The 120,786-nt window shown below is 45.9% G+C and overlaps 1 long non-coding RNA gene across 1 annotated transcript; it reads left to right on the plus strand.

Moving 5' to 3' along the window:
* The first annotated feature begins 7,261 nt into the window (after positions 1-7,261).
* On the plus strand, positions 7,262-111,660 carry LOC144142674 (uncharacterized). Its single transcript, XR_013317028.1, has 3 exons — positions 7,262-7,417; positions 106,956-108,192; positions 108,888-111,660. It is a non-coding gene; the product is annotated as an uncharacterized LOC144142674 (long non-coding RNA).
* The last annotated feature ends 9,126 nt before the right edge of the window (positions 111,661-120,786 follow it).

Consider the following 120,786-nt stretch of genomic DNA (forward strand, 5'->3'; position numbering starts at 1 on the left):
TTCCGTTCCATTCCCCGCTGTGTCGTCCTCAATTTAAGTTGAATCCTCTTAGTGAGCCCCTACATTTCTGCCCCGTAGGTGAGTACCGGTAAGATGCAGGTGTCATACACTTTCTTCTTAAGGGACAATGGTAGGTTGCCAGTCAATACATGAGAATATCTGTCGTATGCACTCCAGCCCATTCTTATCCTTCTAATTAGCTCTGCCTCGTGGTTGGGATCTGGAATCAGGTAATAGAGGAGTGTGCTTAGTTTACTGAAGAGATGATAACAAGTGCTCAAATCAATCTGCAACACATCAGTTTATAAAATCACATGGAGGGGCATTCCAGTGTTCAATTTTACAAGGAAAAAAAAGATTTTTGAAATATTTCAGTATGGGCGTAGAAGGTTGGTGTCGTTTTTGAGTGTTTTATTCTGGCTGAAGTGTGTGGGGCAGGGAGTGATATGTACCATTGTTCAGGCGAATTTTTTTGGGATAAAGCAGATACAAAAACTTTAGCTCGGCAATCTGCCGATGCTTCTGGAGTGGCTCTAACTCTAGCTGTTTTAACATATAAGTAAAGGATGATGGGAGTCTGTAACCAGAAACAATGAACCGTACAGCCAGCCGTTGGATCCGCTCAATTTTTTAAATTTGTTTTGGGGGTGTGCACACCATAAAATTCCCCCATACTCCTCTAGTTTAACTTTTTTGGGGGACCGCCTCAACTTTTTGCGCAGAAATCGAGCTTTTAAAAGCTCTGTTGCAAATGTCTTTGCAATGTGTGTTCCAGTTAAGGTTATTTGTAATAGTTAGGCCCAAATACTTAACAGAAGAACTAGTGCCATTGTAGCACGTTCCGATTTGGTAGCAACGAATCAACAGAAGTTTCATGCGTGTTATTGTAAAAGAAACTGTTTTAGAGAAGTTAATTAACATTCCATTACGTCCGCACCAGTCCGCGAGTTTACACATGTTGTTATTCAAACGAACTTCAGAATCGCAGTTATCAATAACAGAATAGAGAACACAATCATCAGCAAACAATTTCACATGTACATTTTCATCAATGTGCTTCCCAATGTCACTTATGAATGTCAGAAAAAATAATGGTCCTAGTACAGATCCTTGTGGGACCCCTGACAAACCGGTAACACATTACACCTGGAACCATTACATTCAACAAACTGCATGCGTTTTGACAGGTAGGATAGAATCCATCACACCAACGTTTGCGGGATACGTTTGCGGGATTAATATGCTGAAACGATTTTGTTACGAAATTTTTAAACTATTTCCCTGTTAAGTGTCCGTTCCTAACAAAAATAAAGATTTTCATAAAAAAGGCACGATTATTGCGATCATCGTTTCATTCCTTTACGGAGTTACGGAGTTAGTTCCGGATACACTACAGGAAGAACGTTCGTTACCAAGTTTTTATAATAAAGACAGAACGGTGTCAGAGACTTATACCGTTACAGATCCTTATTTTCTCCTTCGAAGTGGGGTATACGGGCACACCCCCATTCCGCCGCTGTTATCAGGCGGATAAAATGTTTGAAGGGCCCAAGCACTATCCCATATAACGTACATGGAAAAGGAATACGTTGCCAAGCCTCCCCCCCCCCCCCCTGTTCCACCCCCCCTCTCGAAATTTTCGTGCCCGGGAAGGTTGAGGAGTGGACGAGAGGCAACAAACTTAGCCTAGCCGTTTTATTGTTTCTGCTCTCTATCCTTTGATCGCGGCTGTTTTTGGACCACTGCTTTTTCTGTTGCAAATTAGTGACTTAGGAGCTGTGGTTGACCACAATTTTCAAATTCGATTGTTTGCAGCTGACTGTGTATTGTTTCGTGAAGTCACAGGTATTAATATTCAGAATGAACTAAAACAAACCATTGATAACGTTCGTAAGTGGAGGGTAGAAGGGGGATGAAATTAAATTCGGATACTGCATGATACTGCTTCATCAAAACGGCACTGTGAAACGACAAGTAAGGCAGGGTAAACCAGCAGATTTTCAACGAGCGGACATATAGTGCCGCGCAATTTATATATACTACTCCAGGCAAAGGCGATTACATCACTCTACCACGGACCACAAATAGCACATTAAAGTACCTAATAATTGAAAATTTTAAAAACACTTTGAGACCCATCTTCAAGACCGCGAATTTTGTGCGCAGAAATATTTGAGGTAAAATTAAAAAAAAAAACACTTTCTCTGGTTCCTTTTTCCACCCCTCCGTGGTGGCTCAACGATGAGCACGATGACGTGGGTTCAATTCCCTTCTTGGGGGCCGCTTTTCTGATGGAGGTAAAAAGCAAAAATGCCTGTGTGTTCGAGAAAGATCCCCAGGTGGTCAAAATTATTCCAGAGACCTCTATTACGACACGCCTCACTGCCTTTAAAGGAGCCATGAAGACAAAATACCAGTTGGGTTTATTAGAAAGACTGCTTAGCCCCGATAACGATGATACCAATATCATCGCAATCTTGGAACAAATAACAAAGATATTAAAGAAAACGTGGGAAGCAGTCGCGACCCCCCTAGACAATTTCCCGCAACTTTTCTATGACGTCACGGAACCTTCTTTGTGCGATTGGCGGCCGCCTAACTGACCTGTCGCGACGACACATGACTGGACGTCTTTAATGGGGCCTCTAGTTCCATTTGACCGCATGACTTGAATGCAAACGTGCAGTTAACGCACTGAAAATTATGTTTTATTGTTGGCCCGTATGACGTTATTCTTGATTAAACATGTCACTGTGGCGCAAAATTTGAAAGTTTTAAATACTTCTAGCTTTTTTTTTCGTTAAACAAACATCTTTTGTGGCTGTAATGGAACTCAGTGAGATACTGAATACTAGTTCTTTCAAATTAAACGAAGTTGTATTTTCTATTCATGGCTCCTTTAAAGCGTCGGCGCATTAAACCCCTCAATCAATGAATCTCTGCTCCTTTTAAGTTGGAGTATAAGTTCAGAAACTAGAATTTTGCCGAGAGTTGGTAAAAATGAGGAGAACGTCCAGAAATGCTGCTTAAAATTGGACGGAACCATCAGTCAACAGAAAGAAGGAATTAAGAGGGGAAATCAGTTTGAGTGGTGCGAGATAAAACCTGTTGGAGACAATAAGGCAAAAGCGAGCCCGTATTTATCGTACCTAGGAATGCAATAACGCAGATCGTTACTATTACCCCATTAAATTACCAGAATAACTGATCGGTGTTCAGAAAAGTGGACATATAGCTCAGAAGAGAAACGTTATCTTCCTGTATTGGTATTGGCTCGACTCGAGCTATGGGATAGTGTAAGGTGATAATGCCACTTTAAAGAGATAAAAGCGGGCGCAAGATGAGTGCAAGTGCTTCGGCGTAACAGAACAACAAGACGGTCAGGAATATTTTCTGGCCGCATTGAAGTTTCATGTTTAGGTGGAGGAGCCGACACCTTCGAATTTTACAAATTTTGGGTTTGTGAAGTTGCAATTATAAAATGGACGGGGCGAGGCTGTATCCTGATGTGATTCGCAGTCGCAACCAACGGCCGTTTCGCTAGGCTTAATTCAATCAACAGTTTTTGTCTTTTAGAAATGATATTTAGTTTGCCTCAATCATTCGAAAACATCTGAATTATCTGGAGAACAGCAATTTTTTAGTTTTTCTTAGCGACCATTGTTGAAATTATGTAACAAGAAGCAGCCTATGTTTCGCTCCCTTTCTTTTCTTTTGTGTATTTCATCATCCCCCTCATCATCATTCCACTAGGTCCAGTGCAGGATGAAGGCATCTCACATCGGTTTCCGGTATTAATAAATGTTTTTACAACATCACATCTCTGTTTTCGTTTTAGCGTACAGTTCTGGCTTTTAATGGGTACAGAAAGATAGTGAAACAAATGGTAATCAGTTGTTTTCCTACGTTATTCCAATCACCACTGACTTGCAAGAACAAAAAAAAATGTCACTAAAGTTGCGTACCCATTACCTCTCAAAGTAACTAAATTAACTTATGTTCGCCATAGTGCATTACTTACAGTTATATATATTCTCTAAGTACATTTTCAATTCCCACGCAAATGCACTCGAGTAAGGGTTAGGGTGGGAAATCCGTATGCACAGCCTAGATGTGGTGAAGCGTCTTGCATGGGCGTGTAAAACCAAAGAAATACGGCTGAAATGTCTTGAGATGTTGGCTGGTGCAGTGTTGGCATACATTTGCGCGGAAAACGTGCTTAGTGTACAGTCGGTGTCAATTTGAAGGTTATCACCGACCGCGACGACAGCGCCTTCCCGCTACATTTCTCAGTATTTGCCAGCACGAGATTGCCGTCAGAAGCGATAACAGCCGCGGTCGTCTTGTTTTTTTCTTTATTTTTTTCTGCCATCATCGCTATAGATAACATTTATACGTATCCTTTCAGTGCAAATAAGGCGGCATACAGGAGTTGTAGTATAAAAAATGGAATGAAAAAAGTACAGCTGATTCCATTGTTCGTTGTCATTTCTCCCAGATTGTGCGGCGTATTGGCACCCTAGAATATACGGTTGACAAAAAAAAAAAAACGGAGACACCCTTTACATGGGGTTTCATTTGTAAAAGCGATGCCCCGGCGGTTGACGCTAGAGGAGCGACGTCAAATAATCGCTTTGCGAAAAGCGTCGTTTTCACAGTGGGAAATAGCTAAACCGATGTGTCGCCCACAAAAAAACAGTGAACCCAATTCTGCAGGCTTATTTCAGAGAAAGCCGTGTCGAGGATGCCCGTCGTAAGCGTAGGCCCTGGAAAACAGCGAAAGCCGAAGATGAGTTAGTCTTTGATGGAGCTGCATGCAACCCCTTCATGACAGCAAGGGCGATGACTGATGAGCTGGGGCTGCATGTTAGTCTGCATACGATCAGAAGGCGACTTCACGATGTAAGGGTAAAGCGTTTTGTAGCCGCCAGAAGACCGCTTTTGTCAACAGTGCACCGTGAAAGGCGACTGTATTTCACTGACCGTCACATAAACTGGACGTCAAAGCAGTGGCGACAAGACATCTTATGAGATGAGTCCACCTTGACCAGATGCAAGAATCAGCGCCTTCGGGGCTGGCGAGCCAATAGATCACGGGGAGGTGGACGTATGCATGAATACGATGGTTTAAGAATTGAGCTTTTTGGTTTTTTGTCAGATACAAGAGTAACGTCCAAAACGTCAGTGCCAGCGCACGTGTCTCCGTAAATGTCTGGGCTGACATCAGCTATGCGGGTTTCGGTCCTCTGTACCGTATTTCTGGGAGTCTGGCAGCACAAGGCTGCACAGAAATCTGCGACAACATTATTCTACCTGGTGCGGTCAACAGACTCTTTCCCGAGCGCTGCTTTTACTTGCAGCACGACGGGTGTCGCGTACACACTGCTGCTACAGTGCAAGAAAATCTCACCAACAGCGGCATAGCACAACTGTAGAGGCCATCGTGCAGACCACACCTCAATTTAATTGAGAATGTGTGGAGTGTCATGAAGGGGAACCTGGCTTGCCTGCATCTTGATGGATGCGACCAAAAAGCCCTGTGGAAACCGTTCCCGCAAAACAGAAAAGGATTCGGGAAGATACCGACCTTGCGGAATCTCTGTACGAATTCTAGCTTGGAAGAATTCCATAAGTGAAAAAGGGAGCTGGTGGAACTATCAAGTACTAACTGTAATCCAAGGCATCCTAAAAATTGAATTCCAAACATGCGTCATTTGTCGAGCAACAGGGAAGTACCCCATATGCAGTATGAACATTACTTGTTGATGAATAAAAACCGCTTGCAGAACTGCTTGTTTTCGTTTGACTCGGCAAAAGAGATTTGACAAAAAATAACCTTTTCGTGCGCCATTTCAATGACGTTGAAAAATTCGTCGTTATAAAAAAATTATTTCACATGATCCCAATAAAATACGACGCTTATATTGCTTAAGTGTCGCTTCATCGCGAGGAGGAGGAATAATTTTATTTTACACTGGTTAGGAGCTGGTGGCGTTTGCTTGAGGTGGGGAGGTGCCCCTATTCCAGGGCCCCGGTAGCTCTGGCTGCACGCGTGGCCCGTCGTACCAGCTGTCACTGCTCTTCCGTGTCCCATCTGAGCAAAGCAGCTTTCCACTGATCAAAAGTTGGGTTGGGTATTCGGGAAATGTTTGGAATGTCGGGGCAGGCCCACGTAATGTGGTAAAGAGAAGCACACTGAGTTGGGCAAGAAGGGCGATTGTTTGAAGGGTATATTGTAGGGTACATGGACTGGTGGTTTCCTAGGAGCGGGAAGTTGTGGTTGAGAAAAACTTTTGTTTAAATGCAGCAGCGTTCCCCAGTGCAGCCCCCAGGGGCAGCGCTCACAAGTTGGTGCTAGGGGGTCAGGATAATTTGCTTCAGCAGTGCCGCACCGTGGAGCTATCCACGGTATTATCAAAATCAACTACAACTTAAAGAAATGAAACGCCAATACATGATCTCAAAGGGAATAAAAAATAAATATGGCATTCACACTCTGTAGAAGGGGGTGAGCGAATCCTATGTAACTGCCAAGGTGCGAGAGAGGCTAGCATAACATCATCCTCGCAAATAAAAAGAAGTGCCACGGAACGGCACTGTCAGCTTGTTTGATCGATGGTACCGCGATAACATTGAAACTGATCCTAACTGTACGTCCGAGCTACTCTACCACTAAGAGACGAGCCTGGAGTTGAAAAATGAGCGTAATCTGCAGTAGGTACAATCCAAGCTAGTTGGCTTATAGTAATTTATCGCCAGGTCAGCCCCAAACTCCAACATAACACACCGCGGTGGCTCAGTGGCTAAGGCGTTGTGCTTCTGTATCCAAGGGCGTGGGTTCGATTCCAGCCGCGGTGGCGGAGAGCGAAAACCACCGCGTGTCGAGGTTTTGGCGCACTTCATAGATAACCCAGGAGGTCAAAACTAAACGGCACCTCTGCGCTACGGTGCACTTCATAGGCCAGGTGTAGCTGCGGCGGGTTAAATCGCTGGAATTCCTCGAAAACGTCAACACGTGACGAGCAAAATGGGTGGACGACACACAATTCTGGCCACCCACAGTCATCGTTTGTCCCGCGTGTTGAAGTTTTACGTTGACCGGTAAATCCTTTCGTGATATTGTGCTATGTCCAGACTGGACTTTGAGCCTTCCCGAGCTGCCAGAGTGCATTGTCAGCGGCGCCGCCGGATGTTATCTCAATGGAAGGTAAGACAATGGAGCAAGCTCATGCGCGTCTCCGCGCTGGCATCGAGGCGTTCTAGGCGAGTGGGACGTCGAGTGCATCTAATCGGCCTCGGAACAAAGCAATTAAAATTGACACATCAACCCGATCAGAGCAGCAGCAGAAGTTGGTAGGTGTGTCACGCTCGTGTGCGGAGTGCAGCGCAGAAATTTCCGCTGACAAGCCGAGCTGAGGTAAGTGCGCTATCCTTGAATCATTCTGTTTGCCTTGATAGCCTGTGGAAAGTACAATTCGGTAGTGAATGGGCCCTATTCCGACCGCCATTATAACTGGGAAATACAAAATAAGTTCCAGATTTCTGTGAGTTTCTTGCTAGTCCACTAGCTCCTTAAAAGGACCCTGCAACACTTGCCATCGACTATTAGTAATGTATTTGGGGATAAAGTCTATTGTCCCAGAAATCTCCTCCCGCAAGAATTATGAAAATCCGTTCACAATTAACGAAACTACGCGCGATGAGAAATCGCGCATAATCGTTCCCTCTCAACTCGACCGCGGGCAACGCGACGAAAGCTGCGCACTCTCTCCCGGAGAGGGGGTGGCTCGCGGCGTTCTCTTCGGCGGCCTTCGATATATCCCATGCCGGGTAGTTTTCTCCTTTTCTCCGCGACGCGGAGGGGCCTATTTCCGGTCTGGTGCCACAAAAATGCAGGCATGGGTGCCTGCTCGCAAGTGCGCGCTCGGGCTGGTAGGGCGTTTTTGAAGCAATAAACGTTTGTAGTCGAGTGGTCCCGTTGAAAGGGAAGTATTGAGCTCATCACTCAAACTCCGCGCGCACTTTAAAACAGAAAAGAAACGGCAAAACTGTGCCTACAGGATCAGGCATAGAAGAGGTTCGTACACAGCGATGACGACGACGGAAATGGGAGAATCTACCCGCGAAGTTGACCAGTGACAGCCGATCGGGCAGCCATGGCCTATGTGACGTCCCTCGGGCCATGCATAATGAGGACAACTGAAGAGAGAGCGGTTTGTTTTTCCGCGTCTTTCACATCGATTTGCGCGCTCACCGCTTCACGTGCACGTGTAATATTTGGCTCAGGTATACCTGGCAGTGTAATCTAAACGTTGCGCAGGTTTACTTGCACTGTTCAAAGAGTGTTGCAGGGTCCCTTTAAGCAATTAGGCTTAAATATGAGTAGCCGATGTATTTGCGTCTTTGAATTTCACCGTAGAATAGTTTCTCCTCACCGTAAAAGCCTGCGTTGTTTTTTTAAGTGGTTCTTGGCCTCACATATATGTTCGTAACATGGAGAGGGTTTTATCAGCAGCACGTCGAAGCGCCCATTAGTTGAACTGTTAATTCGTGGCAGATTTCGCGGAATGCACAAATGCATGTCCAACAGCTTGTACTGGTGTGCGGCTAGCCGAGGCGTTTTTCTTTTTTTTTTCAAACTTGGATAAAAAATAGATTTTCGCACCATTGTACCTTACGCTTATTACAACTGACAGCCGCTACAGTTTGTGCATCCAAATAACGTCTTTTGACAGCGGGGAATTTCAAGCTTCTTTCGGGTTGTCTCAGACGACACTGGTATATTGATCCAAGCGACGGTGTCTTGCGTGATCATATTTGTCGGGCGAGCAGCACGTTTCACAAAACGATTGTTTTCGCCATTTACAAAAACAAGCCAGGTTAATTTACGGTCACAAATAAATCAAAGGAAGAAAACGTCTTGCCGTGGTGTGGTGGCGCCATTTAGCTTGACTAACGGTAAGCACGTCGTCGCTGCTCCACACCAAGTTTAGCTGATAGACGTGTTCGTATGATGTCACTGCAAGCGTCTTTCAAACACACGTTTTGGTGCGTTAATCAAAATTTTCGCTTAGATTGATTAATTTCGCCGTGAATAAAGCATCGTTTGCTTCCACACAACCGCCTGGGGCACTATAGAACACGAAAACGTTCGAATAAACAAACTTCTATTAAGGCCCCTTTAAAATTAATTAGGTGTAATCGAGGTAACTGATTTGTTGCTTGCCTGTTATAAACTTCCAAGCAAAGCAGCACAGGACTGTTCGGCCTAACTCAAGACGGAGAACTTCAGCCAGTGAATTTCTATCCGGAATCTTTTCCGGACAAATCTTGGGTCCGTGTGCAAACATGGGACATTTGGTCGTGTACGGCCGTCTACAGCTACCCAACAGCAAGTGTGCGATGGCCAGTGGACCGGCTTAAGTTCATGCGGTCATATTCCAGCCTTAGAGATCCGGCCATTCCACAGCCACCAGTCTGCAGCCGGACAACGGCAACCGGAGGTTAGCTGAGGTGCTGTGGTCAGACTCTAGGCGTACAACAGCTACCGGAAGGCGGCTGACAAAGACCTCCGGGATTCAGCCATTCTACGGGCAGGGGAGTTCAGCCACCGTGCTGTAACAGTACTGAGGCCAGTGGATGAACCCTGCAGAGAAACCGGATTCTTCAGCCGCACGAAGCCATGCACTTTCTGCCACTGAACCCTTCAAAGTGAGCCCGCACGACACCGCCAGACGTCGCCGCAGCCCTGCTTATTGCTCGGCCTGAGTTGGCGGCAAAATCCATTTATGAAACAGTGGTTAAAATTTGTCGTTCCTGTATTGGCTGTACCTGCTTTGCTGTAGAAGTGGAGCTTGCTGGGTCAGGTGGTACGTATCGACGGATGCTTTGCTGTCTATGCAGGCAATATACATTTCTTTGCTATAGCAGGAATATTTGTATTCTCCAGGTCACGATGTCTTGTGTGTGGCGCAGCTGTAAAATACAAGAGGGGAGGGGGCGGTAATATTAGAGGGTTGAATTTTACACTGATAAGAGTGCCACTTTTAATCACTTTCTTTTTGGTACTTGCATGGTCTGACTGAAGAAGTATTTTTTACACCAGTTGCCTGACCAGCTTAGTTGCATATAAAACCGGTACGCAGGCCTTTTGAAATCCTTTTGGCGCTCTACATAACTCTCGGGTACATTCTATGCGGTAAAACCTCGTCAATTCAACCTACGCTACTTCGGACATTTGGATAATTGGGCGCTCCTACCCTCCCTTCAATAATCTACTGTCGCCACAAACATTCGTTATTTCGGCGCCAAACTACCCGCTCACCGCTTAATTCGGACCAACGCCTAGCCCAGACGATAAGTGGGGGACACTTTTCCCCATGTCTTCGCCACAAGTGTAGCTCAGCTAAGCCTTATGCAAACACACCTCGTCCAGCTTAAGACTGTAACATGGCAGCTCTCGCATGGCCCTCGAAAGCAGCGCCAGCCCCCAATTGCCGTTAAACTCTCTAAGTGGCCTCGTTTTCTCACCTTCAGTGGCGTCAATGGCTGTGTGTCAATCCTTCTTTTTGTTACTGCAATTGACACTCAGAGTAACCATTTTTGTACCCTGTCATTCCCATTTGCTAGAAACATTCCTACAAAGCGACACGTTTCCCCGTGTCTTGGCCGCAAGTACAGCTCAGCTCGGCCTTATACATACACACTTCGTCCAGCTTCATACTGTAACATGGCAGCTCTCGCATGGCGCTCGAAAGCAGCGCCAGCCCCGCAAAGCCATTAAACGCAAAACCATTAAATTTAATGGATCCATTACTAGCCAATAGGCTAAGGATCCAGACATTCATGCATGTATTTGGTGAAAATGAAAAAGAGACAATAAACAATCTTGAATCTTGAAAAAAAAAAACTGTCCAAGTGGCCTTTTCTCACTTTCAGTAGCGTCAATGGCTGCGTATCTCTCCTTTTTTGTTAATGCAATTGATACTCAGGGAAAACAATTTTTGTACCCTGCAATTCCCATTTGCTAAAAAAATTTCTACAAACGGACACGTTTCCCCGTGTCTTGGCCACAAGTGTAGCTCAGCTCGACCTTATGAATATACAGTTTTCGCAGCTTTAGACTAATATATCAGCTCTCGCATGACCTCCGAAAGCAGCTGCAACTCGGGGCTGGCGCTGCTTTCGAAGGCTATGCGATAGCTGCAATGTTATAGTCTAAAGATGGACGAGGTGTGTATTCATAAGTGGCCAAGGCGTGTCCCTTTTCTGAATTTTTTGGTTACGAAATTGTTTTTCGTGATTGCCGATTGCCAAAACAAAAAAGGAGTGACACGTAGCCTTTGACGCTACTGAAAGCGAGAAAACGAGGTCACTTGGACAGTTTGAGTGCAAAGGAGGGTGGGCGCTGCTTTCAAGGGCCATGCGAGAGATGCCATGTTAGAGTCTTAAGCTGGACGAGGTGTGTATGCATAAGGCCGACTGAGCTACACTTGTGGCCAAGGCACGGGGAAACGTGTCCCTTTGTAGGAATGTTTTTAGCAAATGGGAATGACGGTGTACAAAGTTTGTGTGATGAAACCGATGGTTATGGCGCCGGGAACAGGAAGCAACAGTGGCGACAGAAAAAGAACCATTTTGCAACAGAGAGAGGAAGAAGAGAAACACGAAGAAACGGGGACATAGCCCATAGGACAAAGCGCTGAAGATGAGAAAAAGAGAGCCAATGCAGAACATGGGAAGAGGATGGTGATAAGAAGTCGGAGGGCTGGAGCAGAGAGGAAGAAGTGTGTGGTCGTCGGATTTCCGCTCCCTGTCGGACACATGGTCCGAGCGACGAGAACGCTGCCGCAGTCGACCCGACTGCCAGTGTACAAGGCCGACGCCACTGCCCTTCACCAGGTACAGCCTCAGGGAATGAATGGGTATCAATAAAGTCCTCCGTGTCTGGGAGTCAGGCGCGGATGACGCACCGTCGCTGCCGCCGGCTGCTGCTGTTCCGCCGCAGTTTTACTGCCTGACTTCGGTCGCCCCTGCCGTCCCCCGCCAGATCTGTGGCCTTCCACAAGAGACTGTGAGAATGTGGTTCTTTTAAACCTTTCTTGAATTTCGTGTGGCATAACCGTTTTCACGCATTTATACCGTGGTCCGTCTCACTCGAAGATCTCGCGACACCGTGAAGGTCCATAGATCATGTCGATAACGTCACAACTGGCGTCCACGATAGGACGGCAGGATTCTTTGTTAACAACAAGCAGAGTTGGACCTGAGCGGTGATAGAAGATCTAAGACTGGGAAGCGTCAACATGGGGATCGAAGAATTGGAAAAACTTATCGCCTAGGGTATCCAATCAGGACTGAAAGGACCCAAAATTGGCATGTGGGTAGGCAGCGAGCGGGCTAGATTGAAAAAGTGCAGCGTTATGCAGAAAGAGAGATTAGAAACACACCACGAGGCAGAACAGGAGGGTTTAAGGGATGCCCACAAAAATTACCCCACCTTCCCGCGAGAAGAACCCTGTGGAGATGCGACGCATCTTGCTCGCTTCAACCGTTTGCGTTCGGTATCACGTTTACGAAGTTCGGAATCGGCTGCTCGCTTCAATCGTTTGCGTTCAGCATCACGTTCACGCCGCTTCGCAGCCTTGTCTCCAGTGGTGCTAGCCTTCCTGTTATCCCAGTGATCGGTGCTTGTTACGGTTGCGCGGGCGATAGCAGAATTGTTAGGCTCCATTCAACGCATCGATGGAAATCGGAACGCCGGTGCTGGAACGACCGCAGCTATGACGCAACGTGGCGCGGCTATGACGCAACACAATCCAACACAATCCACTTTAATCCAATCTAATCCAAATCCAATCTAATCCAATCCAATCCAATCCAATCCAAGCCAAGCCAAGCCAAACCAACCCAATCGAATCCAATCCAATGCCCCTCGCGAGAGATTGTTCGCTATCGGAGAGGAGAGGGGGTGAGCGGCGGAGAGCGCATCCCGCGCGGCGAGGAGAATGGGGAGGGGTGTGGACGGACAACAACAACGCCGTATGGAGGGACAAGGCGAGTGAATGAGATGCAGTCGCATCTAAAAGAAGCTTGCATAGCTGAAGCAGCAGTTAGCAGTTCTGGAGAACTAGCGGAAGCGAAGACAGGCTGAGGCACCTTGGGTTACAGATGCTGACGCATGTCATAACAACGCAGAGGTTCTGGGCCCAAGAACGAGTCAGCCTCATTTTCCTAGAATGGACACTTCCGTGGGTTCCTCGGAAAAGATCTTCTGAGAAATCACCCAACGGGACCGTAAAATACTTCGTAACGAAAATCCGAGTTCTGAATTGCCAAGCAACATAGTACCTCCGAACGTTGAAGCGAGGCTTCATGATAGGAGATGGCTGCTTGTTGATGGCTCCATACCATCAAATATTGCGGTGACAGAAGCTGCAGCTATAGGCTCAACGATCACCCAACCAGATACGCCGCCTCCCACTGCTGCAAAAAAAATGTAGATTCCGAAGTGAGCGTTCGGTACTTCAATCAAACCGAACACACAGGAAGACAGGACTTATTTCAGGCGTAAGGAAGATGCGAAAATAATATTGCAAGCCAAATAAAGAGAAGCTGACCTCCATGATCAACTGTACGACTAGCCCTGAGAGCCTTCCTTTTCAGCAAAACCCAAAACGTTTGTAAAGGAAGTTCAACTTACCTTTCTGCTTGAAGCAAAGGCTACTTAAGCGCAAAGCTGGTATGCTGAATCGACGGAAGGCTTGCTCAGTAGATGTAAAGGAATGCCCGATTCCAAGACAACAGAACACTAAGAGAAGTCTGGTTAGATGTTTCATGCAATCCACTAACCAATTGCTTTCATGCCAGGAGAAACCTGCGGCTGAAGAACTGAACTTTCCCGAACTACAGGAATTTTATGATGACCGAAAATGTATCAGACGAACCCGCAGTACCAAGAAGACGGACGTGTTACGGATGAGTTCGCGACGTCTGAAGCTTCCTGTTTAGCTTCGTTGGAAGTACCGAAGAAAGGAGCATGTGAAGATCTAATCTGATCCTAACGCCACAGGTATTTTGCCAGCAGACTCATATGTTTTCATCTGTTTATTCACTAGTTAACTGAACGGACCGCTATGTCAAGATGCTCAAACTCATCCAGTGCGTCGTCCACTTGTGGATGAACTTGTGACTTTTTTTCATTACGTTGTCACCATTTTAGCCTTCACCATTTTAGCTTGTATACTTCGTAATGACTATGATGTCACAGTGTTTAATGCGACCATGTGTGCGCTTTTCTTCTCGGATCCACTTCTATACCTATTGTTACTTTTTTTGAAAGTGTGCGTGCTTCGCCCATGCAACTTTCTCGTGTGGGGGGTAGTGTAATGAAACCGATGGTTATGGCGCCGGAAACAGGAAGCAGCAGTGGCGACAGAAAAAAAACACTTTTTGTAACAGAAAGAGGAAGAAAATGATGACAAACAAACCGGGCCATAGCCCATAGGACAAAGCACTGAAGATGAGAAAGAAGAGAGCCAATGCAGAACATGGGAAAAGGATGATGATAAGAGGTCGGAAAGCTCGAGCAGAGATGAAAAAGTGTGCGGCCGTCGCAATTCCTCTCCCCGTCGGACGCGCAGTTCGAGGGACGAGAAGGCTGCGGCAGTCGACCGGACTGCCAGTGTACAAGGCCGACGCCACTGCCCTTCACCAGGTACAGCCTGCGCGAATGGGTATCAACAAATTCCTCAGTGACGTTAGGCGCGGATGAAGCACCGTCGCTGCCGCCGGCTCATGCTGTTCCACCACAGTTTCGCTACCTGACTTGGGTCGCCGCTGCCTTCCCCTCCCATGTCTGTGGGCTTCGAGAAGAGACTGTGACACTGTCGTTTTTTTAACCCTTTCTTGAATTTCGTGTGGGATAAACCGTTTTGACGCGTTTCTACCGTGGTCCGTCTCGATCGAAGATCTCGCGACACCATGAATGTTCCTAGATCCTGCCAATAACATCACAGATTCGTTTCCCTGAGTGCCAATTGCCGTAAAAAAAGGAGTGACACGCAACCGCTGACGCTACTGAAAGTGAGAAAATGAAGCCACTTGGAGAGTTTAAGGGCAATGCGGGGCTACCACTGCTTTCGAGGGCCATGCCACAGCTGCCATGTTACAGTCTAAAGATGGACGAGGTGTGTATGTATAAGTCCGAGCTGAGCTGCACTTGTGGCCCAGACTCAGTGAAACGTGTCCCTTTGTAGGAATTTTTTTAGCAAATGGGAATGACAAAGCACAAAAATTGTTTTCCCTCAATGTCAATTGCCTAAACAAAATAGAGTGACATGCAGCCATTGACGCTACTGAAAGTGAGAAAACGAGGACACTTGGAAACTTTAGGGGCAAAGTGGGGCTGGCGCTGCTTTCAAGGGCCATGCGATAGCTGCTATGTTACATTCTGAAGCTGGACGAAGTGTGTATCTATAAGTGCGAGGTGAGCTGCACTTGTGGCCCAGACACAGTGAAATGTGTCCCTTTGTAGGAATTTTTTTAGAAATGGGAATGACAGGGTACAAAAATGGTTACCCTGAGTGTCAAATGCCATAACAAAAAAAAGGAGTGACACGCAGCCATTGACGCTACTGAAAGTGAGAAAACGAGGCCACTTGGAGAGTTTAAGGGCAACGAAGGGCTGACACTGCTTTCGAGGGCCATGTGAGAGCTGCCATGTTGCAGTCTAAAGCTGGACGAAATGTGTATGTATAAGTCCGAGCTAAGGTGCACTTGTGGACAAGACACAGTGAAAAGTGTCCCTCTGTAGGCATGTTTTTAGCATATGGGAATGACAGGGTAGAAAAATGGTTACCCTGGGTGTCAAATGCCATAACAAAAAAAAGGAGTGACACGCAGCCATTGACGCTACTTAAAGTGAGAAAACAAGACCACTTGGAGAGTTTAAGGGCAACGAAGGGCTGGCACTGCTTTCGAGGGCCATGTGAGAGCTGCCATGTTACAGTCTAAAGCTGTACGCAGTGTGTATGTATACGGCCGAGCTGAGCTACACTTGTGGCCAAGACACGGGGAAACGTGTCCCTTTGTAGGAATTTTTTTAGCAAATGGGAATGACAGGCCACAAAAATTGTTTTCCCTGAGTGTCAATTGCATAAACAAAATAGAGGGACACGCAGCCATTGACGCTACTGAAAGTGAGAAAACGAGGACACTTGGAAAGTTTAATGGAAAAGTGAGGCTGGAGCTGCTTTCTGGGGCCATGTGAGAGGTACCATGTTACAGTCGAAAGCTGGACGAGGTGTGTATGCATAAGGCCGAGCTGAGCTACACTTTTGTCCAAGACATGCTAAACGTGTCCCTTTGTAGGAATTTTTTTAGCAAATGGGAATGACAGGCCACAAAAATTGTTTTCCCTGAGTGTCAACTGCATGAACAAAATAGAGGGACACGCAGCCATTGACGCTACTGAAAGTGAGAAAACGAGGACACTTGGAAAGTTTAATGGAAAAGTGAGGCTGGAGCTGCTTTCTGGGGCCATGTGAGAGGTACCATGTTACAGTCGAAAGCTGGACGAGGTGTGTATACATAAGGCCGAGCTGAGCTACACTTTTGTCCAAGACATGCTAAACGTGTCCCTTTGTAGGATTTTTTTTAGCAAATGGGAATGACAGGCCACAAAAATTGTTTTCCCTGAGTGTCAATTGCGTAAACAAAATAGAGGGACACGCAGCCATTGACGCTACTGAAAGTGACAAAACGAGCACACTTGGAAAGTTTAAGAGAAAAGTGAGGCTGGAGATGCTTTCTGGGGCCATGTGAGAGGTACCATGTTACAGTCGAAAGCTGGACGAGGTGTGTATGCATAAGGCCGAGCTGAGCTACACTTTTGTCCAAGACATGCTAAACGTGTCCCTTTGTAGGAATTTTTTTAGCAAATGGGAATGACAGGCCACAAAAATTGTTTTCCCTGAGTGTCAATTGCGTAAACAAAATAGAGGGACACGCAGCCATTGACGCTACTGAAAGTGAGAAAACGAGGACACTTGGAAAGTTTAAGGGAAAAGTGAGGCTGGAGCTGCTTTCTGGGGCCATGTGAGAGGTACCATGTTACAGTCGAAAGCTGGACGAGGTGTGTATGCATAAGGCCGAGCTGAGCTACACTTTTGTCCAAGACATGCTAAACGTGTCCCTTTGTAGGAATTTTTTTAGCAAATGGGCATGACAGGCCACAAAAATTGTTTTCCCTGAGTGTCAATTGCATAAACAAAATAGAGGGACACGCAGCCATTGACGCTACTGAAAGTGAGAAAACGAGGACACTTGGAAAGTTTAATGGAAAAGTGAGGCTGGAGCTGCTTTCTGGGGCCATGTGAGAGGTACCATGTTACAGTCGAAAGCTGGACGAGGTGTGTATGCATAAGGCCGAGCTGAGCTACACTTTTGTCCAAGACATGCTAAACGTGTCCCTTTGTAGGAATTTTTTTAGCAAATGGGAATGACAGGCCACAAAAATTGTTTTCCCTGAGTGTCAACTGCATGAACAAAATAGAGGGACACGCAGCCATTGACGCTACTGAAAGTGAGAAAACGAGGACACTTGGAAAGTTTAATGGAAAAGTGAGGCTGGAGCTGCTTTCTGGGGCCATGTGAGAGGTACCATGTTACAGTCGAAAGCTGGACGAGGTGTGTATACATAAGGCCGAGCTGAGCTACACTTTTGTCCAAGACATGCTAAACGTGTCCCTTTGTAGGATTTTTTTTAGCAAATGGGAATGACAGGCCACAAAAATTGTTTTCCCTGAGTGTCAATTGCGTAAACAAAATAGAGGGACACGCAGCCATTGACGCTACTGAAAGTGACAAAACGAGCACACTTGGAAAGTTTAAGAGAAAAGTGAGGCTGGAGATGCTTTCTGGGGCCATGTGAGAGGTACCATGTTACAGTCGAAAGCTGGACGAGGTGTGTATGCATAAGGCCGAGCTGAGCTACACTTTTGTCCAAGACATGCTAAACGTGTCCCTTTGTAGGAATTTTTTTAGCAAATGGGAATGACAGGCCACAAAAATTGTTTTCCCTGAGTGTCAATTGCGTAAACAAAATAGAGGGACACGCAGCCATTGACGCTACTGAAAGTGAGAAAACGAGGACACTTGGAAAGTTTAAGGGAAAAGTGAGGCTGGAGCTGCTTTCTGGGGCCATGTGAGAGGTACCATGTTACAGTCGAAAGCTGGACGAGGTGTGTATGCATAAGGCCGAGCTGAGCTACACTTTTGTCCAAGACATGCTAAACGTGTCCCTTTGTAGGAATTTTTTTAGCAAATGGGCATGACAGGCCACAAAAATTGTTTTCCCTGAGTGTCAATTGCATAAACAAAATAGAGGGACACGCAGCCATTGACGCTACTGAAAGTGAGAAAACGAGGACACTTGGAAAGTTTAAGGGAAAAGTGAGGCTGGAGCTGCTTTCTGGGGCCATGTGAGAGGTACCATGTTACAGTCGAAAGCTGGACGAGGTGTGTATGCATAAGGCCGGGCTGAGCTACACTTTTGTCCAAGACATGCTAAACGTGTCCCTTTGTAGGAATTTTTTCAGCAATTGGGAATGACAGGCCACAAAAATTGTTTTCCCTGAGTGTCAATTGCGTAAACAAAATAGAGGGACACGCAGCCATTGACGCTACTGAAAGTGAGAAAACGACGACACTTGGAAAGTTTAATGGAAAAGTTAGGCTGGAGCTGCTTTCTGGGGCCATGTGAGAGGTACCATGTTACAGTCGAAAGCTGGACGAGGTGTGTATGCATAAGGCCGAGCTGAGCTACACTTTTGTCCAAGACATGCTAGACGTGTCCCTTTGTAGGATTTTTTTTAGCAAATGGGAATGACAGGCCACAAAAATTGTTTTCCCTGAGTGTCAATTGCGTAAACAAAATAGAGGGACACGCAGCCATTGACGCTACTGAAAGTGAGAAAACGAGGACACTTGGAAAGTGTAAGGGAAAAGTGAGGCTGGAGCTGCTTTCTGGGGCCATGTGAGAGGTACCATGTTACAGTCGAAAGCTGGACGAGGTGTGTATGCATAAGGCCGAGCTGAGCTACACTTTTGTCCAAGACATGCTAAACGTGTCCCTTTGTAGGATTTCTTTTTAGCAAATGGCAATGACAGGCCACAAAAATTGTTTTCCCTGAGTGTCAAATGCATAAACAAAATAGAGGGACACGCAGCCATTGACGCTACTGAAAGTGAGAAAACGAGGACACTTGGAAAGTTTAATGGAAAAGTGAGGCTGGAGCTGCTTTCTGGGGCCATGTGAGAGGTACCATGTTACAGTCGAAAGCTGGACGTGGTGTGTTTGCATAAGGCCGAGCTGAGCTACACTTTTGTCCAAGACATGCTAAACGTGTCCCTTTGTAGGATTTATTTAGCAAATGGGAATGACAGGCCACAAAAATTGTTTTCCCTGAGTGTCAATTGCGTAAACAAAATAGAGGGACACGCAGCCATTGAAGCTACTGAAAGTGAGAAAACGAGGACACTTGGAAAGTTTAAGGGAAAAGTGAGGCTGGAGCTGCTTTCTGGGGCCATGTGAGAGGTACCATGTTACAGTCGAAAGCTGGACGAGGTGTGTATGCATAAGGCCGAGCTGAGCTACACTTTTGTCCAAGACATACTAAACGTGTCCCTTTGTAGGAATTTTTTTAGCAAATGGGAATGACAGGCCACAAAAATTGTTTTCCCTGAGTGTCAATTGCATAAACAAAATAGAGGGACACGCAGCCATTGACGCTACTGAAAGTGAGAAAACGAGGACACTTGGAAAGTTTAATGGAAAAGTGAGGCTGGAGCTGCTTTCTGGGGCCATGTGAGAGGTACCATGTTACAGTCGAAAGCTGGACGAGGTGTGTATGCATAAGGCCGAGCTGAGCTACACTTTTGTCCAAGACATCCTAAACGTGTCCCTTTGTAGGATTTTTTTAGCAAATGGGAATGACAGGCCACAAAAATTGTTTTCCCTGAGTGTCAACTGCGTAAACACAATAGAGGGACACGCAGCCATTGACGCTACTGAAAGTGAGAAAACGAGGACACTTGGAAAGTTTAAGGGAAAAGTGAGGCTGGAGCTGCTTTCTGGGGCCATGTGAGAGGTACCATGTTACAGTCGAAAGCTGGACGAGGTGTGTATGCATAAGGCCGACCTGAGCTACACTTTTGTCCAAGACATGCTAAACGTGTCCCTTTGTAGGAATTTTTTTAGCAAATGGGAATGACAGGCCACAAAAATTGTTTTCCCTGAGTGTCAATTGCATAAACAAAATAGAGGGACATGCAGCCATTGACGCTACTGAAAGTGAGAAAACGAGGACACTTGGAAAGTTTAATGGAAAAGTGAGGCTGGAGCTGCTTTCTGGGGCCATGTGAGAGGCACCATGTTACAGTCGAAAGCTGGACGAGGTGTGTATGCATAAGGCCGAGCTGAGCTACACTTTTGTCCAAGACATGCTAAACGTGTCCCTTTGTAGGAATTTTTTAGCAAATGGGAATGACAGCCCACAAAAATTGTTTTCCCGGAGTGTCAATTGCATAAACAAAATAGAGGGACACGCAGCCATTGACGCTACTGAAAGTGAGAAAACGAGGACACTTGGAAAGTTTAAGGGAAAAGTGAGGCTGGTGCTGCTTTCTCGGGCCATGTGAGAGGTACCATGTTACAGTCAAAAGCTGGACGAGGTGTGTATGCATAAGGCCGAGCTGAGCTACACTTTTGTCCAAGACATCCTAAACGTGTCCCTTTGTAGGATTTTTTTAGCAAATGGGAATGACAGGCCACAAAAATTGTTTTCCCTGAGTGTCAACTGCGTAAACACAATAGAGGGACACGCAGCCATTGACGCTACTGAAAGTGAGAAAACGAGGACACTTGGAAAGTTTAAGGGAAAAGTGAGGCTGGAGCTGCTTTCTGGGGCCATGTGAGAGGTACCATGTTACAGTCGAAAGCTGGACGAGGTGTGTATGCATAAGGCCGACCTGAGCTACACTTTTGTCCAAGACATGCTAAACGTGTCCCTTTGTAGGATTTTTTTTAGCAAATGGGAATGACAGGCCACAAAAATTGTTTTCCCTGAGTGTCAATTGCATAAACAAAATAGAGGGACACGCAGCCATTGACGCTACTGAAAGTGACAAAACGAGGACACTTGGAAAGTTTAAGAGAAAAGTGAGGCTGGAGCTGCTTTCTGGGGCCATGTGAGAGGTACCATGTTACAGTCGAAAGCTGGACGAGGTGTGTATGCATAAGGCCGAGCTGAGCTACACTTTTGTCCAAGACATGCTAAACGTGTCCCTTTGTAGGATTTTTTTTAGCAAATGGGAATGACAGGCCACAAAAATTGTTTTCACTGAGTGTCCATTGCGTAAACACAATAGAGGGACACGCAGCCATTGACGCTACTGAAAGTGAGAAAACGAGGACACTTGCAAAGTTTAAGGGAAAAGTGAGGCTGGAGCTGCTTTCTCGGGCCATGAGAGAGGTACCATGTTACAGTCGAAAGCTGGACGAGGTGTGTATGCATAAGGCCGAGCTGAGCTACACTTTTGTCCAAGACATGCTAAATGTGTCCCTTTGTAGGATTTTTTTTAGCAAATGGGAATGACAGGCCACAAAAATTGTTTTCCCTAGTGTCAATTGCGTAAAAAAAATAGAGGGACACGCAGCCATTGACGCTACTGAAAGTGAGAAAACGAGGACACTTGGAAAGTTTAAGGGAAAAGTGAGGCTGGAGCTGCTTTCTGGGGCCATGTGAGAGGTACCATGTTACAGTCGAAAGCTGGGCGAGGTGTGTATGCATAAGGCCGAGCTGAGCTACACTTTTGTCCAAGACATGCTAAACGTGTCCCTTTGTAGGAATTTTTTAGCAAATGGGAATGACAGGCCACAAAAATTGTTTTCCCTGAGTGTCAATTGCGTAAACAAAATAGAGAGACACGCAGCCATTGACGCTACTGAAAGTGAGAAAACGAGGACACTTGGAAACTTTAGGGGCAAAGTGGGGCTGGCGCTGCTTTCAAGGGCCATGCGATAGCTGCTATGTTACATTCTGAAGCTGGACGAAGTGTGTATCTATAAGTGCGAGGTGAGCTGCACTTGTGGCCCAGACACAGTGAAATGTGTCCCTTTGTAGGAATTTTTTTAGCAAATGGGAATGACAGGGTACAAAAATGGTTACCCTGAGTGTCAAATGCCATAACAAAAAAAAGGAGTGACACGCAGCCATTGACGCTACTGAAAGTGAGAAAACGAGGCCACTTGGAGAGTTTAAGGGCAACGAAGGGCTGACACTGCTTTCGAGGGCCATGTGAGAGCTGCCATGTTGCAGTCTAAAGCTGGACGAAATGTGTATGTATAAGTCCGAGCTAAGGTGCACTTGTGGACAAGACACAGTGAAAAGTGTCCCTCTGTAGGCATGTTTTTAGCATATGGGAATGACAGGGTACAAAAATGGTTACCCTGGGTGTCAAATGCCATAACAAAAAAAAGGAGTGACACGCAGCCATTGACGCTACTAAAGTGAGAAAACAAGACCACTTGGAGAGTTTAAGGGCAACGAAGGGCTGGCACTGCTTTCGAGGGCCATGTGAGAGCTGCCATGTTACAGTCTAAAGCTGTACGCAGTGTGTATGTATACGGCCGAGCTGAGCTACCCTTGTGGCCAAGACACGGGGAAACGTGTCCCTTTGTAGGAATTTTTTTAGCAAATGGGAATGACAGGCCACAAAAATTGTTTTCCCTGAGTGTCAATTGCATAAACAAAATAGAGGGACACGCAGCCATTGACGCTACTGAAAGTGAGAAAACGAGGACACTTGGAAAGTTTAATGGAAAAGTGAGGCTGGAGCTGCTTTCTGGGGCCATGTGAGAGGTACCATGTTACAGTCGAAAGCTGGACGAGGTGTGTATGCATAAGGCCGAGCTGAGCTACACTTTTGTCCAAGACATGCTAAACGTGTCCCTTTGTAGGAATTTTTTTAGCAAATGGGAATGACAGGCCACAAAAATTGTTTTCCCTGAGTGTCAATTGCGTAAACAAAATAGAGGGACACGCAGTCATTGACGCTACTGAAAGTGAGAAAACGAGGACACTTGGAAAGTTTAATGGAAAAGTGAGGCTGGAGCTGCTTTCTGGGGCCATGTGAGAGGTACCATGTTACAGTCGAAAGCTGGACAAGGTGTGTATGCATAAGGCCGAGCTGAGCTACACTTTTGTCCAAGACATGCTAAACGTGTCCCTTTGTAGGAATTTTTTTAGCAAATGGGAATGACAGGCCACAAAAATTGTTTTCCCTGAGTGTCAACTGCATAAACAAAATAGAGGGACACGCAGCCATTGACGCTACTGAAAGTGAGAAAACGAGGACACTTGGAAAGTTTAATGGAAAAGTGAGGCTGGAGCTGCTTTCTGGGGCCATGTGAGAGGTACCATGTTACAGTCGAAAGCTGGACGAGGTGTGTATACATAAGGCCGAGCTGAGCTACACTTTTGTCCAAGACATGCTAAACGTGTCCCTTTGTAGGATTTTTTTGCAAATGGGCTTGACAGGCCACAAAAATTGTTTTCCCTGAGTGTCAATTGCGTAAACAAAATAGAGGGACACGCAGCCATTGACGCTACTGAAAGTGACAAAACGAGCACACTTGGAAAGTTTAAGAGAAAAGTGAGGCTGGAGCTGCTTTCTGGGGCCATGTGAGAGGTACCATGTTACAGTCGAAAGCTGGACGAGGTGTGTATGCATAAGGCCGAGCTGAGCTACACTTTTGTCCAAGACATGCTAAACGTGTCCCTTTGTAGGAATTTTTTTAGCAAATGGGAATGACAGGCCACAAAAATTGTTTTCCCTGAGTGTCAATTGCATAAACAAAATAGAGCGACACGCAGCCATTGACGCTACTGAAAGTGAGAAAACGAGGACACTTGGAAAGTTTAATGGAAAAGTGAGGCTGGAGCTGCTTTCTGGGGCCATGTGAGAGGTACCATGTTACAGTCGAAAGCTGGACGAGGTGTGTATGCATAAGGCCGAGCTGAGCTACACTTTTGTCCAAGACATGCTAAACGCGTCCCTTTGTAGGAATTTTTTTAGCAAATGGGAATGACAGGCCACAAAATTTGTTTTCCCTGAGTGTCAATTGCGTAAACAAAATAGAGGGACACGCAGCCATTGACGCTACTGAAAGTGAGAAAACGAGGACACTTGGAAAGTTTAAGGGAAAAGTGAGGCTGGAGCTGCTTTCTGGGGCCATGTGAGAGGTACCATGTTACAGTCGAAAGCTGGACGAGGTGTGTATGCATAAGGCCGGGCTTAGCTACACTTTTGTCCAAGACATGCTAAACGTGTCCCTTTGTAGGAATTTTTTTAGCAATTGGGAATGACAGGCCACAAAAATTGTTTTCCCTGAGTGTCAATTGCATAAACAAAATAGAGGGACACGCAGCCATTGACGCTACTGAAAGTGAGAAAACGAGGACACTTGGAAAGTTTAATGGAAAAGTTAGGCTGGAGCTGCTTTCTGGGGCCATGTGAGAGGTACCATGTTACAGTCGAAAGCTGGACGAGGTGTGTATGCATAAGGCCGAGCTGAGCTACACTTTTGTCCAAGACATGCTAAACGTGTCCCTTTGTAGGATTTTTTTTAGCAAATGGGAATGACAGGCCACAAAAAGTGTTTTCCCTGAGTGTCAATTGCGTAAACAAAATAGAGGGACACGCAGCCATTGACGCTACTGAAAGTGAGAAAACGAGGACACTTGGAAAGTGTAAGGGAAAAGTGAGGCTGGAGCTGCTTTCTGGGGCCATGTGAGAGGTACCATGTTACAGTCGAAAGCTGGACGAGGTGTGTATGCATAAGGCCGAGCTGAGCTACACTTTTGTCCAAGACATGCTAAACGTGTCCCTTTGTAGGAATTTTTTTAGCAAATGGGAATGACAGGCCACAAAAATTGTTTTCCCTGAGTGTCAATTGCATAAACAAAATAGAGGGACACGCAGCCATTGACGCTACTGAAAGTGAGCAAACGAGGACACTTGGAAAGTTTAATGGAAAAGTGAGGCTGGAGCTGCTTTCTGGGGCCATGTGAGAGGTACCATGTTACAGTCGAAAGCTGGACAAGGTGTGTATGCATAAGGCCGAGCTGAGCTACACTTTTGTACAAGACATGCTAAACGTGTCCCTTTGTAGGAATTTTTTTAGCAAATGGGAATGACAGGCCACAAAAATTGTTTTCCCTGAGTGTCAACTGCATAAACAAAATAGAGGGACACGCAGCCATTGACGCTACTGAAAGTGAGAAAACGAGGACACTTGGAAAGTTTAATGGAAAAGTGAGGCTGGAGCTGCTTTCTGGGGCCATGTGAGAGGTACCATGTTACAGTCGAAAGCTGGACGAGGTGTGTATGCATAAGGCCGAGCTGAGCTACACTTTTGTCCAAGACATGCTAAACGTGTCCCTTTGTAGGAATTTTTTTAGCAAATGGGAATGACAGGCCACAAAAATTGTTTTTCCTGAGTGTCAATTGCGTAAACAAAATAGAGGGACACGCAGTCATTGACGCTACTGAAAGTGAGAAAACGAGGACACTTGGAAAGTTTAATGGAAAAGTGAGGCTGGAGCTGCTTTCTGGGGCCATGTGAGAGGTACCATGTTACAGTCGAAAGCTGGACAAGGTGTGTATGCATAAGGCCGAGCTGAGCTACACTTTTGTCCAAGACATGCTAAACGTGTCCCTTTGTAGGAATTTTTTTAGCAAATGGGAATGACAGGCCACAAAAATTGTTTTCCCTGAGTGTCAACTGCATAAACAAAATAGAGGGACACGCAGCAATTGACGCTACTGAAAGTGAGAAAACGAGGACACTTGGAAAGTTTAATGAATAAGTGAGGCTGGAGCTGCTTTCTGGGGCCATGTGAGAGGTACCATGTTACAGTCGAAAGCTGGACGAGGTGTGTATACATAAGGCCGAGCTGAGCTACACTTTTGTCCAAGACATGCTAAACGTGTCCCTTTGTAGGATTTTTTTTAGCAAATGGGAATGACAGGCCACAAAAATTGTTTTCCCTGAGTGTCAATTGCGTAAACAAAATAGAGGGACACGCAGCCATTGACGCTACTGAAAGTGACAAAACGAGCACACTTGGAAAGTTTAAGAGAAAAGTGAGGCTGGAGCTGCTTTCTGGGGCCATGTGAGAGGTACCATGTTACAGTCGAAAGCTGGACGAGGTGTGTATATAAGGCCGAGCTGAGCTACACTTTTGTCCAAGACATGCTAAACGTGTCCCTTTGTAGGAATTTTTTTAGCAAATGGGAATGACAGGCCACAAAAATTGTTTTCCCTGAGTGTCAATTGCGTAAACAAAATAGAGGGACACGCAGCCATTGACGCTACTGAAAGTGAGAAAACGAGGACACTTGGAAAGTTTAAGGGAAAAGTGAGGCTGGAGCTGCTTTCTGGGGCCATGTGAGAGGTACCATGTTACAGTCGAAAGCTGGACGAGGTGTGTATGCATAAGGCCGAGCTGAGCTACACTTTTGTCCAAGACATGCTAAACGTGTCCCTTTGTAGGAATTTTTTTAGCAAATGGGAATGACAGGCCACAAAAATTGTTTTCCCTGAGTGTCAATTGCGTAAACAAAATAGAGGGACACGCAGCCATTGACGCTACTGAAAGTGAGAAAACGAGGACACTTGGAAAGTGTAAGGGAAAAGTGAGGCTGGAGCTGCTTTCTGGGGCCATGTGAGAGGTACCATGTTACAGTCGAAAGCTGGACGAGGTGTGTATGCATAAGGCCGAGCTGAGCTACACTTTTGTCCAAGACATGCTAAACGTGTCCCTTTGTAGGAATTTTTTTAGCAAATGGGAATGACAGGCCACAAAAATTGTTTTCCCTGAGTGTCAATTGCATAAACAAAATAGAGGGACACGCAGCCATTGACGCTACTGAAAGTGAGCAAACGAGGACACTTGGAAAGTTTAATGGAAAAGTGAGGCTGGAGCTGCTTTCTGGGGCCATGTGAGAGGTACCATGTTACAGTCGAAAGCTGGACGAGGTGTGTATGCATAAGGCCGAGCTGAGCTACACTTTTGTCCAAGACATGCTAAACGTGTCCCTTTGTAGGAATTTTTTTAGCAAATGGGAATGACAGGCCACAAAAATTGTTTTCCCTGAGTGTCAATTGCATAAACAAAATAGAGCGACACGCAGCCATTGACGCTACTGAAAGTGAGAAAACGAGGACACTTGGAAAGTTTAAGGGAAAAGTGAGGCTGGAGCTGCTTTCTGGGGCCATGTGAGAGGTACCATGTTACAGTCGAAAGCTGGACGAGGTGTGTATGCATAAGGCCGGGCTTAGCTACACTTTTGTCCAAGACATGCTAAACGTGTCCCTTTGTAGGAATTTTTTTAGCAATTGGGAATGACAGGCCACAAAAATTGTTTTCCCTGAGTGTCAATTGCATAAACAAAATAGAGGGACACGCAGCCATTGACGCTACTGAAAGTGAGAAAACGAGGACACTTGGAAAGTTTAATGGAAAAGTTAGGCTGGAGCTGCTTTCTGGGGCCATGTGAGAGGTACCATGTTACAGTCGAAAGCTGGACGAGGTGTGTATGCATAAGGCCGAGCTGAGCTACACTTTTGTCCAAGACATGCTAAACGTGTCCCTTTGTAGGATTTTTTTTAGCAAATGGGAATGACAGGCCACAAAAATTGTTTTCCCTGAGTGTCAATTGCGTAAACAAAATAGAGGGACACGCAGCCATTGACGCTACTGAAAGTGAGAAAACGAGGACACTTGGAAAGTTTAAGGGAAAAGTGAGGCTGGAGCTGCTTTCTGGGGCCATGTGAGAGGTACCATGTTACAGTCGAAAGCTGGACGAGGTGTGTATGCATAAGGCCGAGCTGAGCTACACTTTTGTCCAAGACATGCTAAACGTGTCCCTTTGTAGGAATTTTTTTAGCAAATGGGAATGACAGGCCACAAAAATTGTTTTCCCTGAGTGTCAATTGCGTAAACAAAATAGAGGGACACGCAGCCATTGACGCTACTGAAAGTGAGAAAACGAGGACACTTGGAAAGTTTAATGGAAAAGTGAGGCTGGAGCTGCTTTCTGGGGCCATGTGAGAGGTACCATGTTACAGTCGAAAGCTGGACGAGGTGTGTATGCATAAGGCCGAGCTGAGCTACACTTTTGTCCAAGACATGCTAAACGCGTCCCTTTGTAGGAATTTTTTTAGCAAATGGGAATGACAGGCCACAAAATTTGTTTTCCCTGAGTGTCAATTGCATAAACAAAATAGAGGGACACGCAGCCATTGACGCTACTGAAAGTGAGAAAACGAGGACACTTGGAAAGTGTAAGGGAAAAGTGAGGCTGGAGCTGCTTTCTGGGGCCATGTGAGAGGTACCATGTTACAGTCGAAAGCTGGACGAGGTGTGTATGCATAAGGCCGAGCTGAGCTACACTTTTGTCCAAGACATGCTAAACGTGTCCCTTTGTAGGAATTTTTTTAGCAAATGGGAATGACAGGCCACAAAAATTGTTTTCCCTGAGTGTCAATTGCTTAAACAAAATAGAGGGACACGCCGCTATTGACGCTACTGAAAGTGAGAAAACGAGGACACTTGGAAAGTTTAATGGAAAAGTGAGGCTGGAGCTGCTTTCTGGGGCCATGTGAGAGGTACCATGTTACAGTCGAAAGCTGGACGAGGTGTGTATGCATAAGGCCGAGCTGAGCTACACTTTTGTCCAAGACATGCTAAACGTGTCCCTTTGTAGGATTTCTTTTTAGCAAATGGCAATGACAGGCCACAAAAATTGTTTTCCCTGAGTGTCAAATGCATAAACAAAATAGAGGGACACGCAGCCATTGACGCTACTGAAAGTGAGAAAACGAGGACACTTGGAAAGTTTACTGGAAAAGTGAGGCTGGAGCTGCTTTCTGGGGCCATGTGAGAGGTACCATGTTACAGTCGAAAGCTGGACAAGGTGTGTATGCATAAGGCCGAGCTGAGCTACACTTTTGTCCAAGACATGCTAAACGTGTCCCTTTGTAGGAATTTTTTTAGCAAATGGGAATGACAGGCCACAAAAATTGTTTTCCCTGAGTGTCAACTGCATAAACAAAATAGAGGGACACGCAGCCATTGACGCTACTGAAAGTGAGAAAACGAGGACACTTGGAAAGTTTAATGGAAAAGTGAGGCTGGAGCTGCTTTCTGGGGCCATGTGAGAGGTACCATGTTACAGTCGAAAGCTGGACGAGGTGTGTATACATAAGGCCGAGCTGAGCTACACTTTTGTCCAAGACATGCTAAACGTGTCCCTTTGTAGGATTTTTTTGCAAATGGGAATGACAGGCCACAAAAATTGTTTTCCCTGAGTGTCAATTGCGTAAACAAAATAGAGGGACACGCAGCCATTGACGCTACTGAAAGTGACAAAACGAGCACACTTGGAAAGTTTAAGAGAAAAGTGAGGCTGGAGCTGCTTTCTGGGGCCATGTGAGAGGTACCATGTTACAGTCGAAAGCTGGACGAGGTGTGTATGCATAAGGCCGAGCTGAGCTACACTTTTGTCCAAGACATGCTAAACGTGTCCCTTTGTAGGAATTTTTTTAGCAAATGGGAATGACAGGCCACAAAAATTGTTTTCCCTGAGTGTCAATTGCTAAAACAAAATAGAGCGACACGCAGCCATTGACGCTACTGAAAGTGAGAAAACGAGGACACTTGGAAAGTTTAATGGAAAAGTGAGGCTGGAGCTGCTTTCTGGGGCCATGTGAGAGGTACCATGTTACAGTCGAAAGCTGGACGAGGTGTGTATGCATAAGGCCGAGCTGAGCTACACTTTTGTCCAAGACATGCTAAACGCGTCCCTTTGTAGGAATTTTTTTAGCAAATGGGAATGACAGGCCACAAAAATTGTTTTCCCTGAGTGTCAATTGCGTAAACAAAATAGAGGGACACGCAGCCATTGACGCTACTGAAAGTGAGAAAACGAGGACACTTGGAAAGTTTAAGGGAAAAGTGAGGCTGGAGCTGCTTTCTGGGGCCATGTGAGAGGTACCATGTTACAGTCGAAAGCTGGACGAGGTGTGTATGCATAAGGCCGAGCTGAGCTACACTTTTGTCCAAGACATGCTAAACGTGTCCCTTTGTAGGAATTTTTTTAGCAAATGGGAATGACAGGCCACAAAAATTGTTTTCCCTGAGTGTCAATTGCGTAAACAAAATAGAGGGACACGCAGCCATTGACGCTACTGAAAGTGAGAAAACGAGGACACTTGGAAAGTTTAATGGAAAAGTGAGGCTGGAGCTGCTTTCTGGGGCCATGTGAGAGGTACCATGTTACAGTCGAAAGCTGGACGAGGTGTGTATGCATAAGGCCGAGCTGAGCTACACTTTTGTCCAAGACATGCTAAACGCGTCCCTTTGTAGGAATTTTTTTAGCAAATGGGAATGACAGGCCACAAAATTTGTTTTCCCTGAGTGTCAATTGCATAAACAAAATAGAGGGACACGCAGCCATTGACGCTACTGAAAGTGAGAAAACGAGGACACTTGGAAAGTGTAAGGGAAAAGTGAGGCTGGAGCTGCTTTCTGGGGCCATGTGAGAGGTACCATGTTACAGTCGAAAGCTGGACGAGGTGTGTATGCATAAGGCCGAGCTGAGCTACACTTTTGTCCAAGACATGCTAAACGTGTCCCTTTGTAGGAATTTTTTTAGCAAATGGGAATGACAGGCCACAAAAATTGTTTTCCCTGAGTGTCAATTGCTTAAACAAAATAGAGGGACACGCCGCTATTGACGCTACTGAAAGTGAGAAAACGAGGACACTTGGAAAGTTTAATGGAAAAGTGAGGCTGGAGCTGCTTTCTGGGGCCATGTGAGAGGTACCATGTTACAGTCGAAAGCTGGACGAGGTGTGTATGCATAAGGCCGAGCTGAGCTACACTTTTGTCCAAGACATGCTAAACGTGTCCCTTTGTAGGATTTCTTTTTAGCAAATGGCAATGACAGGCCACAAAAATTGTTTTCCCTGAGTGTCAAATGCATAAACAAAATAGAGGGACACGCAGCCATTGACGCTACTGAAAGTGAGAAAACGAGGACACTTGGAAAGTTTAATGAAAAGTGAGGCTGGAGCTGCTTTCTGGGGCCATGTGAGAGGTACCATGTTACAGTCGAAAGCTGGACAAGGTGTGTATGCATAAGGCCGAGCTGAGCTACACTTTTGTCCAAGACATGCTAAACGTGTCCCTTTGTAGGAATTTTTTTAGCAAATGGGAATGACAGGCCACAAAAATTGTTTTCCCTGAGTGTCAACTGCATAAACAAAATAGAGGGACACGCAGCCATTGACGCTACTGAAAGTGAGAAAACGAGGACACTTGGAAAGTTTAATGGAAAAGTGAGGCTGGAGCTGCTTTCTGGGGCCATGTGAGAGGTACCATGTTACAGTCGAAAGCTGGACGAGGTGTGTATACATAAGGCCGAGCTGAGCTACACTTTTGTCCAAGACATGCTAAACGTGTCCCTTTGTAGGATTTTTTTGCAAATGGGAATGACAGGCCACAAAAATTGTTTTCCCTGAGTGTCAATTGCGTAAACAAAATAGAGGGACACGCAGCCATTGACGCTACTGAAAGTGACAAAACGAGCACACTTGGAAAGTTTAAGAGAAAAGTGAGGCTGGAGCTGCTTTCTGGGGCCATGTGAGAGGTACCATGTTACAGTCGAAAGCTGGACGAGGTGTGTATGCATAAGGCCGAGCTGAGCTACACTTTTGTCCAAGACATGCTAAACGTGTCCCTTTGTAGGAATTTTTTTAGCAAATGGGAATGACAGGCCACAAAAATTGTTTTCCCTGAGTGTCAATTGCATAAACAAAATAGAGCGACACGCAGCCATTGACGCTACTGAAAGTGAGAAAACGAGGACACTTGGAAAGTTTAATGGAAAAGTGAGGCTGGAGCTGCTTTCTGGGGCCATGTGAGAGGTACCATGTTACAGTCGAAAGCTGGACGAGGTGTGTATGCATAAGGCCGAGCTGAGCTACACTTTTGTCCAAGACATGCTAAACGCGTCCCTTTGTAGGAATTTTTTTAGCAAATGGGAATGACAGGCCACAAAATTTGTTTTCCCTGAGTGTCAATTGCGTAAACAAAATAGAGGGACACGCAGCCATTGACGCTACTGAAAGTGAGAAAACGAGGACACTTGGAAAGTTTAAGGGAAAAGTGAGGCTGGAGCTGCTTTCTGGGGCCATGTGAGAGGTACCATGTTACAGTCGAAAGCTGGACGAGGTGTGTATGCATAAGGCCGGGCTTAGCTACACTTTTGTCCAAGACATGCTAAACGTGTCCCTTTGTAGGAATTTTTTTAGCAATTGGGAATGACAGGCCACAAAAATTGTTTTCCCTGAGTGTCAATTGCATAAACAAAATAGAGGGACACGCAGCCATTGACGCTACTGAAAGTGAGAAAACGAGGACACTTGGAAAGTTTAATGGAAAAGTTAGGCTGGAGCTGCTTTCTGGGGCCATGTGAGAGGTACCATGTTACAGTCGAAAGCTGGACGAGGTGTGTATGCATAAGGCCGAGCTGAGCTACACTTTTGTCCAAGACATGCTAAACGTGTCCCTTTGTAGGATTTTTTTTAGCAAATGGGAATGACAGGCCACAAAAAGTGTTTTCCCTGAGTGTCAATTGCGTAAACAAAATAGAGGGACACGCAGCCATTGACGCTACTGAAAGTGAGAAAACGAGGACACTTGGAAAGTGTAAGGGAAAAGCGAGGCTGGAGCTGCTTTCTGGGGCCATGTGAGAGGTACCATGTTACAGTCGAAAGCTGGACGAGGTGTGTATGCATAAGGCCGAGCTGAGCTACACTTTTGTCCAAGACATGCTAAACGTGTCCCTTTGTAGGAATTTTTTTAGCAAATGGGAATGACAGGCCACAAAAATTGTTTTCCCTGAGTGTCAATTGCATAAACAAAATAGAGGGACACGCAGCCATTGACGCTACTGAAAGTGAGCAAACGAGGACACTTGGAAAGTTTAATGGAAAAGTGAGGCTGGAGCTGCTTTCTGGGGCCATGTGAGAGGTACCATGTTACAGTCGAAAGCTGGACAAGGTGTGTATGCATAAGGCCGAGCTGAGCTACACTTTTGTACAAGACATGCTAAACGTGTCCCTTTGTAGGAATTTTTTTAGCAAATGGGAATGACAGGCCACAAAAATTGTTTTCCCTGAGTGTCAACTGCATAAACAAAATAGAGGGACACGCAGCCATTGACGCTACTGAAAGTGAGAAAACGAGGACACTTGGAAAGTTTAATGGAAAAGTGAGGCTGGAGCTGCTTTCTGGGGCCATGTGAGAGGTACCATGTTACAGTCGAAAGCTGGACGAGGTGTGTATGCATAAGGCCGAGCTGAGCTACACTTTTGTCCAAGACATGCTAAACGTGTCCCTTTGTAGGAATTTTTTTAGCAAATGGGAATGACAGGCCACAAAAATTGTTTTTCCTGAGTGTCAATTGCGTAAACAAAATAGAGGGACACGCAGTCATTGACGCTACTGAAAGTGAGAAAACGAGGACACTTGGAAAGTTTAATGGAAAAGTGAGGCTGGAGCTGCTTTCTGGGGCCATGTGAGAGGTACCATGTTACAGTCGAAAGCTGGACAAGGTGTGTATGCATAAGGCCGAGCTGAGCTACACTTTTGTCCAAGACATGCTAAACGTGTCCCTTTGTAGGAATTTTTTTAGCAAATGGGAATGACAGGCCACAAAAATTGTTTTCCCTGAGTGTCAACTGCATAAACAAAATAGAGGGACACGCAGCAATTGACGCTACTGAAAGTGAGAAAACGAGGACACTTGGAAAGTTTAATGAATAAGTGAGGCTGGAGCTGCTTTCTGGGGCCATGTGAGAGGTACCATGTTACAGTCGAAAGCTGGACGAGGTGTGTATGCATAAGGCCGAGCTGAGCTACACTTTTGTCCAAGACATGCTAAACGCGTCCCTTTGTAGGAATTTTTTTAGCAAATGGGAATGACAGGCCACAAAATTTGTTTTCCCTGAGTGTCAATTGCGTAAACAAAATAGAGGGACACGCAGCCATTGACGCTACTGAAAGTGAGAAAACGAGGACACTTGGAAAGTTTAAGGGAAAAGTGAGGCTGGAGCTGCTTTCTGGGGCCATGTGAGAGGTACCATGTTACAGTCGAAAGCTGGACGAGGTGTGTATGCATAAGGCCGGGCTTAGCTACACTTTTGTCCAAGACATGCTAAACGTGTCCCTTTGTAGGAATTTTTTTAGCAATTGGGAATGACAGGCCACAAAAATTGTTTTCCCTGAGTGTCAATTGCATAAACAAAATAGAGGGACACGCAGCCATTGACGCTACTGAAAGTGAGAAAACGAGGACACTTGGAAAGTTTAATGGAAAAGTTAGGCTGGAGCTGCTTTCTGGGGCCTGTGAGAGGTACCATGTTACAGTCGAAAGCTGGACGAGGTGTGTATGCATAAGGCCGAGCTGAGCTACACTTTTGTCCAAGACATGCTAAACGTGTCCCTTTGTAGGATTTTTTTTAGCAAATGGGAATGACAGGCCACAAAAAGTGTTTTCCCTGAGTGTCAATTGCGTAAACAAAATAGAGGGACACGCAGCCATTGACGCTACTGAAAGTGAGAAAACGAGGACACTTGGAAAGTGTAAGGGAAAAGTGAGGCTGGAGCTGCTTTCTGGGGCCATGTGAGAGGTACCATGTTACAGTCGAAAGCTGGACGAGGTGTGTATGCATAAGGCCGAGCTGAGCTACACTTTTGTCCAAGACATGCTAAACGTGTCCCTTTGTAGGAATTTTTTTAGCAAATGGGAATGACAGGCCACAAAAATTGTTTTCCCTGAGTGTCAATTGCATAAACAAAATAGAGGGACACGCAGCCATTGACGCTACTGAAAGTGAGCAAACGAGGACACTTGGAAAGTTTAATGGAAAAGTGAGGCTGGAGCTGCTTTCTGGGGCCATGTGAGAGGTACCATGTTACAGTCGAAAGCTGGACAAGGTGTGTATGCATAAGGCCGAGCTGAGCTACACTTTTGTACAAGACATGCTAAACGTGTCCCTTTGTAGGAATTTTTTTAGCAAATGGGAATGACAGGCCACAAAAATTGTTTTCCCTGAGTGTCAACTGCATAAACAAAATAGAGGGACACGCAGCCATTGACGCTACTGAAAGTGAGAAAACGAGGACACTTGGAAAGTTTAATGGAAAAGTGAGGCTGGAGCTGCTTTCTGGGGCCATGTGAGAGGTACCATGTTACAGTCGAAAGCTGGACGAGGTGTGTATGCATAAGGCCGAGCTGAGCTACACTTTTGTCCAAGACATGCTAAACGTGTCCCTTTGTAGGAATTTTTTTAGCAAATGGGAATGACAGGCCACAAAAATTGTTTTTCCTGAGTGTCAATTGCGTAAACAAAATACAGGGACACGCAGTCATTGACGCTACTGAAAGTGAGAAAACGAGGACACTTGGAAAGTTTAATGGAAAAGTGAGGCTGGAGCTGCTTTCTGGGGCCATGTGAGAGGTACCATGTTACAGTCGAAAGCTGGACAAGGTGTGTATGCATAAGGCCGAGCTGAGCTACACTTTTGTCCAAGACATGCTAAACGTGTCCCTTTGTAGGAATTTTTTTAGCAAATGGGAATGACAGGCCACAAAAATTGTTTTCCCTGAGTGTCAACTGCATAAACAAAATAGAGGGACACGCAGCAATTGACGCTACTGAAAGTGAGAAAACGAGGACACTTGGAAAGTTTAATGAATAAGTGAGGCTGGAGCTGCTTTCTGGGGCCATGTGAGAGGTACCATGTTACAGTCGAAAGCTGGACGAGGTGTGTATACATAAGGCCGAGCTGAGCTACACTTTTGTCCAAGACATGCTAAACGTGTCCCTTTGTAGGATTTTTTTTAGCAAATGGGAATGACAGGCCACAAAAATTGTTTTCCCTGAGTGTCAATTGCGTAAACAAAATAGAGGGACACGCAGCCATTGACGCTACTGAAAGTGACAAAACGAGCACACTTGGAAAGTTTAAGAGAAAAGTGAGGCTGGAGCTGCTTTCTGGGGCCATGTGAGAGGTACCATGTTACAGTCGAAAGCTGGACGAGGTGTGTATATAAGGCCGAGCTGAGCTACACTTTTGTCCAAGACATGCTAAACGTGTCCCTTTGTAGGAATTTTTTTAGCAAATGGGAATGACAGGCCACAAAAATTGTTTTCCCTGAGTGTCAATTGCGTAAACAAAATAGAGGGACACGCAGCCATTGACGCTACTGAAAGTGAGAAAACGAGGACACTTGGAAAGTTTAAGGGAAAAGTGAGGCTGGAGCTGCTTTCTGGGGCCATGTGAGAGGTACCATGTTACAGTCGAAAGCTGGACGAGGTGTGTATGCATAAGGCCGAGCTGAGCTACACTTTTGTCCAAGACATGCTAAACGTGTCCCTTTGTAGGAATTTTTTTAGCAAATGGGAATGACAGGCCACAAAAATTGTTTTCCCTGATTGTCAATTGCGTAAACAAAATAGAGGGACACGCAGCCATTGACGCTACTGAAAGTGAGAAAACGAGGACACTTGGAAAGTTTAAGGGAAAAGTGAGGCTGGAGCTGCTTTCTGGGGCCATGTGAGAGGTACCATGTTACAGTCGAAAGCTGGACGAGGTGTGTATGCATAAGGCCGAGCTGAGCTACACTTTTGTCCAAGACATGCTAAACGTGTCCCTTTGTAGGAATTTTTTTAGCAAATGGGAATGACAGGCCACAAAAATTGTTTTCTCTGAGTGTCAATTGCATAAACAAAATAGAGCGACACGCAGCCATTGACGCTACTGAAAGTGAGAAAACGAGGACACTTGGAAAGTTTAATGGAAAAGTGAGGCTGGAGCTGCTTTCTGGGGCCATGTGAGAGGTACCATGTTACAGTCGAAAGCTGGACGAGGTGTGTATGCATAAGGCCGAGCTGAGCTACACTTTTGTCCAAGACATGCTAAACGCGTCCCTTTGTAGGAATTTTTTTAGCAAATGGGAATGACAGGCCACAAAATTTGTTTTCCCTGAGTGTCAATTGCGTAAACAAAATAGAGGGACACGCAGCCATTGACGCTACTGAAAGTGAGAAAACGAGGACACTTGGAAAGTTTAAGGGAAAAGTGAGGCTGGAGCTGCTTTCTGGGGCCATGTGAGAGGTACCATGTTACAGTCGAAAGCTGGACGAGGTGTGTATGCATAAGGCCGAGCTGAGCTACACTTTTGTCCAAGACATGCTAAACGTGTCCCTTTGTAGGAATTTTTTTAGCAAATGGGAATGACAGGCCACAAAAATTGTTTTCCCTGAGTGTCAATTGCGTAAACAAAATAGAGGGACACGCAGCCATTGACGCTACTGAAAGTGAGAAAACGAGGACACTTGGAAAGTGTAAGGGAAAAGTGAGGGTGGAGCTGCTTTCTGGGGCCATGTGAGAGGTACCATGTTACAGTCGAAAGCTGGACGAGGTGTGTATGCATAAGGCCGAGCTGAGCTACACTTTTGTCCAAGACATGCTAAACGTGTCCCTTTGTAGGAATTTTTTTAGCAAATGGGAATGACAGGCCACAAAAATTGTTTTCCCTGAGTGTCAATTGCATAAACAAAATAGAGGGACACGCAGCCATTGACGCTACTGAAAGTGAGCAAACGAGGACACTTGGAAAGTTTAATGGAAAAGTGAGGCTGGAGCTGCTTTCTGGGGCCATGTGAGAGGTACCATGTTACAGTCGAAAGCTCGACGAGGTGTGTATGCATAAGGCCGAGCTGAGCTACACTTTTGTCCAAGACATGCTAAACGTGTCCCTTTGTAGGAATTTTTTTAGCAAATGGGAATGACAGGCCACAAAAATTGTTTTCCCTGAGTGTCAATTGCATAAACAAAATAGAGCGACACGCAGCCATTGACGCTACTGAAAGTGAGAAAACGAGGACACTTGGAAAGTTTAAGGGAAAAGTGAGGCTGGAGCTGCTTTCTGGGGCCATGTGAGAGGTACCATGTTACAGTCGAAAGCTGGACGAGGTGTGTATGCATAAGGCCGGGCTTAGCTACACTTTTGTCCAAGACATGCTAAACGTGTCCCTTTGTAGGAATTTTTTTAGCAATTGGGAATGACAGGCCACAAAAATTGTTTTCCCTGAGTGTCAATTGCATAAACAAAATAGAGGGACACGCAGCCATTGACGCTACTGAAAGTGAGAAAACGAGGACACTTGGAAAGTTTAATGGAAAAGTTAGGCTGGAGCTGCTTTCTGGGGCCATGTGAGAGGTACCATGTTACAGTCGAAAGCTGGACGAGGTGTGTATGCATAAGGCCGAGCTGAGCTACACTTTTGTCCAAGACATGCTAAACGTGTCCCTTTGTAGGATTTTTTTTAGCAAATGGGAATGACAGGCCACAAAAATTGTTTTCCCTGAGTGTCAATTGCGTAAACAAAATAGAGGGACACGCAGCCATTGACGCTACTGAAAGTGAGAAAACGAGGACACTTGGAAAGTTTAAGGGAAAAGTGAGGCTGGAGCTGCTTTCTGGGGCCATGTGAGAGGTACCATGTTACAGTCGAAAGCTGGACGAGGTGTGTATGCATAAGGCCGAGCTGAGCTACACTTTTGTCCAAGACATGCTAAACGTGTCCCTTTGTAGGAATTTTTTTAGCAAATGGGAATGACAGGCCACAAAAATTGTTTTCCCTGAGTGTCAATTGCATAAACAAAATAGAGGGACACGCAGCCATTGACGCTACTGAAAGTGAGAAAACGAGGACACTTGGAAAGTTTAATGGAAAAGTGAGGCTGGAGCTGCTTTCTGGGGCCATGTGAGAGGTACCATGTTACAGTCGAAAGCTGGACGAGGTGTGTATGCATAAGGCCGAGCTGAGCTACACTTTTGTCCAAGACATGCTAAACGCGTCCCTTTGTAGGAATTTTTTTAGCAAATGGGAATGACAGGCCACAAAATTTGTTTTCCCTGAGTGTCAATTGCATAAACAAAAAAGGGACACGCAGCCATTGACGCTACTGAAAGTGAGAAAACGAGGACACTTGGAAAGTGTAAGGGAAAAGTGAGGCTGGAGCTGCTTTCTGGGGCCATGTGAGAGGTACCATGTTACAGTCGAAAGCTGGACGAGGTGTGTATGCATAAGGCCGAGCTGAGCTACACTTTTGTCCAAGACATGCTAAACGTGTCCCTTTGTAGGAATTTTTTTAGCAAATGGGAATGACAGGCCACAAAAATTGTTTTCCCTGAGTGTCAATTGCTTAAACAAAATAGAGGGACACGCCGCTATTGACGCTACTGAAAGTGAGAAAACGAGGACACTTGGAAAGTTTAATGGAAAAGTGAGGCTGGAGCTGCTTTCTGGGGCCATGTGAGAGGTACCATGTTACAGTCGAAAGCTGGACGAGGTGTGTATGCATAAGGCCGAGCTGAGCTACACTTTTGTCCAAGACATGCTAAACGTGTCCCTTTGTAGGATTTCTTTTTAGCAAATGGCAATGACAGGCCACAAAAATTGTTTTCCCTGAGTGTCAAATGCATAAACAAAATAGAGGGACACGCAGCCATTGACGCTACTGAAAGTGAGAAAACGAGGACACTTGGAAAGTTTAATGGAAAAGTGAGGCTGGAGCTGCTTTCTGGGGCCATGTGAGAGGTACCATGTTACAGTCGAAAGCTGGACGTGGTGTGTTTGCATAAGGCCGAGCTGAGCTACACTTTTGTCCAAGACATGCTAAACGTGTCCCTTTGTAGGATTTTTTTTAGCAAATGGGAATGACAGGCCACAAAAATTGTTTTCCCTGAGTGTCACTTGCATAAACAAAATAGAGGGACACGCAGCCATTGAAGCTACTGAAAGTGAGAAAACGAGGACACTTGGAAAGTTTAAGGGAAAAGTGAGGCTGGAGCTGCTTTCTGGGGCCATGTGAGAGGTACCATGTTACAGTCGAAAGCTGGACGAGGTGTGTATGCATAAGGCCGAGCTGAGCTACACTTTTGTCCAAGACATGCTAAACGTGTCCCTTTGTAGGAATTTTTTTAGCAAATGGGAATGACAGGCCACAAAAATTGTTTTCCCTGAGTGTCAATTGCATAAACAAAAAAAAGGGACACGCAGCCATTGACGCTACTGAAAGTGAGAAAACGAGGACACTTGGAAAGTTTAATGGAAAAGTGAGGCTGGAGCTGCTTTCTGGGGCCATGTGAGAGGTACCATGTTACAGTCGAAAGCTGGACGAGGTGTGTATGCATAAGGCCGAGCTGAGCTACACTTTTGTCCAAGACATGCTAAACGTGTCCCTTTGTAGGAATTTTTTTAGCAATTGGGAATGACAGGCCACAAAAATTGTTTTCCCTGAGTGTCAATTGCATAAACAAAATAGAGGGACACGCAGCCATTGACGCTACTGAAAGTGAGAAAACGAGGACACTTGGAAAGTTTAATGGAAAAGTTAGGCTGGAGCTGCTTTCTGGGGCCATGTGAGAGGTACCATGTTACAGTCGAAAGCTGGACGAGGTGTGTATGCATAAGGCCGAGCTGAGCTACACTTTTGTCCAAGACATGCTAAACGTGACCCTTTGTAGGATTTTTTTTAGCAAATGGGAATGACAGGCCACAAAAATTGTTTTCCCTGAGTGTCAATTGCGTAAACAAAATAGAGGGACACGCAGCCATTGACGCTACTGAAAGTGAGAAAACGAGGACACTTGGAAAGTTTAAGGGAAAAGTGAGGCTGGAGCTGCTTTCTGGGGCCATGTGAGAGGTACCATGTTACAGTCGAAAGCTGGACGTGGTGTGTTTGCATAAGGCCGAGCTGAGCTACACTTTTGTCCAAGACATGCTAAACGTGTCCCTTTGTAGGATTTTTTTTAGCAAATGGGAATGACAGGCCACAAAAATTGTTTTCCCTGAGTGTCACTTGCATAAACAAAATAGAGGGACACGCAGCCATTGAAGCTACTGAAAGTGAGAAAACGAGGACACTTGGAAAGTTTAAGGGAAAAGTGAGGCTGGAGCTGCTTTCTGGGGCCATGTGAGAGGTACCATGTTACAGTCGAAAGCTGGACGAGGTGTGTATGCATAAGGCCGAGCTGAGCTACACTTTTGTCCAAGACATGCTAAACGTGTCCCTTTGTAGGAATTTTTTTAGCAAATGGGAATGACAGGCCACAAAAATTGTTTTCCCTGAGTGTCAATTGCATAAACAAAAAAAAGGGACACGCAGCCATTGACGCTACTGAAAGTGAGAAAACGAGGACACTTGGAAAGTTTAATGGAAAAGTGAGGCTGGAGCTGCTTTCTGGGGCCATGTGAGAGGTACCATGTTACAGTCGAAAGCTGGACGAGGTGTGTATGCATAAGGCCGAGCTGAGCTACACTTTTGTCCAAGACATGCTAAACGTGTCCCTTTGTAGGAATTTTTTTAGCAAATGGGAATGACAGGCCACAAAATTGTTTTCCCTGAGTGTCAATTGCTTAAACAAAATAGAGGGACACGCAGCCATTGACGCTACTGAAAGTGAGAAAACGAGGACACTTGGAAAGTTTAAGGGAAAAGTGAGGCTGGAGCTGCTTTCTGGGGCCATGTGAGAGGTACCATGTTACAGTCGAAAGCTGGACGAGGTGTGTATGCATAAGGCCGAGCTGAGCTACACTTTTGTCCAACACATGCTAAACGTGTCCCTTTGTAGGATGTTTTTTAGCAAATGGGAATGACAGGCCACAAAAATTGTTTTCCCTGAGTGTCAATTGCATAAACAAAATAGAGGGACATGCAGCCATTGACGCTACTGAAAGTGAGAAAACGAGGACACTTGGAAAGTTTAATGGAAAAGTGAGGCTGGAGCTGCTTTCTGGGGCCATGTGAGAGGCACCATGTTACAGTCGAAAGCTGGACGAGGTGTGTATGCATAAGGCCGAGCTGAGCTACACTTTTGTCCAAGACATGCTAAACGTGTCCCTTTGTAGGAATTTTTTAGCAAATGGGAATGACAGCCCACAAAAATTGTTTTCCCGGAGTGTCAATTGCATAAACAAAATAGAGGGACACGCAGCCATTGACGCTACTGAAAGTGAGAAAACGAGGACACTTGGAAAGTTTAAGGGAAAAGTGAGGCTGGAGCTGCTTTCTGGGGCCATGTGAGAGGTACCATGTTACAGTCAAAAGCTGGACGAGGTGTGTATGCATAAGGCCGAGCTGAGCTACACTTTTGTCCAAGACATCCTAAACGTGCCCCTTTGTAGGATTTTTTTTAGCAAATGGGAATGACAGGCCACAAAAATTGTTTTCCCTGAGGGTCAACTGCGTAAACACAATAGAGGGACACGCAGCCATTGACGCTACTGAAAGTGAGAAAACGAGGACACTTGGAAAGTTTAAGGGAAAAGTGAGGCTGGAGCTGCTTTCTGGGGCCATGTGAGAGGTACCATGTTACAGTCGAAAGCTGGACGAGGTGTGTATGCATAAGGCCGAGCTGAGCTACACTTTTGTCCAAGACATGCTAAACGTGTCCCTTTGCAGGATTTTTTTGAGCAAATGGGAATGACAGGCCACAAAAATTGTTTTCCCTGAGTGTCAATTGCATAAACAAAATAGAGGGACACGCAGCCATTGACGCTACTGAAAGTGACAAAACGAGGACACTTGGAAAGTTTAAGAGAAACGTGAGGCTGGAGCTGCTTTCTGGGGCCATGTGAGAGGTACGATGTTACAGTCGAAAGCTGGACGAGGTGTGTATGCATAAGGCCGAGCTGAGCTACACTTTTGTCCAAGACATGCTAAACATGTCCCTTTGTAGGAATTTTTTAGCAAATGGGAATGACAGGCCACAAAAATTGTTTTCCCTGAGTGTCAATTGCGTAAACAAAACAGAGGGACACGCAGCTATTGACGCTACTGAAAGTGAGAAAACGAAGACACTTGGAAAGTTTAAGGGAAAAGTGAGGCTGGAGCTGCTTTCTGGGGCCATGTGAGAGGTACCATGTTACAGTCGAAAGCTGGACGAGGTGTGTATGCATAAAGCCGAGCTGAGCTACACTTTTGTCAAAAGACATGCTAAACGTGTCCCTTTGTAGGAATTTTTTTTAGCAAATGGGAATGACAGGCCACAAAAATTGTTTTCCCTGAGTGTCAATTGCATAAACAAAATAGAGGGACACGCGGCCATTGACGCTACTGAAAGTGAGAAAACGAGGACACTTGGAAAGTTTAACTGAAAAGTGAGGCTGGAGCTGCTTTCTGGGGCCATGTGAGAGGTACCATGTTACAGTCGAAAGCTGGACGAGGTGTGTATGCATAAGGCCGAGCTGAGCTACACTTTTGTCCAAGACATGCTAAACGTGTCCCTTTGTAGGAATTTTTTTAGCAAATGGGAATGACAGGCCACAAAAATTGTTTTCCCTGAGTGTCAATTGCATAAACAAAATAGAGGGACACGCAGCCATTGACGCTACTGAAAGTGAGAAAACGACGACACTTGGAAAGTTTAATGGAAAAGTGAGGCTGGAGCTGCTTTCTGGGGCCATGTGAGAGGTACCATGTTACAGTCGAAAGCTGGACGAGGTGTGTATGCATAAGGCCGAGCTGAGCTACACTTTTGTCCAAGACATGCTAAACATGTCCCTTTGTAGGAATTTTTTTAGCAAATGGGAATGACAGGCCACAAAAATTGTTTTCCCTGAGTGTCAATTGCGTAAACAAAATAGAGGGACACGCAGCCATTGACGCTACTGAAAGTGAGAAAACGAGGAAACTTGGAAAGTTTAATGGAAAAGTGAGGCTGGAGCTGCTTTCTGGGGCCATGTGAGAGGTACCATGTTACAGTCGAAAGCTGGACGAGGTGTGTATGCATAAGGCCGAGCTGAGCTACACTTTTGTCCAAGACATGCTAAACGTGTCCCTTTGTAGGAATTTTTTTAGCAAATGGGAATGACAGGCCACAAAAATTGTTTTCCCTGAGTGTCAATTGCTTAAACAAAATAGAGGGACACGCAGCCATTGACGCTACTGAAAGTGAGAAAACGAGGACACTTGGAAAGTTTAAGGGAAAAGTGAGGCTGGAGCTGCTTTCTGGGGCCATGTGAGAGGTACCATGTTACAGTCGAAAGCTGGACGAGGTGTGTATGCATAAGGCCGAGCTGAGCTACACTTTTGTCAAAAGACATGCTAAACGTGTCCCTTTGTAAGAATTTTTTTAGCAAATGGGAATGACAGGCCACAATAATTGTTTTCCCCGAGTGTCAAATGCATAAACAAAAAAGAGGGACACGCAGCCATTGACGCTACTGAAAGTGAGAAAACGAGGACACTTGGAAAGTTTAATGGAAAAGTGAGGCTGGAGCTGCTTTCTGGGGCCATGTGAGAGGTACCATGTTACAGTCGAAAGCTGGACGAGGTGTGTATGCATAAGGCCGAGCTGAGCTACACTTTTGTCCAAGACATGCTAAACGTGTCCCTTTGTAGGAATTTTTTAGCAAATGGGAATGACAGGCCACAAAAATTGTTTTCCCTGAGTGTCAATTGCATAAACAAAAAAAAGGGACACGCAGCCATTGACGCTACTGAAAGTGAGAAAACGAGGACACTTGGAAAGTTTAATGGAAAAGTGAGGCTGGAGCTGCTTTCTGGGGCCATGTGAGAGGTACCATGTTACAGTCGAAAGCTGGACGAGGTGTGTATGCATAAGGCCGAGCTGAGCTACACTTTTGTCCAAGACATGCTAAACGTGTCCCTTTGTAGGAATTTTTTTAGCAATTGGGAATGACAGGCCACAAAAATTGTTTTCCCTGAGTGTCAATTGCATAAACAAAATAGAGGGACACGCAGCCATTGACGCTACTGAAAGTGAGAAAACGAGGACACTTGGAAAGTTTAATGGAAAAGTTAGGCTGGAGCTGCTTTCTGGGGCCATGTGAGAGGTACCATGTTACAGTCGAAAGCTGGACGAGGTGTGTATGCATAAGGCCGAGCTGAGCTACACTTTTGTCCAAGACATGCTAAACGTGACCCTTTGTAGGATTTTTTTTAGCAAATGGGAATGACAGGCCACAAAAATTGTTTTCCCTGAGTGTCAATTGCGTAAACAAAATAGAGGGACACGCAGCCATTGACGCTACTGAAAGTGAGAAAACGAGGACACTTGGAAAGTTTAAGGGAAAAGTGAGGCTGGAGCTGCTTTCTGGGGCCATGTGAGAGGTACCATGTTACAGTCGAAAGCTGGACGTGGTGTGTTTGCATAAGGCCGAGCTGAGCTACACTTTTGTCCAAGACATGCTAAACGTGTCCCTTTGTAGGATTTTTTTTAGCAAATGGGAATGACAGGCCACAAAAATTGTTTTCCCTGAGTGTCACTTGCATAAACAAAATAGAGGGACACGCAGCCATTGAAGCTACTGAAAGTGAGAAAACGAGGACACTTGGAAAGTTTAAGGGAAAAGTGAGGCTGGAGCTGCTTTCTGGGGCCATGTGAGAGGTACCATGTTACAGTCGAAAGCTGGACGAGGTGTGTATGCATAAGGCCGAGCTGAGCTACACTTTTGTCCAAGACATGCTAAACGTGTCCCTTTGTAGGAATTTTTTTAGCAAATGGGAATGACAGGCCACAAAAATTGTTTTCCCTGAGTGTCAATTGCATAAACAAAAAAAAGGGACACGCAGCCATTGACGCTACTGAAAGTGAGAAAACGAGGACACTTGGAAAGTTTAATGGAAAAGTGAGGCTGGAGCTGCTTTCTGGGGCCATGTGAGAGGTACCATGTTACAGTCGAAAGCTGGACGAGGTGTGTATGCATAAGGCCGAGCTGAGCTACACTTTTGTCCAAGACATGCTAAACGTGTCCCTTTGTAGGAATTTTTTTAGCAAATGGGAATGACAGGCCACAAAATTGTTTTCCCTGAGTGTCAATTGCTTAAACAAAATAGAGGGACACGCAGCCATTGACGCTACTGAAAGTGAGAAAACGAGGACACTTGGAAAGTTTAAGGGAAAAGTGAGGCTGGAGCTGCTTTCTGGGGCCATGTGAGAGGTACCATGTTACAGTCGAAAGCTGGACGAGGTGTGTATGCATAAGGCCGAGCTGAGCTACACTTTTGTCCAACACATGCTAAACGTGTCCCTTTGTAGGATGTTTTTTAGCAAATGGGAATGACAGGCCACAAAAATTGTTTTCCCTGAGTGTCAATTGCATAAACAAAATAGAGGGACATGCAGCCATTGACGCTACTGAAAGTGAGAAAACGAGGACACTTGGAAAGTTTAATGGAAAAGTGAGGCTGGAGCTGCTTTCTGGGGCCATGTGAGAGGCACCATGTTACAGTCGAAAGCTGGACGAGGTGTGTATGCATAAGGCCGAGCTGAGCTACACTTTTGTCCAAGACATGCTAAACGTGTCCCTTTGTAGGAATTTTTTAGCAAATGGGAATGACAGCCCACAAAAATTGTTTTCCCGGAGTGTCAATTGCATAAACAAAATAGAGGGACACGCAGCCATTGACGCTACTGAAAGTGAGAAAACGAGGACACTTGGAAAGTTTAAGGGAAAAGTGAGGCTGGAGCTGCTTTCTGGGGCCATGTGAGAGGTACCATGTTACAGTCAAAAGCTGGACGAGGTGTGTATGCATAAGGCCGAGCTGAGCTACACTTTTGTCCAAGACATCCTAAACGTGCCCCTTTGTAGGATTTTTTTTAGCAAATGGGAATGACAGGCCACAAAAATTGTTTTCCCTGAGGGTCAACTGCGTAAACACAATAGAGGGACACGCAGCCATTGACGCTACTGAAAGTGAGAAAACGAGGACACTTGGAAAGTTTAAGGGAAAAGTGAGGCTGGAGCTGCTTTCTGGGGCCATGTGAGAGGTACCATGTTACAGTCGAAAGCTGGACGAGGTGTGTATGCATAAGGCCGAGCTGAGCTACACTTTTGTCCAAGACATGCTAAACGTGTCCCTTTGCAGGATTTTTTTGAGCAAATGGGAATGACAGGCCACAAAAATTGTTTTCCCTGAGTGTCAATTGCATAAACAAAATAGAGGGACACGCAGCCATTGACGCTACTGAAAGTGACAAAACGAGGACACTTGGAAAGTTTAAGAGAAACGTGAGGCTGGAGCTGCTTTCTGGGGCCATGTGAGAGGTACGATGTTACAGTCGAAAGCTGGACGAGGTGTGTATGCATAAGGCCGAGCTGAGCTACACTTTTGTCCAAGACATGCTAAACATGTCCCTTTGTAGGAATTTTTTAGCAAATGGGAATGACAGGCCACAAAAATTGTTTTCCCTGAGTGTCAATTGCGTAAACAAAACAGAGGGACACGCAGCTATTGACGCTACTGAAAGTGAGAAAACGAAGACACTTGGAAAGTTTAAGGGAAAAGTGAGGCTGGAGCTGCTTTCTGGGGCCATGTGAGAGGTACCATGTTACAGTCGAAAGCTGGACGAGGTGTGTATGCATAAAGCCGAGCTGAGCTACACTTTTGTCAAAAGACATGCTAAACGTGTCCCTTTGTAGGAATTTTTTTTAGCAAATGGGAATGACAGGCCACAAAAATTGTTTTCCCTGAGTGTCAATTGCATAAACAAAATAGAGGGACACGCGGCCATTGACGCTACTGAAAGTGAGAAAACGAGGACACTTGGAAAGTTTAACTGAAAAGTGAGGCTGGAGCTGCTTTCTGGGGCCATGTGAGAGGTACCATGTTACAGTCGAAAGCTGGACGAGGTGTGTATGCATAAGGCCGAGCTGAGCTACACTTTTGTCCAAGACATGCTAAACGTGTCCCTTTGTAGGAATTTTTTTAGCAAATGGGAATGACAGGCCACAAAAATTGTTTTCCCTGAGTGTCAATTGCATAAACAAAATAGAGGGACACGCAGCCATTGACGCTACTGAAAGTGAGAAAACGACGACACTTGGAAAGTTTAATGGAAAAGTGAGGCTGGAGCTGCTTTCTGGGGCCATGTGAGAGGTACCATGTTACAGTCGAAAGCTGGACGAGGTGTGTATGCATAAGGCCGAGCTGAGCTACACTTTTGTCCAAGACATGCTAAACATGTCCCTTTGTAGGAATTTTTTTAGCAAATGGGAATGACAGGCCACAAAAATTGTTTTCCCTGAGTGTCAATTGCGTAAACAAAATAGAGGGACACGCAGCCATTGACGCTACTGAAAGTGAGAAAACGAGGAAACTTGGAAAGTTTAATGGAAAAGTGAGGCTGGAGCTGCTTTCTGGGGCCATGTGAGAGGTACCATGTTACAGTCGAAAGCTGGACGAGGTGTGTATGCATAAGGCCGAGCTGAGCTACACTTTTGTCCAAGACATGCTAAACGTGTCCCTTTGTAGGAATTTTTTTAGCAAATGGGAATGACAGGCCACAAAAATTGTTTTCCCTGAGTGTCAATTGCTTAAACAAAATAGAGGGACACGCAGCCATTGACGCTACTGAAAGTGAGAAAACGAGGACACTTGGAAAGTTTAAGGGAAAAGTGAGGCTGGAGCTGCTTTCTGGGGCCATGTGAGAGGTACCATGTTACAGTCGAAAGCTGGACGAGGTGTGTATGCATAAGGCCGAGCTGAGCTACACTTTTGTCAAAAGACATGCTAAACGTGTCCCTTTGTAAGAATTTTTTTAGCAAATGGGAATGACAGGCCACAATAATTGTTTTCCCCGAGTGTCAAATGCATAAACAAAAAAGAGGGACACGCAGCCATTGACGCTACTGAAAGTGAGAAAACGAGGACACTTGGAAAGTTTAATGGAAAAGTGAGGCTGGAGCTGCTTTCTGGGGCCATGTGAGAGGTACCATGTTACAGTCGAAAGCTGGACGAGGTGTGTATGCATAAGGCCGAGCTGAGCTACACTTTTGTCCAAGACATGCTAAACGTGTCCCTTTGTAGGAATTTTTTAGCAAATGGGAATGACAGGCCACAAAAATTGTTTTCCCTGAGTGTCAATTGCATAAACAAAATAGAGGGACACGCAGCCATTGACGCTACTGAAAGTGAGAAAACGAGGACACTTGGAAAGTTTAACTGAAAAGTGAGGCTGGAGCTGCTTTCTGGGGCCATGTGAGAGGTACCATGTTACAGTCGAAAGCTGGACGAGGTGTGTATGCATAAGGCCGAGCTGAGCTACACTTTTGTCCAAGACATGCTAAACGTGTCCCTTTGTAGGATGTTTTTTAGCAAATGGGAATGACAGGCCACAAAAATTGTTTTCCCTGAGTGTCAATTGCGTAAACACAATAGAGGGACACGCAGCCATTGACGCTACTGAAAGTGAGAAAACGAGGACACTTGGAAAGTTTAAGGGAAAAGTGAGGCTGGAGATGCTTTCTGGGGCCATGTGAGAGGTACCATGTTACAGTCGAAAGCTGGACGAGGTGTGTATGCATAAGGCCGAGCTGAGCTACACTTTTGTCCAAGACATGCTAAACGTGTCCCTTTGTAGGAATTTTTTTAGCAAATGGGAATGACAGGCCACAAAAATTGTTTTCCCTGAGTGTCAATTGCATAAACAAAATAGAGGGACACGCAGCCATTGACGCTACTGAAAGTGAGCAAACGAGGACACTTGGAAAGTTTCATGGAAAAGTGAGGCTGGGGCTGCTTTCTGGGGCCATGTGAGAGGTACCATGTTACAGTCGAAAGCTGGACGAGGTGTGTATGCATAAGGCCGAGCTGAGCTACACTTTTGTCCAAGACATGCTAAACGTGTCCCTTTGTAGGAATTTTTTTAGCAAATGGGTTTGACAGGCCACAAAAATTGTTTTCCCTGAGTGTCAATTGCTTAAACAAAATAGAGGGACACGCCGCTATTGACGCTACTGAAAGTGAGAAAACGAGGACACTTGGAAACTTTAATGGAAAAGTGAGGCTGGAGCTGCTTTCTGGGGCCATGTGAGAGGTACCATGTTACAGTCGAAAGCTGGACGAGGTGTGTATGCATAAGGCCGAGCTGAGCTACACTTTTCTCCAAGACATGCTAAACGGGTCCCTTTGTAGGATTTCTTTTTAGCAAATGGAAAGACAGGCCACAAAAATTGTTTTCCCTGAGTGTCAAATGCATAAACAAAATAGAGGGACACGCAGCCATTGACGCTACTGAAAGTGAGAAAACGAGGACACTTGGAAAGTTTAATGGAAAAGTGAGGCTGGAGCTGCTTTCTGGGGCCATGTGAGAGGTACCATGTTACAGTCGAAAGCTGGACGTGGTGTGTTTGCATAAGGCCGAGCTGAGCTACACTTTTGTCCAAGACATGCTAAACGTGCCCCTTTGTAGGATTTTTTTTAGCAAATGGGAATGACAGGCCACAAAAATTGTTTTCCCTGAGTGTCAATTGCGTAAACAAAATAGAGGGACACGCAGCCATTGAAGCTACTGAAAGTGAGAAAACGAGGACACTTGGAAAGTTTAAGGGAAAAGTGAGGCTGGAGCTGCTTTCTGGGGCCATGTGAGAGGTACCATGTTACAGTCGAAAGCTGGACGAGGTGTGTATGCATAAGGCCGAGCTGAGCTACACTTTTGTCCAAGACATGCTAAACGTGTCCCTTTGTAGGAATTTTTTTAGCAAATGGGAATGACAGGCCACAAAAATTGTTTTCCCTGAGTGTCAATTGCTTAAACAAAATAGAGGGACACGCAGCCATTGACGCTACTGAAAGTGAGAAAACGAGGACACTTGGAAAGTTTAATGGAAAAGTGAGGCTGGAGCTGCTTTCTGGGGCCATGTGAGAGGTACCATGTTACAGTCGAAAGCTGGACGAGGTGTGTATGCATAAGGCCGAGCTGAGCTACACTTTTGTCCAAGACATGCTAAACATGTCCCTTTGTAGGAATTTTTTTAGCAAATGGGAATGACAGGCCACAAAAATTGTTTTCCTGAGTGTCAATTGCGTAAACAAAATAGAGGGACACGCAGCCATTGACGCTACTGAAAGTGAGAAAACGAGGAAACTTGGAAAGTTTAATGGAAAAGTGAGGCTGGAGCTGCTTTCTGGGGCCATGTGAGAGGTACCATGTTACAGTCGAAAGCTGGACGTGGTGTGTTTGCATAAGGCCGAGCTGAGCTACACTTTTGTCCAAGACATGCTAAACGTGTCCCTTTGTAGGATTTCTTTTTAGCAAATGGCAATGACAGGCCACAAAAATTGTTTTCCCTGAGTTTCAAATGCATAAACAAAATAGAGGGACACGCAGCCATTGACGCTACTGAAAGTGAGAAAACGAGGACACTTGGAAAGTTTAATGGAAAAGTGAGGCTGGAGCTGCTTTCTGGGGCCATGTGAGAGGTACCATGTTACAGTCGAAAGCTGGACGTGGTGTGTTTGCATAAGGCCGAGCTGAGCTACACTTTTGTCCAAGACATGCTAAACGTGTCCCTTTGTAGGATTTTTTTTAGCAAATGGGAATGACAGGCCACAAAAATTGTTTTCCCTGAGTGTCACTTGCATAAACAAAATAGAGGGACACGCAGCCATTGAAGCTACTGAAAGTGAGAAAACGAGGACACTTGGAAAGTTTAAGGGAAAAGTGAGGCTGGAGCTGCTTTCTGGGGCCATGTGAGAGGTACCATGTTACAGTCGAAAGCTGGACGAGGTGTGTATGCATAAGGCCGAGCTGAGCTACACTTTTGTCCAAGACATGCTAAACGTGTCCCTTTGTAGGAATTTTTTTAGCAAATGGGAATGACAGGCCACAAAAATTGTTTTCCCTGAGTGTCAATTGCATAAACAAAAAAAAGGGACACGCAGCCATTGACGCTACTGAAAGTGAGAAAACGAGGACACTTGGAAAGTTTAATGGAAAAGTGAGGCTGGAGCTGCTTTCTGGGGCCATGTGAGAGGTACCATGTTACAGTCGAAAGCTGGACGAGGTGTGTATGCATAAGGCCGAGCTGAGCTACACTTTTGTCCAAGACATGCTAAACGTGTCCCTTTGTAGGAATTTTTTTAGCAATTGGGAATGACAGGCCACAAAAATTGTTTTCCCTGAGTGTCAATTGCATAAACAAAATAGAGGGACACGCAGCCATTGACGCTACTGAAAGTGAGAAAACGAGGACACTTGGAAAGTTTAATGGAAAAGTTAGGCTGGAGCTGCTTTCTGGGGCCATGTGAGAGGTACCATGTTACAGTCGAAAGCTGGACGAGGTGTGTATGCATAAGGCCGAGCTGAGCTACACTTTTGTCCAAGACATGCTAAACGTGTCCCTTTGTAGGATTTTTTTTAGCAAATGGGAATGACAGGCCACAAAAATTGTTTTCCCTGAGTGTCAATTGCGTAAACAAAATAGAGGGACACGCAGCCATTGACGCTACTGAAAGTGAGAAAACGAGGACACTTGGAAAGTTTAAGGGAAAAGTGAGGCTGGAGCTGCTTTCTGGGGCCATGTGAGAGGTACCATGTTACAGTCGAAAGCTGGACGAGGTGTGTATGCATAAGGCCGAGCTGAGCTACACTTTTGTCCAAGACATGCTAAACGTGTCCCTTTGTAGGAATTTTTTTAGCAAATGGGAATGACAGGCCACAAAAATTGTTTTCCCTGAGTGTCAATTGCATAAACAAAATAGAGGGACACGCAGCCATTGACGCTACTGAAAGTGAGAAAACGAGGACACTTGGAAAGTTTAATGGAAAAGTGAGGCTGGAGCTGCTTTCTGGGGCCATGTGAGAGGTACCATGTTACAGTCGAAAGCTGGACGAGGTGTGTATGCATAAGGCCGAGCTGAGCTACACTTTTGTCCAAGACATGCTAAACGCGTCCCTTTGTAGGAATTTTTTTAGCAAATGGGAATGACAGGCCACAAAATTTGTTTTCCCTGAGTGTCAATTGCATAAACAAAATAGAGGGACACGCAGCCATTGACGCTACTGAAAGTGAGAAAACGAGGACACTTGGAAAGTGTAAGGGAAAAGTGAGGCTGGAGCTGCTTTCTGGGGCCATGTGAGAGGTACCATGTTACAGTCGAAAGCTGGACGAGGTGTGTATGCATAAGGCCGAGCTGAGCTACACTTTTGTCCAAGACATGCTAAACGTGTCCCTTTGTAGGAATTTTTTTAGCAAATGGGAATGACAGGCCACAAAAATTGTTTTCCCTGAGTGTCAATGGCTTAAACAAAATAGAGGGACACGCCGCTATTGACGCTACTGAAAGTGAGAAAACGAGGACACTTGGAAAGTTTAATGGAAAAGTGAGGCTGGAGCTGCTTTCTGGGGCCATGTGAGAGGTACCATGTTACAGTCGAAAGCTGGACGAGGTGTGTATGCATAAGGCCGAGCTGAGCTACACTTTTGTCCAAGACATGCTAAACGTGTCCCTTTGTAGGATTTCTTTTTAGCAAATGGCAATGACAGGCCACAAAAATTGTTTTCCCTGAGTGTCAAATGCATAAACAAAATAGAGGGACACGCAGCCATTGACGCTACTGAAAGTGAGAAAACGAGGACACTTGGAAAGTTTAATGGAAAAGTGAGGCTGGAGCTGCTTTCTGGGGCCATGTGAGAGGTACCATGTTACAGTCGAAAGCTGGACGTGGTGTGTTTGCATAAGGCCGAGCTGAGCTACACTTTTGTCCAAGACATGCTAAACGTGTCCCTTTGTAGGATTTTTTTTAGCAAATGGGAATGACAGGCCACAAAAATTGTTTTCCCTGAGTGTCACTTGCATAAACAAAATAGAGGGACACGCAGCCATTGAAGCTACTGAAAGTGAGAAAACGAGGACACTTGGAAAGTTTAAGGGAAAAGTGAGGCTGGAGCTGCTTTCTGGGGCCATGTGAGAGGTACCATGTTACAGTCGAAAGCTGGACGAGGTGTGTATGCATAAGGCCGAGCTGAGCTACACTTTTGTCCAAGACATGCTAAACGTGTCCCTTTGTAGGAATTTTTTTAGCAAATGGGAATGACAGGCCACAAAAATTGTTTTCCCTGAGTGTCAATTGCATAAACAAAAAAAAGGGACACGCAGCCATTGACGCTACTGAAAGTGAGAAAACGAGGACACTTGGAAAGTTTAATGGAAAAGTGAGGCTGGAGCTGCTTTCTGGGGCCATGTGAGAGGTACCATGTTACAGTCGAAAGCTGGACGAGGTGTGTATGCATAAGGCCGAGCTGAGCTACACTTTTGTCCAAGACATGCTAAACGTGTCCCTTTGTAGGAATTTTTTTAGCAAATGGGAATGACAGGCCACAAAATTGTTTTCCCTGAGTGTCAATTGCTTAAACAAAATAGAGGGACACGCAGCCATTGACGCTACTGAAAGTGAGAAAACGAGGACACTTGGAAAGTTTAAGGGAAAAGTGAGGCTGGAGCTGCTTTCTGGGGCCATGTGAGAGGTACCATGTTACAGTCGAAAGCTGGACGAGGTGTGTATGCATAAGGCCGAGCTGAGCTACACTTTTGTCCAACACATGCTAAACGTGTCCCTTTGTAGGATGTTTTTTAGCAAATGGGAATGACAGGCCACAAAAATTGTTTTCCCTGAGTGTCAATTGCATAAACAAAATAGAGGGACATGCAGCCATTGACGCTACTGAAAGTGAGAAAACGAGGACACTTGGAAAGTTTAATGGAAAAGTGAGGCTGGAGCTGCTTTCTGGGGCCATGTGAGAGGCACCATGTTACAGTCGAAAGCTGGACGAGGTGTGTATGCATAAGGCCGAGCTGAGCTACACTTTTGTCCAAGACATGCTAAACGTGTCCCTTTGTAGGAATTTTTTAGCAAATGGGAATGACAGCCCACAAAAATTGTTTTCCCGGAGTGTCAATTGCATAAACAAAATAGAGGGACACGCAGCCATTGACGCTACTGAAAGTGAGAAAACGAGGACACTTGGAAAGTTTAAGGGAAAAGTGAGGCTGGAGCTGCTTTCTGGGGCCATGTGAGAGGTACCATGTTACAGTCAAAAGCTGGACGAGGTGTGTATGCATAAGGCCGAGCTGAGCTACACTTTTGTCCAAGACATCCTAAACGTGCCCCTTTGTAGGATTTTTTTTAGCAAATGGGAATGACAGGCCACAAAAATTGTTTTCCCTGAGGGTCAACTGCGTAAACACAATAGAGGGACACGCAGCCATTGACGCTACTGAAAGTGAGAAAACGAGGACACTTGGAAAGTTTAAGGGAAAAGTGAGGCTGGAGCTGCTTTCTGGGGCCATGTGAGAGGTACCATGTTACAGTCGAAAGCTGGACGAGGTGTGTATGCATAAGGCCGAGCTGAGCTACACTTTTGTCCAAGACATGCTAAACGTGTCCCTTTGTAGGATGTTTTTTAGCAAATGGGAATGACAGGCCACAAAAATTGTTTTCCCTGAGTGTCAATTGCGTAAACAAAACAGAGGGACACGCAGCTATTGACGCTACTGAAAGTGAGAAAACGAGGACACTTGGAAAGTTTAAGGGAAAAGTGAGGCTGGAGCTGCTTTCTGGGGCCATGTGAGAGGTACCATGTTACAGTCGAAAGCTGGACGAGGTGTGTATGCATAAAGCCGAGCTGAGCTACACTTTTGTCAAAAGACATGCTAAACGTGTCCCTTTGTAGGAATTTTTTTTAGCAAATGGGAATGACAGGCCACAAAAATTGTTTTCCCTGAGTGTCAATTGCATAAACAAAATAGAGGGACACGCGGCCATTGACGCTACTGAAAGTGAGAAAACGAGGACACTTGGAAAGTTTAACTGAAAAGTGAGGCTGGAGCTGCTTTCTGGGGCCATGTGAGAGGTACCATGTTACAGTCGAAAGCTGGACGAGGTGTGTATGCATAAGGCCGAGCTGAGCTACACTTTTGTCCAAGACATGCTAAACGTGTCCCTTTGTAGGAATTTTTTTAGCAAATGGGAATGACAGGCCACAAAAATTGTTTTCCCTGAGTGTCAATTGCAAAAACAAAATAGAGGGACACGCAGCCATTGACGCTACTGAAAGTGAGAAAACGACGACACTTGGAAAGTTTAATGGAAAAGTGAGGCTGGAGCTGCTTTCTGGGGCCATGTGAGAGGTACCATGTTACAGTCGAAAGCTGGACGAGGTGTGTATGCATAAGGCCGAGCTGAGCTACACTTTTGTCCAAGACATGCTAAACATGTCCCTTTGTAGGAATTTTTTTAGCAAATGGGAATGACAGGCCACAAAAATTGTTTTCCCTGAGTGTCAATTGCGTAAACAAAATAGAGGGACACGCAGCCATTGAAGCTACTGAAAGTGAGAAAACGAGGAAACTTGGAAAGTTTAATGGAAAAGTGAGGCTGGAGCTGCTTTCTGGGGCCATGTGAGAGGTACCATGTTACAGTCGAAAGCTGGACGAGGTGTGTATGCATAAGGCCGAGCTGAGCTACACTTTTGTCCAAGACATGCTAAACGTGTCCCTTTGTAGGAATTTTTTTAGCAAATGGGAATGACAGGCCACAAAAATTGTTTTCCCTGAGTGTCAATTGCTTAAACAAAATAGAGGGACACGCAGCCATTGACGCTACTGAAAGTGAGAAAACGAGGACACTTGGAAAGTTTAAGGGAAAAGTGAGGCTGGAGCTGCTTTCTGGGGCCATGTGAGAGGTACCATGTTACAGTCGAAAGCTGGACGAGGTGTGTATGCATAAGGCCGAGCTGAGCTACACTTTTGTCCAAGACATGCTAAACGTGTCCCTTTGTAGGATGTTTTTTAGCAAATGGGAATGACAGGCCACAAAAATTGTTTTCCCTGAGTGTCAATTGCATAAACAAAATAGAGGGACACGCAGCTATTGACGCTACTGAAAGTGAGAAAACGAGGACACTTGGAAAGTTTAAGGGAAAAGTGAGGCTGGAGCTGCTTTCTGGGGCCATGTGAGAGGTACCATGTTACAGTCGAAAGCTGGACGAGGTGTGTATGCATAAGGCCGAGCTGAGCTACACTTTTGTCAAAAGACATGCTAAACGTGTCCCTTTGTAAGAATTTTTTTAGCAAATGGGAATGACAGGCCACAATAATTGTTTTCCCCGAGTGTCAAATGCATAAACAAAAAAGAGGGACACGCAGCCATTGACGCTACTGAAAGTGAGAAAACGAGGACACTTGGAAAGTTTAATGGAAAAGTGAGGCTGGAGCTGCTTTCTGGGGCCATGTGAGAGGTACCATGTTACAGTCGAAAGCTGGACGAGGTGTGTATGCATAAGGCCGAGCTGAGCTACACTTTTGTCCAAGACATGCTACACGTGTCCCTTTGTAGGAATTTTTTAGCAAATGGGAATGACAGGCCACAAAAATTGTTTTCCCTGAGTGTCAATTGCATAAACAAAATAGAGGGACACGCAGCCATTGACGCTACTGAAAGTGAGAAAACGAGGACACTTGGAAAGTTTAACTGAAAAGTGAGGCTGGAGCTGCTTTCTGGGGCCATGTGAGAGGTACCATGTTACAGTCGAAAGCTGGACGAGGTGTGTATGCATAAGGCCGAGCTGAGCTACACTTTTGTCCAAGACATGCTAAACGTGTCCCTTTGTAGGATGTTTTTTAGCAAATGGGAATGACAGGCCACAAAAATTGTTTTCCCTGAGTGTCAATTGCGTAAACACAATAGAGGGACACGCAGCCATTGACGCTACTGAAAGTGAGAAAACGAGGACACTTGGAAAGTTTAAGGGAAAAGTGAGGCTGGAGATGCTTTCTGGGGCCATGTGAGAGGTACCATGTTACAGTCGAAAGCTGGACGAGGTGTGTATGCATAAGGCCGAGCTGAGCTACACTTTTGTCCAAGACATGCTAAACGTGTCCCTTTGTAGGAATTTTTTTAGCAAATGGGAATGACAGGCCACAAAAATTGTTTTCCCTGAGTGTCAATTGCATAAACAAAATAGAGGGACACGCAGCCATTGACGCTACTGAAAGTGAGCAAACGAGGACACTTGGAAAGTTTCATGGAAAAGTGAGGCTGGGGCTGCTTTCTGGGGCCATGTGAGAGGTACCATGTTACAGTCGAAAGCTGGACGAGGTGTGTATGCATAAGGCCGAGCTGAGCTACACTTTTGTCCAAGACATGCTAAACGTGTCCCTTTGTAGGAATTTTTTTAGCAAATGGGTTTGACAGGCCACAAAAATTGTTTTCCCTGAGTGTCAATTGCTTAAACAAAATAGAGGGACACGCCGCTATTGACGCTACTGAAAGTGAGAAAACGAGGACACTTGGAAACTTTAATGGAAAAGTGAGGCTGGAGCTGCTTTCTGGGGCCATGTGAGAGGTACCATGTTACAGTCGAAAGCTGGACGAGGTGTGTATGCATAAGGCCGAGCTGAGCTACACTTTTCTCCAAGACATGCTAAACGGGTCCCTTTGTAGGATTTCTTTTTAGCAAATGGAAAGACAGGCCACAAAAATTGTTTTCCCTGAGTGTCAAATGCATAAACAAAATAGAGGGACACGCAGCCATTGACGCTACTGAAAGTGAGAAAACGAGGACACTTGGAAAGTTTAATGGAAAAGTGAGGCTGGAGCTGCTTTCTGGGGCCATGTGAGAGGTACCATGTTACAGTCGAAAGCTGGACGTGGTGTGTTTGCATAAGGCCGAGCTGAGCTACACTTTTGTCCAAGACATGCTAAACGTGCCCCTTTGTAGGATTTTTTTTAGCAAATGGGAATGACAGGCCACAAAAATTGTTTTCCCTGAGTGTCAATTGCATAAACAAAATAGAGGGACACGCAGCCATTGAAGCTACTGAAAGTGAGAAAACGAGGACACTTGGAAAGTTTAAGGGAAAAGTGAGGCTGGAGCTGCTTTCTGGGGCCATGTGAGAGGTACCATGTTACAGTCGAAAGCTGGACGAGGTGTGTATGCATAAGGCCGAGCTGAGCTACACTTTTGTCCAAGACATGCTAAACGTGTCCCTTTGTAGGAATTTTTTTAGCAAATGGGAATGACAGGCCACAAAAATTGTTTTCCCTGAGTGTCAATTGCTTAAACAAAATAGAGGGACACGCAGCCATTGACGCTACTGAAAGTGAGAAAACGAGGACACTTGGAAAGTTTAATGGAAAAGTGAGGCTGGAGCTGCTTTCTGGGGCCATGTGAGAGGTACCATGTTACAGTCGAAAGCTGGACGAGGTGTGTATGCATAAGGCCGAGCTGAGCTACACTTTTGTCCAAGACATGCTAAACATGTCCCTTTGTAGGAATTTTTTTAGCAAATGGGAATGACAGGCCACAAAAATTGTTTTCCTGAGTGTCAATTGCGTAAACAAAATAGAGGGACACGCAGCCATTGACGCTACTGAAAGTGAGAAAACGAGGAAACTTGGAAAGTTTAATGGAAAAGTGAGGCTGGAGCTGCTTTCTGGGGCCATGTGAGAGGTACCATGTTACAGTCGAAAGCTGGACGAGGTGTGTATGCATAAGGCCGAGCTGAGCTACACTTTTGTCCAAGACATGCTAAACGTGTCCCTTTGTAGGAATTTTTTTAGCAAATGGGAATGACAGGCCACAAAAATTGTTTTCCCTGAGTGTCAATTGCTTAAACAAAATAGAGGGACACGCAGCCATTGACGCTACTGAAAGTGAGAAAACGACGACACTTGGAAAGTTTAATGGAAAAGTGATGCTGGAGCTGCTTTCTGGGGCCATGTGAGAGGTACCATGTTACAGTCGAAAGCTGGACGAGGTGTGTATGCATAAGGCCGAGCTGAGCTACACTTTTGTCCAAGACATGCTAAACGTGTCCCTTTGTAGGAATTTTTTAGCAAATGGGAATGACAGGCCACAAAAATTGTTTTCCCTGAGTGTCAATTGCTTAAACAAAATAGAGGGACACGCAGCCATTGACGCTACTGAAAGTGAGAAAAAGAGGACACTTGGAAAGTGTAAGGGAAAAGTGAGGCTGGAGCTGCTTTCTGGGGCCATGTGAGAGGTACCATGTTACAGTCGAAAGCTGGACGAGGTGTGTATGCATAAGGCCGAGCTGAGCTACACTTTTGTCCAAGACATGCTAAACGTGTCCCTTTGTAGGAATTTTTTTAGCAAATGGGAATGACAGGCCACAAAAATTGTTTTCCCTGAGTGTCAATTGCGTAAACAAAATAGAGGGACACGCAGCCATTGACGCTACTGAAAGTGAGCAAACGAGGACACTTGGAAAGTTTAATGGAAAAGTGAGGCTGGAGCTGCTTTCTGGGGCCATGTGAGAGGTACCATGTTACAGTCGAAAGCTGGACGAGGTGTGTATGCATAAGGCCGAGCTGAGCTGCACTTTTGTCCAAGACATCCTAAACGTGTCCCTTTGTAGGAATTTTTTTAGCAAATGGGAATGACAGGCCACAAAAATTGTTTTCCCTGAGTATCAATTGCTTAAACAAAATAGAGGGACACGCAGCCATTGACGCTACTAGAAGTGAGAAAACGAGGACACTTGGAAAGTTTAATGGAAAAGTGAGGCTGGAGCTGCTTTCTGGGGCCATGTGAGAGGTACCATGTTACAGTCGAAAGCTGGACGAGGTGTGTATGCATAAGGCCGAGCTGAGCTACACTTTTGTCCAAGACATCCTAAACGTGTCCCTTTGTAGGAATTTTTTAGCAAATGGGAATGACAGGCCACAAAAATTGTTTTCCCTGAGTGTCAATTGCATAAACAAAATATAGGGACACGCAGCCATTGACGCTACTGAAAGTGAGAAAACGAGGACACTTGGAAAGTTTAAGGGAAAAGTGAGGCTGGAGCTGCTTTCTGGGGCCATATGAGAGGTACCATGTTACAATCGAAAGCTGGACGAGGTGTGTATGCATAAGGCCGAGCTGAGCTACACTTTTGTCCAAGACATGCTAAACGTGTCCCTTTGTAGGATGTTTTTTAGCAAATGGGTATGGCAGGCCACAAAAATTGTTTTCCCTGAGTGTCAATTGCGTAAACACAATAGAGGGACACGCAGCCATTGACGCTACTGAAAGTAAGAAAACGAGGACACTTGGAAAGTTTAAGGGAAAAGTGAGGCTGGAGCTGCTTTCTGGGGCCATGTGAGAGGTACCATGTTACAGTCGAAAGCTGGACGAGGTGTGTATGCATAAGGCCGAGCTGAGCTACACTTTTGTCCAAGACATGCTAAACCTGTCCCTTTGTAGGAATTTTTTAGCAAATGGGAATGACAGGCAACAAAAATTGTTTTCCCTGAGTGTCAATTGCTTAAACAAAATAGAGGGACACGCAGCCATTGACGCTACTGAAAGTGAGAAAACGAGGACACTTGGAAAGTTTAAGGGAAAAGTGAGGCTGGAGCTGCTTTCTGGGGCCATGTGAGAGGTACCATATTACAGTCGAAAGCTGGACGAGGTGTGTATGCATAAGGCCGAGCTGAGCTACACTTTTGTCCAAGACATGCTAAACGTGTCCCTTTGTAGGATGTTTTTTAGCAAATGGGAATGACAGGCCACAAAAATTGTTTTCCCTGAGTGTCAATTGCATAAACAAAATAGAGGGACACGCAGCTATTGACGCTACTGAAAGTGAGAAAACGAGGACACTTGGAAAGTTTAAGGGAAAAGTGAGGCTGGAGCTGCTTTCTGGGGCCATGTGAGAGGTACCATGTTACAGTCGAAAGCTGGACGAGGTGTGTATGCATAAGGCCGAGCTGAGCTACACTTTTGTCAAAAGACATGCTAAACGTGTCCCTTTGTAGGAATTTTTTTAGCAAATGGGAATGACAGGCCACAAAAATTGTTTTCCCCGAGTGTCAAATGCATAAACAAAATAGAGGGACACGCAGCCATTGACGCTACTGAAAGTGAGAAAACGAGGACACTTGGAAAGTTTAATGGAAAAGTGAGGCTGGAGCTGCTTTCTGGGGCCATGTGAGAGGTACCATGTTACAGTCGAAAGCTGGACGAGGTGTGTATGCATAAGGCCGAGCTGAGCTACACTTTTGTCCAAGACATGCTAAACGTGTCCCTTTGTAGGAATTTTTTAGCAAATGGGAATGACAGGCCACAAAAATTGTTTTCCCTGAGTGTCAATTGCATAAACAAAATAGAGGGACACGCAGCCATTGACGCTACTGAAAGTGAGAAAACGAGGACACTTGGAAAGTTTAACTGAAAAGTGAGGCTGGAGCTGCTTTCTGGGGCCATGTGAGAGGTACCATGTTACAGTCGAAAGCTGGACGAGGTGTGTATGCATAAGGCCGAGCTGAGCTACACTTTTGTCCAAGACATGCTAAACGTGTCCCTTTGTAGGATGTTTTTTAGCAAATGGGAATGACAGGCCACAAAAATTGTTTTCCCTGAGTGTCAATTGCGTAAACACAATAGAGGGACACGCAGCCATTGACGCTACTGAAAGTGAGAAAACGAGGACACTTGGAAAGTTTAAGGGAAAAGTGAGGCTGGAGCTGCTTTCTGGGGCCATGTGAGAGGTACCATGTTACAGTCGAAAGCTGGACGAGGTGTGTATGCATAAGGCCGAGCTGAGCTACACTTTTGTCCAAGACATGCTAAACATGTCCCTTTGTAGGAATTTTTTTAGCAAATGGGAATGACAGGCCACAAAAATTGTTTTCCCTGAGTGTCAATTGCATAAACAAAATAGAGGGACACGCAGCCATTGACGCTACTGAAAGTGAGCAAACGAGGACACTTGGAAAGTTTAATGGAAAAGTGAGGCTGGGGCTGCTTTCTGGGGCCTTGTGAGAGGTACCATGTTACAGTCGAAAGCTGGACGAGGTGTGTATGCATAAGGCCGAGCTGAGCTACACTTTTGTCCAAGACATGCTAAACGTGTCCCTTTGTAGGAATTTTTTTAGCAAATGGGAATGACAGGCCACAAAAATTGTTTTCCCTGAGTGTCAATTGCTTAAACAAAATAGAGGGACACGCCGCTATTGACGCTACTGAAAGTGAGAAAACGAGGACACTTGGAAAGTTTAATGGAAAAGTGAGGCTGGAGCTGCTTTCTGGGGCCATGTGAGAGGTACCATGTTACAGTCGAAAGCTGGACGAGGTGTGTATGCATAAGGCCGAGCTGAGCTACACTTTTGTCCAAGACATGCTAAACGTGTCCCTTTGTAGGATTTCTTTTTAGCAAATGGGAATGACAGGCCACAAAAATTGTTTTCCCTGAGTGTCAATTGCATAAACAAAATAGAGGGACACGCAGCCATTGACGCTACTGAAAGTGAGAAAACGAGGACACTTGGAAAGTTTAACTGAAAAGTGAGGCTGGAGCTGCTTTCTGGGGCCATGTGAGAGGTACCATGTTACAGTCGAAAGCTGGACGAGGTGTGTATGCATAAGGCCGAGCTGAGCTACACTTTTGTCCAAGACATGCTAAACGTGTCCCTTTGTAGGATGTTTTTAGCAAATGGGAATGACAGGCCACAAAAATTGTTTTCCCTGAGTGTCAATTGCATAAACACAATAGAGGGACACGCAGCCATTGACGCTACTGAAAGTGAGAAAACGAGGACACTTGGAAAGTTTAAGGGAAAAGTGAGGCTGGAGCTGCTTTCTGGGGCCATGTGAGAGGTACCATGTTACAGTCGAAGGCTGGACGAGGTGTGTATGCATAAGGCCGAGCTGAGCTACACTTTTGTCCAAGACATGCTAAACATGTCCCTTTGTAGGAATTTTTTTAGCAAATGGGAATGACAGGCCACAAAAATTGTTTTCCCTGAGTGTCAATTGCATAAACAAAATAGAGGGACACGCAGCCATTGACGCTACTGAAAGTGAGCAAACGAGGACACTTGGAAAGTTTAATGGAAAAGTGAGGCTGGGGCTGCTTTCTGGGGCCATGTGAGAGGTACCATGTTACAGTCGAAAGCTGGACGAGGTGTGTATGCATAAGGCCGAGCTGAGCTACACTTTTGTCCAAGACATGCTAAACGTGTCCCTTTGTAGGAATTTTTTTAGCAAATGGGAATGACAGGCCACAAAAATTGTTTTTCCTGAGTGTCAATTGCTTAAACAAAATAGAGGGACACGCCGCTATTGACGCTACTGAAAGTGAGAAAACGAGGACACTTGGAAAGTTTAATGGAAAAGTGAGGCTGGAGCTGCTTTCTGGGGCCATGTGAGAGGTACCATGTTACAGTCGAAAGCTGGACGAGGTGTGTATGCATAAGGCCGAGCTGAGCTACACTTTTGTCCAAGACATGCTAAACGTGTCCCTTTGTAGGATTTCTTTTTAGCAAATGGGAATGACAGGCCACAAAAATTGTTTTCCCTGAGTGTCAAATGCATAAACAAAATAGAGGGACACGCAGCCATTGACACTACTGAAAGTGAGAAAACGAGGACACTTGGAAAGTTTAATGGAAAAGTGAGGCTGGAGCTGCTTTCTGGGGCCATGTGAGAGGTACCATGTTACAGTCGAAAGCTGGACGTGGTGTGTTTGCATAAGGCCGAGCTGAGCTACACTTTTGTCCAAGACATGCTAAACGTGTCCCTTTGTAGGATTTTTTTTAGCAAATGGGAATGACAGGCCACAAAAATTGTTTTCCCTGAGTGTCAATTGCGTAAACAAAATAGAGGGACACGCAGCCATTGAAGCTACTGAAAGTGAGAAAACGAGGACACTTGGAAAGTTTAAGGGAAAAGTGAGGCTGGAGCTGCTTTCTGGGGCCATGTGAGAGGTACCATGTTACAGTCGAAAGCTGGACGAGGTGTGTATGCATAAGGCCGAGCTGAGCTACACTTTTGTCCAAGACATGCTAAACGTGTCCCTTTGTAGGAATTTTTTTAGCAAATGGGAGTGACAGGCCACAAAAATTGTTTTCCCTGAGTGTCAATTGCTTAAACAAAATAGAGGGACACGCAGCCATTGACGCTACTGAAAGTGAGAAAACGAGGACACTTGGAAAGTTTAAGGGAAAAGTGAGGCTGGAGCTGCTTTCTGAGGCCATGTGAGAGGTACCATGTTACAGTCGAAAGCTGGACGAGGTGTGTATGCATAAGGCCGAGCTGAGCTACACTTTTTTCCAAGACATGCTAAACGTGTCCCTTTGTAGGATGTTTTTTAGCAAATGGGAATGACAGGCCACAAAAATTGTTTTCCCTGAGTGTCAATTGCGTAAACAAAATAGAGGGACACGCAGCTATTGACGCTACTGAAAGTGAGAAAACGAGGACACTTGGAAAGTTTAAGGGAAAAGTGAGGCTGGAGCTGCTTTCTGGGGCCATGTGAGAGGTACCATGTTACAGTCGAAAGCTGGACGAGGTGTGTATGCATAAGGCCGAGCTGAGCTACACTTTTGTCAAAAGACATGCTAAACGTGTCCCTTTGTAGGAATTTTTTTTAGCAAATGGGAATGACAGGCCACAAAAATTGTTTTCCCTGAGTGTCAATTGCATAAACAAAATAGAGGGACACGCAGCCATTGACGCTACTGAAAGTGAGAAAACGAGGACACTTGGAAAGTTTAACTGAAAAGTGAGGCTGGAGCTGCTTTCTGGGGCCATGTGAGAGGTACCATGTTACAGTCGAAAGCTGGACGAGGTGTGTATGCATAAGGCCGAGCTGAGCTACACTTTTGTCCAAGACATGCTAAACGTGTCCCTTTGTAGGAATTTTTTTAGCAAATGGGAATGACAGGCCACAAAAATTGTTTTCCCTGAGTGTCAATTGCATAAACAAAATAGAGGGACACGCAGCCATTGACGCTACTGAAAGTGATAAAACGACGACACTTGGAAAGTTTAATGGAAAAGTGAGGCTGGAGCTGCTTTCTGGGGCCATGTGAGAGGTACCATGTTACAGTCGAAAGCTGGACGAGGTGTGTATGCATAAGGCCGAGCTGAGCTACACTTTTGTCCAAGACATGCTAAACATGTCCCTTTGTAGGAATTTTTTTAGCAAATGGGAATGACAGGCCACAAAAATTGTTTTCCCTGAGTGTCAATTGCGTAAACAAAATAGAGGGACACGCAGCCATTGACGCTACTGAAAGTGAGAAAACGAGGAAACTTGGAAAGTTTAATGGAAAAGTGAGGCTGGAGCTGCTTTCTGGGGCCATGTGAGAGGTACCATGTTACAGTCGAAAGCTGGACGAGGTGTGTATGCATAATTCCGAGCTGAGCTACACTTTTGTCCAAGACATGCTAAACGTGTCCCTTTGTAGGAATTTTTTTAGCAAATGGGAATGACAGGCCACAAAAATTGTTTTCCCTGAGTGTCAATTGCTTAAACAAAATAGAGGGACACGCAGCCATTGACGCTACTGAAAGTGAGAAAACGACGACACTTGGAAAGTTTAATGGAAAAGTGAGGCTGGAGCTGCTTTCTGGGGCCATGTGAGAGGTACCATGTTACAGTCGAAAGCTGGACGAGGTGTGTATGCATAAGGCCGAGCTGAGCTACAGTTTTGTCCAAGACATGCTAAACGTGTCCCTTTGTAGGAATTTTTTAGCAAATGGGAATGACAGGCCACAAAAATTGTTTTCCCTGAGTGTCAATTGCGTAAACAAAATAGAGGGACACGCAGCCATTGACGCTACTGAAAGTGAGAAAACGAGGACACTTGGAAAGTTTAACTGAAAAGTGAGGCTGGAGCTTCTTTCTGGGGCCATGTGAGAGGTACCATGTTACAGTCGAAAGCTGGACGAGGTGTGTATGCATAAGGCCGAGCTGAGCTACACTTTTGTCCAAGACATGCTAAACGTGTCCCTTTGTAGGATGTTTTTTAGCAAATGGGAATGACAGGCCACAAAAATTGTTTTCCCTGAGTGTCAATTGCGTAAACACAATAGAGGGACACGCAGCCATTGACGCTACTGAAAGTGAGAAAACGAGGACACTTGGAAAGTTTAAGGGAAAAGTGAGGCTGGAGCTCCTTTCTGGGGCCATGTGAGAGGTACCATGTTACAGTCGAAAGCTGGACGAGGTGTGTATGCATAAGGCCGAGCTGAGCTACACTTTTGTCCAAGACATGCTAAACGTGTCCCTTTGTAGGAATTTTTTTAGCAAATGGGAATGACAGGCCACAAAAATTGTTTTCCCTGAGTGTCAATTGCTTAAACAAAATAGAGGGACACGCAGCCATTGACGCTACTGAAAGTGAGCAAACGAGGACACTTGGAAAGTTTAATGGAAAAGTGAGGCTGGAGCTGCTTTCTGGGGCCATGTGAGAGGTACCATGTTACAGTCGAAAGCTGGACGAGGTGTGTATGCATAAGGCCGAGCTGAGCTACACTTTTGTCCAAGACATGCTAAACGTGTCCCTTTGTAGGAATTTTTTTAGCAAATGGGAATGACAGGCCACAAAAATTGTTTTCCCTGAGTGTCATTTGCTTAAACAAAATAGAGGGACACGCAGCCATTGACGCTACTAGAAGTGAGAAAACGAGGACACTTGGAAAGTTTAATGGAAAAGTGAGGCTGGAGCTGCTTTCTGGGGCCATGTGAGAGGTACCATGTTACAGTCGAAAGCTGGACGAGGTGTGTATGCATAAGGCCGAGCTGAGCTACACTTTTGTCCAAGACATGCTAAAAGTGTCCCTTTGTAGGATGTTTTTTAGCAAATGGGATTGACAGGCCACAAAAATTGTTTTCCCTGAGTGTCAATTGCGTAAACACAATAGAGGGACACGCAGCCATTGACGCTACTGAAAGTGAGAAAACGAGGACACTTGGAAAGTTTAAAAGAAAAGTGAAGCTGGAGCTGCTTTCTGGGGCCATGTGAGAGGTACCATGTTACAGTCGAAAGCTGGACGAGGTGTGTATGCATAAGGCCGAGCTGAGCTACACTTTTGTCCAAGACATGCTAAACGTGTCCCTTTGTAGGAATTTTTTTAGCAAATGGGAATGACAGGCCACAAAAATTGTTTTCCCTGAGTGTCAATTGCTTAAACAAAATAGAGGGACACGCCGCTATTGACGCTACTGAAAGTGAGAAAACGAGGACACTTGGAAAGTTTAATGGAAAAGTGAGGCTGGAGCTGCTTTCTGGGGCCATGTGAGAGGTACCATGTTACAGTCGAAAGCTGGACGAGGTGTGTATGCATAAGGCCGAGCTGAGCTACACTTTTGTCCAAGACATGCTAAACGTGTCCCTTTGTAGGATTTCTTTTTAGCAAATGGGAATGACAGGCCACAAAAATTGTTTTCCCTGAGTGTCAAATGCATAAACAAAATAGAGGGACACGCAGCCATTGACGCTACTGAAAGTGAGAAAACGAGGACACTTGGAAAGTTTAATGGAAAAGTGAGGCTGGAGCTGCTTTCTGGGGCCATGTGAGAGGTACCATGTTACAGTCGAAAGCTGGACGTGGTGTGTTTGCATAAGGCCGAGCTGAGCTACACTTTTGTCCAAGACATGCTAAACGTGTCCCTTTGTAGGATTTTTTTTAGCAAATGGGAATGACAGGCCACAAAAATTGTTTTCCCTGAGTGTCAATTGCGTAAACAAAATAGAGGGACACGCAGCCATTGAAGCTACTGAAAGTGAGAAAACGAGGACACTTGGAAAGTTTAAGGGAAAAGTGAGGCTGGAGCTGCTTTCTGGGGCCATGTGAGAGGTACCATGTTACAGTCGAAAGCTGGACGAGGTGTGTATGCATAAGGCCGAGCTGAGCTACACTTTTGTCCAAGACATGCTAAACGTGTCCCTTTGTAGGAATTTTTTTAGCAAATGGGAATGACAGGCCACAAAAATTGTTTTCCCTGAGTGTCAATTGCTTAAACAAAATAGAGGGACACGCAGCCATTGACGCTACTGAAAGTGAGAAAACGAACGAGGACACTTGGAAAGTTTAAGGGAAAAGTGAGGCTGGAGCTGCTTTCTGGGGCCATGTGAGAGGTACCATGTTACAGTCGAAAGCTGGACGAGGTGTGTATGCATAAGGCCGAGCTGAGCTACACTTTTTTCCAAGACATGCTAAACGTGTCCCTTTGTAGGATGTTTTTTAGCAAATGGGAATGACAGGCCACAAAAATTGTTTTCCCTGAGTGTCAATTGCGTAAACAAAATAGAGGGACACGCAGCTATTGACGCTACTGAAAGTGAGAAAACGAGGACACTTGGAAAGTTTAAGGGAAAAGTGAGGCTGGAGCTGCTTTCTGGGGCCATGTGAGAGGTACCATGTTACAGTCGAAAGCTGGACGAGGTGTGTATGCATAAGGCCGAGCTGAGCTACACTTTTGTCAAAAGACATGCTAAACGTGTCCCTTTGTAGGAATTTTTTTAGCAAATGGGAATGACAGGCCACAAAAATTGTTTTCCCTGAGTGTCAATTGCTTAAACAAAATAGAGGGACACGCAGCCATTGACGCTACTGAAAGTGAGAAAACGACGACACTTGGAAAGTTTAATGGAAAAGTGAGGCTGGAGCTGCTTTCTGGGGCCATGTGAGAGGTACCATGTTACAGTCGAAAGCTGGACGAGGTGTGTATGCATAAGGCCGAGCTGAGCTACACTTTTGTCCAAGACATGCTAAACGTGTCCCTTTGTAGGAATTTTTTAGCAAATGGGAATGACAGGCCACAAAAATTGTTTTCCCTGAGTGTCAATTGCGTAAACAAAATAGAGGGACACGCAGCCATTGACGCTACTGAAAGTGAGAAAACGAGGACACTTGGAAAGTTTAACTGAAAAGTGAGGCTGGAGCTGCTTTCTGGGGCCATGTGAGAGGTACCATGTTACAGTCGAAAGCTGGACGAGGTGTGTATGCATAAGGCCGAGCTGAGCTACACTTTTGTCCAAGACATGCTAAACGTGTCCCTTTGTAGGATGTTTTTTAGCAAATGGGATTGACAGGCCACAAAAATTGTTTTCCCTGAGTGTCAATTGCGTAAACACAATAGAGGGACACGCAGCCATTGACGCTACTGAAAGTGAGAAAACGAGGACACTTGGAAAGTTTAAGGGAAAAGTGAGGCTGGAGCTGCTTTCTGGGGCCATGTGAGAGGTACCATGTTACAGTCGAAAGCTGGACGAGGTGTGTATGCATAAGGCCGAGCTGAGCTACACTTTTGTCCAAGACATGCTAAACGTGTCCCTTTGTAGGAATTTTTTTAGCAAATGGGAATGACAGGCCACAAAAATTGTTTTCCCTGAGTGTCAATTGCTTAAACAAAATAGAGGGACACGCAGCCATTGACGCTACTGAAAGTGAGCAAACGAGGACACTTGGAAAGTTTAATGGAAAAGTGAGGCTGGAGCTGCTTTCTGGGGCCATGTGAGAGGTACCATGTTACAGTCGAAAGCTGGACGAGGTGTGTATGCATAAGGCCGAGCTGAGCTACACTTTTGTCCAAGACATGCTAAACGTGTCCCTTTGTAGGAATTTTTTTAGCAAATGGGAATGACAGGCCACAAAAATTGTTTTCCCTGAGTGTCAATTGCTTAAACAAAATAGAGGGACACGCAGCCATTGACGCTACTGAAAGTGAGCAAACGAGGACACTTGGAAAGTTTAATGGAAAAGTGAGGCTGGAGCTGCTTTCTGGGGCCATGTGAGAGGTACCATGTTACAGTCGAAAGCTGGACGAGGTGTGTATGCATAAGGCCGAGCTGAGCTACACTTTTGTCCAAGACATGCTAAACGTGTCCCTTTGTAGGAATTTTTTTAGCAAATAGGAATGACAGGCCACAAAAATTGTTTTCCCTGAGTGTCAATTGCTTAAACAAAATAGAGGGACACGCAGCCATTGACGCTACTAGAAGTGAGAAAACGAGGACACTTGGAAAGTTTAATGGAAAAGTGAGGCTGGAGCTGCTTTCTGGGGCCATGTGAGAGGTACCATGTTACAGTCGAAAGCTGGACGAGGTGTGTATGCATAAGGCCGAGCTGAGCTACACTTTTGTCCAAGACATGCTAAAAGTGTCCCTTTGTAGGATGTTTTTTAGCAAATGGGAATGACAGGCCACAAAAATTGTTTTCCCTGAGTGTCAATTGCGTAAACACAATAGAGGGACACGCAGCCATTGACGCTACTGAAAGTGAGAAAACGAGGACACTTGGAAAGTTTAAAAGAAAAGTGAAGCTGGAGCTGCTTTCTGGGGCCATGTGAGAGGTACCATGTTACAGTCGAAAGCTGGACGAGGTGTGTATGCATAAGGCCGAGCTGAGCTACACTTTTGTCCAAGACATGCTAAACGTGTCCCTTTGTAGGAATTTTTTTAGCAAATGGGAATGACAGGCCACAAAAATTGTTTTCCCTGAGTGTCAATTGCTTAAACAAAATAGAGGGACACGCCGCTATTGACGCTACTGAAAGTGAGAAAACGAGGACACTTGGAAAGTTTAATGGAAAAGTGAGGCTGGAGCTGCTTTCTGGGGCCATGTGAGAGGTACCATGTTACAGTCGAAAGCTGGACGAGGTGTGTATGCATAAGGCCGAGCTGAGCTACACTTTTGTCCAAGACATGCTAAACGTGTCCCTTTGTAGGATTTCTTTTTAGCAAATGGGAATGACAGGCCACAAAAATTGTTTTCCCTGAGTGTCAAATGCATAAACAAAATAGAGGGACACGCAGCCATTGACGCTACTGAAAGTGAGAAAACGAGGACACTTGGAAAGTTTAATGGAAAAGTGAGGCTGGAGCTGCTTTCTGGGGCCATGTGAGAGGTACCATGTTACAGTCGAAAGCTGGACGTGGTGTGTTTGCATAAGGCCGAGCTGAGCTACACTTTTGTCCAAGACATGCTAAACGTGTCCCTTTGTAGGATTTTTTTTAGCAAATGGGAATGACAGGCCACAAAAATTGTTTTCCCTGAGTGTCAATTGCGTAAACAAAATAGAGGGACACGCAGCCATTGAAGCTACTGAAAGTGAGAAAACGAGGACACTTGGAAAGTTTAAGGGAAAAGTGAGGCTGGAGCTGCTTTCTGGGGCCATGTGAGAGGTACCATGTTACAGTCGAAAGCTGGACGAGGTGTGTATGCATAAGGCCGAGCTGAGCTACACTTTTGTCCAAGACATGCTAAACGTGTCCCTTTGTAGGAATTTTTTTAGCAAATGGGAATGACAGGCCACAAAAATTGTTTTCCCTGAGTGTCAATTGCTTAAACAAAATAGAGGGACACGCAGCCATTGACGCTACTGAAAGTGAGAAAACGAGGACACTTGGAAAGTTTAAGGGAAAAGTGAGGCTGGAGCTGCTTTCTGGGGCCATGTGAGAGGTACCATGTTACAGTCGAAAGCTGGACGAGGTGTGTATGCATAAGGCCGAGCTGAGCTACACTTTTTTCCAAGACATGCTAAACGTGTCCCTTTGTAGGATGTTTTTTAGCAAATGGGAATGACAGGCCACAAAAATTGTTTTCCCTGAGTGTCAATTGCGTAAACAAAATAGAGGGACACGCAGCTATTGACGCTACTGAAAGTGAGAAAACGAGGACACTTGGAAAGTTTAAGGGAAAAGTGAGGCTGGAGCTGCTTTCTGGGGCCATGTGAGAGGTACCATGTTACAGTCGAAAGCTGGACGAGGTGTGTATGCATAAGGCCGAGCTGAGCTACACTTTTGTCAAAAGACATGCTAAACGTGTCCCTTTGTAGGAATTTTTTTTCGCAAATGGGAATGACAGGCCACAAAAATTGTTTTCCCTGAGTGTCAATTGCATAAACAAAATAGAGGGACACGCAGCCATTGACGCTACTGAAAGTGAGAAAACGAGGACACTTGGAAAGTTTAACTGAAAAGTGAGGCTGGAGCTGATTTCTGGGGCCATGTGAGAGGTACCATGTTACAGTCGAAAGCTGGACGAGGTGTGTATGCATAAGGCCGAGCTGAGCTACACTTTTGTCCAAGACATGCTAAACGTGTCCCTTTGTAGGAATTTTTTTAGCAAATGGGAATGACAGGCCACAAAAATTGTTTTCCCTGAGTGTCAATTGCTTAAACAAAATAGAGGGACACGCAGCCATTGACGCTACTGAAAGTGAGAAAACGACGACACTTGGAAAGTTTAATGGAAAAGTGAGGCTGGAGCTGCTTTCTGGGGCCATGTGAGAGGTACCATGTTACAGTCGAAAGCTGGACGAGGCGTGTATGCATAAGGCCGAGCTGAGCTACACTTTTGTCCAAGACATGCTAAACATGTCCCTTTGTAGGAATTTTTTTAGCAAATGGGAATGACAGGCCACAAAAATTGTTTTCCCTGAGTGTCAATTGCGTAAACAAAATAGAGGGACACGCAGCCATTGACGCTACTGAAAGTGAGAAAACGAGGAAACTTGGAAAGTTTAATGGAAAAGTGAGGCTGGAGCTGCTTTCTGGGGCCATGTGAGAGGTACCATGTTACAGTCGAAAGCTGGACGAGGTGTGTATGCATAAGGCCGAGCTGAGCTACACTTTTGTCCAAGACATGCTAAACGTGTCCCTTTGTAGGAATTTTTTTAGCAAATGGGAATGACAGGCCACAAAAATTGTTTTCCCTGAGTGTCAATTGCTTAAACAAAATAGAGGGACACGCAGCCATTGACGCTACTGAAAGTGAGAAAACGACGACACTTGGAAAGTTTAATGGAAAAGTGAGGCTGGAGCTGCTTTCTGGGGCCATGTGAGAGGTACCATGTTACAGTCGAAAGCTGGACGAGGTGTGTATGCATAAGGCCGAGCTGAGCTACACTTTTGTCCAAGACATGCTAAACGTGTCCCTTTGTAGGAATTTTTTAGCAAATGGGAATGACAGGCCACAAAAATTGTTTTCCCTGAGTGTCAATTGCGTAAACAAAATAGAGGGACACGCAGCCATTGACGCTACTGAAAGTGAGAAAACGAGGACACTTGGAAAGTTTAACTGAAAAGTGAGGCTGGAGCTGCTTTCTGGGGCCATGTGAGAGGTACCATGTTACAGTCGAAAGCTGGACGAGGTGTGTATGCATAAGGCCGAGCTGAGCTACACTTTTGTCCAAGACATGCTAAACGTGTCCCTTTGTAGGATGTTTTTTAGCAAATGGGAATGACAGGCCACAAAAATTGTTTTCCCTGAGTGTCAATTGCGTAAACACAATAGAGGGACACGCAGCCATTGACGCTACTGAAAGTGAGAAAACGAGGACACTTGGAAAGTTTAAGGGAAAAGTGAGGCTGGAGCTGCTTTCTGGGGCCATGTGAGAGGTACCATGTTACAGTCGAAAGCTGGACGAGGTGTGTATGCATAAGGCCGAGCTGAGCTACACTTTTGTCCAAGACATGCTAAACGTGTCCCTTTGTAGGAATTTTTTTAGCAAATGGGAATGACAGGCCACAAAAATTGTTTTCCCTGAGTGTCAATTGCTTAAACAAAATAGAGGGACACGCAGCCATTGACGCTACTGAAAGTGAGCAAACGAGGACACTTGGAAAGTTTAATGGAAAAGTGAGGCTGGAGCTGCTTTCTGGGGCCATGTGAGAGGTACCATGTTACAGTCGAAAGCTGGACGAGGTGTGTATGCATAAGGCCGAGCTGAGCTACACTTTTGTCCAAGACATGCTAAACGTGTCCCTTTGTAGGAATTTTTTTAGCAAATGGGAATGACAGGCCACAAAAATTGTTTTCCCTGAGTGTCAATTGCTTAAACAAAATAGAGGGACACGCAGCCATTGACGCTACTAGAAGTGAGAAAACGAGGACACTTGGAAAGTTTAATGGAAAAGTGAGGCTGGAGCTGCTTTCTGGGGCCATGTGAGAGGTACCATGTTACAGTCGAAAGCTGGACGAGGTGTGTATGCATAAGGCCGAGCTGAGCTACACTTTTGTCCAAGACATGCTAAAAGTGTCCCTTTGTAGGATGTTTTTTAGCAAATGGGAATGACAGGCCACAAAAATTGTTTTCCCTGAGTGTCAATTGCGTAAACACAATAGAGGGACACGCAGCCATTGACGCTACTGAAAGTGAGAAAACGAGGACACTTGGAAAGTTTAAAAGAAAAGTGAGGCTGGAGCTGCTTTCTGGGGCCATGTGAGAGGTACCTAGTTACAGTCGAAAGCTGGACGAGGTGTGTATGCATAAGGCCGAGCTGAGCTACACTTTTGTCCAAGACATGCTAAACGTGTCCCTTTGTAGGAATTTTTTTAGCAAATGGGAATGACAGGCCACAAAAATTGTTTTCCCTGAGTGTCAATTGCATAAACAAAATAGAGGGACACGCAGCCATTGACGCTACTGAAAGTGAGCAAACGAGGACACTTGGAAAGTTTAATGGAAAAGTGAGGCTGGGGCTGCTTTCTGGGGCCATGTGAGAGGTACCATGTTACAGTCGAAAGCTGGACGAGGTGTGTATGCATAAGGCCGAGCTGAGCTACACTTTTGTCCAAGACATGCTAAACGTGTCCCTTTGTAGGAATTTTTTTAGCAAATGGGAATGACAGGCCACAAAAATTGTTTTCCCTGAGTGTCAATTGCTTAAACAAAATAGAGGGACACGCCGCTATTGACGCTACTGAAAGTGAGAAAACGAGGACACTTGGAAAGTTTAATGGAAAAGTGAGGCTGGAGCTGCTTTCTGGGGCCATGTGAGAGGTACCATGTTACAGTCGAAAGCTGGACGAGGTGTGTATGCATAAGGCCGAGCTGAGCTACACTTTTGTCCAAGACATGCTAAACGTGTCCCTTTGTAGGATTTCTTTTTAGCAAATGGGAATGACAGGCCACAAAAATTGTTTTCCCTGAGTGTCAAATGCATAAACAAAATAGAGGGACACGCAGCCATTGACGCTACTGAAAGTGAGAAAACGAGGACACTTGGAAAGTTTAATGGAAAAGTGAGGCTGGAGCTGCTTTCTGGGGCCATGTGAGAGGTACCATGTTACAGTCGAAAGCTGGACGTGGTGTGTTTGCATAAGGCCGAGCTGAGCTACACTTTTGTCCAAGACATGCTAAACGTGTCCCTTTGTAGGATTTTTTTTAGCAAATGGGAATGACAGGCCACAAAAATTGTTTTCCCTGAGTGTCAATTGCGTAAACAAAATAGAGTGACACGCAGCCATTGAAGCTACTGAAAGTGAGAAAACGAGGACACTTGGAAAGTTTAAGGGAAAAGTGAGGCTGGAGCTGCTTTCTGGGGCCATGTGAGAGGTACCATGTTACAGTCGAAAGCTGGACGAGGTGTGTATGCATAAGGCCGAGCTGAGCTACACTTTTGTCCAAGACATGCTAAACGTGTCCCTTTGTAGGAATTTTTTTAGCAAATGGGAATGACAGGCCACAAAAATTGTTTTCCCTGAGTGTCAATTGCTTAAACAAAATAGAGGGACACGCAGCCATTGACGCTACTGAAAGTGAGAAAACGAGGACACTTGGAAAGTTTAAGGGAAAAGTGAGGCTGGAGCTGCTTTCTGGGGCCATGTGAGAGGTACCATGTTACAGTCGAAAGCTGGACGAGGTGTGTATGCATAAGGCCGAGCTGAGCTACACTTTTTTCCAAGACATGCTAAACGTGTCCCTTTGTAGGATGTTTTTTAGCAAATGGGAATGACAGGCCACAAAAATTGTTTTCCCTGAGTGTCAATTGCGTAAACAAAATAGAGGGACACGCAGCTATTGACGCTACTGAAAGTGAGAAAACGAGGACACTTGGAAAGTTTAAGGGAAAAGTGAGGCTGGAGCTGCTTTCTGGGGCCATGTGAGAGGTACCATGTTACAGTCGAAAGCTGGACGAGGTGTGTATGCATAAGGCCGAGCTGAGCTACACTTTTGTCCAAGACATGCTAAAAGTGTCCCTTTGTAGGATGTTTTTTAGCAAATGGGAATGACAGGCCACAAAAATTGTTTTCCCTGAGTGTCAATTGCATAAACAAAATAGAGGGACACGCAGCCATTGACGCTACTGAAAGTGAGAAAACGAGGACACTTGGAAAGTTTAACTGAAAAGTGAGGCTGGAGCTGCTTTCTGGGGCCATGTGAGAGGTACCATGTTACAGTCGAAAGCTGGACGAGGTGTGTATGCATAAGGCCGAGCTGAGCTACACTTTTGTCCAAGACATGCTAAACGTGTCCCTTTGTAGGAATTTTTTTAGCAAATGGGAATGACAGGCCACAAAAATTGTTTTCCCTGAGTGTCAATTGCATAAACAAAATAGAGGGACACGCAGCCATTGACGCTACTGAAAGTGAGAACACGACGACACTTGGAAAGTTTAATGGAAAAGTGAGGCTGGAGCTGCTTTCTGGGGCCATGTGAGAGGTACCATGTTACAGTCGAAAGCTGGACGAGGTGTGTATGCATAAGGCCGAGCTGAGCTACACTTTTGTCCAAGACATGCTAAACGTGTCCCTTTGTAGGATTTCTTTTTAGCAAATGGGAATGACAGGCCACAAAAATTGTTTTCCCTGAGTGTCAAATGCATAAACAAAATAGAGGGACACGCAGCCATTGACGCTACTGAAAGTGAGAAAACGAGGACACTTGGAAAGTTTAATGGAAAAGTGAGGCTGGAGCTGCTTTCTGGGGCCATGTGAGAGGTACCATGTTACAGTCGAAAGCTGGACGTGGTGTGTTTGCATAAGGCCGAGCTGAGCTACACTTTTGTCCAAGACATGCTAAACGTGTCCCTTTGTAGGATTTTTTTTAGCAAATGGGAATGACAGGCCACAAAAATTGTTTTCCCTGAGTGTCAATTGCGTAAACAAAATAGAGTGACACGCAGCCATTGAAGCTACTGAAAGTGAGAAAACGAGGACACTTGGAAAGTTTAAGGGAAAAGTGAGGCTGGAGCTGCTTTCTGGGGCCATGTGAGAGGTACCATGTTACAGTCGAAAGCTGGACGAGGTGTGTATGCATAAGGCCGAGCTGAGCTACACTTTTGTCCAAGACATGCTAAACGTGTCCCTTTGTAGGAATTTTTTTAGCAAATGGGAATGACAGGCCACAAAAATTGTTTTCCCTGAGTGTCAATTGCTTAAACAAAATAGAGGGACACGCAGCCATTGACGCTACTGAAAGTGAGAAAACGAGGACACTTGGAAAGTTTAAGGGAAAAGTGAGGCTGGAGCTGCTTTCTGGGGCCATGTGAGAGGTACCATGTTACAGTCGAAAGCTGGACGAGGTGTGTATGCATAAGGCCGAGCTGAGCTACACTTTTTTCCAAGACATGCTAAACGTGTCCCTTTGTAGGATGTTTTTTAGCAAATGGGAATGACAGGCCACAAAAATTGTTTTCCCTGAGTGTCAATTGCGTAAACAAAATAGAGGGACACGCAGCTATTGACGCTACTGAAAGTGAGAAAACGAGGACACTTGGAAAGTTTAAGGGAAAAGTGAGGCTGGAGCTGCTTTCTGGGGCCATGTGAGAGGTACCATGTTACAGTCGAAAGCTGGACGAGGTGTGTATGCATAAGGCCGAGCTGAGCTACACTTTTGTCCAAGACATGCTAAAAGTGTCCCTTTGTAGGATGTTTTTTAGCAAATGGGAATGACAGGCCACAAAAATTGTTTTCCCTGAGTGTCAATTGCATAAACAAAATAGAGGGACACGCAGCCATTGACGCTACTGAAAGTGAGAAAACGAGGACACTTGGAAAGTTTAACTGAAAAGTGAGGCTGGAGCTGCTTTCTGGGGCCATGTGAGAGGTACCATGTTACAGTCGAAAGCTGGACGAGGTGTGTATGCATAAGGCCGAGCTGAGCTACACTTTTGTCCAAGACATGCTAAACGTGTCCCTTTGTAGGAATTTTTTTAGCAAATGGGAATGACAGGCCACAAAAATTGTTTTCCCTGAGTGTCAATTGCATAAACAAAATAGAGGGACACGCAGCCATTGACGCTACTGAAAGTGAGAACACGACGACACTTGGAAAGTTTAATGGAAAAGTGAGGCTGGAGCTGCTTTCTGGGGCCATGTGAGAGGTACCATGTTACAGTCGAAAGCTGGACGAGGTGTGTATGCATAAGGCCGAGCTGAGCTACACTTTTGTCCAAGACATGCTAAACGTGTCCCTTTGTAGGAATTTTTTAGCAAATGGGAATGACAGGCCACAAAAATTGTTTTCCCTGAGTGTCAATTGCATAAACAAAATAGAGGGACACGCAGCCATATACGCTACTGAAAGTGAGAAAACGAGGACACTTGGAAAGTTTAACTGAAAAGTGAGGCTGGAGCTGCTTTCTGGGGCCATGTGAGAGGTACCATGTTACAGTCGAAAGCTGGACGAGGTGTGTATGCATAAGGCCGAGCTGAGCTACACTTTTGTCCAAGACATGCTAAACGTGTCCCTTTGTAGGATGTTTTTTAGCAAATGGGAATGACAGGCCACAAAAATTGTTTTCCCTGAGTGTCAAATGCATAAACAAAATAGAGGGACACGCAGCCATTGACGCTACTGAAAGTGAGAAAACGAGGACACTTGGAAAGTTTAAGGGAAAAGTGAGGCTGGAGCTGCTTTCTGGGGCCATGTGAGAGGTACCATGTTACAGTCGAAAGCTGGACGAGGTGTGTATGCATAAGGCCGAGCTGAGCTACACTTTTGTCCAAGACATGCTAAACGTGTCCCTTTGTAGGAATTTTTTTAGCAAATGGGAATGACAGGCCACAAAAATTGTTTTCCCTGAGTGTCAATTGCATAAACAAAATAGAGGGACACGCAGCCATTGACGCTACTGAAAGTGAGCAAACGAGGACACTTGGAAAGTTTAATGGAAAAGTGAAGCTGGGGCTGCTTTCTGGGGCCATGTGAGAGGTACCATGTTACAGTCGAAAGCTGGACGAGGTGTGTATGCATAAGGCCAAGCTGAGCTACACTTTTGTCCAAGACATGCTAAACGTTTCCCTTTGTAGGAATTTTTTTAGCAAATGGGAATGACAGGCCACAAAAATTGTTTTCCCTGAGTGTCAATTGCTTAAACAAAATAGAGGGACACGCCGCTATTGACGCTACTGAAAGTGAGAAAACGAGGACACTTGGAAAGTTTAATGGAAAAGTGAGGCTGGAGCTGCTTTCTGGGGCCATGTGAGAGGTACCATGTTACAGTCGAAAGCTGGACGAGGTGTGTATGCATAAGGCCGAGCTGAGCTACACTTTTGTCCAAGACATGCTAAACGTGTCCCTTTGTAGGATTTCTTTTTAGCAAATGGGAATGACAGGCCACAAAAATTGGTTTCCGCGAGTGTCAAATGCATAAACAAAATAGAGGGACACGCAGCCATTGACGCTACTGAAAGTGAGAAAACGAGGACACTTGGAAAGTTTAATGGAAAAGTGAGGCTGGAGCTGCTTTCTGGGGCCATGTGAGAGGTACCATGTTACAGTCGAAAGCTGGACGTGGTGTGTTTGCATAAGGCCGAGCTGAGCTACACTTTTGTCCAAGACATGCTAAACGTGTCCCTTTGTAGGATTTTTTTAGCAAATGGGAATGACAGGCCACAAAAATTGTTTTCCCTGAGTGTCAATTGCGTAAACAAACTAGATGGACACGCAGCCATTGAAGCTACTGAAAGTGAGAAAACGAGGACACTTGGAAAGTTTAAGGGAAAAGTGAGGCTGGAGCTGCTTTCTGGGGCCATGTGAGAGGTACCATGTTACAGTCGAAAGCTGGACGAGGTGTGTATGCATAAGGCCGAGCTGAGCTACACTTTTGTCCAAGACATGCTAAACGTGTCCCTTTGTAGGAATTTTTTTAGCAAATGGGAATGACAGGCCACAAAAATTGTTTTCCCTGAGTGTCAATTGCTTAAACAAAATAGAGGGACACGCAGCCATTGACGCTACTGAAAGTGAGAAAACGAGGACACTTGGAAAGTTTAAGGGAAAAGTGAGGCTGGAGCTGCTTTCTGGGGCCATGTGAGAGGTACCATGTTACAGTCGAAAGCTGGACGAGGTGTGTATGCATAAGGCCGAGCTGAGCTACACTTTTTTCCAAGACATGCTAAACGTGTCCCTTTGTAGGATGTTTTTTAGCAAATGGGAATGACAGGCCACAAAAATTGTTTTCCCTGAGTGTCAATTGCGTAAACAAAATAGAGGGACACGCAGCTATTGACGCTACTGAAAGTAAGAAAACGAGGACACTTGGAAAGTTTAAGGGAAAAGTGAGGCTGGAGCTGCTTTCTGGGGCCATGTGAGAGGTACCATGTTACTGTCGAAAGCTGGACGAGGTGTGTATGCATAAGGCCGAGCTGAGCTACACTTTTGTCAAAAGACATGCTAAACGTGTCCCTTTGTAGGAATTTTTTTTAGCAAATGGGAATGACAGGCCACAAAAATTGTTTTCCCTGAGTGTCAATTGCATAAACAAAATAGAGGGACACGCAGCCATTGACGCTACTGAAAGTGAGAAAACGAGGACACTTGGAAAGTTTAACTGAAAAGTGAGGCTGGAGCTGCTTTCTGGGGCCATGTGAGAGGTACCATGTTACAGTCGAAAGCTGGACGAGGTGTGTATGCATAAGGCCGAGCTGAGCTACACTTTTGTCCAAGACGTGCTAAACGTGTCCCTTTGTAGGAATTTTTTTAGCAAATGGGAATGACAGGCCACAAAAATTGTTTTCCCTGAGTGTCAATTGCATAAACAAAATAGAGGGACACGCAGCCATTGACGCTACTGAAAGTGAGAAAACGAGGACACTTGGAAAGTTTAAGGGAAAAGTGAGGCTGGAGCTGCTTTCTGGGGCCATGTGAGAGGTACCATGTTACAGTCGAAAGCTGGACGAGGTGTGTATGCATAAGGCCGAGCTGAGCTACACTTTTGTCCAAGACATGCTAAACGTGTCCCTTTGTAGGAATTTTTTTAGCAAATGGGAATGACAGGCCACAAAAATTGTTTTCCCTGAGTGTCAATTGCTTAAACAAAATAGAGGGACACGCAGCCATTGACGCTGCTGAAAGTGAGAAAACGAGGACACTTGGAAAGTTTAATGGAAAAGTGAGGCTGGAGCTGCTTTCTGGGGCCATGTGAGAGGTACCATGTTACAGTCGAAAGCTGGACGAGGTGTGTATGCATAAGGCCGAGCTGAGCTACACTTTTGTCCAAGACATGCTAAACGTGTCCCTTTGTAGGAATTTTTTTAGCAAATGGGAATGACAGGCCACAAAAATTGTTTTCCCTGAGTGTCAATTGCATAAACAAAATAGAGGGACACGCAGCCATTGACGCTACTGAAAGTGAGAACACGACGACACTTGGAAAGTTTAATGGAAAAGTGAGGCTGGAGCTGCTTTCTGGGGCCATGTGAGAGGTACCATGTTCCAGTCGAAAGCTGGACGAGGTGTGTATGCATAAGGCCGAGCTGAGCTACACTTTTGTCCAAGACATGCTAAACGTGTCCCTTTGTAGGAATTTTTTAGCAAATGGGAATGACAGGCCACAAAAATTGTTCTCCCTGAGTGTCAATTGCATAAACAAAATAGAGGGACACGCAGCCATATACGCTACTGAAAGTGAGAAAACGAGGACACTTGGAAAGTTTAACTGAAAAGTGAGGCTCGAGCTGCTTTCTGGGGCCATGTGAGAGGTACCATGTTACAGTCGAAAGCTGGACGAGGTGTGTATGCATAAGGCCGAGCTGAGCTACACTTTTGTCCAAGACATGCTAAACGTGTCCCTTTGTAGGATGTTTTTTAGCAAATGGGAATGACAGGCCACAAAAATTGTTTTCCCTGAGTGTCAAATGCATAAACAAAATAGAGGGACACGCAGCCATTGACGCTACTGAAAGTGAGAAAACGAGGACACTTGGAAAGTTTAAGGGAAAAGTGAGGCTGGAGCTGCTTTCTGGGGCCATGTGAGAGGTACCATGTTACAGTCGAAAGCTGGACGAGGTGTGTATGCATAAGGCCGAGCTGAGCTACACTTTTGTCCAAGACATGCTAAACGTGTCCCTTTGTAGGAATTTTTTTAGCAAATGGGAATGACAGGCCACAAAAATTGTTTTCCCTGAGTGTCAATTGCATAAACAAAATAGAGGGACACGCAGCCATTGACGCTACTGAAAGTGAGCAAACGAGGACACTTGGAAAGTTTAATGGAAAAGTGAAGCTGGGGCTGCTTTCTGGGGCCATGTGAGAGGTACCATGTTACAGTCGAAAGCTGGACGAGGTGTGTATGCATAAGGCCAAGCTGAGCTACACTTTTGTCCAAGACATGCTAAACGTTTCCCTTTGTAGGAATTTTTTTAGCAAATGGGAATGACAGGCCACAAAAATTGTTTTCCCTGAGTGTCAATTGCTTAAACAAAATAGAGGGACACGCCGCTATTGACGCTACTGAAAGTGAGAAAACGAGGACACTTGGAAAGTTTAATGGAAAAGTGAGGCTGGAGCTGCTTTCTGGGGCCATGTGAGAGGTACCATGTTACAGTCGAAAGCTGGACGAGGTGTGTATGCATAAGGCCGAGCTGAGCTACACTTTTGTCCAAGACATGCTAAACGTGTCCCTTTGTAGGATTTCTTTTTAGCAAATGGGAATGACAGGCCACAAAAATTGGTTTCCGCGAGTGTCAAATGCATAAACAAAATAGAGGGACACGCAGCCATTGACGCTACTGAAAGTGAGAAAACGAGGACACTTGGAAAGTTTAATGGAAAAGTGAGGCTGGAGCTGCTTTCTGGGGCCATGTGAGAGGTACCATGTTACAGTCGAAAGCTGGACGTGGTGTGTTTGCATAAGGCCGAGCTGAGCTACACTTTTGTCCAAGACATGCTAAACGTGTCCCTTTGTAGGATTTTTTTAGCAAATGGGAATGACAGGCCACAAAAATTGTTTTCCCTGAGTGTCAATTGCGTAAACAAACTAGATGGACACGCAGCCATTGAAGCTACTGAAAGTGAGAAAACGAGGACACTTGGAAAGTTTAAGGGAAAAGTGAGGCTGGAGCTGCTTTCTGGGGCCATGTGAGAGGTACCATGTTACAGTCGAAAGCTGGACGAGGTGTGTATGCATAAGGCCGAGCTGAGCTACACTTTTGTCCAAGACATGCTAAACGTGTCCCTTTGTAGGAATTTTTTTAGCAAATGGGAATGACAGGCCACAAAAATTGTTTTCCCTGAGTGTCAATTGCTTAAACAAAATAGAGGGACACGCAGCCATTGACGCTACTGAAAGTGAGAAAACGAGGACACTTGGAAAGTTTAAGGGAAAAGTGAGGCTGGAGCTGCTTTCTGGGGCCATGTGAGAGGTACCATGTTACAGTCGAAAGCTGGACGAGGTGTGTATGCATAAGGCCGAGCTGAGCTACACTTTTTTCCAAGACATGCTAAACGTGTCCCTTTGTAGGATGTTTTTTAGCAAATGGGAATGACAGGCCACAAAAATTGTTTTCCCTGAGTGTCAATTGCGTAAACAAAATAGAGGGACACGCAGCTATTGACGCTACTGAAAGTAAGAAAACGAGGACACTTGGAAAGTTTAAGGGAAAAGTGAGGCTGGAGCTGCTTTCTGGGGCCATGTGAGAGGTACCATGTTACTGTCGAAAGCTGGACGAGGTGTGTATGCATAAGGCCGAGCTGAGCTACACTTTTGTCAAAAGACATGCTAAACGTGTCCCTTTGTAGGAATTTTTTTTAGCAAATGGGAATGACAGGCCACAAAAATTGTTTTCCCTGAGTGTCAATTGCATAAACAAAATAGAGGGACACGCAGCCATTGACGCTACTGAAAGTGAGAAAACGAGGACACTTGGAAAGTTTAACTGAAAAGTGAGGCTGGAGCTGCTTTCTGGGGCCATGTGAGAGGTACCATGTTACAGTCGAAAGCTGGACGAGGTGTGTATGCATAAGGCCGAGCTGAGCTACACTTTTGTCCAAGACGTGCTAAACGTGTCCCTTTGTAGGAATTTTTTTAGCAAATGGGAATGACAGGCCACAAAAATTGTTTTCCCTGAGTGTCAATTGCATAAACAAAATAGAGGGACACGCAGCCATTGACGCTACTGAAAGTGAGAAAACGAGGACACTTGGAAAGTTTAAGGGAAAAGTGAGGCTGGAGCTGCTTTCTGGGGCCATGTGAGAGGTACCATGTTACAGTCGAAAGCTGGACGAGGTGTGTATGCATAAGGCCGAGCTGAGCTACACTTTTGTCCAAGACATGCTAAACGTGTCCCTTTGTAGGAATTTTTTTAGCAAATGGGAATGACAGGCCACAAAAATTGTTTTCCCTGAGTGTCAATTGCTTAAACAAAATAGAGGGACACGCAGCCATTGACGCTGCTGAAAGTGAGAAAACGAGGACACTTGGAAAGTTTAATGGAAAAGTGAGGCTGGAGCTGCTTTCTGGGGCCATGTGAGAGGTACCATGTTACAGTCGAAAGCTGGACGAGGTGTGTATGCATAAGGCCGAGCTGAGCTACACTTTTGTCCAAGACATGCTAAACGTGTCCCTTTGTAGGAATTTTTTTAGCAAATGGGAATGACAGGCCACAAAAATTGTTTTCCCTGAGTGTCAATTGCATAAACAAAATAGAGGGACACGCAGCCATTGACGCTACTGAAAGTGAGAACACGACGACACTTGGAAAGTTTAATGGAAAAGTGAGGCTGGAGCTGCTTTCTGGGGCCATGTGAGAGGTACCATGTTACAGTCGAAAGCTGGACGAGGTGTGTATGCATAAGGCCGAGCTGAGCTACACTTTTGTCCAAGACATGCTAAACGTGTCCCTTTGTAGGAATTTTTTAGCAAATGGGAATGACAGGCCACAAAAATTGTTCTCCCTGAGTGTCAATTGCATAAACAAAATAGAGGGACACGCAGCCATATACGCTACTGAAAGTGAGAAAACGAGGACACTTGGAAAGTTTAACTGAAAAGTGAGGCTGGAGCTGCTTTCTGGGGCCATGTGAGAGGTACCATGTTACAGTCGAAAGCTGGACGAGGTGTGTATGCATAAGGCCGAGCTGAGCTACACTTTTGTCCAAGACATGCTAAACGTGTCCCTTTGTAGGATGTTTTTTAGCAAATGGGAATGACAGGCCACAAAAATTGTTTTCCCTGAGTGTCAAATGCATAAACAAAATAGAGGGACACGCAGCCATTGACGCTACTGAAAGTGAGAAAACGAGGACACTTGGAAAGTTTAAGGGAAAAGTGAGGCTGGAGCTGCTTTCTGGGGCCATGTGAGAGGTACCATGTTACAGTCGAAAGCTGGACGAGGTGTGTATGCATAAGGCCGAGCTGAGCTACACTTTTGTCCAAGACATGCTAAACGTGTCCCTTTGTAGGAATTTTTTTAGCAAATGGGAATGACAGGCCACAAAAATTGTTTTCCCTGAGTGTCAATTGCATAAACAAAATAGAGGGACACGCAGCCATTGACGCTACTGAAAGTGAGCAAACGAGGACACTTGGAAAGTTTAATGGAAAAGTGAGGCTGGGGCTGCTTTCTGGGGCCATGTGAGAGGTACCATGTTACAGTCGAAAGCTGGACGAGGTGTGTATGCATAAGGCCAAGCTGAGCTACACTTTTGTCCAAGACATGCTAAACGTGTCCCTTTGTAGGAATTTTTTTAGCAAATGGGAATGACAGGCCACAAAAATTGTTTTCCCTGAGTGTCAATTGCTTAAACAAAATAGAGGGACACGCCGCTATTGACGCTACTGAAAGTGAGAAAACGAGGACACTTGGAAAGTTTAATGGAAAAGTGAGGCTGGAGCTGCTTTCTGGGGCCATGTGAGAGGTACCATGTTACAGTCGAAAGCTGGACGAGGTGTGTATGCATAAGGCCGAGCTGAGCTACACTTTTGTCCAAGACATGCTAAACGTGTCCCTTTGTAGGATTTCTTTTTAGCAAATGGGAATGAGAGGCCACAAAAATTGTTTTCCCTGAGTGTCAATTGCATAAACAAAATAGAGGGACACGCAGCCATTGACGCTACTGAAAGTGAGAACACGACGACACTTGGAAAGTTTAATGGAAAAGTGAGGCTGGAGCTGCTTTCTGGGGCCATGTGAGAGGTACCATGTTACAGTCGAAAGCTGGACGAGGTGTGTATGCATAAGGCCGAGCTGAGCTACACTTTTGTCCAAGACATGCTAAACGTGTCCCTTTGTAGGAATTTTTTAGCAAATGGGAATGACAGGCCACAAAAATTGTTTTCCCTGAGTGTCAATTGCATAAACAAAATAGAGGGACACGCAGCCATTGACGCTACTGAAAGTGAGAAAACGAGGACACTTGGAAAGTTTAACTGAAAAGTGAGGCTGGAGCTGCTTTCTGGGGCCATGTGAGAGGTACCATGTTACAGTCGAAAGCTGGACGAGGTGTGTATGCATAAGGCCGAGCTGAGCTACACTTTTGTCCAAGACATGCTAAACGTGTCCCTTTGTAGGATGTTTTTTAGCAAATGGGAATGACAGGCCACAAAAATTGTTTTCCCTGAGTGTCAATTGCGTAAACACAATAGAGGGACACGCAGCCATTGACGCTACTGAAAGTAAGAAAACGAGGACACTTGGAAAGTTTAAGGGAAAAGTGAGGCTGGAGCTGCTTTCTGGGGCCATGTGAGAGGTACCATGTTACAGTCGAAAGCTGGACGAGGTGTGTATGCATAAGGCCGAGCTGAGCTACACTTTTGTCCAAGACATGCTAAACGTGTCCCTTTGTAGGAATTTTTTTAGCAAATGGGAATGACAGGCCACAAAAATTGTTTTCCCTGAGTGTCAATTGCTTAAACAAAATAGAGGGACACGCAGCCATTGACGCTACTGAAAGTGAGAAAACGAGGACACTTGGAAAGTTTAACTGAAAAGTGAGGCTGGAGCTGCTTTCTGGGGCCATGTGAGAGGTACCATGTTACAGTCGAAAGCTGGACGAGGTGTGTATGCATAAGGCCGAGCTGAGCTACACTTTTGTCCAAGACATGCTAAACGTGTCCCTTTGTAGGATGTTTTTTAGCAAATGGGAATGACAGGCCACAAAAATTGTTTTCCCTGAGTGTCAAATGCATAAACAAAATAGAGGGACACGCAGCCATTGACGCTTCTGAAAGTGAGAAAACGAGGACACTTGGAAAGTTTAAGGGAAAAGTGAGGCTGGAGCTGCTTTCTGGGGCCATGTGAGAGGTACCATGTTACAGACGAAAGCTGGACGAGGTGTGTATGCATAAGGCCGAGCTGAGCTACACTTTTGTCCAAGACATGCTAAACGTGTCCCTTTGTAGGATTTCTTTTTAGCAAATGGGAACGACAGGCCACAAAAATTGTTTTCCCTGAGTGTCAAATGCATAAACAAAATAGAGGGACACGCAGCCATTGACGCTACTGAAAGTGAGAAAACGAGGACACTTGGAAAGTTTAATGGAAAAGTGAGGCTGGAGCTGCTTTCTGGGGCCATGTGAGAGGTACCATGTTACAGTCAAAAGCTGGACGTGGTGTGTTTGCATAAGGCCGAGCTGAGCTACACTTTTGTCCAAGACATGCTAAACGTGTCCCTTTGTAGGATTTTTTTTAGCAAATGGGAATGACAGGCCACAAAAATTGTTTTCCCTGAGTGTCAATTGCGTAAACAAAATAGATGGACACGCAGCCATTGAAGCTACTGAAAGTGAGAAAACGAGGACACTTGGAAAGTTTAAGGGAAAAGTGAGGCTGGAGCTGCTTTCTGGGGCCATGTGAGAGGTACCATGTTACAGTCGAAAGCTGGACGAGGTGTGTATGCATAAGGCCGAGCTGAGCTACACTTTTCTCCAAGACATGCTAAACGTGTCCCTTTGTAGGAATTTTTTTAGCAAATGGGAATGACAGGCCACAAAAATTGTTTTCCCTGAGTTTCAATTGCGTAAACAAAATAGAGGGACACGCAGCCATTGACGCTACTGAAAGTGAGCAAACGAGGACACTTGGAAAGTTTAATGGAAAAGTGAGGCTGGAGCTGCTTTCTGATGCCATGTGAGAGGTACCATGTTACAGTCGAAAGCTGGACGAGGTGTGTATGCATAAGGCCGAGCTGAGCTACACTTTTGTCCAAGACATGCTAAACGTGTCCCTTTGTAGGAATTTTTTTAGCAAATGGGAATGACAGGCCACAAAAATTGTTTTCCCTGAGTGTCAATTGCTTAAACAAAATAGAGGGACACGCAGCTATTGACGCTACTGAAAGTGAGAAAACGAGGACACTTGGAAAGTTTAAGGGAAAAGTGAGGCTGGAGCTGCTTTCTGGGGCCATGTGAGAGGTACCATGTTACAGTCGAAAGCTGGACGAGGTGTGTATGCATAAGGCCGAGCTGAGCTACACTTTTGTCAAAAGACATGCTAAACGTGTCCCTTTGTAGGAATTTTTTTAGCAAATGGGAATGACAGGCCACAAAAATTGTTTTCCGCGAGTGTCAAATGCATAAACAAAATAGAGGGACACGCAGCCATTGACGCTACTGAAAGTGAGAAAACGAGGACACTTGGAAAGTTTAATGGAAAAGTGAGGCTGGAGCTGCTTTCTGGGGCCATGTGAGAGGTACCATGTTACAGTCGAAAGCTGGACGAGGTGTGTATGCATAAGGCCGAGCTGAGCTACACTTTTGTCCAAGACATGCTAAACGTGTCCCTTTGTAGGAATTTTTTAGCAAATGGGAATGACAGGCCACAAAAATTGTTTTCCCTGAGTGTCAATTGCATAAACAAAATAGAGGGACACGCAGCCATTGACGCTACTGAAAGTGAGAAAACGAGGACACTTGGAAAGTTTAACTGAAAAGTGAGGCTGGAGCTGCTTTCTGGGGCCATGTGAGAGGTACCATGTTACAGTCGAAAGCTGGACGAGGTGTGTATGCATAAGGCCGAGCTGAGCTACACTTTTGTCCAAGACATGCTAAACGTGTCCCTTTGTAGGATGTTTTTTAGCAAATGGGAATGACAGGCCACAAAAATTGTTTTCCCTGAGTGTCAATTGCGTAAACACAATAGAGGGACACGCAGCCATTGACGCTACTGAAAGTGAGAAAACGAGGACACTTGGAAAGTTTAAGGGAAAAGTGAGGCTGGAGCTGCTTTCTGGGGCCATGTGAGAGGTACCATGTTACAGTCGAAAGCTGGACGAGGTGTGTATGCATAAGGCCGAGCTGAGCTACACTTTTGTCCAAGACATGCTAAACGTGTCCCTTTGTAGGAATTTTTTTAGCAAATGGGAATGACAGGCCACAAAAATTGTTTTCCCTGAGTGTCAATTGCGTAAACAAAATAGAGGGACACGCAGCCATTGACGCTACTGAAAGTGAGCAAACGAGGACACTTGGAAAGTTTAATGGAAAAGTGAGGCTGGAGCTGCTTTCTGGGGCCATGTGAGAGGTACCATGTTACAGTCGAAAGCTGGACGAGGTGTGTATGCATAAGGCCGAGCTGAGCTACACTTTTGTCCAAGACATGCTAAACGTGTCCCTTTGTAGGAATTTTTTTAGCAAATGGGAATGACAGGCCACAAAAATTGTTTTCCCTGAGTGTCAATTGCTTAAACAAAATAGAGGGACACGCAGCCATTGACGCTACTGAAAGTGAGAAAACGAGGACACTTGGAAAGTTTAATGGAAAAGTGAGGCTGGAGCTGCTTTCTGGGGCCATGTGAGAGGTACCATGTTACAGTCGAAAGCTGGACGAGGTGTGTATGCATAAGGCCGAGCTGAGCTACACTTTTGTCCAAGACATGCTAAATGTGTCCCTTTGTAGGAATTTTTTAGCAAATGGGAATGACAGGCCACAAAAATTGTTTTCCCTGAGTGTCAATTGCATAAACAAAATATAGGGACACGCAGCCATTGACGCTACTGAAAGTGAGAAAACGAGGACACTTGGAAAGTTTAAGGGAAAAGTGAGGCTGGAGCTGCTTTCTGGGGCCATATGAGAGGTACCATGTTACAGTCGAAAGCTGGACGAGGTGTGTATGCATAAGGCCGAGCTGAGCTACACTTTTGTCCAAGACATGCTAAACGTGTTCTTTGTAGGATGTTTTTTAGCAAATGGGAATGACAGGCCACAAAAATTGTTTTCCCTGAGTGTCAATTGCGTAAACACAATAGAGGGACACGCAGCCTTTGACGCTACTGAAAGTAAGAAAACGAGGACACTTGGAAAGTTTAAGGGAAAAGTGAGGCTGGAGCTGCTTTCTGGGGCCATGTGAGAGGTACCATGTTACAGTCGAAAGCTGGACGAGGTGTGTATGCATAAGGCCGAGCTGAGCTACACTTTTGTCCAAGACATGCTAAACGTGTCCCTTTGTAGGAATTTTTTTAGCAAATGGGAATGACAGGCCACAAAAATTGTTTTCCCTGAGTGTCAATTGCTTAAACAAAATAGAGGGACACGCAGCCATTGACGCTACTGAAAGTGAGAAAACGAGGACACTTGGAAAGTTTAAGGGAAAAGTGAGGCTGGAGCTGCTTTCTGGGGCCATGTGAGAGGTACCATGTTACAGTCGAAAGCTGGACGAGGTGTGTATGCATAAGGCCGAGCTGAGCTACACTTTTGTCCAAGACATGCTAAACGTGTCCCTTTGTAGGATGTTTTTTAGCAAATGGGAATGACAGGCCTCAAAAATTGTTTTCCCTGAGTGTCAATTGCATAAACAAAATAGAGGGACACGCAGCTATTGACGCTACTGAAAGTGAGAAAACGAGGACACTTGGAAAGTTTAAGGGAAAAGTGAGGCTGGAGCTGCTTTCTGGGGCCATGTGAGAGGTTCCATGTTACAGTCGAAAGCTGGACGAGGTGTGTATGCATAAGGCCGAGCTGAGCTACACTTTTGTCAAAAGACATGCTAAACGTGTCCCTTTGTAGGAATTTTTTTAGCAAATGGGAATGACAGGCCACAAAAATTGTTTTCCCTGAGTGTCAAATGCATAAACAAAATAGAGGGACACGCAGCCATTGACGCTACTGAAAGTGAGAAAACGAGGACACTTGGAAAGTTTAATGGAAAAGTGAGGCTGGAGCTGCTTTCTGGGGCCATGTGAGAGGTACCATGTTACAGTCGAAAGCTGGACGTGGTGTGTTTGCATAAGGCCGAGCTGAGCTACACTTTTGTCCAAGACATGCTAAACGTGTCCCTTTGTAGGATTTTTTTTAGCAAATGGGAATGACAGGCCACAAAAATTGTTTTCCCTGAGTGTCAATTGCGTAAACAAAATAGAGGGACACGCAGCCATTGAAGCTACTGAAAGTAAGAAAACGAGGACACTTGGAAAGTTTAAGGGAAAAGTGAGGCTGGAGCTGCTTTCTGGGGCCATGTGAGAGGTACCATGTTACAGTCGAAAGCTGGACGAGGTGTGTATGCATAAGGCCGAGCTGAGCTACACTTTTGTCTAAGACATGCTAAACGTGTCCCTTTGTAGGAATTTTTTAGCAAATGGGAATGACAGGCCACAAAAATTGTTTTCCCTGAGTGTCAATTGCGTAAACAAAATAGAGGGACACGCAGCCATTGACGCTACTGAAAGTGAGAAAACGAGGACACTTGGAAAGTTTAAGGGAAAAGTGAGGCTGGAGCTGCTTTCTGGGGCCATGTGAGAGGTACCATGTTACAGTCGAAAGCTGGACGAGGTGTGTATGCATAAGGCCGAGCTGAGCTACACTTTTGTCCAAGACATGCTAAACGTGTCCCTTTGTAAGATGTTTTTTAGCAAATGGGAATGACAGGCCACAAAAATTGTTTTCCCTGAGTGTCAATTGCATAAACAAAATAGAGGGACACGCAGCTATTGACGCTACTGAAAGTGAGAAAACGAGGACACTTGGAAAGTTTAAGGGAAAAGTGAGGCTGGAGCTGCTTTCTGGGGCCATGTGAGAGGTACCATGTTACAGTCGAAAGCTGGACGAGGTGTGTATGCATAAGGCCGAGCTGAGCTACACTTTTGTCAAAAGACATGCTAAACGTGTCCCTTTGTAGGAATTTTTTTAGCAAATGGGAATGACAGGCCACAAAAATTGTTTTCCCTGAGTGTCAATTGCGTAAACAAAATAGAGGGACACGCAGCCATTGACGCTACTAAAAGTGAGAAAACGAGGACACTTGGAAAGTTTAACTGAAAAGTGAGGCTGGAGCTGCTTTCTGGGGCCATGTGAGAGGTACCATGTTACAGTCGAAAGCTGGACGAGGTGTGTATGCATAAGGCCGAGCTGAGCTACACTTTTGTCCAAGACATGCTAAACGTGTCCCCTTGTAGGAATTTTTTTAGCAAATGGGAATGACAGGCCACAAAAATTGTTTTCCCTGAGTGTCAATTGCGTAAACAAAATAGAGGGACACGCAGCCATTGACGCTACTGAAAGTGAGAAAACGAGGACACTTGGAAAGTTTAATGGAAAAGTGAGGCTGGAGCTGCTTTCTGGGGCCGTGTGAGAGGTACCATGTTACAGTCGAAAGCTGGACGAGGTATGTATGCATAAGGCCGAGCTGAGCTACACTTTTGTCCAAGACATGCTAAACGTGTCCCTTTGTAGGAATTTTTTTAGCAAATGGGAATGACAGGCCACAAAAATTGTTTTCCCTGAGTGTCAATTGCATAAACAAAATAGAGGGACACGCAGCCATTGACGCTACTGAAAGTGAGAAAACGAGGACACTTGGAAAGTTTAATGGAAAAGTGAGGCTGGAGCTGCTTTCTGGGGCCATGTGAGAGGTACCATGTTACAGTCGAAAGCTGGACGAGGTGTGTATGCATAAGGCCGAGCTGAGCTACACTTTTGTCCAAGACATGCTAAACGTGTCCCTTTGTAGGAATTTTTTAACAAATGGGAATGACAGGCCACAAAAATTGTTTTCCCTGAGTGTCAATTGCATAAACAAAATAGAGGGACACGCAGCCATTGACGCTACTGAAAGTGACCAAACGAGGAGGAGGAATCAACTTTTACTGAGCCCAAGAAATCGGTGGTGCGCGCTGGCACCAGACGGGGTGGTTCCCTAGTTACGGGACCCATATGTTCCCAGCAGCTCCTGGCCCCTGTCTGTCAGTGCGAGCTGAGTCGGCAGGGCGCGGCTGGTCAACAAGGTCTCCCATCGCTCAAGGGGTTGGGGATTGGGGGTGTTTTGGGGAAGGGAAGGAGGGGGGGTCTTGAGTTCTGTACACTCTGTCAAGATGTGTGGCAGGGTGCCCCTCTCTCTTTTGCAAAACGGACAGAGCGTATCGTGTTCCGCAGGGCACATGAGGTTCATCTGTACGGGATGCGCAAGCGATCCCGCGTGCGCTCGACGCAGGATCGTCTGTTGCTGCCTAGTCAGTTTGGGGTGCGGTTCCGGCAGTCTGCGCCTCTCCTCTTGGTACATCCGGGTAATGTCCCGAAAGCTGGTAACCGGGTGCGGTAGCTCTTCCGGCTCGTTCTCGGCCCGGATTGACATTTCTCGGGCATGGTAGTCGGCGATGGTGTTGCCTGCTACCCGCGAGTGAGCCGGGACCCACACGAGCTCTATGGTTATTCCCGGTGGCTTGCACTTGGACAGAATGGCTCGGGCCGCGGAAGAGATTACCCCCCTGCGGAAGCTTCCGTACGCTGTCATTGAGTCGGTGACCACGGTGTGCACGCATGGCTGTGCGAGTGCCAGGGCCACGGCCACTTCCTCGGCAACTGCGGGGTCTGTTGTCTTCAGGGACGCGCTGACGATCAGCCGGTCTCTGGACGTAACTACCGCCGCTGCACGATCGCTGTGTTTTCGGAGCGAGGCGTCCGCGTAGAGGACCCTGGGGTTCTCTTCCAGCTTCCGGGCCATTGCTTTTGCCCGCGCGGTGCGCCTCTCGTCGTCCTTGCCTGGCGTTATATTCCGGGGAAGGGGTTTGGTCAGAATGCTCATCTTCCAGCCTTCCGGAAGGGCTGCCTTGATGGGTACTGGCTCGATCTGCCAACCTATCTTGCGTAGGACGGCTCGTCCGTGCTCCGTGTGACTGAGCCGGATTCTCTGATTCGAAAGGTGGGCTTCGATGAGCTCCTCCACCGTGTTGTGGACGCCCATGTCTAGCAGTCTTTGCGTGGACGAGTATATGGGAATGCCGAGTGCTTGCTTCGTTGCCTTGCGAAGCATCGTGTTTAGGGTGTCCCTATTCCCCTTCGTCAGCTGGAGATACGGGGCGGAGTAGGTAACCCGCGACACGACGAAAGCGCCACTTGGAAAGTTTAAGAGAAAAGTGAGGCTGGAGCTGCTTTCTGGGGCCATGTGAGAGGTACTATGTTACAGTCGAAAGCTGGACGAGGTGTGTATGCATAAGGCCCAGCAGAGCTACACTTTTGTCCAAGGCATGCTAAATATGTCCCTTTGTAGGAATTATTTTAGCAAATGGGAATGAGAGGGTACAAAAATTGTTCTCCCCGCGTGCCAATAGCCGCAACAAAAAAAGGAGTGGCACGCAGCCAGTGACGCTACTAAAAGTGAGAAAACGAGGCCACATGGAGAGTTGGAGTCCAAAGAAGGGCTGACGCTGCTTATGAGGGCCATGCGAGAGCTGCCATGTTACAGTCTAAAGCTGAACGAGGTGTGTAAGTATAAGGCTGAGCTGAACTACACTTGTGGCCAAGACATGCTAAACGTGTCCCTTTGTAGGAATTTTTTTAGCAAATGGGAATGACAGGCCACAAAAATTGTTTTCCCTGAGTGTCAATTGCGTAAACAAAATAGAGGGACACGCAGCCATTGACGCTACTGAAAGTGAGCAAACGAGGACACTTGGAAAGTTTAATGGAAAAGTGAGGCTGGAGCTGCTTTCTGATGCCATGTGAGAGGTACCATGTTACAGTCGAAAGCTGGACGAGGTGTGTATGCATAAGGCCGAGCTGAGCTACACTTTTGTCCAAGACATGCTAAACGTGTCCCTTTGTAGGAATTTTTTTAGCAAATGGGAATGACAGGCCACAAAAATTGTTTTCCCTGAGTGTCAATTGCTTAAACAAAATAGAGGGACACGCAGCTATTGACGCTACTGAAAGTGAGAAAACGAGGACACTTGGAAAGTTTAAGGGAAAAGTGAGGCTGGAGCTGCTTTCTGGGGCCATGTGAGAGGTACCATGTTACAGTCGAAAGCTGGACGAGGTGTGTATGCATAAGGCCGAGCTGAGCTACACTTTTGTCAAAAGACATGCTAAACGTGTCCCTTTGTAGGAATTTTTTTAGCAAATGGGAATGACAGGCCACAAAAATTGTTTTCCGCGAGTGTCAAATGCATAAACAAAATAGAGGGACACGCAGCCATTGACGCTACTGAAAGTGAGAAAACGAGGACACTTGGAAAGTTTAATGGAAAAGTGAGGCTGGAGCTGCTTTCTGGGGCCATGTGAGAGGTACCATGTTACAGTCGAAAGCTGGACGAGGTGTGTATGCATAAGGCCGAGCTGAGCTACACTTTTGTCCAAGACATGCTTAACGTGTCCCTTTGTAGGAATTTTTTAGCAAATGGGAATGACAGGCCACAAAAATTGTTTTCCCTGAGTGTCAATTGCATAAACAAAATAGAGGGACACGCAGCCATTGACGCTACTGAAAGTGAGAAAACGAGGACACTTGGAAAGTTTAACTGAAAAGTGAGGCTGGAGCTGCTTTCTGGGGCCATGTGAGAGGTACCATGTTACAGTCGAAAGCTGGACGAGGTGTGTATGCATAAGGCCGAGCTGAGCTACACTTTTGTCCAAGACATGCTAAACGTGTCCCTTTGTAGGATGTTTTTTAGCAAATGGGAATGACAGGCCACAAAAATTGTTTTCCCTGAGTGTCAATTGCGTAAACACAATAGAGGGACACGCAGCCATTGACGCTACTGAAAGTGAGAAAACGAGGACACTTGGAAAGTTTAAGGGAAAAGTGAGGCTGGAGCTGCTTTCTGGGGCCATGTGAGAGGTACCATGTTACAGTCGAAAGCTGGACGAGGTGTGTATGCATAAGGCCGAGCTGAGCTACACTTTTGTCCAAGACATGCTAAACGTGTCCCTTTGTAGGAATTTTTTTAGCAAATGGGAATGACAGGCCACAAAAATTGTTTTCCCTGAGTGTCAATTGCGTAAACAAAATAGAGGGACACGCAGCCATTGACGCTACTGAAAGTGAGCAAACGAGGACACTTGGAAAGTTTAATGGAAAAGTGAGGCTGGAGCTGCTTTCTGGGGCCATGTGAGAGGTACCATGTTACAGTCGAAAGCTGGACGAGGTGTGTATGCATAAGGCCGAGCTGAGCTACACTTTTGTCCAAGACATGCTAAACGTGTCCCTTTGTAGGAATTTTTTTAGCAAATGGGAATGACAGGCCACAAAAATTGTTTTCCCTGAGTGTCAATTGCTTAAACAAAATAGAGGGACACGCAGCCATTGACGCTACTGAAAGTGAGAAAACGAGGACACTTGGAAAGTTTAATGGAAAAGTGAGGCTGGAGCTGCTTTCTGGGGCCATGTGAGAGGTACCATGTTACAGTCGAAAGCTGGACGAGGTGTGTATGCATAAGGCCGAGCTGAGCTACACTTTTGTCCAAGACATGCTAAACGTGTCCCTTTGTAGGATGTTTTTTAGCAAATGGGAATGACAGGCCACAAAAATTGTTTTCCCTGAGTGTCAATTGCATAAACAAAATATAGGGACACGCAGCCATTGACGCTACTGAAAGTGAGAAAACGAGGACACTTGGAAAGTTTAAGGGAAAAGTGAGGCTGGAGCTGCTTTCTGGGGCCATATGAGAGGTACCATGTTACAGTCGAAAGCTGGACGAGGTGTGTATGCATAAGGCCGAGCTGAGCTACACTTTTGTCCAAGACATGCTAAACGTGTCCCTTTGTAGGATGTTTTTTAGCAAATGGGAATGACAGGCCACAAAAAATGTTTTCCCTGAGTGTCAATTGCGTAAACACAATAGAGGGACACGCAGCCATTGACGCTACTGAAAGTAAGAAAACGAGGACACTTGGAAAGTTTAAGGGAAAAGTGAGGCTGGAGCTGCTTTCTGGGGCCATGTGAGAGGTACCATGTTACAGTCGAAAGCTGGACGAGGTGTGTATGCATAAGGCCGAGCTGAGCTACACTTTTGTCCAAGACATGCTAAACGTGTCCCTTTGTAGGAATTTTTTTAGCAAATGGGAATGACAGGCCACAAAAATTGTTTTCCCTGAGTGTCAATTGCTTAAACAAAATAGAGGGACACGCAGCCATTGACGCTACTGAAAGTGAGAAAACGAGGACACTTGGAAAGTTTAAGGGAAAAGTGAGGCTGGAGCTGCTTTCTGGGGCCATGTGAGAGGTACCATGTTACAGTCGAAAGCTGGACGAGGTGTGTATGCATAAGGCCGAGCTGAGCTACACTTTTGTCCAAGACATGCTAAACGTGTCCCTTTGTAGGATGTTTTTTAGCAAATGGGAATGACAGGCCACAAAAATTGTTTTCCCTGAGTGTCAATTGCATAAACAAAATAGAGGGACACGCAGCTATTGACGCTACTGAAAGTGAGAAAACGAGGACACTTGGAAAGTTTAAGGGAAAAGTGAGGCTGGAGCTGCTTTCTGGGGCCATGTGAGAGGTTCCATGTTACAGTCGAAAGCTGGACGAGGTGTGTATGCATAAGGCCGAGCTGAGCTACACTTTTGTCAAAAGACATGCTAAACGTGTCCCTTTGTAGGAATTTTTTTAGCAAATGGGAATGACAGGCCACAAAAATTGTTTTCCCTGAGTGTCAAATGCATAAACAAAATAGAGGGACACGCAGCCATTGACACTACTGAAAGTGAGAAAACGAGGACACTTGGAAAGTTTAATGGAAAAGTGAGGCTGGAGCTGCTTTCTGGGGCCATGTGAGAGGTACCATGTTACAGTCGAAAGCTGGACGTGGTGTGTTTGCATAAGGCCGAGCTGAGCTACACTTTTGTCCAAGACATGCTAAACGTGTCCCTTTGTAGGATTTTTTTTAGCAAATGGGAATGACAGGCCACAAAAATTGTTTTCCCTGAGTGTCAATTGCGTAAACAAAATAGAGGGACACGCAGCCATTGAAGCTACTGAAAGTAAGAAAACGAGGACACTTGGAAAGTTTAAGGGAAAAGTGAGGCTGGAGCTGCTTTCTGGGGCCATGTGAGAGGTACCATGTTACAGTCGAAAGCTGGACGAGGTGTGTATGCATAAGGCCGAGCTGAGCTACACTTTTGTCTAAGACATGCTAAACGTGTCCCTTTGTAGGAATTTTTTTAGCAAATGGGAATGACAGGCCACAAAAATTGTTTTCCCTGAGTGTCAATTGCGTAAACAAAATAGAGGGACACGCAGCCATTGACGCTACTGAAAGTGAGAAAACGAGGACACTTGGAAAGTTTAAGGGAAAAGTGAGGCTGGAGCTGCTTTCTGGGGCCATGTGAGAGGTACCATGTTACAGTCGAAAGCTGGACGAGGTGTGTATGCATAAGGCCGAGCTGAGCTACACTTTTGTCCAAGACATGCTAAACGTGTCCCTTTGTAAGATGTTTTTTAGCAAATGGGAATGACAGGCCACAAAAATTGTTTTCCCTGAGTGTCAATTGCATAAACAAAATAGAGGGACACGCAGCTATTGACGCTACTGAAAGTGAGAAAACGAGGACACTTGGAAAGTTTAAGGGAAAAGTGAGGCTGGAGCTGCTTTCTGGGGCCATGTGAGAGGTACCATGTTACAGTCGAAAGCTGGACGAGGTGTGTATGCATAAGGCCGAGCTGAGCTACACTTTTGTCAAAAGACATGCTAAACGTGTCCCTTTGTAGGAATTTTTTTAGCAAATGGGAATGACAGGCCACAAAAATTGTTTTCCCTGAGTGTCAATTGCGTAAACAAAATAGAGGGACACGCAGCCATTGACGCTACTAAAAGTGAGAAAACGAGGACACTTGGAAAGTTTAACTGAAAAGTGAGGCTGGAGCTGCTTTCTGGGGCCATGTGAGAGGTACCATGTTACAGTCGAAAGCTGGACGAGGTGTGTATGCATAAGGCCGAGCTGAGCTACACTTTTGTCCAAGACATGCTAAACGTGTCCCCTTGTAGGAATTTTTTTAGCAAATGGGAATGACAGGCCACAAAAATTGTTTTCCCTGAGTGTCAATTGCGTAAACAAAATAGAGGGACACGCAGCCATTGACGCTACTGAAAGTGAGAAAACGAGGACACTTGGAAAGTTTAATGGAAAAGTGAGGCTGGAGCTGCTTTCTGGGGCCGTGTGAGAGGTACCATGTTACAGTCGAAAGCTGGACGAGGTATGTATGCATAAGGCCGAGCTGAGCTACACTTTTGTCCAAGACATGCTAAACGTGTCCCTTTGTAGGAATTTTTTTAGCAAATGGGAATGACAGGCCACAAAAATTGTTTTCCCTGAGTGTCAATTGCATAAACAAAATAGAGGGACACGCAGCCATTGACGCTACTGAAAGTGAGAAAACGAGGACACTTGGAAAGTTTAATGGAAAAGTGAGGCTGGAGCTGCTTTCTGGGGCCATGTGAGAGGTACCATGTTACAGTCGAAAGCTGGACGAGGTGTGTATGCATAAGGCCGAGCTGAGCTACACTTTTGTCCAAGACATGCTAAACGTGTCCCTTTGTAGGAATTTTTTAACAAATGGGAATGACAGGCCACAAAAATTGTTTTCCCTGAGTGTCAATTGCATAAACAAAATAGAGGGACACGCAGCCATTGACGCTACTGAAAGTGACCAAACGAGGAGGAGGAATCAACTTTTACTGAGCCCAAGAAATCGGTGGTGCGCGCTGGCACCAGACGGGGTGGTTCCCTAGTTACGGGACCCATATGTTCCCAGCAGCTCCTGGCCCCTGTCTGTCAGTGCGAGCTGAGTCGGCAGGGCGCGGCTGGTCAACAAGGTCTCCCATCGCTCAAGGGGTTGGGGATTGGGGGTGTTGTGGGGAAGGGAAGGAGGGGGGGTCTTGAGTTCTGTACACTCTGTCAAGATGTGTGGCAGGGTGCCCCTCTCTCTTTTGCAAAACGGACAGAGCGTATCGTGTTCCGCAGGGTACATGAGGTTCATCTGTACGGGATGCGCAAGCGATCCCGCGTGCGCTCGACGCAGGATCGTCTGTTGCTGCCTAGTCAGTTTGGGGTGCGGTTCCGGCAGTCTGCGCCTCTCCTCTTGGTACATCCGGGTAATGTCCCGAAAGCTGGTAACCGGGTGCGGTAGCTCTTCCGGCTCGTTCTCGGCCCGGATTGACATTTCTCGGGCATGGTAGTCGGCGATGGTGTTGCCTGCTACCCGCGAGTGAGCCGGGACCCACACGAGCTCTATGGTTATTCCCGGTGGCTTGCACTTGGACAGAATGGCTCGGGCCGCGGAAGAGATTACCCCCCTGCGGAAGCTTCCGTACGCTGTCATTGAGTCGGTGACCACGGTGTGCACGCATGGCTGTGCGAGTGCCAGGGCCACGGCCACTTCCTCGGCAACTGCGGGGTCTGTTGTCTTCAGGGACGCGCTGACGATCAGCCGGTCTCTGGACGTAACTACCGCCGCTGCACGATCGCTGTGTTTTCGGAGCGAGGCGTCCGCGTAGAGGACCCTGGGGTTCTCTTCCAGCTTCCGGGCCATTGCTTTTGCCCGCGCGGTGCGCCTCTCGTCGTCCTTGCCTGGCGTTATATTCCGGGGAAGGGGTTTGGTCAGAATGCTCATCTTCCAGCCTTCCGGAAGGGCTGCCTTGATGGGTACTGGCTCGATCTGCCAACCTATCTTGCGTAGGACGGCTCGTCCGTGCTCCGTGTGACTGAGCCGGATTCTCTGATTCGAAAGGTGGGCTTCGATGAGCTCCTCCACCGTGTTGTGGACGCCCATGTCTAGCAGTCTTTGCGTGGACGAGTATATGGGAATGCCGAGTGCTTGCTTCGTTGCCTTGCGAAGCATCGTGTTTAGGGTGTCCCTATTCCCCTTCGTCAGCTGGAGATACGGGGCGGAGTAGGTAACCCGCGACACGACGAAAGCGCCACTTGGAAAGTTTAAGAGAAAAGTGAGGCTGGAGCTGCTTTCTGGGGCCATGTGAGAGGTACTATGTTACAGTCGAAAGCTGGACGAGGTGTGTATGCATAAGGCCCAGCAGAGCTACACTTTTGTCCAAGGCATGCTAAATATGTCCCTTTGTAGGAATTATTTTAGCAAATGGGAATGAGAGGGTACAAAAATTGTTCTCCCCGCGTGCCAATAGCCGCAACAAAAAAAGGAGTGGCACGCAGCCAGTGACGCTACTAAAAGTGAGAAAACGAGGCCACATGGAGAGTTGGAGTCCAAAGAAGGGCTGACGCTGCTTATGAGGGCCATGCGAGAGCTGCCATGTTACAGTCTAAAGCTGAACGAGGTGTGTAAGTATAAGGCTGAGCTGAACTACACTTGTGGCCAAGAGACGCTAAACGTGTCCCTTCGAGCTAATTTTTTTAGCAGATGGGAATGTCACGGTACCAAAATTGCGTTCCCTGAGTGTCAATTGCCGCAACAAAAAAGGAGTGACACGGAGTCATTGACACTACTGAAAGTAAGAATACGAGGTCACTTGGACATTCAGAGTGCAAAGCAGGGCTGGCGCTACTTTCGAGGGCCATGCGAGAGCTGCCATGTTAGAATTTAAAACTGGTTGAGGGGTGTGCGCATTAGGTCGAGCCGCAAGTTTTCATTGGAGGTGTTGAGAGCCTTACACATTCAAACATCGACAAGTGAAATATTGATTATCTTCTAATCGTTGCAAAATGCAAGGTTTGCTCCATTCATACTACCAATGCTACGTTTTTGGTTTGAAACAAATTATTAAACACTGTTCTTGCGCCTTTCCTTGCGTCAACACAAAGTTGTATAGAACTGCAGCCACCAGAAACATGACATCATTCGCAACACGTCTGCATTTTTAACGAAGTACGGTTTTAGGGGTCAGTTCGTTGTTTTCGGGTACGAAATGCGGTGCACGCAACACATGAAAAGAGCACCAAAAGTAAATTGAAAATGGCCTTACTTGTTCGATCTCTCCTACAATCAGCCCTGTGAAAGATCATTAGAAAAGCTGATCGAGTATAAAATTATCTTTCAAGAAAAAAGGTAAAAATATGGATATAATTTTTCTGTGAAGAACATTATAGATTGAAAGCTCGTTAATTCAGATCTCTAGGGAGTTAAAAATGTATGAATTATCCGAATACTGAATTATCGAATGGATGACAAGAACAGCCAATTTGTAATTCTTTTATGCGTACTTTTACGTTGCAACGAATCAGTGATGCTAGTTTGTCTTTTGGCAGATGGCTGCGCGAAAAGAACAGTATTGCATGGAGCATCATACTAGAATGCTTCCAAAACAGCGAGAGCGTCTGCGGCTTCTAGCCAGTAAACAGCCAGGCGCCGCCGGTTGTTTAGTGGCCACGATGTACACTCGCATCCTTCCCAACTCTATGGGGAGAGATCGGGTGGGCGACGGGCGGCGCGTTGCGGCTAAAGGCACGTTCCCATTGGTGCCTTACCTCGTGTGAGCCGGCGGTCGCTTTTCGTCGTTTTGCGACGGCGGAGCAGGTCGCTCTTGTACCGAATTCCCTCATCGCACGACAGCCCCGCAAAACCGGATAGCCAATCATGGCCGCGGAATAGTCTAACGTAGCCGGAAATGAAACGTTCACTGAAACGTCCATCGATGTAAACGGCGGCAGAGCGAGCCGCCACCGCTGGGCTCGCTCGGCCTGCTGAGCGCACTACCGCTCTGCCCGTCGGGTCGGGCCGGCAAGCATTTTCTCGTGCACTTCGGTTCTTAGGTCAGTGGTCTCAGCGCACGCGTGTACTAATCCACGAACCCCGTGACACTAATCAGCATGGAGAAACGTGTATGAATTGCAAAATCAAGTAATCTCTCTGGGTAGATACCAGGACCTTCACTTGCAGCGTTTCCGTACTTCGGTCGGCGAGTGGTAAACACGCGTAGACTTCGGAGGCGTCAGAACTTTGCGCCTGTGAAAAGAAGGGAAATATGTGGGCCGTGATGCATGTGTTGTGGCGTGAAAGCAAGCGTGTGTATTTCTTCGTGCAATAATATGCCGAGAAGAGCCTTCTTTAGTTCATTATTTTCTGCTGCTCCCGCGACCCGCAATGCTTTCTAAATTGTGCCAGGTTTGTAGCGTGTGTTCTAGAGTGATGTCTGCCTATTTTTGTCGCGCTCGTGTGATATAATTTTTTTTTGGCTGCGAATGGTAGATGCATCAAGAAAGTCGTACAATTATGGTAACACCTCCGCTAAAGGCAGTCGCATCATCGCTCACTGCAAGTGCGAACACCGCCTCATTGAGCGACTCGCGTCGCGCGAGGAGACAAATCGCCAGTGGGAATGTGCCTTACAGGGTCGTACATATGGGTGGAAAAGCGCGCGTTCCCACACGTGTCTTCGCGCCGAGAACCGGTTTGGCTGGCGGATGACCCGCCGCGTCGCCTTCTCCCGCGAGCATCCAACCTACTTGATATTTTGACGCGGCGCGTCGGAAACGAGATTGCTCGGACGGACATGTGTCCCTTGCTTAACGTCTCGGCTAGGCGTTGGTCCGAATTAAGCGGTGAGCGGGTAGTTTGGTGCCGCAATGGCGAAGGTTTGCGGCGACAGTACATTATTGAAGGGAGGGAGTAGTAGCGTCGAATTATCAGAATTTTCGAAGTAGCGGTCGTTGAATAGACGAGGTTTTACTGCATTGAATGTTCCCGAGAGTTATGCAGAGCACCAAAAGGCTTTCAAAAGGTCTGCGTGCCGGTTTTATATGCAACTAAACTGGTCAGGCAACTGGTGTAAAGAAAAACTCCCACCTCCCCTCGCGGGAACCCCTGTGTAGATGCGACGCATAGGGGGTTCACGTTGCAGCGTTGGACAGCGGAGGAACGGCGCTGGAACAATGGAGCGGAGCGGCGCAGGCACCGCGTTTTATAGCGCGCATAACGGTGAGGAGACGCGCCGGCGCCAGTGCGTCTGCCGCGGCTATGACGCATCACAATCCAACAAAATCCACTTTAATCCAAACCAATCCAAATCCAATCCAAGCCAACCAAGCCAAGCCAATCCAAGCCAATCCAATCGAATCCAATCCAATGCCCCTCGCGAGAGAGTGTTCGCTATCGGAGAGGAGAGGGGCTGAACGGCGGAGAGCACAGCTCGCGCGGCGAGGAGAATGGGGGAGGGGCGGACGCCGACAACAACGCCGACGACGCCGGAGGCAGGGACAAGGCGAGTGAATGAGATGCAGTCGCATCTAATAGTTGATTTAGTCAGACCATGCAAGTGGTCAGGAAGATTGTCCTAAAAGAAAGTGATTAAAGGCGGCACCCTTATCACTGTAAAATTCAACCGGCTAATGTTACCGCCCCCCCCCCTCTCTTGTATTTTACAGCTGCGCCACACACAAGACATCGTCACCTGGAGAATACAAATATTCCTGCTATAGCAAAGAAATGTATACTGCCTGCATAGACAGCAAAGCATCCGTCGATACGTACCATCTGACCCAGCAAGCTCCACTTCTACAGCAAAGCAGGCACAGCCAATACAGGAACGACAAATTTTAACCACTGTTTCATAAATGGATTTTGCTGCCAACTCAGGCCGATCAATAAGCAGGGCTGCGGCGACGTCTGGCGGTGTCGTGCGGGCTCACTTTGAAGGGTTCAGTGGCCGAAAGTGCAGGGCTTCGTGCGGCTGAAGAATCGGGTGGCTCTGCAGGGTTCATCAACTGGCCTTAGTACAGTTACAGCACTGTGGCGGAACTCCACTGCCCGTATAATGGCTGAATCCCGGAGGTCTTTGTCAGCCGCCTTCCGGTGGCTGTTGTATGGCTAGAGTCTGACCACAGTATCTCAGCTAACCTCCGGTTGCCGTTGTCCGGCTGCAGACTGGTGGCTGTGGAATTGCCGGATCTCTAAGGCTGGAATATGGCCGCATGAACATAAGCAGGTCGAGTGGCCAACGGACACTTGCTGTTGGATAGCTCTAGACGGCCGTACACCACCGTCCGATATTTGCACACGGACCTAAAATTTGGCCGGAAAAGTTGCCGGATAGAAATTCACCGCCTGAAGTTCACCGTCTTGAGTTAGGCCTAACAGTCCTGTGTTGCTTTGCTTGCGAGTTTATAACAGGCATGCAACAAATCAGTTTAATCGATTACACCTGGGTAATTTCAAAGGCGCCATAAAGACAAAATAGCAGTTTGTTTGTTCGAAAGTTTTCGTGTTTTATACTGCCCCAGGTGCTTGTGCGGAAGCAAACGATGCTTTATTCACAGCGAAATTAATCAATCTAAGCTAAAATTTTGATTAACGCACCTAGACGTGGGGTTCAAAGACGCTTGCAGTGACATCATACGAACACGTCTTTCAGCTAAACTTGGTGTGGAGCAGCGACGACGTGCTTACCGTTAGTCAAGCTAAATGGCGCCACCACACCACGGAAGCCGTTTTCTTCCTTTGATTTGTTTGTGACCGTATTTAAACCTGGCTTGTTTTTCTTCATGGCGAAAACAATCGTTTTGTGAAACATGCTGCTCACCCGACAAATATGGTCGCATAAGACACCGTCGCTTGCATGGCCAGTGTCGTCTGAGACAACCCCAAGGCCACGCGGTGCTGCGCATTTAAACGAAGCATAGTGCGCGCAGTACAAACAGCAGTACGCATCGGTACTTCTATGTTTACGTGTGCTTTCTTAACTTCCACTGTTTGTGCCACCATTCTTACTGATATAAAAAGAAAGTGAACTAAATTTAAGTGCAAATGGCTCGTTCTTCAAGCTTATTAGTTCTGCCTAATTTGCCTTTGATTTTTCCGGCCTCTGCTAATCTCAGAGCTGGCTAGTATGACATCATAGGTTATGACATCTCCCCGTTTCCATGAGAATACCACTAGCAATCAATCAATCAATCAATCAATCAATCAATCAATCAATCAATCAATCAATCAATCAATCAATCAATCAATCAACCAATCAACCAATCAATCAATCAATCAATGGGTCAATGTTTATGAGTGAAAACCTGGTCCCGAAACCCGCAAAAAGCGTGCTTATTCTGACTAAACTTCCACAACGTTTTTCACATTTTTTTACAGCACCTGCACAGATGACCACGGTTGAAGAATGGTGGAAGAAGGAATGGCCAAACCTCAAAGAGCAGCGAGAGTGCTCCGCTTCATCGGACAGCTGCTGGATATGCGACGAGCTTGTAAAGTGGAATGTTGCTCTCACTAATTTCGCCATCCGCCTCTCCGAATCGTCGCTCGGAAAGATTTGCCTGACTATTGATGTGACGCTTCCTGCAACCAACCTTCAGCAACTTGAAGACACAGCCGCTATTACTGTGTGGTTACTGAAGAAGCATCGTTGTATCAAAACCCTCCAAATTGGTCGGCTGAACAATCAGGGCCAAGTGTCGAAGCAGCAACGTCAAAGCGGGTCATTTGGAAACGTAACTGTGCCCGAACCAGTTGCCGAGTTGAAGTCCAGTCTGCGTCACATCTCCATTGGAGGCCACGTCCCCGACAACTGGGCTTCTCTTCTCGACGCCATCGGCCCCATAGAAAACCTCGAAAGCCTCACGCTGCTACATATCCGTGCCAGCCCTACCTCGGTTAAAACGTTAGCTGATCTGTTGGCAGCCAATTGGGAATCCGTCAGGAAAGTTTATGTGGAGAGCTTTTTGTGCAGTGACTACGGTGGCATTAAAGCGCTCATGTACGCCACCGCGAAAGGTCGAAAAATCGAAGAAGGTGCACATTCCTCTGATGTGCTCATGGACGGAATCGCAAAATGCCGAAACTTGAGGGAATTAGTTTATCGTGGACCTTTAGGTACAAATGGGCTACGAAGCCTTGACGACTTCCTGAGATTTAATAGGACATTGAGGAGATTTTGGCTCCCACTTAAAAAAAAAGCAGAGATTGCGTTCTGCGACTTCATGAGAGAAAACATAACACTAACCGAACTGGAATTTTCCTGTCTGGATAGCCATGAGGGTACTGTAAACAAAGTCCTGAGCGCTATTCAAAGCCACGAAGTTTTGGAAAGCCTGATAATACACGGAGGTTTACAGAAATCGAATCAGCTACAGCTTAAATTACTGATCTTGAAGAACCGAAGCCTTTGTTCACTGACAATTCGGGATGCCATCATCCATTTCGACTTTGGAAAACTGATGGCTGAAGGACTATCAGAAAACAAGATGCTGGATTGCCTGGACATTTCCCAATGTTATGTGGATTTTCAGTCAGTTCTAATGTTATGCAACTCATTGACAAAAAACATGTGCAGAGCGAAACTTGGCTCTTCGGAACCACCCCCAATAGACAGGTAAGAATGCTCACGCGCGGCTTCGCACATTTCGCTCAGTTTGCTTGCTGTCGGAACTTCTTCGCCATTATCCGCGTTGCGTGAGAAAATGGCGTCCACTCGTTGTATACACAGTAATACAACCGTGGCCATGTATAGTCGAACACATCTAAAGACATCGCGGAGAAGCAGCGGCAGGCGACGCAGCGATCGCGTAGCTCGAGGGGTATAGGGAGCAAATTTTGCAGGGAACTACGCCAAGAATTTGGAAATCCTGGAGAGTTTTTTTCTGGTTTGTTGTTTCAGTCAAAGTCGACTCCTTGCTGAGCATGAAACACTGTTTTCCTGCGCCGGTTTAGTGGGTTCCCGAGAGGTCTGAATTTTGAGACACAAAGCTGGGCATGATTGCTTTGTCTGTCCCTAAAATTAGGAGGAAATCCTGGAGGTTTGCGTGCTGGATTGCTGACTGAGCGTTGACCTGTTAATGACCTACCTACCCGTGGGTACCCAGGGGGTCGCGTGATCCCCAGATTAGTAATGAGCAACTGGTGATCTACTCAGGGTTTACGACTGGGTCGAATAATTGCGATATTAGACGTATTCTAGTGCAGAAAATTGTCTAATTAAAACAATTATGTTAATATTTCCGTGTACAGTTGTGAAGCAGTTCCTGTCTAGTGCCCATTATGCTAACAGCAATTCATTTTGTTTTTCAGACAAGTGGACGAGAACCATCCATTTGACCTGAACAGGTACTGGGCGGCTCTGTATGTGACTAGGCAGAGGCTGGCCGAAAAACTGCGCCAGAATTTCTTGTACGGACGCGTGCAACTCGAGTGGAGTGACTACGACGCTCGGGGTCTCGCTGCTTCGCTGCATTTTTTCTCCACTGATAGGTACTTCACTGATTTGGAACTCGACACTGCGAAGCTGACCCAGAAAAGTTTCGCGTCTGTGTGCGAGGCGCTGTCTTCAAGCCACCAGGTCCGCAGCCTGACGGTCCGCCTTTCGAGAGGCAAGTCCAAATACGTGAAAGTCCTGTCTATAGCGCTCACAGAAAATGTATCACTGAAAAGCGTGAAACTGATAGAGGATTGCAAGAGTTCCGGTATTGCGGCGAGGGTAGCGCAGGTTCTCCGCTACAATACGAACGTGGCGTACCTGGGAATCGAATGCCATGATATGAAAACTGACGGTGCAGAACAATTAAGGGATATGATCGCAGAAAATAGATCTCTGAATCGTATAGACCTCTCAGCGGTGCGCACTCCACTCAGCCCTGAATGCATTGGTATTCTCTCTCGGGGAGTTACTCAGAACCCTTTCATAATCTCCTTCAACACAAACAATGTCCACAAAGACGCCGACCAGACAGTACTCAATGCCGCAGTAATGGGGAACTGTGTGTGCCTTAACCGCGCCGTTCGCTTTGCACTGCGGCGAAACAAGGAGAGGATGTGCGCCGAAGCGCTGAAACAGTTCCAGGCTCAGCCGGTGCTGATTGAGCATGTAAAGAAAGAATCGGGCAAGTCAGACAAGAAGGCAAAAGTTGCCGTCATGTCTGCCGCAAGCCAAGTAGACAGATGCGGTGTGGATCACGAGGAGACGTTCATTCCGTGCGCCACTGGAGTCGTGTACAAAGTACCCGTAACCTGTGGTCTAGCGTACATAGGCCAGACAGGCCGATGTGTAAACCTAAGGTTGAAGGAACACCAGCTGAGAGGAAGAATGAGCCAGCACCGTTGCTCGGACGGTTCCAATGGGGGTGATTGTAAGCCGTTATTTCAGAGAACTGAAATCCTCGCTAGTCACATAGATAGGCTGACTAGAGAAACAATTGAGACCTATTATATCGAAAAGCATGGTGAGAAATGCATTTCCTCGGTTTTTTCGGGTACGTTATCGCAGCGACGTCGTGCCACACAATTGCAGTGAGAGTATTTTTTCAGTAGAGCTGTTTAAACGTTTACTTCTGCCGTGGAGCGTTACGACAAAAAAATACCAACAAAAAATACCGAGACCACGACAGCGTGCACCTCGTGTGGAGGGCCTGGCGTCGGCCAGGTCGGCGTTCGAGAACACTGCCCAGCGCTCGTGGAGTGACCACGCGTGCTCTTGTACTCGCTCGTTCACGTGCTTTCGTGCGTGAAAAATGGGGCGCACAGACGCCTAGTTCGCGCTACAGACGCCGAGTTCGCGAAGCCGATTACCACGAGTTCTTTTCAGAACCCTCTTAACAGAACCATTTACGGAGGCAGCATGCTACGAAGTACAATACTGGTATTGCTGAACAGTCTTAACAAACTGGGGAAATATATAGATACACTATCAGTTAAACACGCGCTTGGGCTATTCCCTAATAGTCAATTATTTTGTGCTTTCTATTATTGCCTTGGGTCATACTCCTCATGTCTTTAAATAAATATTGTGTTTGCTGGAAGACTGATACTAATGTATCAGCGTGAAGAATTGGGGTTCCGTGTTTTGTATTTGAATGTAAGTGTATATACTTGATACACTTCTAATGCCCGATACCCTTTTCCTTGCGTTCATTGGGCTATATGTGAATTTTAGCATGCATGCATAGTTGCTTTTACCTTTTTATACGTGTGTATTTGACATATGTGTGCGTGCAACATTGTGTACTGCTTTACACAATGTTGAAAAGTGACAACGTATCCTTTTGTTTGGGGTTTACAACAAGATACTATTGTATGTGCTGTGCTTAATGTTTCCCATGCTACAGAGGGCGGTGGCCTCGTCAAGATGCCGCCGAGTGGCTTTTTCTCCCGCCTCCTCATGCACCAAGAAACGTGAAATAAACTTCAAACTTCTAGGGAGTGCTAACGCGGTACCCTTTCATTGTGAAAGCCTTCACACCAAACGATCCGGCCCTTCCAGTCATGGAGAAATTTCATTGTCAAGTCTGGAAATTTATGTAAGGTGCAACATCCGGGTCTCCGACGAAGGGAGAGGGGCCACCAGCTCTGCTGTTGCTCCATAGTTTCTGTTTACTCATTCTCACACTCAGCACTTGTGCTTACATTGTACGTGCTCCATAGTTTACGTTTACTTGTAATTCTTTTGGAACTGTATTCTGTGTAACTCGTGGCCGAATGTACGAGACTGTTAATACATGTTTTTATAGAAATTCAGTCTAGAGACAGAATTCGTGCATTTAGGTGCTTAGGTATTGTACTTCGTGCTGGTGTTATTGTGATGTGCAGGATCAACAAGTTGGAAATATTTAAAAGCCATCTAAGCCATCTTATTCCTTCCTGTTGGCCTTGTAGTATTCGGGACCTCAAGGTCTGGAATGTCATTGTGCATTGATGGTACACTTTGGGCTGAGTGCTACGCGATTGTTCGCCATAAAAATAGTATGTATACTGCTTGGAACGTGCTTATCATAAGTGCTTACGTGTATCTCTTTCTAATTATGCTTGCGTACGTGTTCGAAAATAAATAAAAGTATTCTGGCTGCTCAAAGTTGCACAGATGGTGTTTTATTTACTTTACTTTTCAATAGCAAATTTCGAAGCTGAGTGCTAATATTCAAATGAATGGAACTTTGTAAATACTGTAAAAACGCACACACACACACGCACACGCGCGGAATAAAAACTTTGTCTGGCGATTACGGATCCCCCTAATGCGAAATTTATGCGCAGCTGTTTAGCTGTTTTGACTGTGAAAAATATGTTGAGGCAAACAGTTTCAGACAGACATAGTCGTTATGGTTACTGAAAACTTATTTGCAGCTGCTGACGAAGAACATGCACCGGTTGCATCGCTCATCGTTCAGCCCTAACTCTGGGTTCTGCCATCGGCGGTGATGAGCCTCCGCTCGCACAGCTCGTTTAGCTGCAGCGGCTGACGAATCACACGACTGGTTGCCGCACCCGCGGTTCAGCACGCACTCCTGAGTGCTGCAGTGCGCTGAGGCAGCACTCACTCGTGGGTTCTCTCGACGGCAGCGATGATGAGCCTCTGCGTCGGCGGCGCGAAGTGCGTCTCAGGAAGGGACGGCGAACTGCGTCTTAAGCGAACGCACATAATCGTCAACCGCACGGCCCCCCTCACGTTTTTTCCAAGCGTCGCGCAGAGGAGCGTCTCGTGCAGGCACAGCATACTCCCTCGCCCCCCGCCCCCTCCGCACACTGCCGGAGAAGCGTCTGTCTCACCACCACGGCGAACCGCCCTCCCCTCCCAATTTCTCGACAGTCTGCTCCTCTGCTTTGTTTCATCATCATCACCGTCGTCATCATAAGCCTGTTTGTTTCCACTCCAGTACAAAAGTCTCTCCCAGAGATGTGCAGCCACGCCTATGGAGTGGTCGCAGAGTCGATGTTTTTCTTCCAAATTTTCGTGGCTCATCTCGTCAACGTGTTCTCGCTCGACCCTCTCTGTCTGTCTGTCTGAAAAACTTTTATTGCTGATATATACAGGGAACATCTTTGAGGTGGCCCGGAGGGCGCCATCTGTCACAATCACTAGGGGGGCTTCTCATTACAGAAGCTCATTGGCGATCGCCGTGGCTCGGACTCGGTCGACTAGGGCCTTCTGGCTCACCAATATTTCTGCGACGGTGCCTGAAACCAAGCTTAACCACCCGTTTTTTAGGACGCAGCATCTGTGACTTTGTGGTTTCTGAAGAAGCATCGTTGTATCGAAAGAGTCGAAGTTCGCCGACTAACCAAACCGGACAGACTCGATGCAGCTAGGTCAAATGGGTTCATTTGGACACGTAGCTGTACCCGATCCTGTTGCCAAGTTGACACGCAATGAGCTTCACATCTCCACTGGAAATCATGCCCCCGACAAATCGTATTCTCTCCTCCACGCTGTCGGCCCCATAAAAAAGTACCAGGTATGAACACCAAAAATGCTGCATGTACAAACAAAAATACCTCGTAAAATGCATACAAACGTCCCGTATCACAACTGATATGCACTCGCCTCCTAGTATACCACTGCCGCAGGATACTGCTTCATCAAAACGACAGTAAGTGTCTGCTCTCTGAAACGACAACCAAGGCACGGTTACACAAGCAAAGTTTCATCAAGCGAACATATAGTTGTCACGCTGTTATACATACTAATCAAGGCCAAGGCGATTACAACTCCGCCACAGAACACGAACAGCCCACGTAAGTATGTAATAATTAAAGAGAAATTTTAAAAACGCTTTGAGACCCGTTTTTGTGACACCGATTTTTGTGCGCAGGAAGATTTGACGTACAATTTGACAAAACGGTTTCTCCGCTCTTTTCAAGTTAGTTTTAGTATAAGTTCACAAGGTCAAATTTTTCTGATGGTTTGTAAAGCTGTCGAGACAGTCGAGGAATATTGCTTAAATTTGGTGGGAATCATCAGACAACGAAGCGAAGGATTGAAGAGGGGACAATATTAGCTAGTGTGGTGCGAGATATAACCTTTGAGAAATAATAACGAAAGAGTGAGTCATTTCTGGTGTCTAGGAAAACAATGACGTAGCCCCCAGCTAGTGTCCCAAGAGACTACAAGAGAAGTAGATCGTTGATCGGGGACACAGGTGAATAATTCGAAAGCGAAACGTTAGCTCCTTTTACTGCCATTGGCTCAACTCGAGCGATGCGACAGTCTAAGGCGATACTACTTCCTGAAAGAGATAAGAACTGTGATACCAAGGCGGTGGACTGGGCTTGTTGGTACATGCTTGAATGGAATTACCAGCGGTACCCGTGTTTTCTTCTGTCCTGTGTTTACCGCTGGTAAACACAGGACAGAAGAAAACGAAGGGACAAGCTGGCACTAACAACTGAACGAACAAGGCACTCCAACGCCTAGAAACACCTTTTGGCAACAGCATTGCACATGCGTGAATAGTCTTGAACAGCATGAACAAAATCTTATCAGATAGATTTCGGTAAGATTTCGTTTATGCAACGCAAGACTATTCACGCAGGCGCAATAGGCTGTTGCCGGAAGGTATTTGCAGGCGTTCAAGTGCCTTGTTCTTCCAGTTATAGTACCAGCTTGTACCGTCGTTTTCTTTGTGCCCTGTGTTTACCACTGGTTTTTCGTCAATTCAGATAAAAACAAAAACTGGCAGCAAGGTGCTTGCAGGTGGTTCGGCTTAACGGAGAAAAAGATGGTCAGTAGTTTGACGAAGTTCTGTATTTAGGTTGATAAGCTTGTACAATCAAGTCCACTTATAAGGATACCGTTTATAACAATATATCGGATATAACGATGAACAGCTCTGGCAACGTCAACTTTTGCATTCTTTCCATGGTAAAATAAACCGCTTATTACAACGCTCCAGTGTCACGATATCGGATATAGCGATTGAATCCGGTGAATTGTGCACCAAAATTGCAACAGTGACGACTCTAATGACGCGGTTGCGCAGCCTACTCAGGTAGTGTCTTCGTAGGAGGCCCAATGCGTAACACAGTCCCTCGGAGACTTTGTTTCCGCCAAGGACATTTACCTCAGCTAGTTGAAGCACCTGTAGATGCTCTTGGAAAAGATTTGCGCTAGTTTCACACGCGGAAAAGGTGACCGACTGTGGCTTCTTTTCTGCAAATTAGCAGTAGTACCACCTTGCTGGCTTGCGAATAAAATGTTTTGAGCTCTGTTCCGTCTTTTTATTTCGCAACCCGCCTATAACAATCATCGGTTATAACGAAGGGATTTTTTTGGCACTTGGATATTGTTATAAGTGGACTAGACTGTATTTAGGTTGAGAAGAATTCGTAATACCTTTGGAAGTTACGAATTCTTGGCTAACGAAGTGGCAATTAAAAAAGCGGTGAGGCGAGGTTGTATTCTTATGCGATTTGCAGTCGTCAGTAACGGCTGTTTTGCCAATCCTAATTCAATAAACAGTTTCTGTCCTTTAAAAATGAGGTGGAGCCGACATTTAGTTAGGCTCAATCTTTTCAAAACTCCGGAATTCTTATGGAAAACTGAACTTACTTACTTGCGTGATTTTTTTGCAGGAGCGTGCGTCTTATTTCTAAATGCCTTGTAGCAGTTTGTCGTTTTTTACAGCGAAGCTGTTTAACCCGGCCGCAACGCGAACGGAAATACTCAAAGTGAAAAAAAAAAAAAAAAACACGCTTCCGGAGGTGGGAATAAAACACGAGTTCCTCGCGTTATGAAACCGGCGTTTGTTTGATTGATCTATCACCGCATTCCGGGCGCACAGCATATTGTTTCCTTTGGGTTATTTGTAGCGCTGGCCTTGAATAGCCGGGTCTTCAACGAAGGGAGAGGTGCCGCCAGCTCTGCGGTTTCTCAAGCCTTGCGCCATTAGCACAGGCTGCGCCCATTTTTTTTTTTTTTTTTGCGCTGAACAAAGAAGAGTCCACCCACTTTTCCTTAATTTTATTTTCTGTCCTTTTATTCGGTTCAAATAAAAGTTTCTTGGATAACAGAGTTTTGTTTTCGTTCGAGCGCGTAGTTCTGGCCTTTAATGGGTACCTAAAAGTAGTGAAATAAAGGTGATCACGTATTTTCCCTACATTATTTATTCCACTTCTGAACGGCCGTATCGAAAATACCATAAAGTGCAGTACTCATTACTGCTCAAAGTAACTAAATTAAAATTCAACAAAAAAAGGGCTAAAAGCCACGACAGAAAAAACGAACAACGGCGAGACAGATGCTCTTTAAAGAAGCGCATCTGTGCCGTCGTTCTTCGTTTTTTCTGTCGTGGTTTTTAGCGCTCTTTTTCTTGAAGCAATATGCACCAACTAGCCCAACAGCATATTTTACTGAATTAACTAAATGAACTTAATCTCGTTAAAATGCGGTCGCCACTGTTCTATACATTCTCCAAATACTTACATTTTCGACTAGCATGCTAGGATACTCGGACACGTGTTAACGTGCACAACACGTAGGCACAGTCATCATGTGGTGAAGTGTGTAGCATCGGCATGTAAATTCCAAGAAAGACGGCTGAAACGTTTTCAGATGTTGGCTGGTGCAGTGTTTGCATATGACTGCGCCGAGAACGCGCTTAACGTACGTTCAGGCTACTCTTCCAGGAAGAGACAAGCATGGAGTTGAAAAAAATGGCCGCGTATCTGCTCCTTTCGTTGCAAATGTCGACGAAAGACGATAGTCGACTGGCGCCCTTGCTGTGTAAGCGCATCCCTTCTCTTTCCCGCTCAACTTTCATGCTGTTCATCTCCCGTCTCATTCTTCCCAAGATAACACGCTAGAGATTTGCTAGTGTCAATTTACCGCGTTCCACTGCTCCATGTCGGGCGCCTCGATGCCAGCGCTGTCGTTCGGCGGAGACGCGCGTGAATCGAGGCACCCTACTACAACGTTTATAGGACCCCGTTGCCCTACTCCACGAGCGTTTCAAGCGATCGTCTAGTGAAACCTTTCGCTGCTGTTGCCGTTGGATTTTTTTAATGCCGCCAGGTAGCGCGGGAACCAGCAGGCGACGGTTCTCTGCAGTTGATGTAGTATTTTATTAGATAAACCAACCATGCGGGAATTTTGTAATACAGGGACACTGCAGCTATCATTCATGTATTGATTTCCTGCCTTATATTTGAGTAGTGTCTTGTTCTTGTTCAACAATGTTGGCACGTAGTAACATTAACACCGGACTTAGACGTTTAGATTTGGATGCGGGTATATAAAACTATTGCGCAGTTTCTGTTTCACTTTGGCCGACTGGCTCAATCGAGTCCCAAACAGACAGACATGCAGACAGAACAAAATGCCTGCTTTTAAGTAGCCCATGAAAGACTATCGTCTTTAAAATGAGCGAAATCTATAGAATAGTCAGAATCTGAGCTAGTTGGCTCGTACTCATTTGTCGGCAGGTCAGCCCGAAACTTCAATACGACCCCGCTGTGGTGGCTCAGTGGCTAAAGCGTTGTGTTAGTGAGCCGAAGGTCGCGGGTTCAATCCCAGCCGCGGTGGCTGCTTTTTAGATGGAGGCAAAAAGCGAAAATGCCTGTGTGTCGACATTTTCGTGCGACTTAAGGTTCTCCAGGAGGTCAAGAATAAACCTGAGCCCTCCATTACGGCGCGTTTCATGAAGCCTTGGCGCGGCAAACTGCTTTACCATTTTTTTTATTCCCCCCTTTGTGATAGCGATTCCTCTATTCGATTGTATGCATAGAAAGGTGTACTGAGATATACGTTTCTGACCCAGCGTGTGGGGAGCTGAGGACCTCCGGCCGGCCGTCTGTGCCTTTAGTTCCAGTCTCCTCTCGCTCGGACGAGAAATAAAGGTTTTTAATTCAATGAAAAATTTGCTGAAAAATTTGACCCGGAACAAACAAAAGTGGGGACGACGCTGAAAGCTGGACACGCACAATCAGCGTTTGTACCACGAGTCGAAATTTTAGGCTGCCCCGTCAATCAGAACAAAAAAAGCCGTTCCACTCAACGGGAAAGCTGTCGGAAGTAAAGAGCAGTGATTCGCCATAATGGCCTGCAGTGCCGTTGTCCCCTCACTGCTACCACCCAATGCAATTCAGATTTCCCGCGGTCGCAGTGCTCGCGCGTTCCGTGCCGGAAACTGCGCCAGCGGGAGTTGTGTTCTTTTTGCGCTTGCTTTTCCTACCGCACGTGCCGGCGTTGCACGACCACTTTTTTGCTTACTATCGTAAAAACCAATCCAACGAGCGTTCCAAATTAAATTAACGCGGGCGCTGCCGCTTAACTACGTATATTTTGCCTCAAATATACCTGCAGTTTTCTTTGCGCCAAATAACGGGGAGATGTATGACAAGTGCCATCGGTTCACGAGTTTCGAATGCGTATGACTACATAAACCGCTTGGCTTTTGAAGCCTCTGCGTGACACAGCGACGACAGCCACTACGAGGGAACGCCGTGGGGCTATACTTGGGCCCAGCGAGCGAGCTACGACAAGGCGAGCCCCGTAAAACTGCGGTGTCCTTGGGTGAGAGCATAATCTGCATGCGTCAGGCGTCACTTACAGATATAGCGGAGCTTCCAGCGCGCGCTACCCGCGGCGCGGACGAATGTTCTCCGGGCGGAAGTCGTCGTTTGAAGGTCAGACGACGGGTTCGGTGAGTAGGAAATGAAGCTTCTCTGATAGGCCTCGAAACGAAGCAATAAACTGACACGTCAACCCGACCAGAGGAGCCGCAGGCATTGGCAAGCGCGCCACGTTCGTGTGGGAAGTGCAACGCAAGGATTTCCGCTGACAAAACGAGCTTAGGTTAGTGTGCGTGCTTCGATTCATTTTGTGTGATTTGATGCTTGGGGAGAGAACAATCCAGTAGTGAATATGCCGAATCCTGACCGCCATTCTAAATAAGAAAGGCGGAAGATCTTCGTGGTTGCTGCAAGTTTCTTGTTGGTTCCCTGGGCCTGAAGTAATTGGGCTTGCAACTATCCGGGTGCTGCGTTTTCCTCTTCCAATGTCCGGCCGTTAAATAATTCTAATTCCTCCTCGTGCTATGAGCCCCCGTCGGTTTTTTTTTGCCAAGTGCTTGTTGGCCTCTCGCAGTTAGGCCTGCAACACGGCAGAGCTGCGGTTTTATCAACGGAAGTTCGAAGTTCAGAATGGCGAAACGTTTATGTCGTGGAAGGGTATTTTGTCGAATGCGAATAGATAAGCAACTCCGCTTCTAACTCGTTCTATTGGTGAGAAGCTAGCCTACGCTTGCTTTTTTTACACTTGGATAAAAAATTAGTTTTTAAAGCTGGTTCTGGCTTGTTCAACACACTTCGCATTTTCTTGCCACGTGTGCTTCTTATTGTCTATATTCCATTTGGAAATTGCTTCCATGATTTTTATCTTGGGCGAAATGAACGCATCTCGTAAGGTGCACTCCGTATTTATTTGCGTCTTTTCATTAAACAAATAGTTGCGTGTTCGCGCCGTGTCGTCTCGCTCTCTATCTTCGTCCCGGCGCTGTGAGCGCTGTGAACACCAAGATGAACGCTAATATATGAACGCTGTCCCACCGTAGTATCTTAAGCATATTACAATTAAAAGCTGCTACAGTTCGTGGATACAAATTACGTCAATCGACACAGGGGAATTTCTCTCGTTTTTGTATCAATCGCCTTCTCTGTCACTCACAAATTTTGTGCTGGATGAGGATGAGAATATATTGATGATCGACGTCATAACTCGCCCAAATTTCTCAACGAATAGATGTTCACTGTTTTGCACACGCTCGATCGGCTGCATAATGTATTATCTTCCAGTGGCAAATTTTCTAGGAAGTCTGTAAAGTATTTTTTTATCTGAATGAGGTAGGTCATAGCGCCCACAGATGTCACCTATGACTGGCTGTTTTGACCCTAGGCTGCTTTTTTCCGCTGCAGTTGATTGTCGCCCCTTGTTTTGCCTGTTCTCTTGTGTGGTTATGCCTAATCTGGGCAGCACAGAAAGTGTGTCCGAAGACCGGCCAGTCTGTGCCACTCTCTGGTATGTCCTGCCAGCACCCATGTACTGGCAGCCACTGATCGTACGTTGAGCAGCGACCATTCCGCCACTAGCACTTCGGTTTTTCTCCCGCCGCTCATGTCCATACACGCAACGGAGGAAACCGGCTGCCAGATAGTCAGTGTACTTTCGGCGACCGATGTTCACAAAAAGAACGGCCGACGTACGGCCCCAGAACATTCACTTTTCCTTCAAGAAGCGGTGTTCAGCCGAAGAACGGCAAACGACCGGCCACAGACTATCCGTATTCCGGTGGCAGCTGGGGTTCGGAAACAGACCGGCCGAAGTGTGGCCCCCGTGTATTTGCTTTTCAAATATGGGGAACAGGAAGTGCCCGACGGCACAATATTGTTGTTCTTCGGGCCACGGCTGTTATAAAGGAGACCGACCGACATACGGCCACAGAGCGTATGTTTTTCCTATGGCCAGCGGTCTTCAGCAGAATAACGGCAAGCGACGGGCCGCAGAGTATTTGGCAACCCGTGTTCATAAGGAGATCAGCCGACATATAGTTCCTGGTTATCCGTCTTTCCTTCGGTAAGCGGTGTTCAGCAGGAGAACGGCAAGTGCCTGGGTGCCGAGAACCCATGCACTTCTGGCAACAGGAGTTTGGAAGGAGACCGGCTGATGTACGCCCGGTGTTTCCTTCGGTGAAGAAAAGACCGCGAGGGGACCGAACAATGCAGACGCATCTTTCAACAGCTTGCCCCTCGAGCAATGGAGGACATTGTAGAAGAGAAAAATATCGACCAGGAAGAGATGTCCGATCAGAGATGGCAGTGGTTCACCGAAAACAACATGGCCTACAAGGGAATCCAGCAAGCGGCTACCGCGCAGGAGCTCAACCGGCGTACCGGAAGCCCCACCAAAGGGAGGCAAGGGCGCACAAAAGCGCACGTCTCCAGCAGTTCTTGTAACAATAATACCGCGAGAAACAATGTTGCATTATCTTGTTCGTACTAAACTTAGAAGAGGCTAAGCTCGAACATTCGTGCATGCAACTTCGTGCCCTGCACCATGTTTCTTCATCTGCTTTCATGACTGGCTGTTTAAAAACGAGTGCTATTTTAAATTTGCGATAACAACAGAGCCTTGTCAATGATAAAGCCAGCATGCACATTTATTAGCGCGTTTTGAATCTTAGCTGAGATACGCTTGTGGCCAAGACAC

The sequence above is a fragment of the Haemaphysalis longicornis genome, unplaced genomic scaffold (assembly GCF_048455015.1).
Source record: "Haemaphysalis longicornis isolate Haplotype H1 unplaced genomic scaffold, Haemaphysalis longicornis Haplotype H1 scaffold_6, whole genome shotgun sequence".
NCBI classification, from domain to species: domain Eukaryota; kingdom Metazoa; phylum Arthropoda; class Arachnida; order Ixodida; family Ixodidae; genus Haemaphysalis; species Haemaphysalis longicornis.